This window comes from Cyclospora cayetanensis, unplaced genomic scaffold, assembly GCF_002999335.1.
Source record: "Cyclospora cayetanensis isolate NF1_C8 unplaced genomic scaffold, CcayRef3 CcayRef3_contig_16, whole genome shotgun sequence".
Taxonomy (NCBI): Eukaryota; Apicomplexa; class Conoidasida; order Eucoccidiorida; family Eimeriidae; genus Cyclospora; species Cyclospora cayetanensis.
In genome coordinates, this window is record NW_020312103.1 from 52,580 (window position 1) to 185,815 (window position 133,236).

General features: G+C 50.9%; 18 protein-coding genes and 1 non-coding gene across 19 annotated transcripts; 11 read left to right on the plus strand and 8 right to left on the minus strand.

Annotated features, from left to right (window-relative positions):
- Nucleotides 1–2,366: 2,366 nt before the first annotated feature.
- LOC34622205 (eukaryotic translation initiation factor 3 subunit C) lies at nt 2,367–7,249 on the plus strand. Its single transcript, XM_022735382.2, has 11 exons — nt 2,367–2,447; nt 2,973–3,150; nt 3,324–3,610; nt 3,782–3,941; nt 4,104–4,860; nt 4,972–5,111; nt 5,367–5,748; nt 5,863–6,169; nt 6,304–6,393; nt 6,549–6,715; nt 6,928–7,249. Exons 1-11 carry the CDS (start codon nt 2,367–2,369, stop codon nt 7,247–7,249), a joined length of 2,871 nt encoding a protein of 956 aa, XP_022588399.1.
- Nucleotides 7,250–10,538: 3,289 nt separating this feature from the next.
- Nucleotides 10,539–14,915, plus strand: LOC34622204 (replication protein A 70 kDa DNA-binding subunit). Its single transcript, XM_026337000.1, has 11 exons — nt 10,539–10,696; nt 11,022–11,279; nt 11,503–11,750; nt 11,941–12,085; nt 12,356–12,428; nt 12,680–12,792; nt 13,081–13,176; nt 13,407–13,515; nt 13,840–13,981; nt 14,240–14,385; nt 14,805–14,915. The coding sequence occupies exons 1-11, from the start codon at nt 10,539–10,541 to the stop codon at nt 14,913–14,915; spliced, it is 1,599 nt and encodes a 532-aa protein (XP_026192785.1).
- Nucleotides 14,916–18,077: 3,162 nt separating this feature from the next.
- On the plus strand, nt 18,078–19,732 carry LOC34622203. The gene is made up of 3 exons (XM_026337001.1): nt 18,078–18,812; nt 19,253–19,417; nt 19,571–19,732. The coding sequence occupies exons 1-3, from the start codon at nt 18,078–18,080 to the stop codon at nt 19,730–19,732; spliced, it is 1,062 nt and encodes a 353-aa protein (XP_026192786.1).
- Nucleotides 19,733–21,694: 1,962 nt separating this feature from the next.
- LOC34622202 (dihydrolipoyllysine-residue succinyltransferase component of 2-oxoglutarate dehydrogenase complex, mitochondrial) lies at nt 21,695–22,788 on the minus strand. Its single transcript, XM_026337002.1, has 2 exons — nt 22,226–22,788; nt 21,695–21,881 (listed from the first exon to the last, which is right to left on the minus strand). The coding sequence occupies exons 1-2, from the start codon at nt 22,786–22,788 to the stop codon at nt 21,695–21,697; spliced, it is 750 nt and encodes a 249-aa protein (XP_026192787.1).
- Nucleotides 22,789–32,573: 9,785 nt separating this feature from the next.
- Nucleotides 32,574–34,185, minus strand: LOC34622200 (50S ribosomal protein L11). The gene is made up of 6 exons (XM_026337003.1): nt 34,018–34,185; nt 33,788–33,920; nt 33,398–33,497; nt 33,150–33,270; nt 32,884–32,931; nt 32,574–32,699 (listed from the first exon to the last, which is right to left on the minus strand). The coding sequence occupies exons 1-6, from the start codon at nt 34,183–34,185 to the stop codon at nt 32,574–32,576; spliced, it is 696 nt and encodes a 231-aa protein (XP_026192788.1).
- A 662-nt stretch (nt 34,186–34,847) lies between these two features.
- Nucleotides 34,848–37,153, plus strand: LOC34622199 (YJU2 splicing factor homolog). Its single transcript, XM_026337004.1, has 5 exons — nt 34,848–35,108; nt 35,452–35,533; nt 35,772–35,872; nt 36,246–36,522; nt 36,690–37,153. The coding sequence occupies exons 1-5, from the start codon at nt 34,848–34,850 to the stop codon at nt 37,151–37,153; spliced, it is 1,185 nt and encodes a 394-aa protein (XP_026192789.1).
- Nucleotides 37,154–38,679: 1,526 nt separating this feature from the next.
- LOC113147214 lies at nt 38,680–42,741 on the plus strand. The gene is made up of 8 exons (XM_026337005.1): nt 38,680–38,759; nt 39,011–39,243; nt 39,686–40,710; nt 40,849–40,910; nt 41,092–41,267; nt 41,415–41,574; nt 41,881–42,417; nt 42,642–42,741. The coding sequence occupies exons 1-8, from the start codon at nt 38,680–38,682 to the stop codon at nt 42,739–42,741; spliced, it is 2,373 nt and encodes a 790-aa protein (XP_026192790.1).
- A 1,070-nt stretch (nt 42,742–43,811) lies between these two features.
- Trnal-cag lies at nt 43,812–43,891 on the minus strand. Its single transcript has one exon. It is a non-coding gene; the product is annotated as a tRNA-Leu (tRNA).
- Nucleotides 43,892–45,482: 1,591 nt separating this feature from the next.
- LOC34622197 lies at nt 45,483–48,302 on the minus strand. The gene is made up of 4 exons (XM_022735375.2): nt 48,077–48,302; nt 47,046–47,201; nt 46,511–46,604; nt 45,483–46,212 (listed from the first exon to the last, which is right to left on the minus strand). Exons 1-4 carry the CDS (start codon nt 48,300–48,302, stop codon nt 45,483–45,485), a joined length of 1,206 nt encoding a protein of 401 aa, XP_022588392.2.
- LOC34622195 lies at nt 48,301–60,799 on the plus strand. The gene is made up of 32 exons (XM_026337006.1): nt 48,301–48,372; nt 48,571–48,682; nt 48,958–49,036; nt 49,196–49,244; nt 49,542–49,622; nt 49,772–49,898; nt 50,043–50,218; nt 50,557–50,644; nt 50,918–51,218; nt 51,426–51,495; nt 51,619–51,726; nt 51,856–51,955; nt 52,125–52,216; nt 52,374–52,480; nt 52,682–52,820; nt 53,097–53,245; nt 53,377–53,492; nt 53,730–53,848; nt 54,059–54,165; nt 54,289–54,403; nt 54,660–54,732; nt 55,314–55,363; nt 55,542–55,655; nt 55,934–56,066; nt 56,388–56,514; nt 56,828–56,904; nt 57,156–57,263; nt 57,592–58,027; nt 58,284–59,667; nt 59,829–59,884; nt 60,196–60,308; nt 60,579–60,799. The coding sequence occupies exons 1-32, from the start codon at nt 48,301–48,303 to the stop codon at nt 60,797–60,799; spliced, it is 5,199 nt and encodes a 1,732-aa protein (XP_026192791.1).
- A 3,562-nt stretch (nt 60,800–64,361) lies between these two features.
- On the plus strand, nt 64,362–68,133 carry LOC34622194. Its single transcript, XM_026337008.1, has 4 exons — nt 64,362–64,919; nt 64,988–65,062; nt 65,218–67,186; nt 67,487–68,133. Exons 1-4 carry the CDS (start codon nt 64,362–64,364, stop codon nt 68,131–68,133), a joined length of 3,249 nt encoding a protein of 1,082 aa, XP_026192793.1.
- A 1,884-nt stretch (nt 68,134–70,017) lies between these two features.
- Nucleotides 70,018–74,315, plus strand: LOC34622193. Its single transcript, XM_026337009.1, has 8 exons — nt 70,018–71,574; nt 71,765–71,797; nt 71,863–71,871; nt 72,405–72,607; nt 73,022–73,212; nt 73,396–73,499; nt 73,615–73,707; nt 74,244–74,315. Exons 1-8 carry the CDS (start codon nt 70,018–70,020, stop codon nt 74,313–74,315), a joined length of 2,262 nt encoding a protein of 753 aa, XP_026192794.1.
- An 804-nt stretch (nt 74,316–75,119) lies between these two features.
- LOC34620459 (uncharacterized RNA-binding protein C328.05) lies at nt 75,120–76,595 on the minus strand. The gene is made up of 5 exons (XM_026336991.1): nt 76,551–76,595; nt 76,075–76,300; nt 75,895–75,964; nt 75,459–75,683; nt 75,120–75,276 (listed from the first exon to the last, which is right to left on the minus strand). Exons 2-5 carry the CDS (start codon nt 76,214–76,216, stop codon nt 75,120–75,122), a joined length of 594 nt encoding a protein of 197 aa, XP_026192776.1. The 5' UTR covers nt 76,217–76,300; nt 76,551–76,595.
- Nucleotides 76,596–77,771: 1,176 nt separating this feature from the next.
- LOC113147215 lies at nt 77,772–79,350 on the minus strand. Its single transcript, XM_026337010.1, has 8 exons — nt 79,311–79,350; nt 79,089–79,225; nt 78,885–79,031; nt 78,809–78,829; nt 78,356–78,428; nt 78,122–78,183; nt 78,019–78,023; nt 77,772–77,934 (listed from the first exon to the last, which is right to left on the minus strand). Exons 1-8 carry the CDS (start codon nt 79,348–79,350, stop codon nt 77,772–77,774), a joined length of 648 nt encoding a protein of 215 aa, XP_026192795.1.
- Nucleotides 79,351–83,131: 3,781 nt separating this feature from the next.
- Nucleotides 83,132–85,525, plus strand: LOC34620460 (protein transport protein Sec61 subunit alpha-like 1). Its single transcript, XM_026337011.1, has 7 exons — nt 83,132–83,155; nt 83,281–83,431; nt 83,555–83,701; nt 83,953–84,036; nt 84,206–84,351; nt 84,888–85,196; nt 85,343–85,525. Exons 1-7 carry the CDS (start codon nt 83,132–83,134, stop codon nt 85,523–85,525), a joined length of 1,044 nt encoding a protein of 347 aa, XP_026192796.1.
- A 3,317-nt stretch (nt 85,526–88,842) lies between these two features.
- On the plus strand, nt 88,843–92,029 carry LOC34620461 (14-3-3 protein). Its single transcript, XM_026337012.1, has 8 exons — nt 88,843–89,002; nt 89,181–89,251; nt 89,439–90,080; nt 90,347–90,403; nt 90,785–90,965; nt 91,128–91,221; nt 91,360–91,433; nt 91,965–92,029. Exons 1-8 carry the CDS (start codon nt 88,843–88,845, stop codon nt 92,027–92,029), a joined length of 1,344 nt encoding a protein of 447 aa, XP_026192797.1.
- Nucleotides 92,030–93,043: 1,014 nt separating this feature from the next.
- On the minus strand, nt 93,044–97,113 carry LOC34620462 (calcium/calmodulin-dependent 3',5'-cyclic nucleotide phosphodiesterase 1C; the record flags this gene model as incomplete). Its single annotated transcript, XM_026336994.1, has 10 exons — nt 97,101–97,113; nt 96,540–96,887; nt 96,176–96,255; nt 95,836–95,886; nt 95,642–95,687; nt 95,149–95,236; nt 94,834–95,054; nt 93,951–94,131; nt 93,120–93,534; nt 93,044–93,079 (listed from the first exon to the last, which is right to left on the minus strand). Coding segments are annotated over exons 1-10 (1,479 nt in total), but the record flags the coding sequence as incomplete, so codon positions are not given.
- Nucleotides 97,114–101,117: 4,004 nt separating this feature from the next.
- LOC113147216 lies at nt 101,118–104,731 on the minus strand. The gene is made up of 6 exons (XM_026337013.1): nt 104,639–104,731; nt 103,845–104,030; nt 102,999–103,109; nt 102,061–102,424; nt 101,420–101,637; nt 101,118–101,174 (listed from the first exon to the last, which is right to left on the minus strand). The coding sequence occupies exons 1-6, from the start codon at nt 104,729–104,731 to the stop codon at nt 101,118–101,120; spliced, it is 1,029 nt and encodes a 342-aa protein (XP_026192798.1).
- Nucleotides 104,732–108,155: 3,424 nt separating this feature from the next.
- On the plus strand, nt 108,156–114,345 carry LOC34620463. Its single transcript, XM_026337014.1, has 14 exons — nt 108,156–108,556; nt 108,620–108,863; nt 108,975–109,216; nt 109,310–109,916; nt 110,074–110,337; nt 110,404–110,527; nt 110,643–110,825; nt 111,099–111,231; nt 111,568–111,958; nt 112,100–112,303; nt 112,476–112,583; nt 113,089–113,193; nt 113,293–113,658; nt 113,713–114,345. Exons 1-14 carry the CDS (start codon nt 108,156–108,158, stop codon nt 114,343–114,345), a joined length of 4,005 nt encoding a protein of 1,334 aa, XP_026192799.1.
- Nucleotides 114,346–133,236: the final 18,891 nt, after the last annotated feature.

Here is a 133,236-nt window from a genome sequence, read left to right on the forward strand (position 1 = left end):
ATATATTCCGCCTCACCTTGACAGTCCCGTTTTGCGCAAGGCACATGATCATGTTCTTTCTTGCCACGATGGGATTCACACTGTAGTGGAAAAACACTCCCAGTCTCTGGGGGACTGAGATGCATTTGGTGGCAGAGACGTATGCTTTGTCATGCGCAGATTGTCAGAAGCTGGAGTCGCAACGATATGGCTACACAGATGTCCCAGTATTGGCATCACAGAAAGCGATACGAAGTTCGCTAGTGGGCTCTGGCGCAACATTACGAACAGCCAACGGAACGACCTTGATATAACCGCTACCAACCAGCCAAAGGCAGACGGACACACAAAATGTACCAACCGCATTCTTCTGTAGTTGCAAGCCTATATTTCCAAAGATGCGGGTGCTCGGCTTGGGGATTTTCCTTTTTCTGAGTGGTTCTAGAGTTCAACAGTTTTCTTCCCTACCCGTTGCTTTCTTGCAGTCGTTGGTTATTATCAGTGTGTCATATGCCATTAGATTCATATGCAGGCATTCTCAGATATCGCGTCTGTTCATTCCTCCTAATGCCTCTTTTGGAGCGTTACACTCGACTAGGCTGCATGCACCCATCATATTTGCACGCAAACAATGCTCCATGAGGCCTGGAGGCACGGTTGAACTAGTGTACATTTTAAGCTTTCGCAGTCTTTACCTGATTTGTGGCTTTTCGTAGCATCAGGCTCACACAATTCAGCACTCCGACAACATTGGACGATCGCGCGATGTCATGTTGGCTTTCTCCAGCGTACGTTGTTGGCTAATTTGTTTGCGCTTGTTCCCGTCGATTTCTTTGTGGCAATTAATGCCGATTCGCAGCCCTCATTCGCACTGCATTCGCTTGTTTATGTGCCTGGGGAGTGACGATAGGGCCAACATTCTTCTGCGCCATTGCATGCAGTTGGTCCAACCGGCTAGGTACAGTTAATATGAGGCTTACAGGAGCACTCTAGGTGTCCCTCATCCCTCGTAGTGGGAAGTCTGAGGCGTGCAGGCAGAAGGGCGTAGCTCTCTTGGACAGCTGCTCATAAGCGGCATCACAGTGCGTTCAGGCTGGAGTTTGGCGCATCCCTACGGAGACCTCTGGAACGTTACACCACGCTCGGTAAGGTACCATCCCACTAGTTCTACCAAGCTTTTCGGGAAAAATGATTGTGCAATTTGTTTTGTGCTTTGCACTTGCTGCATATCGCATTTAACTCCAAGTTCTACAAATGCGCGCAGTTTTCTGGGCAGTAAACTACTACGGATGTCCGTCGGGTTTTGCAGTATGCAGCTGGTTCCTTGCTGGTTGTGCTTTCTCAACTGGGGCCGTAGCCGTTCAGAGCTTTGTAAAGGACAAAGCTCCTCTGGAAAATGCATACCTCCCTTACTTTTGATAGTGTTCTGAAAGATGTGGTACCCTCAAAACTGCCTGGCGTACAGGAACGTACAAGAAAAGCCAGTCCTACCGCCCATAGATTGCGCTTGTGACATCTAAAGTATGCAATTACCTCATAGAAACCGTTTCATATGACTACCAGCGTAGGGGCAGCACTACAGCAGTGAGACAGCGCTCTATACTGTGAACTTCCACTGGGGTCCCGCTAACAACAACCCGGTCGGCCCTGAGCCCCGAGACCTTGCTGGCTTGTGGCATATGGGAGACAGATTTTAAAAAAATAAAGCAGGGTTACTCTTTTTAGTGACTTGACTGGTTTTCAGCATGCGCGCCTCCTCAGCAGCATCCCAAGTTGTGCGATACACTTGAGCTGTACGCAGGGATAAGCTGTCAACCACATGTGGGATACGTACGTCGAAACTAAAATGAGAATACTATTCCGTTTGATCACTCACACTTTTATCGCAATTCAACTATGTGAAAGTATGAAGTAACGCCTCAGCGCCTGCACCGCCCCACATGGTGGGCACTGGCATTCTTAATGTAGTCTTAACTTAGGGCTGAAAAAGTCCGGTATAAAGCCTTTATCGCAATGTCATTTACGATATAGGCATGCCGCCGATTAAGATCATAGAAGCTTTGAATTTTGACGGTAGGACAGTGTCCTGTTGAATTGTTCGAGTGCAGTGGCTGGTGGAGGAATTTGGGGCTGCGTGAAAAGCACCAGGACAGCAGCCAGAAGTTGGTCTAAAGGCCCAGGATATGCGGCTGTATTGATGTCTAGAGAATTCCGTGCTGTTCTGCCTACAGAACGGGAATGCTGCTGTTGGCACAATAGGGCCACTGTCCTCTGCACTGAGATTCACAGCCGCAGACTTCACCCCACGGCGTGTCGGGCTCTTGTTCCCGCACCGCATACTCTCTCGGTGCTGAACCACTACTGCCGTACAAAAGGTGTTGCTGAAAATGCAATCGAAGTTTTGGGCGGCGGGGGCTGAATCCTCGGAATCAGAATACTCCTCGGAGAGTGACGACCAGGAGCAGGAGGTAAGGCACCGCCACAGTGCAGACTTTTGCATTTGCCACTTTGTCGTTACGTTTTTTCTCTGTAAGCGGACTCATATATCAACGCTATCCGCGTGTGCCGACCCTTCATGCACTTGCGCGCGTGCGACGCATGTCGCATGTATGCAGCATGCACACGCGGGGTAGCCTGGGTAGGAAGGATTGGTAAGGGTAGCTCATTACTTACCATATGATTGAAGGCGACCTCTCGACTGTTGCATCGTGTGCTCCCATGCAAAAGGGGTGCCCTGGTGTCAGGACGAACTGCATTGTACTTGGAGCGCTGCAGTTATACGCATTCCTCTGCCTTGTGTTTCTTCACGGATCTGGTAATAGCCAAGTGATGTACTTCTGTGCATAAGCTTTGTTTCTACATCTGTATGAACTGTGTCTTTGTTATTCTTTATTGGACGTGTGCCCGTGGGGCTGTTGGATTTTGGCATTCGAGGATTACGAACATTTTAGAGTTCTTAAGTACGTGTTTTGCTTGTTTCTTCGTTTTTCCAGCAGCAGAAAAAGGTGGCTGCTCCGTCCTCTCGGTGGGCTGCTGCTGAGACCTCGTCTAGCGATGATGAGGGACGTGTTGTTAAGAGTCTGAAAGATAGGCGCTGGGGCGCTATGCGCGAAGTCATCCGTCAGATGGAAAATCACATGAAGATCTTGGACTTTGCGGAACTCGGAAAGGGTATGTGGGTGTGAATATGAATGCTGTGTATGCAATCGATGGCGGCATACGGATGCTATGCTCTCCGAGGGCTTGGTCGCGTTGCGTAGTGTGCAAAGCACTGGCTTTGTGGCGAGACGGAGGCGATCAATGAGGCCCGCCACGGTGGAAATGTTGTGCATTTTGCGTGTCAGATTATGACACGCTGTTGAAGAGCTATCACAAGGCGCACCAGGTTATTGAGCAGGAGGGCGTGCCGAACTTCTTTGTTCGCGCCCTTGTTGCTCTTGAGACATTCGTCGAGGAGAAGCACAAAGACAAGGAAAGCTTCAAAAAGCTGTCTCGCCCGAAGGCCCTTGCGTTGAATACCCTGAGGGCTAAGGTTCGCAAAACTACCGAGCCGTGGGCGACGAACATTTCTGAGTGCAAAGAGAATCCCGACAAGTTCGAAACGGAAAGCGAAGACTCCGACGAGGGTGACGTAAGTCATTGCGGTCTCTACATGCAGTACAGGGGGACTGCTGTCGTACCTGGGGGCTGTGTGTGGTGCTGTTGCGAACTTGTTTGTAAGGGTTGACCCGCGGCGAGAATTCTTAGTTGGCTTCACGCTTGTGTGCACATGTGTGCTCGTGCACGTGGTGGGTGGGTGCAGTCGGACAGCGACTTCAGTGAGGACAGCAGCGAGGAGAGCGAATCGAGTGAAGAAAGTAGCAGCGACTCCGAAGATGGCGAGGGCAGCCACAAGGAGAAGGCGGAGGGGTCTGAGGACGGCAGCGAATGGTCGGATTCGGAAGCAGACGATGAGAGCCAAGGTGAGGAATGAGTGTTTTTTCGAAGTGCAGGAAAGGGCGTATGGAATCTAGTGCTTGGATATGGACCTGGAAATCGCTTTTTCTCTGCGTCTGCATGCATCAGCTCTGTGATCTGGGCGTTCATAGATCCCTGAGCCTTGCTCTTGCATCTTTGCGCATTAGGCGACGACGGCGACCGGCACAAAGACGCCATGGCGAAGTGGGGTGTACGCGAGGAAGGGGAGAAGAAGAAGTCCAAGTCTGCAAAGAAGAAGCCTTCAGTGAAGCCCTCTAAGACAGCCTCGAAAGAGCCGGCACCCGCTGGAGCAGAGGCAGGATTCACTACGAAGGACATGGAGCATTTGTTCGACACCAGCGACCTGAATGAGGAAGTCATTGCGAAACGCGTACAGATGGTTGTAGAAAAACGCGGTAGGCGAGGCGTTGACAAGATGGAGCAGATGCGCATTTTGAAGCGTCTGGCCGAACTCGCGGAAACCGTGAGCCCCCAGTGCCACCTTGAAGCGTTGGGTCACTTGATCAGTGCGGAGTTCGACACCACGTCTGGCGTGTTTACTTGCATGCCACTTGCGATTTGGATGGAAACGTTCGCCGGCGTTAAGCTCCTCCTTACCATCATGGAACAGAACAAGGGCTCGTACTTGGTGCCCATAGCGGGGATAGCAGAGGGGTCGACCCCAGAAGAGATCCAGCAAGTATCGGCGTGCATTCTCGCCTCATTTGTGGAGCGTCTTGACGACGATTTGATAAAGTCGCTGCAGTCGACAGACGTCCACTCGGACGAATACAAGGAACGGCTTGGCAAGAGCATTGACATCTTGGCCCTCCTTTGGCGCACATTCTGCTTCCTTGATGGTCGGGGCTTCAAGACGCAGGCGGCAACGGTCGCTCTGAAGGTCAACGAGCACATGCATTATAAGTGAGTGCCACTTCGGTAGCAGCTGATGGGTGTCACCGCGTGTGTGTGCCCCTCCGCGTAGCGCGCCCTATTTTTGAGGCATTTCTGATTGCACTGCATGCTTCTTTGCAGGCCTGATGCGATCGCAACCAAGATGTGGGATGTCTTGCGCAAGGAGTTGCCTGATGAACTCTGTGTTAACCTTCCCGGAGAAAATAATATGGCGCCCACGGCCTTCATTGAAACACTGACGCGCTACGTCTTCAAATACTGTGCGACGGTCCCACTATTATCCTCCGCTTTCTTGCGCGGCGCATACGGATGTAACCAGTGCTATCGTTGCGGATCATCAGATCTTTAAGTGTACAGACGTGAAATAGCTTTACCCTACTGATGTCGCGTGTTCGCGCATGAAGGCGGTTACGCACCGACTTTTTGTCCATCGCACCATTCGGTCAGTAATGAAAGGTGCGGGCTTGACGCCTTTATTTGCCCAATTCAGTTTGCGGTTTTTTGTGGTTTCGCAGCGCAAAGCCAGCGCGACAAGATCCGCGCGCTACTGCATGTGGCGTATAGCAAGAGTTTGCACGACGACTACTACCAGGCCCGCGATCTGATGCACACGCCTAACATCCAGGAGTTGGCTATGCAGACCGATGTTTCCACCCAGATCTTGTACAACCGGAACTTGGTGCAGCTCGGTCTATGTGCTTTCCGCAATGGACTGATCCAAGATGCCCACGCATGCTTGTCGCAGATATGCCCCAAACACAAGGAGCTGCTAGCCCAGGGTCTCTCCAACCTTAAAAATGTCGAGCGCACACAAGAGCAGGAACGTGCAGAAAAGCGAAGATTGCTGCCTTATCACATGCATATCAGCATGGAACTGATCGAATGTGTTCACAACATGTAAGGCCGCTTCTTTGAATCTCTATTTGAGTGCTGCAGACTTGCGCCCAACCCCGCGGCAGAGTAAATTCTGTTCAGTGCATAAACTTCGGTCGAATTTCCTCGTTTCTGCAGCTGCGCCATGTTGCTTGAGGTGCCACACATGGCGCACGACGCGTTCGACCCCAGGAAACGCTTGATCAGCAAGCACTTTAGGCGCATGCTCGAAATGTACGACCGTCAGACGTTTATGGGGCCTCCAGAAAACGCGAGGGAAACAGTCATGGCCGCAACGAAGGCTCTACAACGGGGTGACTGGAGCGAATGCGCTCGGTATTTGTGGACTTTGACTATTTGGGAGAAGATGATCAACAAGGAGCACATTCAAGAAATGCTTCTGCAAAAGATCAAGGCCGAAGCTATGCGCACCTACATCTTCACAGTAAGATGCTTTACCCCAAAGCATACTTCTTTAAAGCATATCGTGTAGAGTTGACTAGCGAGTTCTCAGGCAATCCCTCGTCGAACCTGCGTTGCAGAGTGGCTGATTTATGTGGTTGCTTTTGTGCTTCTCAGTTCTTGTCGCTTTATGACTCGTTTGCCATCGGGCAGCTCGCGAGCATGTTCGACCTCTCCCTGAATGCCGTGCACTCCATTGTCAGCAAGGTGATCTAGAATGCGCGAAACCCCGCCCAGAAAGCAAGGCACATGCGGGGAGGGACGGCGGGAAACGCTGTGGACATTTCTTGCCTGCGCAAAGAGTGATTTTGCTTGTTGAGATCACACAGTGCAGGTGCGTGTGCGTATGCCCTCTCGCGCAGATGATGATCAACGAGGAAATCCACGCGAGTTGGGATGAAACCAGCCAGTTCATTTTGATTAGTCGCGTGAAGCACACGCGCCTGCAGCAACTTGCGCTCACGCTCGCAGAAAACATCACAAACGCTGTTGAGCAGAACGAGCTGACGCTGAACATGAAGAACCCGAAGTCAGTATTTCAGATTGGTTGCCATATCAATCGTGCTGTTTGGGTGTCTTTTGCGTTTTGATGGCTGTGCCACCTCATAGGTCATCCTTGCGGTTTGGTAGCTAGGCAGTGTATATGCAGTCGATATGCTCTGATTCTGGTGAGACGGGGTGGTCGGGCTGTTGCGTGGAGCCCAGCACATGGGGGCATCCTTCGATGGGTGTTGTTTGCAGGTTTGCTTTGACTCACGAGAGACGGTTCATGCGGGAGGGAGATCGCGCTGGCTGGGGTGGACGCGACCGCGAAGATGGCAACTACTACCGCAACAGACCAGGTTTCAGAGGCCGAGCAGGTCTTAATCCAGTGGGGGCCAGGGGCCGGGGCACTGGACGCGGTGGCTTCAGAGGGGGTGGCTTTAGAACCAACAGGGGAGGGGGCGACTACCGTGGCGATCACCGTGGCGAAAACCGAGGAGAACGAGGCGACCACAGAGGCAACCAGGACGTGCGCGATCCATTCCGCATTAAGTTTAGCAGCCCGCTCACGTATAACTGACTGTGACGCCCCGCATTTGCCTTCGATGCTGACGCTGAGCGGGCAGCTTCCGATGGGCCTGACGTCAGCGCAGCGTGCCCACCATTGCATGTTGGGCTGATGCTGTGGTGTGCGGCTGCACAAAGATGGGGTCATGAAAGCTTCTTCTCTATCCCCCTGAATAAGTTGGCATAGGAGGCAAGCAGAGGTTAGAAACTGCCCTGGTTGAAGCAACTCTCGCAAGTTGCGCTTTTCCTGTATGCCTTTGATGCACTGTAACTCATTTACGGTTTGAAGGCAGAAATTTGCATCCCTCTTTACAGCAACCTACCGTATGTCTTAGGAGTGACAGACTTGAGAAGTAATCTTGCATTCAAGTGTGTAGTTCGTGCATATGGAATAGTTGTTCGCGTCGAACTGCCGCATGCCTCATGGAGCGCGTCAGCTGGGAAACAATGCAGCCGGCGTCCCTTAAAAAAGCTGAGAGGCGAAAGTGAAATTTTCCCGCCTGGACAGTAGCCAGGTGCGCTGCCCAGCCACTGGTGGTCCTAAATAGACCAGCAGTTTAAGTGCGTGCGTACATGCTTTACGTTGGTTGTTGCCCACCAAATTGGCAATGAGGGCTTTGCTGTTCTTTCCATGGCGGTGAAATGGCTTGTTTTGTTGGTACTCACCCTGAAGAGTTGAAAGGACAATTAAGGTCCAGGCATTGCTTAAATGTTCACTCATAATACATAGATCGTGCGCCTTGGTTCTAGAGGTGTGCAGACTTGCAGTTTTGCCAGGTGTGGCGCGTCCACAGGTCTCTTCCTAAGCCAGACGTGGGCGCTTCACTGCGGCTTGCATACCTGCGTTCTGCGGGCCTTGCATGCCTCGCTTTTTAGTGACTGGCGGAAAATTGTGCGCAATGTCAGCCTAGCGGCTTTCACAGTGCCGGCTGGGTGTTACGTCGCGCGAATACCCCCACGAGGTGTGCCGTGTATTATTTATTTTTTTAGGAGTATCTCTGTAGGTACTGATTAATCACCAATTCTTCTTGGGGTCTGCCACTTCCTCACATGCGAGGGCTCTGGAGTTCATCACGGGTAGCCCTTCAAGAGCATATGCTTTTGCAGAAGCGTAGCTGGTGCATCTCGAAAGTGGTGATGCAGTGCTGAATTCGACACTTGGACCCTATCGTTTAGTTATGTAACTGTACTTCCTATGCTTTAGATTCAAGTTGCGCTTACTTCGCTTCTTAAGGCTGTTGCGAGGCGCTTCTACCGTATTCAACTGCCACTTCCGCTTCACAGCTTTACTTTTCGCCAGGTGTGGCGCGTCCACAAGTCACGTCCTAAGCCAGACGTGGGCGCTTCACTGCGGCTTGCATACCTGCGTTCTGCGGGCCTTGCATGCCTCACTTTTTAGTGACTGGCGGAAAATTGTGCGCAATGTCAGCCTAGCGGCTTTTACAGTGCCGGCTGGGTGTTACGTCGCGCGAATACTAAATGCATACGTGCTACGGCATGTAGTAAAGGTTTCCCGCGCGTTGAAGTATGGTGGCGGCTATGCGTATCCGGTTAAGAAGAATGCCGTTTGGACGGTAGTAAGTGTGTAATTGGCAGCTACATAAGGTCTTCCTTTGGCAACAAGGTTGCATACTGCCGTTTTGCAATGCAAAGACGTCCGCGTGCCGTTCCGTGACCGGTTACTTCCTAGCAAAGCAATGGCTTTCGTCATGTGGTTCACTAGGTTGACCACAACACAATAGGAACACATACAGCGTACGCGGCAGGAGGCTTCCTGGGTCCCATCGGTTGCTGATGCAATAGTAGTTGCGAAACGCTGAAGCGGCTGTCAAACAAAGAGCCTCGAGTAGTGTAGCGAGCTAAGCTCCACTTGAATAATTTTGCCATGACTAATTGGTTTGTCTGTTCGTACATTTTTTTGTTGCATAGTACCTTAATTAGATGCAAGAAGACGTGGCGTGTGCCTTTGTGCCAGGTGTAACATGCAACCAGGTGTGTATGGGAAGACTGCTTGCAGGGTGCATCTACGCGCTTCCGGGCAGTCCTTTTCCCGTTGTGTGGTAACACGAAGGGGCTCGGGTAGGAGAAGTTGGAAGTTATTTCGAGAACCGCTCAATAACTGGGTATCGAGTTTTGATCGAGTCTGCAGTGGATCCCTGACTGCCGAGATCTTGTGTGGAGCTACAGTTGGATTGGATATGGGAACTTTTCTATTTGTAAGAGGACATGTGTTTGTTGGCTGTATCTAAGAGCACTACGCGACTAGCGACGTCTCCAGGGCAATAATTTCGACCCCTTAGTGCAGGGAGAGCCCTACCGCACAGTCATGAGAACTCTTTGGGGTTTGCAGCAGATGCCACCATGTTTGGGATTTCAGGGCCAAGAACCAATTTTGGACGGCCGTATGGGCGTTTGTGGATAGCTGAAGCTAGCTGCCGCGGCGTGAACGAGTGCAGCCGTGTGCGTGTGTGTATCGAATGTAGGGGTGATGCGTATACCCATAGTCAGCGCGTCTTTCTCCGCTCTACGTCTGATATGTTCGTGGCGCATTCTGGTGGGACTATCTCCCATGACATTCTCGTGTGTTACATTGGCCAAAGCTATAGGAGCTACGCAGCCCTTCAAGTCTTCTCACCAGCTCTGGTCTGACCTTCGTGGCTAAAAGCTCTAGTTCTAAAGGCTGTTGTTTCCCGTGAGGGGTGGACCCGTTTTTCTGTCTAAATAGCAGCCTTCCCCCAAACACGGGAGCGCTGTTTTCCTCTGCTAGATGGGAGACTCAATGCTCGATGACACGGAGTGATGGGAGGGGCAGAGAACGGTTTCGCTTAGCACTGCAGTTTGAACTTCCGAACAGCCCCTTCAGTTTTGAAATTATTACTAGAAGTCCTCAAACTGAAGAAGCGACACTCTTCGTCCTTTCACCGCGATGCGGAACTGGATCGGTCAAGCAGCATCGGGCCCCGCGTGCGATGAGCCGTTGCATCGGACTTGCATAGAGTTTGGCGGCAGCGGGGAGATTCCAGTACCTTATTTCAAATTTCCGTGTTTGCTTAAGCATTTTCCAAAGGGCCGCTGTGTGGTGGGTATGTCTCTTCATCAAACTAGGCTTTGTCGTTTGGCCCATCTTCGACCGAAGTCACCTAGCAGACAGCTGTGGGCACCTTTCTATGCCCATCAGCGGCAAGACCTGGCGTGTCTGGCTAACCCCTTCGTGAGAAGGAAGGGAAGCTTTCACGGCTGATCGCAGTCCGTTCCCATGGGTCCAGTTTAGCTCACTTGCCGGCCGTCCTTTGTACACACGCATGTCTGCTGAAGATGCAGGCCAGCAGCACGAGGCCTTGGCGCCTGCTGATGTGCCGCTGTCTGTTGGGTTTTGGGATGCATTTGCCTCGGGCTCAATGTGGACTGCACCCGTCCTCGCGGTGTTAACGTTTTCGCAAGTTGGAAGGGATCACCTCTTGTAAGGCGCATTCCCCTCTTCATTCTCTGCCCCTTTTGGAGTAGTCTTCAACCCCACTGGCTTCACAGCCATAGAACTCATAGCAAGACGTGTTCCGGATATAATTGACATTTTACCTGTTACCTCCTTACACACTCTCCCCCGAAGTAGAGAGGAGCGGTCCATGCCTCTTCTCACACAACAGTTTCACTTTAAAGGCCAAAGGACCTACAGAGAGTGAAGTAAATGATCCCGTTGTACAATGCGAGCCGCTTCGAAGCGTTGACGGTCTGCTTGCTGCTCTTTTTAGCTTTCTCACAGGGTTCCCACCCTTTGCCTTCTGCAGGATCCTTGCCACTGATGGCAGCTCTCCACTTGACGGATCAGAAAGCAAGGAGCACCTGAAAAGGTTTCGGGTGGCACTTTCTGAGCTAGCAAGCTTTAGTAGCAATGACAGCAATAGACCGCAGGCAGAAAAAGAGCAGCAGTGCCTGGAGATCCAGTATGGCCGCCTTTTGCTGAGACGCGAGACACTGCCGTGCGAGCCCAGATCGCTTGTTAACCGACTGATATCTCTAACGGTTTATTCTAAGTGCATCATCAAGTATGTCTTTTAGCATCTCCGTACTCCTCAGAGAGGCCCTCGTTTGCACAGTGCGGCATCCATCTTCCCCGCGTCTGTCCATCAACGCCTTCGTTCCTCCAGGCACTGCAGGAGTGCTGGGCCTCTCTCTGCTAGAGGACTGGTAATTCCTTCTCTGGGAAGCGCACTACAGATTGAAGGAAATTCGCAAGTGTGTCGGCTTCGCCTCTTGGTGCGGTTTCAGGGGCCGTCAGACACCCGTGGTGACGGGTATTCAACTGCTACCAGGGCACTGGATTCGGCCAAATGCACCCCTTGTGAGTCACTCACTTTATGCAACAGACAGCAGCAATGACGGCACTGGTCATTTCGAATCAAAAGTAGCAGAGCAATCGGGAGATAGCCCAGCAGCACCGACAGCGGCGGAGGTGCCAGGAGGCGCACTACCTGCCAGAAAGCGCCGAAGGGCAGCGAGGGGAGATGGATCCAAAGGTAAATGGGGGGTCCAGCCTCATCTGGCATAGCGTTCTCAGAGGGTTCGTGAGACGCTGAAGGCGCACAACCTCTACGGAAACGCATTTGCGTTTTTCGTAGAAGCTCGTTCACCATCGCATTACGATTCGTTGAAGCTCACATTAAAAGGGGCTTGGCTGTGGTACAGTTGTGTGCGTGTGTCTGACAGAAAAATCAACAAATTGCTTGTCGCTTGTCTACGCCCACAGCCGGTCGGGCCCTGTAGCAAAGGCGCAACGGGGTGTTCGCACAGCCCTTTCTGATCTGCACCTATACTCTCATCAGTGGGAGATTCTTGCTCGCATTTCGTACAAGTATGTGTTTTCGCGAAAGCTTGAAGGCAGCGAAGGGCAGATCCGGCCGGCACCCGCACAGTGGGATCCTCAACTGCCTCCTTCAGTGCCTTTGCAGTGTATTTGTTGCAAAGCAAGGACGTGGGCTTGCTTCTGCGTGTCGCACTACGGGCGTTTATTGGGCCTTTGAGGCTACGCCTTGCCATTGTTCTATTGCGCTCCTGTACTTCTGGGGCACTCACGCATTCGCGCGTTGGAAGAACAGCTGGGGTCGGGTGTCTGTGCTCGCAGGAGTGAGGTGAAGAGCTTTGCAAATGCCAAAGGAGAAAGTAGTCTCTTTACTGTTCACCTGATCGACAATCAGGTGAGTAGTGGTCTGTTCAGGTGCCTTCCCCACTGTGTCTTTCCCCGCACTCCCCCTTGTCCTCCCATCTATTACTCCTTGATTCGCCTCAACCTGGCCTCGTACGCGGTGGGCTTCTTTGCATGTTTGCACTCGCTTTCATGAAGGCGGCGGCTGGTGTAAATTTTAGGGATGTGTAGTATCTGTACAGCACGCGCCCGAGTGCCCCGCACTGGTGACTTCTTTTAATCTTATGCTTTCCGTCTTCTCAGGCCACTGAAATTCGTGCAACCTTCTTTGGCCGGGCAGTAGCTCTCTGGTATTCCAAGCTGCATGTTGGAGGGCTGTATACTTTTAGCAAGGGCACTTTGCAAAGAGCCAATAAGTGAGGTGTAGATGTGCCAGTCTGTACCGCGTGCCGGAAATTGTGTGCAGACGTACATTTGCTTGTCCCTTAAAGCGCCATGCCTTTCTGAAGAGCTTGCTACCAGCTTCTTGCGCATGAAAGTCCATGATTAGGCTTCAAATATTTCCGATCCTAGCTGTTACTCCGCCGGCCGGGTGGATGACGCGTTATTGAGAGTGAATGCCATCGGCCTGATGGAGACTTTAGGGGTTTGAAGTGGCACGTCCTGGTGAATCTCCAAAGGGCTATGCGTTGCTTGTCGTTCAGACTGCATAACCCTTTACCTCATGAGGTGGAGATCAAATTCGATGCAGCCGCACAAATAGACGAAGCACCAGACGATCCTCGTATTCCTCACCAAAAGTCCGGTGCCCTATCCCTTTCCAGTCTCATCCTTGAGAACTGTACTACAATACCACCCACCAGGCCGCTTCTCGCCATCTGTGGCTCCAACTCTGAGGGGAAGAGGTCCTTGTGTGGTCACAATGTGGTAAAACGAACGCAGCCATGCGTGCACCCCAGAGAAAGGCACACGCAGATCCTGCTCACGCATTCTTACGAAAGCTTTCTTTTTCCGTTCGTGCGCATCGTAGGTTTGAGCGCGTCAGCCTCGCGGATATACAGCAGCGGCCAGCGGGGACGTTGGCTGACATCCTTGCATTTGTGGTGGAGGCCAAGGAGCCACAGACCATCATCTCTAGGGTTTGTCCAAAGTCTAGCGGCCATATAGATAGTGCACACCACCTGCAGCATGGCTCCCAGACTGGCGATGCAACAGACTACCTTGTACCCTGTAACAGCAGCTTAGAGGAGCAAAGCAGGGATCCGTTCATCGAGGGCCCCCCGAGGGCTACGTACAGGCTGAAATGCCCCCTTCAGTGCACTGCAAGCTACCAGGAGGCGAGGAGGGTTTATGCCGTTGCTGCTCCAAAGTCAAATAGGCACCTTGGGAACAACATGGTATTCGGAAATACTTTCACGACCCACAGCAGCTTGATTTTCATGCATGTGTGTTGCTGCGTCAAGACGAAGAATGAAGAATTGGTGCGGCGGGAGCTGACGCTGCTAGACTCTTCTGGAGCCTTTGTATCTCTTTCTCTTTTCGGGACCCAGGCGATGCCGCTACGTCAGGAAGTTCTCTCGAACTGTCCGCTAGTGGCTGCCAAGGGTGAGCACATCTTGACATGCCTTCACTGGCATCCACTGCCCCTTTGGGGAGCCGTAGCTTTCCTTGAGTTTCTCGATCCTGTGTCCTTCTGTCCTCCGAAGTGCGGACAGGCACTCTACCTTCTCACACAATCCCTCGTAGTGGACGGCGTTGGCGGCTGGGGTGAATTTGTGGTACGGTTGTAGTTGCTGCAGACATGTAGCAGTGGTGGTTAGACCTGCCTTTGGTCCAGAATATCGCGCTCTGCTGTATGCACAGGCGTCAGAGTCAATGAATACGGCGGCCGCGCCTGCTTAAGTTCCTCCGCACAAATGAAAATCCACTTCTTCCACGCAGCTGCAACCGCATCAGAGGCAGCTGATGCGCCGCATGGGGGAGAGCAGTGCGGTGTTGACAAAAGTGAGGTGGAACGGGAGTGGCAGTGGTGGCGCACTGCGGGCGCACGTCTCCTCTCAGAGGCTAGCACTAAGGGTGCCAAAGCCGTCGGCCTGCAGGTACTGCCCCCTGTGCTACCGCGCTGCGAATCCCACCGACCCAGATGGCTCCTCTGACACGGCGCGAGACGCATTTAAATGAGGCCTCTGCGTACACTCTGCCGGTCGCGTTGCGTTACTGTGAATGCGAGTCCTATGCATTCTAATGTGCCCTGTATGATGTCCATACATCTATGTATTGCGGAACTGTAATCGATTTTCACAGCCAACGCATGTTTTTGCCGCATTGCTCCTGTGGGTTGCTCTCTCTGCCGGGCACCTGCTCTATTTCTTTCTCCTTATGTGCTGCTTTCTTCTGTGTGTGCCGCCCCCTGAAGACGCTAGCGGAGGTTGTGAAAGCGGCTGCCGCGCTGCAGCTGGAGGAGCCGGGAACCACCAGAACCTTCCGAGTGGTAGCAAGCGTCTTCGATCTCCGTGGCGACAAACTCGTGTGGCTGTGAGTCAAGGAGACACCCGGTTAGGGTTATGATGCTGTGTCGTATTGTGCACTGCATTACGATCGGGTGCAGTAAATGCACATTCTCCCTGGTGACGCTTCGTTCTACAACTTACATGAGCAATTTGGCTCCCTAGGAACATGTGTTGCACGTGTCCTATGTCTGTCTCTATGGTGCTCTGGAAGTGTGCTGCTGCAGTTACCGTGCTCCTCTTGGCTTGGCTACTCTGTTTTAGGCATCTTTGTGAAACAGAGAAAAATGCCTCACAGTGCATAAGCAGCACCTCTTAGTGTTGGCATTGGTGTGTTTGCATTCATGCTGGATCAAACCTTTGGGTGTCGAAAGGGGCATCCACACTTTACAGAACGTTTCCTCTGCTCGTTTTGTGCGGAGACGCTCAGGGCTTGCCCCCAGTGCAAGCGGAAGGTGCAAAAAGAGCTACCTTCCGCGGCGACCTCTGGCGCCTTCAAGTGCAACAACTGCAGGCGGGCGGTCACCCCGGAGTCACGGTAAGGCTTTCCAGAAGGAGGACACTGTGGCCTGTCTGCATACTCTCACTGTTTGTTGGATTTATTTGAAACGTTGTGAATCAAGGCGAAGCCTCCGTGCAGACAAAAGGAGCACCTAGCCAGGGGAACCATTTGTCCGTGTGAAATCCTTTTTGCGTTGCTACCCCGTCGCTACCAAGACCCTACGCCCCCACAGGCCATCTATGTGAGGCATGGACTCAAATCACAATACCACTCTGGGCGCTCTGGGTTGCCTTGTGTTATGTTGCAGCTGGATGCTGTGTTTGAAGCTCATCGACGTCTCAGGAACTCTCAGTTGCGTCGCCCTTGGAGAACAGGGACAGGTGTGTCTTCATGCTTCTGTGGTTTTACCCAAGGCCTTCCCATTACTTTTTAATGATGCAACGGGAAATTCCTCGTTTCTCTATTACCTACCACTTATCAGCAACGGGGCCCTTAGAGTCGTGAGCTCCCACACGTGCATTCTGGTATATTCTAGCATCCGATGATCTGCTTTAGGTGGTGATGCGGGTAGTAGATGTCACAGCTGAAAGCTTGGGCAAGTTGGATAAGGGGGCCCTGGACACCAGGGGCCGGACTTTCGCCGATATCATGCAGCAACTTGCATTTTCAGTGAGGCCGTGACTATAGCTTGTTAGATCCCCGTTAATGACTGGAAATATTCGAACAAGTCATCAGCAGCAATACCTCACGAAGCATCGAGCCAAAATTCTAAGCGTAGTCATCAGCAGAAAAAGCATGGGAATGAAGGGGCCTCACTGTCTATGCTTCTCTACTCGTGTTGCTCTGCCATTTGTCGCGGTGTCTTGGTGTGTACGCCTTCTTTATTTCTGCCAGATTTACTGTGCTGCATTTTTTAGGAATTCGAATTCCAGTTGACAGCCAAGTGCGAATTGTACAAAGAGGCAAAGAACGTCCAAATTGTGAGCTAGAACTCCCTTAGAGAACGTTACCACCGAGCACTCACTCAAAATGTAGGATCCATCTATGGCACACACACAATGCGTGTTGCAGTGCTTCGCCCTTACGCGGTATATAGGGAGTACGTATTTGTACATGTATATATATTTCACATTGTCAACTTCCCGCTGCACACCCTGTCGCACATTAAATGAGCGTGCAGCGGTCAGGCTGTGTAATTTGCATCTGCAAAGGTTATCCGGCTGCGTATAGTTGCATCCTGTCTACAAAGGCGCCATACGTACACGCTTGAGCTATTACAGCTTGCGCTTGAAGGTAACTCACCCCCATGCCCTCGGTCTTTGTGCCAGCACCATGGTTTGATTCGGTTTTGCTGGTTTTGCAGTTGGTAGGGGCAGCCTCGCTGCTTCGAGAAGATCTGTGGGCTCAAGCGGCACGGAACGCCACACAGACTGCTCGTCTCATCTCGGAGTGCTTCTCTACCCCTTCCTCATCCTTTACACACCCCTCTGCCTTGATGCTTCCACTAAAGGATGCGTGTAATAGTGCTCGTGGAGACCTCTGATGAAAAATTGCATTCTGAGGAATACGCCTCCGAACTGCCAAGTGGCAGTCCCTCAGAGCAAAGACACATGCGGAGGCAAAAACATGCCGGGAGAAGTATTAAAGAGGCAAGGTTTTGGAATGACCTGATGAACGCGGTCGTAAGCATTTGTTCCTTACCAACGGAAAACTGTTGGCAATCGTGTTTTCGCATCAATCGCTCTTTCTTCGGAACAATGAAATAAACCCTAAGGGCCTGTTAGGGACTTGGGGTGCAGTGAAACTCTGTTTTTTATGTGTGCATTGCGCAAACACCGAGTCCACATGTACAGAACGGAGCTTTAACTAGAACAGCAGGACTATAACGTAGAGGCCAACGGCGGCTGCAGTCGGAAGAATTCCTCGAAATTTGTGTACGTGACCTAACTGTCAAGTTAACTGCTGAGGGGTTGCGCAACAAAGGAATTTCCGGGGGCATTGGACATGCATCTTGGAAGATTCATAGCCCGGACAGAGCTTACTGAGCTAGCATGGATTGCACGTTTTTGACTGAGAAACCGTGTTCGAAAAGATTCTAGGGGTTTTCCGGGTGTGTCGGTACTGGTGTTATATTATTGGCGCTTATTGACTTTCTATGGTCCTTCATTAGTATTTCAATGTTATTTTCTGGTGGCTCTTTTTGTAAGCTTGGATGTTCCGAGTTGCGCTCCCGTGTATCTCAGAAGGCTGTCGGACAGTGACAATTCAATGTATCCCTTGATTGCTTTGTGCCGCTTTTCTGTGGCAGTGTGTCACGTTTTCATCTATGAACTTCATCAACAGATGATTAGTCCAAAACAAATTGAGTTCTTTAGCAAGTTGAATGTGCAAAATTTGGGTCGCTCTATACGAGCCCTCAACAACGCGAGTGGGCCATCGCTAGCTTTGCTGCAGGCCCCACAACTCCTAATGGTTTTTTTGTGGTGCGCCTAGGGCCTCCTTCCATACATTATTCTGGTGCTCTTTGGTATTTTTGGCTCAATCCGGCGTTTTAAATTTCTCTTTAGCGTTTCTGTAGTCCGTGGTACCCCTCTTGTGGCCACCCGCTTTGAGGTGCAGCGGCTGCCTTACCGGCTTGGTTTCTCCCCGAAATAACACACGGTTTCTGTGTTTTCTGCTGTGGTGGGAGAAGATGAGTAAGGGGACACGCTCGGAAGAGGAAAGGCTTGAGCCTCCGACGGCAACCACGCTGTGGTGCTGCCCGTGCTTAGCGGATGTTTGCTGCTGCTGCAAGGGATGCTACAACTGCTGCAACTGTTGCAAGGCAGGGGCTCCCTGCCCTTTTTTCTACTTCTGTTTCCCATGTTGTTGCTGCTGCTGCCGCCCTGTGGCGGCCTCAAAGGAAGTGGATACGTCGGAGATAGTAGTATCCTCAACAGAGGCACAGGAAAGCATGGAGGGAATGACTCAGATGGAATCAGAGGAAGAGGAAGCCTTGGTAGAGGAGACAGCGGGAGATGAGGTAGCAGCTGCTGGGGTCGCGGGGGCAGCGGCAGCTTCTGGAGGCACGGGATCGGCGTCCGCAGCAAAACCTAAGGCGAGGCCACGGAAGCTGGCAAAGCCAGCTGGTAAGAAAGCACCAAAAAGCTCTCCCACCTTCTTTACTGGCAAGGCCGCTGGTCTGCCGCCTCCGTCTAAGGAGGCTTGCGAGGGACCTCCGCCAGAAGTGGAGGGCCCCTCAGTGCCCGTCGGGATGGGTGCCTACTTAGTCTACAAGGACGCAGATGGCGGGAAGTTGCTAACACAATGGAGCAAAGAACCCTTGACTGGTGCCGGGGTCTTGGCATATCTTCGGCCGGAAAAAGAGGTCGGAGACTACAAGTTTGAGAAGAAATCCGCGATTGAGGTTCATGCCACTAATTGCCAGGTACTGAGTTGTAGCGAAAAAGGGTTACTGGCACTTTTGCGGAGTACTAAAGTAAGACGTGGCTTTTCTGCTACAGTGCAGTGGAGTGTGAGACAATGTACGATAACGGGGCACGAATGAAATATCACACAGCGCAGTTGTATGGTAGCATACGAAGTTTTACTGTGTAGTACAACTTAGCACGCGCAGATGGAAGCGTTGTCCTGCAGAGCCATCCTTTGTAGTATATAACTGAAATGTGGCTGGTCATATCTAGCTTTCAGCACCCCATGTGGGCTTATGGTGTCTCACTGGGCTTTTTCGAGGCCCAAGTGAAGCAGTTGATGCCACCGGACCTGGAAGCTCGGTCTTTCCAGCCTTTTCGCATTGTCGATGTCGCTTTCATTTAGGGTGTCAGTAAACATTGCACCGCTGCTCGGTTGAGGTGTTGTGTGCCTCAGAAATTTATGTCCAGCGAGTTCCCGGCAGACCGCATCAAGTTCTATGAGGGCTGGGCCTCTTTTTTCAAGTTGCTTTCATCGTGCGGTGGTAGCATCACGTTACTGCCGGCTGCTGGCGCGGAGCCCCCGCCAAAGGTGAAGATCGTCTTGGCAAATAAGGGCAAGGTAAGAGCTGGAAAAGGGAGGGAGTGCTTCATGAGGTTGTTTCGGGGACAGATGTGTGGGCACAGCCAGCCTTCTGGGTGAGATTCGTGATTTGGGTGAGGCTGATTCTGAACGACGCTCAATTGCTGCGTACGCATGTGTATATGTACGCAGCTAAAAGCTGTGAAGATTGGGCAAGAGGTGAAGATTACATCTTTCGACAGTCTCGTAGTCGCGCCATCTAATGCTGTGAAGTTTGATGTGCCGGAGATGCCGCAGTCGCAGTTTCAAACCCTGGCGAATGCACAGGGTGTTTATGTCAGCCTGAAAAAATAAAGCAGCTGGCCATTCTGTTCCATCGTAATATTGCTGCTGTTTCGAGAAAGAAAGACACAGCAATAGCGCCAAAAGAGGCCGCTCAAGGAGCCTGGGAGGACAAGGAGAGGTATACCGAAACAACTGTGCTGACTGCAGTGTATTTCGTTTCCTTATTATGTTTGTTACTTCTCCGGTTAGAAGCTGAGCGGCAGCACAGAAATGGCGGCTTGAGCCCTCTCACTGCAAGCGTACAACACAACCGAGCGTGGGCCACCTAATGCCAGCTTGACAATGTGGAATACATCAGCACCCTGCTTCTCCAACTCCGTTACAGCTGGCAGTAATTTGAAGTCCACAAACCTATTATTGTCGGCATTCCTGTTACCTCATTCCTAGGGAATGCATCTGAGTACAAATTTAGCTGACTGCTTTATGCATCAGGGAGTCCTTCTTTTATCTGATCAGACACCAAGCGAAAATCAGCGTGGGCATGGCCTGGCTATCATACAGACTGATGCACTTGCTGTGCGTGCTAAGCTTTCCTTGCAGCCTGCGCTTCTATCGCAGGGAAGTGCATTACTTTCTTTCCTCTTGGCGCAAAACACGTATTTCTTTGGAGCTGCGGCGTCCCTACAGCATCCCTTAGCTATTGACCGCCGGGGAAGTCTGCGCCAGCGGGTCGCCTGTTTGATAGAGTTCGTACCGCTTGGTGTTGGTGCAACATCCAACACGCACTGCTTCATAGAGCCTTTCGCTCGTTTCGGCCACTTACTACGTAGCTCTGTAGGCCTGATTCGGTCGCATGGTTTTCCCCTCTAAATGGCAGTCCATGCTCTCACACCTAGAGTACATTTGCTGCACAGCCTTCTCGGTCTCTGCATCTTAAAATGACGAATGGCTTAAAACCCCTTCGTACGCTTCATTCGCCTTCTTGTATCTCTCTAGATTGTATAGAAGCCACACTCTGAAGTGGGGGAAAGCTAGAGGGTTGCACAGGTGCCGTAGAATGTTATATTGCCTTTTTCGTATGCTACTCTAAGCACAACTGCACGAAGGTTCAGGGGCCTACCTTTGCCGAGGTGATCAACGGGCCTTCACACACCAGCTGCCCTCACGCCTTTGGGAAGCTATGGGAAGTGGCATTCGGCCCTCTTCCTTGTTGATGTGTAAACAAATTAAGGTGATATCAAGGAGCCCTTGGTCGCCTCTAGCACGCAGCTGCATCATTGGAATAGCGCACTGGATCTTAGAAATGGCTCATGCTAGCTTTAGCTTGCTGCTTTCACATGATAGTACAGTAGCGTTTTGATAGAGGGAGCCTTCGATGCGAGCGGGCCACGAGCCACCGGGGCACGGTTGTACGCACACCCCACCAGCCTAGCCAGCTCCTTATCGAGCGTGTAGACATGCCTTTAAAGGCTTTTATATTCCTTTAGGATGAGCCATGCTGTCTATCCGACTGGAAATTGAGAAACAGGACACCAGCAGAATGGATAACTCTTCTGCCTTTATTTTCACAAGGAATGAGAAAGGTTCATGGGCAGAGGAGCCTAATTGCTGGAATACACGCACAATTCAGTGTGGTAATTACCCAGGTTAGCCCGAAGAAAGCTTTTAATGATGCATGAATCAAGACCGGGCACAAAGCAAACACCCTTGAGGCCGACTGCCTCTCCGCCTCCATACAAACTGCACCCCAGTGGCTGGCCAGACACCCGATTAATAATCCCTTGCATCTAACACAGTGTCCGCTAGTGCCTGACACATTCCAATTAATAGGCGGCCCTCTTCTGCGCATCATCTCTCCCCTTCTCAGTGAATGCCAGTCCCCTATTGGGTATGAGGAGGCAAAATTGCTCTCCTAGGCGTCCTCTGTGATCATCTTCCAGGCGGATACTAAAAATAGGAAAGGAGTAACGACAGTCGCCCGAGCGGCTCAGCCTTTGAAGAGCAGTCCGCAACTCCCGATCTCTTGCCAACCTAGGCCGAAGACCTCTTGGAACTAGAGCTCTTCTTGGAGGCCACCGGACGAAAAGCAAGGGATACAGTCCAAGCACTGGCAGCGGCATCCACGTCCGTCAAACCCCCCTCATTAATCGCCTCTACCTCCTCCGGGCTAAGGGCCGGTCGCATTAGAAAAGTGGGCAAGTCCTCTATGGCCTTGTAACTGCAGACACAATAGCACGCACACGCATCGTGCAGAGCAGAGCCACTTCTGCAATCATTAGATTTGCCTTGGGCTCAACGAACACACCAAGACACGTAGAAATGCTCTGCCGTCATTCCTTTACCCACGTGATGCACTAACAATAAAGAGCGAATTTCCATGAATGCAGGTAAGAATAGGGAGGCACTCATCCATTCGTGAAGTCATCAGCAGCCAAGACTCACTTCACAACAGTTGCATTGGGCCCAGAAGCTGCGGCATTTTCCCATTCACTGCCTCCCTTCCCTTGCTGGGGGGGGGCTGCCTTGCATGGAGCTCCTGCCGCAGGAGGGGCCTCTCCTTGCTGCTGCGGGGGCAGCAGCCCAAGCCGTTCCAGCCTGCTGCGAACGCTTTTGAACATAATACGTGGCTTGTAACGCAGCGGTTTTTGCGGCTCATCTGATACAGGAGTGCTTACCCTTGCAGCTAGCCCATATGGCTCAGCTACCGAGGAAGCAGCTGGTGGTGTGTGCTGTGCGGGGGTGGCCCCGCTGGGTGGAGTAGGGGAAGGAACTGTCTCTCCTCCTGTCTCCACACTACTGGGTTCAATGACGGCCAAATCACCCCCCACAAATGCTGTTCCACCCACCTCCACAGCAATGCTGACAATTTTGCCCGAAATCTTCGCAGGGATATCCACAGATACTTTGTCTGTTTCCAAGACGCAGACAACGTCCTCTGCGTGCACCATAGACCCAGGCCCAAAGCGCCATTCCACCACTGTCCCTTCGGTGATGGAATCACCCAGGGGCGGAACTCGTAACACATGCATTGCTCCGGTGCCACTGCCGAAGCTCCGCAGGCTCAAATGTGCGGCGGACTGGCCCTTGGCTCTGCCACAGAGTCTGCGGTCGACTGCATATTCCATAGCCAGACAATTCCATTGAAGGGGTAGGTAAAAGGAATTCGTCCAGTTTAACGCTATCGGCTCTCCACTGCCATGGCCACCCCGTACTGCTGCTGTACCCGCTGCTTTGAAGCCGCTAGTGCCAAAACTGGCGGGGAGCCCCCTGACGTAAGACAGCCGTCGGCTGTAGCCTAGGTCCTTGTAAGACGCCGATAAGCGGCTAAGGCCGGAGCGTACGGTAGCCATCTATAGAACCTTAGCTAGGGGAAGCGGGGGATGAGTGCAGGGGGACCACGAACAGTTCAAAGGTCCCAGGGCGCCTTTGAAGGCAATGAAGACTCACAGAACACCTTATACGATAAGGTGCACTACAGCCTCGGGGTCAGCTAGCAGAAACGGCGCAGGCAAGGGCAGAATTCCCACCGTCCGTAAAGCTCCTTGTGGCAATGTGGCCAGCTGGGCAGTAAAGAGGGCATGCCCCTCCATGCGAAGCGATTTGACTGCTGAAATTACGCACATAATTCAGGAAAGTATGTTAATAAATGCCACAGTGTCTCCCAAAGGCTCTAACAAAACCAAACAATTCGGGTGAACAAGAAGCAACGACTATTGCAGCCCCAGCGGCCGCTGAACGAACCCTGGCACCCAGACACTTTAGGCTTCAATTAGGGAAAGAGCGATATGGAAATAACAGATATGAGAGATTTAGCGGATAACGGACTCCAGTAAGGAGAAACAAGACGAGGAAGGTCTCTATACGTTCCCACTCCGAGTCTAACGAACCTTCGTCGAGTTCAGCTTGACTTTTTCATTACTCGTTGCTCAATTAGGAGTATCAGCGGATTGCTAATCTGGAATACAGCAGGGGTCTGATTAAGAGGACAAATCCCCGCTGTCTCACTAGATACTATACAGGAAATTCCAAATAGCCCCTTTCTCTGCTCTTCTAGCGGGGTAAGCTACGCTTAAACCCATTCTAGTGCATTTGTAATGCTTGACTCAGAATAAGTAAAACGCTTATCCTTTGACATGTCTGCCCATGTGTCTCAGTTTTTGCAGAGGACTGTCTGTTGGATACAACCACATGCAATACTGTGTGAGTGTACTTTACATGCTCAGTGCTACTTTCTACCAATACTCGAAGATCCCACAGGGTGCAGCAACGCGCATCCTAGCGGTCCCTCTTTCCTCAGGTCAAGAACACTGAGTGTCATGGGCAAGAGAAGGGCGGTGCTCTTCTGGGAAGCGCAATAAGATTCCATTATCGTTGAATCGGGTTAGGAGTTGAATGGCTCGCTGAGGAGGCATCCGATTCAGCTGTTCGCCGTTCAGCGACCAGTTTTGAATATAATGGGATGTACTAGCTTCCTATAACGTTTGCCTGTTGTTTATTAAGCCAGTTATTTACTCAGTAATCTGAATTTTTTGAAAGCAAAATTTTGCAAACCCTCTGGTGATGAAAGCTGCATTTGGTGGAAGGCCTGTCGGGGAGGCAGCGGCCGACTTTTAAGCTAATTTAAGCGCAGTAGCTCCGCTTGTGGTTAGAAGGCATTTTTGTAAGCTTATGAAAGGTTTTGAATGTGTCAATAAGCTCATGTCTATCAAAAACCTACGGCGGACATAAGGAAGGGTGATTACTCAAAGACTTCATTTGTCGCCAAAGATGTACCTTGCTTTATCCCTCATGACGAAGAAAAACGAGCAGTACTCGAAGCACATTCGTGGAATGACAAGCACGCAATGATTGCATATCCATCTGGGAGGAAATCGTCGGCCTGCAGAAATTTCCACACCTCAAGCCATCATGCGAATCCTGACCTATAAGTGTATTTTGAGTTCTGCACAACACCAAGTTCGGTGGGAATTAAGAGCGATGCAGTAGGGGATACTAAAATTGGATTAGTCCATCAATTGGTATGAAGCAATTATCCGCATGAGCCACGGCATAGACGAAGAACTGCTGCATCGGAGGTTTATCTTAGTCATCCTTTAAGCGTTAAGCCAAGTGGTCCCAGGATGTACAGCAAATCAGCGCGGAAACAACGCACCGGTAAAGTGTCCGCAAATAATGGATTGCATCCGGTCTCAAGCACATTAGCCGTTGTGAGGCAAGCAATGGAATGTGAAAGCATGCAATGTTTGCTGTCAATGTGAATAGTTCTTTTGGGGATTATGCTTTACGGTTTCATGAAGCAAGCCAGCTCCGGGAAAATTCAAATTGATCAAGGCATGCCCTCTACGTTTAAGCAATCTCAAGGGTATTTAAAAGCTGAATGGACTTGCATTTATATACGAAGAAATGCAATCCCGGATCAGCCCAGATCAATACTCCTTTTATTGTTTTCCTCAGGAACATGCGGCCTATTCCTTGGACACAGAGGGCATAGTTTTCCGTAGCAAGGACACTTGTTGGCCGCCTTTCAATGCCTCCAGATCTTGTGCTGCTGGATTAATGAAGCTTTATCTTCATTAAAACTGATTCCAGTCCCTGAGCTTTTGGTCCTATTTTCTGCCAACAGCACACGGGTTTCCGAAGACACCAAATTTTCGCTTGTTATTCGTATTGCTTCACCGAAACCGAGCAGTGGTTTCCATTGCAGGAAATGATATTCTATGCGGTGAAAGGGAGCGTGAAACATGTCAGCACCACTGATATGGGCGACACTTACTCTGCAGGCGAACTACCAGTCGTTGATGTACCCTAAGAGAGGACTTCATACCTTTGATAAACCTAGAATTCAGAGCTGGTCTCTGCACCTCTTGCAGTAAGTTTTTTCGGCGAAGTATATTAAGGGCGTTACCGACATGGTCGCTGATGCGCTCTCGCGACACCCAAGCGACAGGTGATCATCTAACACAACCGCTCTTTTTTTCGACAATTCAGAATCTTTATCGAATTTGTGTGTGTCTTATGCTTTCGACGCATTTACATACGCTATTAGTACCAAAATTCGGGTTGGCGAATAGGTGAACCACTACCAGGTTGAGCGTGGCACGATCTAGTTCAAACAAAACAGGAACTCCAACGCTTGTATACTGCGACTTTACTTCGCAGTGCCGTGTGAAGCAAAGGACATGATCACGCCTTTCTGATAATGTTCAGATTTGCTTTACAGTGAAAAACCTCGCAACGTCGTCTTGGTGGTCCGAGATGCATCCCACGGCAGAGGAGTATGCACTGTCATGCCCAGACTGTCCGCAACTAAAACTGTGTTGTTCTCCCAAGCCCGTATTTGTGCAACCATGTGGAATGATTTGGAGTGATTTGAATGTGAAGCTGGCTGCTGTGTGTTAGGATAGCATCACGTCGCTGCCAATACTCACCAAACATGCTTATCCATTCCCTTGCTCCAGCTGTCACGGCTCAGGAAATGGACTCATATCTGAAAGCTTTATGAACTCGCCAGGAGTATCATTGCGGATAGGATTGCGTGGCTTTAAGCGTATCCTGGCACGCCTGTATGACCTGCCCACACATTGACCATTTTATGACCACTGCGAACCAACAGAACGCAGGTGGACAGATAGAAGTCACCAAACCCGCTCTTCCGCAGTATCTACTACTCTATGTTCACGAAAAGATTGATTAAATTGCTTTCCTTCCTCCTCTGCTGAATCGTGTCACAGTACAACAGTACACTCATCTACCCATTGAACCCTCGCATTCCTGGTTAATACCAGAATGCCCAATTCCCATCCGGGTCAGGGGACGTGGTAGTCCGAGGTCAGCACCACTTGGCAGCGCAGGGGCTCACGGAAAAAATGGCAAATGCACAAGAATGTATGCGCAAAAATTCAGGGTAGACGAGCACGGAATTATGATTAGCAACTATGTGCTCTGTGTTCCGAGTCTGGATATCTGGTTCGTGGATTGACAGGCTTTGTGAGCTGCACCGTGCGACCAACGAAGGCGTTGGCGACCACGTGGATTTAACCATCTGTGGTCCTCTCACGAATCAATGCTCTTTCTCAGTCTATCTATTGCCCTTGAAGCTCGAGGCCCCACAGACCTACCAATATTGGCTTCATAGAGAAGTATCAACAATGCCCGAATCCTTCAGGAAATTCGCCGCGCCGGCCGGAATGTAACCCATGTGGAAGCAGAGTATACTCAGGGAGCCGCAGGGGTGCCTGGAGTAAAGCAGCGAGTGTCCAGGACACACTCGACGAGTGTCTCTAGTGAAATGCATTGGGGAAAGCCGATCTCAGCACTTGAAGGAAGAGCACCTGCAGGCCCCGCTGCCTGTGGAAAAACTCTGCTCTCTGTTTAATTCACAGCGCTATTCGCCATGCATGGTATTCCTTGCGTTTCTTGGCAGTCGTCCTTCCCCAGCGCGTACTCTTCGTGAACAAACTATTTTTTGTGTATGTGTATTGGTTCAGAAGTTGTCATTTTTTGGAAAGGTGTCCCCTGCCCTCAATTTTCTGCACAGCCACTCTTAGGTATATCGTCTTTACATCCCTCTTAGGTCTCAGTTCCGACTTTTGAAGTCGACTACGTGCAAGTACCGGCTGAAGTTGCATGCAGGGATCGCCCTATGGGGTTCACAGGCACTGCTGAACTAGTGTGAATTTTAGTAGCCTTTGCACACTTTACTTGTCTTGTGTTTTCGTTTGGCACGAAGTTCATGCACTTTAGCGCTTTGAGTAGATCGAGCCATAGTGATTTTGCGGGGGTGTTGGCTTGGCTCATCGTTCGTTTTAGGTTGTTGTGCGTTCGCCTTTTCAGTCTATCTCTGTATAGCGTTTGATATACACTTTGCCTCTCCTGAATGCACTGTTTTTGCGCTTTACATTCCTTGGATGGTGGCGACAGGGCCTGAAGTTTGCCTCGACGTAGAGGTACGGAGCACGTGCGCTTACCTCCCGAAATGCTGGGGAAGAGATAGTAGGCTGAGATTCACTCGTATGGTCTCTCTTGCAATAGTTGTATTTAACCGGAACTAGTTTATGGTCAAGACCTTACTAATCACCTCGTCGGTATAACCTATCAATTGCGGCGCACTTTCTGATTGACATAGTAAGACGCTATGTTGTGTGAGTATGCGTCAGAGGGTATGTGTAGCTACCTGCCAATGCTCGGAGGGTTTCAGTATGCAGCTACACGCACCCTCAACATCTCTCCCACCTTTAGGGAACTCTGAGAGGCGCAGACCAGGGAAGGTAGAAGTTCCTTCGAGAACCACGAAATAGCTTTCTGTCATCTATGCATTGGGCCGGATGTTAGCGCTTCCCCACAGAGACATTAGATGGAACATAGCAATCACCACTGCAACGTAACTGCGATTTTCGTCGTTCATGAGGTGGCATCCCAAAAGCCTACGGGTTTTGTCCGACGCCAAGCTAGTGTACGCCTCTTTCATTGACTGTAACAACAGCATATCTTGAGAATATTCTGAATTATGCATTTTCATGCGAATATAGGGTAACCTAACACTTCGAACTACCACCCTGATATAAAACTACAGTAGCGAGCCACTCCCAGCACTATACAGAATAACAACGTTGCGCGTGACCACAAACTTTGAATGCAAAGAGCAATCGTCTAGCGTGACGTTCGCCGCGCATCTGGGGCCTTAAACAAATGGTTGTGTCCCGTGAGGTGCGTGCCGGTGCCCTCACGAAACTACTTAAATTGACGGGGCAAACAAACATGCGGACCCCCCTCTGCGAAAAGCACATAGTATGGAAAAATACAAAGGTGGGAATCAAATAATCAAAAACCAAGAAACGGAACAAAGCCCGTCCTCTGCCATGAGAGCGGTGGATCCCAAGAAGACGAGGAAATACTCCTATTGCCTCAATCTTCTTGATAGAGCATGTATCAGCATAGCAAGAAACCTTGCTGCCACCCCTACTCTTCTCCGCGTGTATAAACGTCTTGTGCCACTTCTCCGTTGAGATGTTCTGAATTCGATGAGCACCACAATGCATCGACACTTCTAGCATAAGATGCGGCCTCCCGACCGTACCATTTGTTCTCCTGGAGTCCTTATATTACTTGTTTCGCTTTCAGGCAAAGCTGGCATGCGTTGGTAGCATGCTGAATGCAGTGGTAGAAGTCAGGACAGAAAGTTTAGTCCATCGGCTGGTCCATAGCCTGCTCTGCGAGCTGCAGGGCCTTGGTGGCTAACCAAATGGCTATGAGGACCTGAGAGATCTTTGCCACAACGCCGAAAAGGAAGAAGGAGACGAGCAATACGGCAGCAACCAAAAGAACTTTAGACAGTCTGGGTTTCCGAAAGAAGTCCAAAAATACTTGCTGCATGGAGCCCTTGTTTTGGTTAAATTGATACTTCCCAAGATGAAACCCTCTCTGTTCTTCAGCAGAAGTGCCTTCGGCGTCCACAGGTAAATCCGATAAAGAAAGTTGATGCGCTGGCAGACCCGCAGGCACTTGTGAATGCACCTGATGTGGCATAGAGGAGGGCATGGAAGAAGCCGGGGTTCGATGCGCACCCATCGGTTCGAATGTTGTCTTCAAGGGAGCCTCGTACACCAGAGGCCAGGTATCATAGGCCTGCTGTTGCAACCCACTGGATCCCCACACGGTCACTCCAGGTGTGTCCCAGTAGCTCCCAACGGCTGCTGCATCAACTGAAAGTTGAGCGAAGAACAGCGAAACCACCCAGGCAAAGCCTGACCTCCCTTCAAGCCACCTGATCGTCCCGAACATGTTGAATGGTCAGTGGCGCCGCCTAAAACTTCGTTGGGGTGAATGTAAAACCGCGGGAAGCTAACTCGAAAGCCTCTCCAAAATATTGCTCATGCTACTGCAGAGCAGCGAATGAAGCACAAATTAACACAATTGCCCTTCCTACCGACTCGGGACCGTGCGAGAAGTTCTCCTGCTACATGACTGTTCCTTACACCTGCTCTCCACTTGAGCCAAGCCTTCCCGCGTTCTGGTTGCGGCGAAGGCAAATAAACAGAGCTCGGTGGAATGATTGTTGCAACAAACAAACCATAGGTATTGTAATAACAAAACTTTTCAGAAACCAAAATGAAAACCACTCGGAAAAAAGTGGCACTTAAGCAGCTCCTCCAACGGCACAAGGATCGCGCAGGAGAGCCCTGATGCTAGGTCATGCGGCAAACGGCCTACGGAGGACAGATCGTGTGCTATTCACACACCAGGAGTGCTGTTTTTACAATTGGTGCAAAATATTAGCAGGCTAAGTCACAAATAAGAAGCCGATGAACTCTTTTTTACTAGAAAGGCAGTAGCAATCTAATACGAACTCACCCCGTCGAACGCGCAGCGAGACGCATGCAGTGCAGCTGCAAGAACTAGGACAGCTTCTCTCCTTAGAATACCCCCTGGAAATGCACTCAAGGTGGCAGGGTGCCGTGATGAGAGCAATGCAATCGCTTGCTGAGTCGGCCGCGGAGAATTACTACAAGAGGAACCGGACATCGTGTGGTACACTAAGAGGGATGGTATTGTGCTACGGCTAAACTGCTACCCTATACTATGTTTTATTGCTAAACCTAGAATGAGCTGACCGCACGCTTTGGGTGTGCTTGAATATACAGGGTATACATCGTGAAGCTGGGCAATGCGCTTTAGGGGTAACCCTCCACTCTCTCTGCTCTATAAGGAAGCACTTTATTAGCCCTAACTCCGATGCATAACTTAAATCAAGCCTCGACCTGCCTTCTAAAAGGCTTCCTCTTCATTTCTGTGCGCTGGCATGTTTTATTTATTGCAGAGCAGGGATGGCTCGGAACAACTTGACGCAAGGTTGTGTACGTGTTTGCCAGAATGTCATAAGGTGCACCTACGAGCACCCTAACTAGACCTCACCCCTAATATCAGGAACTCTGAGGCGCCAGGACAAGGGAAACGGGCAGCTCTTTGAGGTACACTAAACAACTTCAATTTGTATTAGGACAGAGGCTCAAGTTTCTCCCTACAGAGATCTTAGATGAAGCGTTCCAGCCAGAATTCATGGACAATGCTGCTCCCTCTGAAAGCATTCCGAGCATTCACAGCTCGTTGCAGAGAATAGCAATCTTTTAAGTACAAACAAACAAATTAACCGACTCCTCGCGTGTAGAGGTCACTAAATGTACTCTGCAAAAAGCTACTAGAACAGAGCTCCCGAAATCCACCGTAAATTACTCAAAACAACTTCTCCTATTGTGGCTCGACCCAACAAATTTTATGGTACAGCTTGAATACCGTGGAGCTGCGTTATGCCCCATCAGGCTTTTGCCATAAAGGGGTGGCAGTACATACTATAATCAAAGGATTGCCTTGATTAGGTTGCAATAAGTAGACTGATAAAGCTAACGCAGCTCCCTCACGTGGGTTAGCTTAGTTTATACTGCTCCGATTTCCTCGGCATAAGGGAAACAATGTGGATGAGAAGTGAATAGGACTGCAGAAAGACTACCTTATACGAAAGCGTGACCAGCGCCAAGTTTTCTTGAAGTAAGCTTCCCCCAGATGCTGCCAAAGGCTAAAGGCTGCGTGCGCTACGCCATTCGTAAATCTAAGTGCAACACTGTAATGCGCCTGAGCTACGCGCACTATATTCCAAATCCAGGACTAGCCATGATGTAATGTTGCTTCGCCGGTAAGCATTAGCTGTATGCCATAGTGATAAGGAATCACAAAGCAATATGGGCGGCGTTCAAAATCACGTGTTCTGTTACAAGGTCAATTTTGAAGTCAAAAAAAGTGCACCACTCTGCGCTGCCGCTGAGCATACTCTCCTGTAAGCGGTTCAAAAATGCATTCGAGCCGCTAGCACCTCATCGTTGTGCACCGGGCCCGACAAAGGGATGCAAACTGCATATGTGTAACCACATTTCGTCGTGTATATGGCTCAAAGACGATTTCTACTTCTGTAAGCGATCGAGGCCATGCTTCCGAGTTTGGATGGACCAGCCATCCCCGCCGCTGCGGCTGGGTTTCCCTTGGCACTTCACTGTTGGGGCAGAGCCATCGTCCATTTTCAGCTACTGTAGCCAGCAAAGCGTTGCTTTCGAGTATAACTGGACTTCGGCCAGGTACGACACCGCGTACGCGCGCCTGCATACCGAACCCGGGTGCTGGGGAATCTCGTGGTGCTGCACATGTAACTGCGACACCACTTCGCCCGATCGCACCGTTCCATGAGGCGTCCGACCTGCAGCTCGTTAGCGCTGCTGTAGCGCCTCCCACATCACATTCTTCGTCCTTGGTTGATCAATGTCTGCACGCCACTCCAAATCCACGCCAATTCCACCTGGTGCCCGTTTGGCGCCACCTTGTCCATCCTGAGTGGCATCTAAATAGGAATACTAGAACAGGGAACGACTGCCCGTTAACGCCAATGCACTGAAGCCTGGGAAGGGCATATGCGCTGGTGGGAACCACGGCAGCAGCAGTGCTGGAAACAGAAGCCCCATCTATTAGCCCGGCCAACGCTGGGGCTTTCAAAGGCTCAGAAGCGCCACTTCAGCTACTTTAGATCTCACAGATGCCTGTCATATTGCTGCTCTGTCGTCCTACACTTGCGAGAAGGCTGAGGCTCGCTGAGGGTTCCGGGATGCCAGAAGCAGTGTCAGTTGGGTGGCATTTGGCGTTGGATGCCCCGTGCCATCGTCGGAAAGCACTCGGTTGCACTTTCAGAGCTCCTATTCAAAAAATCTGTGTGCTAGAAAAATCGTACCGTTCTTTTTCATTGAAAATGAGTAACGTAGTGAAAGTTTCAAAACATCGAAGCACGGGGAGGTCGCTAGCACGAAGATAGCGAAACAGTGTTGTCCCTCCTCCCTGCGGCTAAAGTCCCTTTGTCTTGTACCGCATATAAACTCTATGACTTTGCGCTCGCCCTGCGTGCAGCTTTGCGCTTCTGTCTCAAGTCTTTTCTCATCTGTTCGAGGTTCTCTACAGGGGTGTAGTCTCGCTTACTGAAAGCTGGCTGCAGCTCTGGAGTCACCTGAGTCAAGGCACAGCAAACGCACTCATAGGACTTGAGGGATATCCCCCTATACAAAATACGAGTAGATGCTGCTCAGGGTTGCGAGAGAAGGAGCCCATTCCTCAAACGGGCCGACCACTTGAGAAAATGGCACGGTGAGGGTGCGGCACGAGAACAAAGTACTGACTACAAAGAGCATTACCTCAATGCCCATCGCTTTGGCGGAGCCAATAAGAGATCGACAAATCCCCTGAAGGGACACTCCAATGAGGGGCCAGTCCATGCTCTTGCATTTGGCGATGTGGTAGATCTGCGTGCGCAGTTACCCCAAACAATTCACCTTCTGCTGCAACCGCTGAAGTTGGTAAACTGCTTATTTGCACACATGCGCCCGCCGCCCTACCACACCCAGCGAAAAGGAAGTGGGATGCAGAGGTACAGCTGACGGGAAAATAACACCGACCCCACCTCCTTCAGAGTCACATTGCCGACCACCTGCTTCCCCGCCTGTTCGCTGCCCATAGGACACCGCGCCGTGCGCAGAAGGAACCAGGTGCTGCTGGGGGCCCTCAAGCTAAATTTGAATGTTCTGAAGCACAGCAATAAAAATGTGTGCGTGCTCTGGACGGAACCCGAAAAACCACGGAGACACGCGTACGATACAGAACAACAAGAAAGTTCGCGGTGTAAGCCCTGAGGAGAGATCCAACACTCACCTGTCTGGATTTGGCACAATGGTAACCTGCACAGGAACATCAGGGCGCACCTTGGCAGTACGGGCGTTAAATTCCTTGCAGAAGGCCATCATGTTGATTCCTAAAATCGCAAACAGGCGCGGATAGCCAATGCATGGCTTGTTCCCCACACAAGGCCCTGTGGTGTCGCACGTGCGCCTTCTAAGCGACATAAACTGTCCAGGCACCAAACCGCTCGAACATGTCAACCTGAAGAGGCTGCGGATGAATGCAACTTGGCTCAGCCGAGTGGCACACGAGCCGTTATTCTGGGGGAACGCGCAAAGCAAGTCACGGCGGCTACCAATTTTGATTCATTACGGTAATCGCAAGCAAAGACTACGCATGCCAATAAAACGTGCGAATACTCACCCAAAGGGCCCAGGGTCTGGCCAATCGAAGGCGATGGCTTGGCATTTGCTGCTGGAACGATCAAACGGAACCTGCCCAAGTTGCTGCTCATCACTGCTGTGTCTGAAAGCTTTTGACAGTCAAAATTAATGGCCTTCGATGCGGAGCGGTGAAGGCATTGAGGTGTCAGACCATCAGAATAATATTAAGAATGACGAATAGTGCGTTGTGAGGGTGACCGCGTGGCTTACATTGTCTCCTTCTGTTGCCGGTGCTGCTGTTACTGCCGGGATTTCCGGCAACGAGGCACACGAGTTCGGCTCAACAACTAGAAATACCCCTTTGTTTCTCAACAACAAAACCGCGCAATTTCCACCTGTTGCCGCGGCGTGCGTGAAGTCCGCCTTACGAACGCGCATAGGAATGCTCGAATAACCAATCAAAGGCACCAAATTGTCAGTGCGCTAGACCCATTTGCAACAACAATGTAATGGACGAAGCACAACCTTAACGAAAAAATAGAGGGCTCGACAACTGCCGCTCTACGATGAAGGGGGGCCTTGCGGACGCTACCAGGGTCCCAATCTGCATGCATGCACGCCATGAGCCACCATCTTTGATGAAGCCTCAAGGAACGAGTTAAAAATAAATAGGCTTGTATGTTTGCGGTTCAGTCCATGCAAAGCATGATCCTGGCAAAACGGCCCGTATTTCCATCGCAATCTCTTCATACTCACCCAGTGCGGTAGTCCTCGCACCGTCCTTACCCGAAGCAACCGCTGCAATCCTGTTCAAAGAAAGAGAGGGCAATCATAAAACGGCTGCGAGCCAGTGTTCTTATGAGAGCGAAAAAAGAGAGGAACGCGAGACTGGAAGTGGTGGCATATCGGCAAGGTCACCCAGAATAGCAGCACAAATAGCAGCAGCCGCTGCAGATGCAGCTGTTCCTGCAGCAATATCATCAGTAATCCTAGCAAGAGTGGCACCAGGTGCAGATACGTTAGCATCGTCATCCGCAGCAGCAGCAATCCGAGCCCCGCTATAATCTACAGCGCCCTTGTGACCTGTACGCTTCTCGAAAATGGCGGACCGCAAGGTGTTGGTAAAGTATTATCCTCCGGACTTTGATTTTGACAAGCTTCAGGCGAAGAAAAAGGCTTTGCGTATTCAGCAGCAGCAGCAGAAGCGGCGCCGCGGTGACGTCTTTGACCCTCCTCAGAAACGGCACAAGAACAAGATCATGAACGTTCGCATGATGTTCCCTTTTACGTTAAAATGCGGCACATGCAGCGAGTTTATTTACGTCGGCACCAAATTCAACTCCAGGGTGGAGAAAGTGGAGGTAAGGAGGCGGATACGGGGACACACCGAAGTGTGCGCAACTGCGTGATTGAACGAAGGCGTAGGACACCTCCCGGAAAGGCACAGAGGAAGCGGGAAAATAAGGCGCAACAGAGCGCTCGTCTTAGGGGTCACAGAAGGCCGCAGCGAGGCAGCTGACAGTCTCTCAAGGATCCAATGCATTGCAGCTTTAGTGGATGGTGCTATAATGGCTTGCAGGGGCATGAGACATCCTATGTATGCGCCTCCTGCGTACTCAGGGCATGCGTGCTTCGTAAGGTACCCTCACGCCTATGGAAGGATTTGGCGCATGTTCATGTGGGTTGTTCTTCTTCTGTGTGCAGGGTGAGGACTACTTGGGCATCATCAAGTGGCGCTTCTATGGCCGGTGCCCGCATTGCCGCGCCGAAGTTTGCTTTAAAACAGGTGAGCGGTGTTTTCTTACAGCCTAGGGGGGAGAGGCATCTTTTATCTTGGCCATGCATCTGAATTAGGGGTGGTTTTTTCTCCTGGCGCCTCTCGTGCGCGCTTGTGTACTGCCCAAGCGGACGGCGGTCCTCAGAAGATGAAGTTCTAGTGACCCTGCGCCGCACATGCGCGCGTAGTGTGCCTCTCTTAGGCGATACAGCTGGTGTCTGTCGGTGTGTATGTGTGGCTCGTTTAGATCCTCAAAACTGTGACTACGTTTTGGAGTGGGGCGGCACGCGGATGTGTGACCCCCTGAGGGACCAGGCTCTCGCTGCGGAGAGGGTGCAGAAGGAGGAGGTAAGGCATAGCTATGAACCAAAGGTTTAGGGGTTGATCACTTAGTCTGTCAGAGGAGCTTGGCTTTTGCCTTCTCTTAAAGAGGGAGGACGGCCGTTCTCGCCTGTAGGGGGGTTAGAGCAACAAACTGACACTTTGTTACCCCCAAAGTCCTCCAGGAGGATCAACCTTTGAGGCCTTAGGATAGCACATCGAGCGAGTGCGGATATGAGGCCGGTCTGAGGGGGAGCCACAGGAAATGGATCTCTAGGAGTTGTGGCCTTGAAGGCCGCCTTTTAGGTACCCCTAGAGGCCTCCTACGGGCACCGAACGGGGCAGGCGCTCCTTGAGAATTTCGTGCGTCGCTGCTGGTGTCGTTGCTTTGTGTTTTTAGGAGGAGAAGCTTGCGACAGATCGTGTATCTCAAGTAGAGGCATCGCGGCAAGGTTTGCAACAGGAGATCTTGGCATTAGAGCAGCTGGCGGAACTCCGCAGATTGAATCGCCGGCTTCTTGACAAAACTGCGGCCTCGGATGCTGCCCTGGCATTCCTTAAGGAGCGCCGCATTAATGGAGAAGACGGAGACCAAGAAGGAGGGCAGGAATGGAACGAGGAGGAAAAGGACGAACTCAAGTTCTTTAGAGCTGCCAGGGAGTTTGACTCTGATCCACGTCCGTAAAGGCAGGGGACCGCTGCACGGGTTAGGGCCTTGGAGTTTGAGGTGTAGTGTGTGGGCCATACATGTCTCCTATAACTGCGGATTCTTGGCATATTTACGCCAGGGGGAGCTTGATGCACATTTTTGTGTTGGTGTGGCCTACGTTGCGCCTGCATGCAGAATCCTCAGAGGAGGAATTAGTCGGAGGGGGAGAGCCCATGGCCGCGTTAGATTCCACTGGAGCAGGTGGGAACAGCACAAGCAACAGCTCGAGTTCTAGAGGAGGCGATGCTTCGACCAGCAGTAGTAGTAGTAGTAGTAGTAGTAGTAACACTGAGGCGGGTGAGGGAGGCGGTCGAAGGCCGAGCACAAGCAGTGCGAGTACTAGCACCAGCAGCTCTTGTGGGAGTAACAGGCGCAGTGAAGCGGATGACGCTGCCGTCTGCGGTGCGTCCACACCACATGGCGCCAAGTTGCATGAAGCAAGCAGCAAGCAAGTTCTAAACTTTGGTTTGGGAGTCTGTGTGGCGGCTCCAAAACTGGTAGTTGTCCGGAAGCCGCAGCCGCAGCCCTCGGGTGACTGTTCGGCCCTTTTAGGAGAATACGGGTCGCCAAGCAGTGAAGAGGCGGATGAGGCCAGCTAGCCAATAGATGGAATCGTGCGAGGGGTTTGAAACGAGGCACTGGGTATGCCTGAGCATCCCAGTTTACAGCTAGAGTGTCTCTTCCCCAAAGGCGTACCTCCCCTGTTTCCTCGTTCCTCCTGCTGACTGCATCTGCCAACTCGTTGTTAAAAGTGCCCGGCTGCGCCGGCTGCATCGGCTGGCATTCTTCTCATTGCATGGCCTTTCCAGCCTAGGGACAAGCAGAGACTTTTTTTGTACTTTTGGTGGCGGTAGACCGAGGACTTTGGCCTGCATATTTAAATTCAATTTTGGTATCTCCCGGATGGGGTATCGTCTTCCGTGCGTATCCACCTAAAGGTCGAAATCCCCATGATCGGCCGTCTAAAATGAAACGTTCACCCTATGCCCCCTAGTAGATCCACTGCTAAAGTGCCAGCATCTTTTCTTGGAAGTTGATGGGTGAATGCAAGAGCAAAGAGGCTCTCTATTTGCGATCACGACTTGCCAACTGTGTAACGCTCCATCTGTGTTTGTAGAGGGACACTTGAATCCAGAGTACAAAAACTTGATAGGAACTTATTCTTATTTCTTGGAAAACTTTCTTCTTCACCTTCCCGCGTCCCTCAGAATTAGCGATGCGAGGGGGAAGGATGGCTTTGGCGGGCGCAGCCGCGCTCTGTAAGCATTTCGAGTATACACAGCTACTTGCACATAACACCTAGCGCACACGCGCACAGCCTTGCGTTTTGTCGGATAGGGCGAACGCGAGTTTACAGCAAAAAGGATGAGGACAATTTACATTGCTGCATCGTTACTGACACGTATTTGTGCGCCACTAGTATAATAGAAGGTGTATGAAGTGAAGAACCAGTTGGTCCAGTCGTTACCAACTTCTAGCTATACATAGCTAGCCCAGTAGAAGGCGTTTGAGCGCAGCCTAGCTGGCCCCGCGTAAAGCCCTCCCGCTTAAGGGTATGTATTCCTGCCATGGCCGGCACAGTACGGAGTACAACGCATTCCACCAGCAACTTGGGAAAAATGCGCGTTTAAGTTTTTGGCCAAGAAAGGCCGTAGCCCCTTTTTATATCGAAAAGCGATTAAGGCAGGCGACGAGTGCGTGGGCTGAGGACATGAGGCCGAGGTCACCAGGCCTTCCCAGAAGGGGGGAACAGCTGGTAGTTGCAAGTCACCGGGAAGGCAACCGAAATTCTTCCTTGATCTGTCTCGATGCATGCAGCGCCTCCACCTCTCCGTTGCTTCTATGGAACACAGCGAAGAGCACTCCTTGTGTGTCTGCATACGGGCCGTCAAAGAAGCGTGTATCTTGGTTTCAGTGGAACTCATCTCGCGCTACGGAAGTAGAAGCGTTTACTCTTCGGAGTTGGTAAGGATGTGAGATTGCTTCTTTCACAGGCCTTTAGAGGGCCTCGGAGACCCGCTAAAGGCCTCCTTGCAACCAGAAGTTCTTGTAGCCCCATGCCCACTGCCCCTGTATTTTCTCCTTGTGTGAACACCCCCTGATGTGTTGGGAGAGCTGCAGACAAATGCCTAAGCAAGCCTTCGCCAAGAAGCTTAATAGTCGGGCCATAGCAGGGACCCCATGCGCGTTCTCGGAAGCGCAGAGGTGACACACGCACGATCCTCGCTGTGCTGGCAGCCCCACACGTCCCTTCGGTTCCAACGCCAACAACTCCAATGAGAGACCAATTTTTTCACCACAAGAGCACTCTTCATGCATTATCTGCATTCCCACGGACGAATCCTCCCATGCACGCAGGACACATCGCAGGCACATCACTGGCCGAGTGTCGGCGCAGGTCACGCCTTACCCTGTATACGGCTCTCGCGCAGTGCCCCCCTGCCGCCTCTCTGTAGGCCTACAGTGAAAAACGCTTTTCGCCTGGAGGCATTAACCCCGAGTCCAAGGTTTTGTCTACCCGCGGCTGCCGCAGCGCCTGCCCCCGCCCCCTACAAGCCCCAGGCACTCGTATGCGTAATCAGAAGGCATAGAGGACAGCAACAGGCGCTAAGTCGCCATGTGGAGGCCTCCCACCCCGGGAGCCACGCAGGCACACTCCCTCTAGTCAGCCATGCAGCATCAGTCTCGCGCCTCACGCGGCAGCTGTCCCTTCCTGCCCTCAACCCTTCTTAGTCGGCTACCCTGCTGCATGCGACGCCCCCTCCCCACCCACATAATGGACAGCACAGAGAATGGCTCTGGTGGACGCGAGGGCCTGCGCCTCCGAGGAACGCCTAGAAGAAGCCCCTCCTCTTCGCTGGTGCTGCTGCTGGGCTGTCTTCTAATGGCTGTGCTGCTGCAGTGCGACTCTGGGGTGGCCGAGGCTCGGCAGTCTCCGTCGAGGGGGCCCCTGGCTTCTGCTGCTCCAGCAGGCCCGAGGCACGGGCCTCTGCGCCCTATAAGGGCCCCCCTCTGCAGGAGCAGCAGTCTTCAGCATCCCCTCAGTTCGCCCGTGCAGCAGCGCAGCCAGCATCTCCTGGGCAGTAGGCGGCCATGCTATGTGCTGTTCAACAGCGAGACGTCTGAGATAGCCTCTGAGGCTTTGTTGGGGGCTTCTGTCGTGGAGGCAGAGCAATGTGCAGCCCAGGCAGAAGCCAGTGCGACTGTAGTGCGGCGAGGGCCTGCCATGCGCGTATTCTCTTTCTGGCAGCTAGCAAGGAATTCTTCAGAGCCTTTGCCGCGGAACGCGGGAGAGGCCGTCGGATCTCCCGTGGTGTTGCATCTCCCTGCCGTGAATGGCGGTTGGATGCAGCAGGGAGCCGAGGCTGCCGCAGGCAGAGCGGCCGTTGCTGGCGCTGCTGTGACATGCGGGGATATGCTGGTGTTGCCACTGCCGCTCGAGGTGCTGGACTCCCCTGTGTCGCTGGCGCTGCAGCAGCAGCCCCTGCCCCTTCTACGCGCCGCGCTGCAGCTGCAGCTGCAGCTGCGCATGCTGCAGCAGGCAGAGACAGAGGCGGCCCGTGCACCTACGGCGACTCTTGCGGCAGCAGCGAACACGACAAGGCCCATAGTGCTGCTGCTCAGAGATCCCGAGCTCTGCAGCTCAGAGACAGGGAGACAGTCTCAAGCCTCAGGGGAGGGCGACGGAACGGCTGCAGCAGCAGCAGAGGTCCTAAGACGCAACGCTGCCTACGCCGCTCTGCGCCTCTTGGAAGGCCAGTGGCAGGCTATTGCGGGCGAGTCTGGGATGGAGGTTTCCACGGGGCAGCAAGAGCAACAAACTCAGGCGAGCCTCCGGCTGCCCTCCCTGCGTGAGCTTTATTCTGTGCATGTTGTGTTCTGGCGTGGCCATCCAGAGGCTCTCAAGGCTCACGCCTCTCACCAGGAGCAGCCTGACGGAGCAAGGCCCATGACAGACTGTTCTTCTGCCGTACAAAAGTGCCTGGAGTCTCTGCTGGTGCAGCATTGCGCGAGGGAGCAGGAGCTGCGAGCACCCGAGGCTGCCCTGTCGAAGCATCGACAAACGCAGCAGCGAGATCAGCCCCTTAGACTGGACTCTGCAGAGCAACACCAGCACCGCGCGACGAAGAAAGAAAGCCCCGCAGGAGGCGGCAACGCTCTGGAGCTGCTTGACGCAGCAGAGAGGGCTTGCCGGGTGTTGCTGGCTCTGCCCGAGTCCGTACAGAGCCTTCAGTCCACCACGCAATCGCAGACCCTGACAGAACCTGCCGCTGCTGGCGCTGCTGCAGTTGAGGTGCCCCCAGCAGAAGCTTCTGTCTTCAATGCAGAGGCATGCAGACGGCGTGCTCTCGCCAGGTGTGCAGCGCAACGAGATAATAAAGCTGTCGCCGTGGGCCCTGCCATGTCACCACGCAAGAGAAGCAACTTGCGGGGCAGCTTCGTTCACAGCCAAAGAGGCAAACATGGCAAGAAGGTGTTCGGAGCAGTAGCGGCCTCACCCCAACCGGCAGTGCGCTTCTGGTCTATTTGCGTGCAGATTTAGAGCAGAGCTGGCTGAGACTCCAGGTCCAGCCGAAGGTTTTGTTTTGCTGCGGGGCCTCTTGCGTGAATTCGATGCGGAGTGCACCGCCAATGCTGAAAGCTATCTAAAAGGAACCGAGGCCTTATCGATTTTAGAGATACGGCAAACCCTGCAGGACGAAGCCCTTACCGGTGCGCATCGCGTCTTCCTGCCACCCCGTGTGACTGTTAAAGGCCCTTTGCTCTGCTCTAGGCTGTAGCGGTTCTGTGCTTTCTAGAGCCGTTCAGCGCTCTGTGGCTCCACGTCCCTCTGCTTGCAGCTTTCGGGGTGTGTCTCAGAGCTACGGACGCTATACCACCTGCAGCTGGAGGCCCTGCGGTCTCTCGCTGTTCGACGTTTTGCGCTGCTTCTCCAACAGCTGCTGAGTGGCAAGAGGGATCCAGAGAGGCCGAAAGGGTCGCCGCCGATTCAGCGGCATAACTTCTATGAATTATCCAGGTAAGCCACAGCCACAGCTTGTGGATTGTAGCGGGAGGGCGTGGGCTAGTAAAGCGTCAAGTAGACGCTGCAGTAAGGACGCAAAGCGAGCACCGTTTCAGGGCATTACTGCGTATCCAAACAGAGGCGATCCTTCCATAGAGAGGGTGCGGGCGGCGGGGTTGGAGGTGGGTGCACACGCCAGAGCTGAGCGTAGTGCTCCGCTCGCGAGTATGTATGTGTCAGTTGCTGAGACTGTCGTAGCGGCGATCCTCGGGGCCACTCGCGGCACGAGGCCTGTGGTGTATTGCCTGCGCTTCTGTGCAGACGGACTTCCGACTTGATGCGGCGCACCGCCGATAACTTCGAACATTTCATTCAAAGATTTCTTCGCGCGATGGATTCGGAGGCCCTGCAGCAGTTGCTGGCCGCCTCGTGCGCCCAATTGCGTGCAACCTCGGACAGAGCAGCAATGCCCATGGAGGTCTCTGCCGCTGTGGAGCGAGCCGCTGCCAGTGAACGCCTTCTGCTGCTGGGGACGCTTCGAGAGCTGTCCGCTACCGCGTTGCAGCAGCAGCAGCTGCTGTGGGTAGAGCAGCAGCAACAACAAGGCCTCAGCCTCCTTCAGCGCCTCCACCAAAACGCCAGCAGCAGACTATTGGCTACTCCGCAAGGCGCTGCCATTTTGAGGGGCTGGCATGGCCTTGAAAAGACTGCACAGGCAGCTCGAACCTTCTTGGGCCAGCTTCCAGGAGTCAAGCAGGTCCTTCGGTCCCCACTAGCTGCGATGTGGCGCAGAAGGAAACCCATCAACGTAGCGCTGCACTATTTGAGTCCCACAGCCTTTGGACTCTCACCCACCAAGTAAGGACTGATCCCAACTTGCACGCCGAGGTCTTGTTGGGGACCGTGACAATGCGCCAGAGCTGAAGATTCGGGCATTGTAGTGCTCCCATGCATATGTTCCGTACATTATTTAGACAAGCTGTTGTTTGCCCCTACATATAGGTGCCTTTTGAAGTGTGGTGAGCACTTGTGTTGCGCTGTCTACGTTTTGCACTCGTGCGCTTGTGTGGCCGGCCTACCAGATACAATGTCACGCTAAATCAGCCATGGAAGGGAAAGCTCCACGTGCAAGAGCTCACCAGCCGAACAGAGGGCGACCTCCTACCTGAAGAGACCCTGTAAATCTCCTTTAGCTAGGGCTTGTGCGGTGCAATGCGAGGCTTACTACTGCCCCTCAGGGGACCCCGTAACCTTGTTTCATACAGTGAATGCAGTAGCTCACGAAGTAATCTGTTGTGGGCATATTAACCTTTAGACTCCCAGACCCTCTGGCCAATGCTATCGCAGCTTCCTTTACGCAAGTACAGTGGTAAAGTGGAGATGCTGAGTGCTGCATGCGCTGGTGTTCAGGAGGCCACAAGTGCCATCGGCCAAGGAGCTGCAACGGCTCAAGGAAGCGCTAACCATGGCTCCCCCTGATGGCCGGTGACTGCACGCCCATCACTCGACCGCTTTCTTCGCACAGGCCCCTCGAGATGCCAGGAATACTAGGGCCTCATGATAACCTGTTACCCCGACTGTCCTTTGTATCTCCACGCCCCCATCCCCCGCAAGCGAGTAAAGGGGGCAGTAGGTTTAACGTCAGCTTGGCATGAAGCGCTTAAGGGCCTCTTTTTTGGGCAGCAATAATAGACTCGAGCTAAGTCTTGAATTCTCTCTCGAATTGGCAACCTTTAAATAGAATGGGAAATTCAGGAATGACAATCTGGCAGACAGCCTGCCAATGTTGAACTCTTACATGGAATCTGAATCACGCAGTAATCTTGCCATCAAAAGGGTGGCGCGTCCAACCGGCAGGAATTGCAGTACAAGTGCACGCGAAGCCGCGAGAAGTCTACCAATATCGTGGAACGGAAGATAGAAAATACGAAAATAGTCCGAAAACAAGTCATGTATTTTCTGCACATGCTTGAAACCTGTTTCCATCAAGAGACTTTTACACGTATCATGGGCGCCAAGAGCATAGTTCATTGACGGAATCCTATTCGCTGCACTACTCTCGCGAAAGTGTATGCACAAGAGACGGAAGGATTACGCGGTACAACTCAAGACAGCATGCATGCTAAATGCAAAGGGATCACCTCCCAGAAAGCAAAAGTCCAAAACAAACTGGAGTTACGAACCTTGATAGTATGATGATTCCAGCGCCACAGTTAGATGTATCAATAAAAATTCGGTAAAAGCATCAAGAATGACTGAAGTGGGATTCGAACCCACGCCCGCGAGGACTGCGGCCTGAACGCAGCGCCTTAGACCACTCGGCCATCCAGCCAATTTTCGAGGCCGCTGTTTCGAGCAGTCTCTGGATTCTTTATGAGCTGCTTGTGCCCCTTGCAATTAATCCGAGTTCTCGGGCTAATAACCAATGCCTCCTGCTGGTTTTATAAGTGAATGCAAGGTTTTCTCATGCTAACACTATGGCAGACCCCACAAGGCCGCTGACTGTCCCCAGTCGGAAGTTTCGTTGAACATCATGCTTACTTGGTGAACGAAACAAACAAGATAAGCCATAACAGGCTTTTAAAAAGCAAGGATGAGAGCTGAAATGCCATTTGAACCCAAGCCCGCGAGGAATGCAGCCTAAATGAAACGCCCAAGACCACTTGGCCATACAGCCGAATCCCACCGTCGATTCATGTGCAGGTAGACCTACGGGTGAAATACACGAATAGACCGACACAATGATTTGCGACTCGTTGACTTCTGCTTTTTGTGTTGGGTAAGCATGCCTGAAAATGATCAATGCCGCTGGACGAAGGCACATCTGTTGTTGTGCGATTTGCTTTAGTGGGGTCTCCGGAACCTCAAACTGCCCCTTTGCCCTAATGAAAGGCTTTGTCTGCCCTCAAGATGCTGTGATGGTGGTGCGTGGAGAATGTGCAAGGATCAAGAAGAGACTGACGCACAAATTACGCCCCACTTATTGCTTGAACAGCGCAAGGGTGCAGGCTACAGAAAACTTGCAGCCCTTCGATTCTCTTTCGGACCATTAACGCTACTCACTGGACGAGTGAAGCCAGTGCCCAGCCAAGAATGCCATAAGGATCAAGATGGCCCATGTGCTATCGGCGCCAATTACGAGTTCGCGAGTCTTGCAGATCCCACACCAACGTTACATGTTTTAGAACTCCCGGGTCGTTTTCTTCGTTCATTCAGTAAATATACGGGCAAGCAGGGTGTAAAGCTCGACCTAAGTTCTTCTTATAGAGACACTGAACTCCAGATTCAACTAAAACGTTCGGAGCACATTGAGTTCCCTTCCACAAGAGTACCGTCCTGCTCCCTTTAGCGAACCTCGAAGCTCGTACAATAGGAAAGAAGGACAGCAAAGGTACGCGCAAAATCTAGTGCACAAGCACAGCATTGCGACCTGTTGCAACGAGCTCACGCTATTTCGCAATTACACATACGAGAAGATAAAACAACTAATCAATTCTACACTATATCTTGCACAAATATAGGATACAATGGATAACACTTATGTATAGGTTAGCCCGACACATAGGAAGCCGCCGAGCCGTGCGAGACTTCAGAAATGGCGTTGATCAGTGCAGTATTGTAGATAGTGGAGCACCCCCATGACCGCTCTGGTGGATTCTGAGGGCGTCAAACGCACTGCTTGGGTGTACTGCGTAAACTCTTGAAGAAAGGCTACACTTGTGCCTCGCAGGCCCCCCGGAATTCGCACTAGAGAACCCCTTGGTCATTATGCTAGGAGAGGTTAATTCTAGGGCAAGATTCTCAGACGTTTTGAGAGTTCCATTAGAGTGCATGGTGCTCCAAGGCAGAGAGCAGAATCAGGCCAGTGCAGCCAGTTCAGTGAACTCGGAGCTTAAGGGCCTACCCAAAGGCGAAAACAGATATTAGTGCGCGAGTGCCTTCACAAGAATTTCTTCCCAAACGGCCAACCGCAGTGGTGCCGATGAATGGAAAAGGCGCAGCTTAGGAGCAAGGGCTTCGAGGGGATACACACAAATGTTCTGGAGCGAGGCGTCCTGAAGCCACTGCTCGCTGCCTCTGACTCGACCGTTAGCGCTGCAGGCGACGCCCGCTTGCCTTCTAGGTCTTCTGAGAGTTTTCGCAGCCCTGTACTGACGGAGGAAGTGCTCTGCAGCCCCTACACGTTTAGCAACTGCTACTAGAATGTGACTGGGGGAGTACACACAGAACGCTGCGTAAACGACGGGGTGCACCTCTAAACATGCGCTTGTTCCTGGCGTTCTAATCCTCTCTTGCAGCTCCGCTACCTCCTTCAAATAGCTGCACTTACTGTTTGCATGCTGAGCTTCTTGGATAACGGAGTGAAGGAAGCGAACCTGGAGTCCGAACATCTCAGGATTACGCAGGAGGGAGTCGTATCGGCTCTGCAATCGTTGGAGATCCGGATCTCTATTTATTGGGGTCCCTTCAGAGGAAGCCGCGATTCCGGAGTCGGAAAAAGGACGAGTACACTGGGAAGGCGGCAGTTCAGATGCTACAGTGACACAGACATCCGTTCCTTCCGTCGTGCTCACAGTTTCTTCCCCCCACAAAGCTTCTGGCCGGCTGTCAGCGGCCTGACGAGCCACTCCAGACAAGAAGAAGGGGACCCCCCTGCTTGCACTTGTTGAACACTTTCTCGAAATTAACCGCGAACAAGAAAGCAATCTTGCCTCGGCCTGCGCCTGGATGTGGTGCAGCAGCGGAAAGCGGCTGACCAGGGTGCATCCGTGGGGGATTCTCAAGCGCGGATCCTCCGCTTTGCAAGGGATGCAACGAGTTCCTCGTTTTAAGTGTTGCCACATGATTTGAGGAGGCAGAAGGCGGAAGGCTGAACTGGTCTCGGTGGCATCAACGCATCTGACGACCAAACGCCCCCTTGCCCTCCCAGGAATTGGAGGCCGCCAGTTACACTCCAGCAATCAACAAACTGCCACGTAGAGTTTGAGACCTTTCTGTGTTATTATTAGTTGACAACCAAGGAGCCAACTCATCTTTTTCGTGAGCTAGAGGGTGGGGATTAAGGCTGTGAGCACAGGGCACTCCCAAACGCCTGACTCGCCTGCATGCCACGGACGAAGCCCCCTCTGCCTGGACTATGGAGATAACTCCGGGCACTACGGTGCACTCAGTCGAGCAAAGGGCACGCGGAGAGATCATCTGTATCCTGCGTTGACGTCAGTCGCAGTGCAACAGCGCTAGCAGCATCCCAAAGAAAGAATTGATCTGCTCTCCGTGTGACGGTGGCGGGCCTGCTGAAGCTGCACTTATGAGCCATTATTGCAGCAGTGCCCTAGACACATGAAAGTGGACGACCTCAGATTCCTGGATACATCGAAGAATAAGCCGTGTAGATGCGCTGGGAGATCAGGACGCACCAATGTGCCCGGGGAACGCCTTTTTCTCAGTGTTCCCTGGATTCTATGAGTACATGTACGAGTTGGTACGTTGTGCATTTGGTTCTACCACACGCGTGCACGGTTTTCCACCGTGCTGCAAGGTCGGGAGTCTCTGTGTTACGCATGCGGCTGTATCGGGGCTGTGGCAGCCAGCGGCGAGCGCCTCATTGAATGTGAGCCTCTCGCAAACCTCGCTGAAGAATCCTGAAAGCTTGAGGACTTCTTTAAAAAAATGAAATTCAAAAGTAGTATAGGCGCTGAACAGACAGGGTGTAGAAGTGCTATGCCCTAACACCCGCTGCGCTCATACCAATTTTCGAGTCAATCGAAACCGGGGCGGCTGCGTGGCACTCCGGATAGCGACTTTCCGCGGCAGAGAAACATTATAATTTTGATAGTCTCCCGTCCCTATTTTCGAACTTACTTACCTTTGTGAAAGTCCCTGCTAGATCACACCGGCGAGTCCCCTCCGCAGCAGACAGCTAATTGAGAACGAATACCCTGATCGCGTCACTCTGTGTAGGATCACCGGAAGCGAACCCATGAAGAGAGAGACTCTCACACCAAGCTAACAGTGATGCATCTCGACTGGGAACTGAAGCCGAAGCCCTGCGAGTTGAGACGCAACTGCAGCCTGTCGAAGCAGCGCCTCTCCTCCATTGACAGCAAGCCGTTAGATAGAAACATCCCAGTACTCCATGGGGAACCGCCTACATCATACCGTTCAAAACTATGGTAAGGCGCACTTGGGGTGTGGTTTGAGTCCGATGAGCCGCAAATTTAGGGGGGTGGGGTAACCGTACAACGGGCGTTCCTCTAAGGCGTGTTCGGTAGCAAGCCTCAACAACCACCTTTCCACGAACTCGCCTGCCTTACTTTAGATGCCCCACTTCGAGGGCTCTTTCGTGCGCCTGTGTGCGTCGTTGCACCTGCGAGCCCGTTCGTTTTCTCGCCAGTGGGAGCACTTTTCGCCAATACCGCAAAGTTTACTTACGTTCGCTGTCTTCTAGCGAGGCCTCACGGGCTCTGATCCCTTTTCTTGTCGATACGAATCACGCGTAGCTTGCACATAGTAATACCGTCTTGGACGGCGTTGTTGTCTCGCACCCAACGCAGCTGGCCGCCACTGGGAGACATTAACACAAGCCCTGTTGTCTGTTGCTGGGTGGCGGGGGGTGCATTTAGTTGCTCGCTCGTCTCATGAGGAGGTCTGAGGCGTGTCTGAACTTCTCTGGTAGGGGGAATTTTGACGGTCGGGGCTGACGGCCTCCACGAAGCACTGCAGTCCGGCAATGCGGACACCATGGTGCGGCATGCGCGAGCTCCCGAAAGGCCTCCTCCAATTGGGGAGGCATCAGATTCCATTGTTCCGCAGGTGCGTCCTCCCCTCGCCTGCTGCGCGTTTGCCCTTCTCTGTGGGGCTAGTTGACTGCTCGCCTTTAAAATGCCTTCCGTAAAACCGCGCTAGTAGCAGCGCGGTCTTGCCTCGCGGCAATAAGAGGCCCACAGCCCGAGAATGGCTACTTCCACTGCCTTTTTTGCATCTCTGCGTGTCTCTTTTCTACCTTTCAAGGGAGATTCGGTGTCTCAGGACTGGCGGTGGCTTGCTCTACGTTGTGAACGCCGCCTAAATGCCTCCATGCAACAGCGCTCCGCCAAACAGGCGAAAATTGCAGACACGTTAGGTAAACTGGCCTTCGGCGGGCGCGTGTAGACTTGCATTCGCGCATTCACTGGTTCGGCATAGTGGCTTTCTTCTCGTTTTGCCGTGCTGCTTAACGATGACGTCTGTCATGCACAGGGCCCTAGCCCCTGCCGCCGATCGGCGTTGCGCTTTGGCTGCATCTGCCCACAACAAGGTTGTTGTGCTCTCTCATTGCGCTAGCGCTTCATCCCCGTATGTCCCCAGAGACTTGAATTTTACTGGGAATAGTGTAGCTTCTTTGCCTTGCGGTCGAAGGGCACTCACTGGACGTCAAGCAGTTCTCCTGTTTCGTGCCTAGGACTGTGCTGGAGGCCATTGCGGACAGACGCATCAGGTTAGTTGTGAAGCGCCTGCACTCAGCTCGCATTTGACGGACATCACTGTCCCTATATCATGTCTCGCACTCGCACGCCGACTCAACTGACCCATGCACCGAGATGCATTTAGAGAAGGGCGCAGGAACAGTATTTTTGACTGCGTGCGCTATGCGCAGGTATTCGGACGACTTCGAGGTGCAAGTCGAACGGTTTACAGCTGCCGTCGTAAGGCAAAAACTCTTACCTCAACACCTTTTGGTCACTCCTTTGTTGCTTCGCTGTTTAGGTTTTATAGGCTTCCGTTGGGATTGCCTCCCGACTTCACCGCTGCGAACGGAACTGACACTTCTTTTTGATAGCCCCCACCGCCTGCTTTGTGGCCTCTAATGCACAGCTCTAAGTTTCCACAGCTCCCCTGCAGGGGACCTGTCTATCGGGATTTTGACTTTGGGCATTGCGGCCTCGTGCATCATGATTGCCAGCGGGTGCAGCCATGCCTGCGACGTGCTTGGACCATTGCAGGTCTTCTGCGACGCCAGTGGCTTCACAGCTCTAACGGAGGCACTGGACACGCAACCCAATGGAGCGGAGCGACTTGGCGGCGTACGTGTGTGAAGCACTGAAGGCTGCAGACGCACAGCATTAGGCCCTAGCTTCAACTCTATTTGGCTTCGAATTGCATCTGCACTCGTTGGAATGTGCACGGCTTGCGCTCCGCCGGAAGTGTGTTTTCTGGCGTCCGCTCCCTTCAGATTATCAATCAGTTTTTCGACAAGATCATTCGAATTGTGCACTTTTGGGGAGGTGATATTATCAAGTTTAGTGGCGATGCGCTGACAATAGTGTGGCCAGTAGACGATGAAGAGAATGAAGGAGAGAGTGCGTCTTTTCGTTCCTGAGGCGCCATGCCGTCGCCGTAGCTCCCCAATTTCTTTTGGTCCCTCCCTCCCTGGTACAGTTTTTCTGAGAAAGGGCACTTGGTGGAGACATGCTAGTTGCTATGTTTGCGGAGTGTTGAAAAAGATGCAGGCGCTACAGAAGACGACGAATACAGGGTCGATGCCAGGCAGGCCTGCTTAATGGCGGCTAAGTGCTGCATGAACCTGCATCAGTCTCTTCATAAGTACCCCACAGGTTTCGCAGGGAAGACGCTGACACTTCACATTGGAGCCGGATTCGGCCTTGTCACCATTCTTCAGGTCAGTGACCTTCATCGAAAGGCATTGCTTCTGCGCATGGCAGTTGCTTCCCTGAGTGCTGAGGAGGCATAGATTCATTTAGCGACACCAGAAGAGGGGCCCAGCGCTTGGCTGTATTGCACTCTGTAGCGTCTTATAATGATCCTTTAAACACAGAGATCAGAAAAAGCGCATGAAAACGTTACGATGTTGATGCATAGAAAACAGAGGCATGGGTTTCTAATTTCTGCACAGTCCGCCCTCGCATTGTGTAAGTACACGCGTACAGAGACTCCTTCCATGTGGAAACTTACCACTGCTGCCGTCCGTGTTCATGCGCCTGTGGTCTTTTTCTTCAGGTTGGTGGCATCATGGACCGGTGGGAGTATGTGGTGGCGGGAGCTCCCCTTGAGGAGATTTCGATCGCGGAGCCCCTCGCCAGCACAGGCACGTGTGTAGACATTCGAGTGCAGTGTCAGAAAGACTACCTCGGCTCACCATGAGCATTTCATCAGGCAGCACCGTTCACTGTCTGACTCTAAGGATGCGCAATGCTACAGGCGGCGAATCATCAAACCTGCGTTTTGTACATATCCACGTTATACAGTACAGATCTGCTGATGTTCTGAGAACACGATTTTCTTTAGCCAAATGGCCATCAGGTCGTTTCCATTAGGGTCTTCTGTGGCATCTTCACGCCTACGGTGAAATTTGGCGCAGGGGAGACGGTGGTTTCTCCAACAATGGCGGCTGCAATGCATGGTGTTGCTTCCCTTGAGCCTGTCAAGGACTCCCCACCTGGCCGCCAGTTCTACCGGCTTTTGCCTCACGCAGATGACTTACTTCGTTTAGAGCAGGAGAGAAGGCGCGGCAGCCACTTTAGTGGAACAGAGGCCCAAGATAACGAAGAGGAAGAGGAGGATTTAGCTGCTATTCATAAGCTCGCCGACTGGCATGTGGATCCTCCGCCGCCGTTAGCTGCTATTGAAGTAGATGCTGACGATGTCGATCTCCTACGAAGGTAGCTGGCCATACCACGTACACGTATTGATTGGCCCTTTGGGTTTTTCCCCGAGTTTTCCATAATCGGATGGCAAGAACGAGGGAGGGGCAGGAAAGCTAAGTTTCTACGCACTGCTGTAGTCCAAGTAGATTTGGTTGCGGCTGGCAACATATTTGAAGAGCATTGAGATTGGCTTTGTGCTTTGCTGCTTGTACGTGACCCCAGATACATCCCGCCTGCCGTTTTCAGACGACTTAAGTCCGGCTGCAACGTCTTTCTAAACGAGCTGCGAATCGTGAGGCTCGCGTGATGTGCCGGCCCGCTACCCATAAGCTGCTTATGTATGCTGTGGTGCTGCGAATTCGTGAGGGGTCGAAGGAGTGACACACTGGCACTGCTTGTCTTTGGTCCTATTCAGGTGTCTGTTATGTTCATTTGTGTTCGTGGACTTGACGTGTCCTCCCCAACTGGCAGCCAGATTGCCCATAAGCTTATGAAGATAACTCAGAGGGCAGCGTATACAATGGTGCGCTGCCGCGGACCTAAGTCTGGCCCCTAAGACCCTGCCTGCTATGTAGACTGTCTGGGTGTCGCGTCTTGCTTAAAGGGACAGTCATAAGCTTGCATGTGGCTAGACTCGTTTTGTCTCTCATAGGAAGGATCCGTCAACAAGTTCTTAGTGGATGACAAGGGCGTATTGCTTCTCGTCATGTTTGGCTTGCCACCCGTGTACCATTTGGACGACCCCGTCAGAGGTGAAACTGCGGGAAGCGGTAGAACAGCTATGGTGCCCGCCAAAGCTGGAAGAATGAGGCGCTACCAACATCCATAGCAGAGCCAAAAGTTGCTCAAATGCAGTGCGAAGGCAGATGAGGGCCAAAGCCGTGGCACGTATGCATTGCGTATGCATATGATTTTGCTCAGCCATTATGGCAGGACTGCGGGTGATCGACAGCATGAAGGTTCTTGGACTTGATGCAGGCATCGGGATTACCAGCGGCCGCGTCTGGTGTGGTGTACGTAATAACTCTCGACTATAGGCGTCCGTGTTGTATCGAAACACACTGCGAGTGGTGTCTTGCAATTATAGCTTGTTTAGCAACATCGGCTGACCAGCCATGTGCCTTCTCCAGCCGTACAATCGGATGCACTACGCTTACATCTGTTGTACAGACCGTGGGTAACGACCTGCGGAAGGAGTACACAGCCCTCGGAGACTTTGTCAATTTGGCCGCTCGACTGATGGCCAAGGCAGGGCCTCGCGAGATCTACGTTGATGCGTAAGGCGGCGGCAGTCAGGAATAGACAGAGGCAGGCCGTTGCTCTCCATCCAGGAGGTTTGGCATAGCGCTGTCGCATTATGCCTTGGGGTGGGGCACAGGCTTTTTGCCTTACGAAGGCAAGCGGCAGACCAATTTTCATATAATTGGGAGAGACGTCGGACGCTTTGTTGTGTTAAGCGTGATTTGTGTGTGTAACAGCAACACGCACCGCTCGGCTGAGCATGCCATGGAGTTCAAGCAGCTGCCGAGTATGTTGGTCAAGGGGAAAGAAAATCCCATCGAGGTTTATATGCCAACTGGCGCTCTTATTCACAAGCCTCAGACAGGCCCCGAGCTGGTAGGTTCATGACTCTTAAGCCACAAATTCGGGTCCTGGCGCAGATGTACTGCCTGAGGCTGTTCTGCAAGTACCACCCCAAACAGGATTCAAGCAGGTTGTACTGGTGAAGAGCGAGCAAGAAGGGATCTACGCTCTGCTGTTGCTGCTGTTTGATGCTTGCGTTTACTGCTTGCTCGCCCCGGTATTCTTGGAATGTATGGGATGACTGCTCTGCTTCCATGAACACGCTTTTAGGGGCGGCGGCTCTCCGGTGGAGTGTATTGTGAGCCTCAGGGGCCACTGCTGTCTTGGCCAGGATGGCCATGCCGGAACCAGCTTCAGAGTATTTTAGAGCCATCTACGATGTATAAGAAGCAAGGACGCGCTGTCAGGCCCCCCTTGGATTACCAGGTGCCTTGTGGACCGGTCTTTGCTCATGAGTGGTGAGCCGCATACTGCATTACTCTGTAAAGGTATCATCGGCAGCCGTAAAGCTGCGATCGGCGCACATAGCTGAATTCTGCTCCAGTAAAGGCTGTAGTGTATGTACGCCAGGGCATACGTGGTGGTGCAGGTACGAGCCGTACATGCCGCAGCTGCAACCGCTACTGGAAGTAGGCGGAGTGATGGTCATCAGGGGCCGGGAAGGGCTTGGTGCAAAAGAGCTCGGAGACTATCTCCGGGATTTCTGTGAGGCGCGCCCAGCTCCCCCCACGTTGCCTGCGGCTTTCCTCCTGTCCATCCTCTATCCTTTGCATGCGAAGAACTCCCCGCGGTTGCGTTCTGCTAAGGGGTAACAAGCTCGAGGGAGCTGTTGCCAGGATGTGTCTGGGAAGCCGGTGGGTGCATGCATGTACTGCCTACCTACGGAACTCCGGGCAGCCTGAGTACAGCTGCTCCGAACAGACAGTTGTGGTGACTTCTTAGGTGCTAAAAAGTCGAAGCGTCAAATGTTTTGCATCAGCAACATGCCAGACTCTCCTAATCTCAATATCGGCAATGTTCCACTCCTCGCTTGGAGGAAACTCTGCACAGAAATGGTCGAAGTAAGGGTCTGCGACTCGTTATTAGGGGTTTTCCCATGTGTTCGCGCGAGTAATGCGGAAGACCTCGCTGGGCGGCGCGGCCTCAGCGTGCCCGAATTCCGCAGCGGACTTACGCATACACCTCTCACCGCGTACTGCATGCATTGGACCCTAGAAGTTCTTCGTAGCATATCCGCTTGACAGTGAGGGTGCCAATTTTTGCACGTGCAGCGTTGGCGCGTTAGCGACAACCGCGAGAAAAAGGGGTATTCCAAGATTGACCGCGACAACTCCGTTTATGGCCTAACGAAAGAACTCATTCACCCTTCTTTCCACTGGTCGGTCGGCATGCCCTGCTTTCCAGATCTCTTAGCCGCAGCCGCCTCTTCGTTTTACGGGTCTTGTCAGTGCCCTCATTAGTGGTTTTTGTTGCCTGCATCTCTCCGTCTATACCTTCGCAGGCGCCTCGAAGAGATGAAGCCTGTTGTGCACGGCCTAGTGCTGCCACACGAGCTACTTGAGAACCAGCGGCTTGCGAAGGAGCGCCGCAAGTGCATCAAGCGTCTCCGCAAGCAGGTGTGCCGGTGCTCCGAACAAGCCCTGTGGTTGACCCCTGGGCCTTGCGTTCCTACCGTGTGCTCAACTTCAGCACCTCTTGGCCAGAGGCAGCGCGGCGTATGGCCAGAATACATAGGTGTTTAACACGTTGTCAAACGATAATTTTCCTTCCAGGCGTACGCCATAGTACGCTTCCAAAATTTTTGGGGGGGCATTATAGAGTAGTTGACACCGTGCTCTTTTGTGTTGATGCATGCTCTGCTTGGTATTGCAGGGATACACGCCCATGTCTCCCACTCTGGCGCTGCTGCACAAACCGGCAGATTGGGTCGAAGAAGCTGGCAGGCGTATAACTCCCGTACAGACATTCGTCAAAAACTTAGGAGCCGATTTGGGGCTCACTGAAGCCGCCTCAGGTCTGCGCACCTAGACTGAACTGCTTTCCGCAGTGCGCAAAGGCCGACTAGCACTCAGGCTTTGAAGAGAGGCAGAGTTTAATTACCTTTACGGAACTGCAAAAAGCAGCTTTGCGAGACGTTGTACATATATGTATGTATATGTAGAGGCAAAAACAAACAAATGGGGTCACCGAAAAGGCCTTCGTGCATGGCAGACTGAACGCAATCATTAGAACATTTGATATACTTATATCGCATGGGTCTGATAAAAGTTTGCCTGCTTCGTGAATTATTCGTTCTCTGTCGATTGGCTCCACGCGTTTCCAACTCACCTCCGAATAATTCAGGATCTGGTTTGTGGAGTTGGCAGAGCGCGGATGCAGCTACAGTCTGTCGGTGAAGTCGCTGAGCTTCACAGTCAGCTCGGCACTTCTATGAGTTGTACATGCGACAGCAAGAAAGAGGGAATGTCTGATTAAAACTTGGGCCAACAACGGGGTGGCAGGCGAATTGCGGTGGTGCCTTTGCAGATGACACTCATTCGTCAGACAGCGACGATCAAACGCCAAGGCTATATGAGGTCCGTCCCTGCTTCAAAATTTATCAGCGTCTCAGGCGGAAAGCCCTCTAAGAATGATTTGGATTGTTCTGCGACGATCGCTGCTATTGCAGGCTTCTGCGGACTGGGCATTTTGCTGGTCGTGCAGTATGACGTTCAAAGTGTATGCCTCTTTGTGTTTCTGCCTGCTTCTTCACAGCCAAGTGGCGAGTCAATCGCCCCTATTATTGCGTCCCTGGTGAACGGATTTTCCCTCTTCGAAAGCTCCATTGTGGTCTTGCACGTCCGTACTGGCACTAGTGTCTTCGCAGAGGTGCGTATCTTGGAGCTCGAGCTATGTGTGTCTCACTACCTTTCTAGCCTTTTTCTTGTGGCTACCCTCTTGCATTTTTAGTAGTTTGGTCCTTGCCTCTCGTTATACCCCTCCATGGATCTTCCCTTCTCGGCATTTGTTGGCTTGTGCCTCTTTGCCTCTGTCTGCTTCTTTTGATACAATCGTGGAAAATTGATCTATTTTTTTCTTTCTCGCTCTTGCATGGGTCTGTTTCTTTGCGAATCGCAAGTTCTCACTCCTTGCATTGCTGCATGCAGATGGACCGTGACAGCTGGCGCGTGGCCCGTCTTGTCGCGCGTGTATCCCTTGTGCGCCGCCAGCACCGTCTGGACGACGATCTGCGTAATTTGAAGGAATGGCGATGCAAGCATTCGCGGAAGTGCTGGTGGTGTACGTCCAATCTGACTATGCAAAATGAAACTTACAAGGGCCAAGATGTATTTACTTTCTTCATGGCTGTTCATTGAGCTATTGTACCAGCTTTAGCTTTCCATCGAGTCGCCTGCGTTGTTTTTCTTCGTGCCTTCTCTACGTGGCAATGCACTGTTTACGCCTCGGGCTAGTGGCGATGCTATTTTTGATGAGCCTCGGTAGGACACCCCACATGGTGGTGTATAGCCACCTTCGGGGAGCTTCTGCCTTATTGGCGGGCACACGTGACCTGCAGTAGCTGTGCCACTGTTTGGGCTGCACGTGATGTGCTGCATGCAGGCAAAGGATATCGTGCTGCAACTGTCGTCGATAGCAGTGGGAAGGAGGTCTCTGTTCAGTCCACCAGCTTGTGCAAGCCCCTGCCATCGCAGTTCTATCAGCCCCTGGTCTTTGTCCTCATCTGCAGGTGCGCATTTTGGTTCAGGGCTAGGCCAAGAGATAAAGGCGTCAGCGCCACTTAATCGCAGCAGTCTCCCTGGGCGGCTGAGCTACTCTAATGGAGCAGTATCCTACGGCGCAGAGGCGTCACTATGTTTTGGAGAATGCTCGGGGAGTGCTTAACTAAGTCCAAGTGACAAGAAAAATAAATTTCGAGGGGGCCTTGATTTTCTACGCGAAATCCGATTGCCTCCCACGTGCTGTTCTGTAGACACGGAAGGACGGGACTGGTATTGTATGCACGGCTAGACTGCTGGCTGACTCTGTCCAATGTTTTTCAGCGACACCACGGACTCTGTTCCCGAACAACAGCAACTCGTGCAAATGGCTAAGGAAAACAATGCCTATATCGAGCTTCGTAGGCTAAACTCTAACTCTTGCCTTCTCCGCGCAATCGAGGGCCTCTACCCACAAAAAGCCCTATATTCTTCTGCCTGTGGCGATTGATCTGTGGAGCCCGAGGACGGGCTTTGACTACCGGCTCTATTTGACCGCGGATGCGCGAGACGCTAAAGCGTTCAAGTTAATTAGCGTCTATTTGGCTTTCTGCACGCATCATCCTCTGATGAACGGGAGCTCCTTGTACTGCTCTGTGGTGTATGTACATAGGTAAACTGACTGAGGAGGAGACCGCCAGCTTTTTGGCTCATTGTCTACACATCAATCGCAAGTGTCTTGGCCAAGAACTCGTGCGCTATGTTCATCGTGTCTCTGCAGGTAAACTAAAAATCTGGGAGGTATTTGATGATTTCCTCTTTGTTGATGCCCCTAATCTGCGCTTACCAAGCAGACTTCACTGGAGCTGTTACTTGCCTGTTGCAGCCCTTACCGGGCGTACTGATCGCACCTTCTTCTGCTTCAATAGTATATCTGCACTGTTGCAATCTTCCTTGCTGTCTAGGCTGTCTACGATGAGACCCAAGGCATACACACAGTTTGCCTCCCCCTCAGCGTTATTTGTTGCCTCTTCGAGGCATAGCTGTTTGCGCTATCCTTTATCCTTGCGTTTCCATGTGCGTCTTTATGTGGTGGTTTGTCTGTACAGGTATTCCCAAATACATCTATTTGACGGCAAAGCAGTTGGTAGCGGATGGGCACGTAGTGCTGAAGGAGCGGAAGAGGAAGCACCGTGCGTGTAACGAGCTTCTAAGGGAAAACACGCGAAGCTTCGAATTGCGGTATAGACGGTTGTTACTCAATCGTATGGGCAAGCAGCGTCAGGACCTGCAACAAGAATACGAGGCACCCTCGACCACGCCTTTGACCCCCAGGAACGGCGGAGCGTTGCAGGAGGCAACCACTGGTTCTGCAGCCCTTGACACTGTTTCCAGTGACGAAGACGACACAGAGGTGCGGTACGTTGACGATGAAGTCATTGTGGCTGTCATTGCTCTACTTGAAAAGCTTAACCAGCAACGGATATCCCTAGGCCTCGAGCCGGACGAAGTCTTCATTCCCACGGCTTCCTCGGAAGCAGAACAGTAAGCCGGCCTTAACACAGTCATGTGCCCTTCCTAGCAAAATCCACAGGTGCTAGTTGTGGTAGGATCTAGTGCGATTGTACGTCTTTTTGTAACGATGAATGTCGTTATTCATCCTAAGAATCGTGAAAGTCCTCAACCCACTGCCTTTGGGTATGCATCCAGCTTCCAGCCCTTTTTTCTCAAGCCGACATGGTGGTGGTGAATTTTCTTATCTCGTTGCATTTGTGCTTTCGATTTTATTGTACTTTTGCAGAGGGGATTGGCGCACTCAGGCACAGTACGACGTATTGGCCCCTGACCGTCTGCCCCCGGATGCTGCGGCTCTTGAGCTCATGCCGCCTCCAGTCTCGATGCTGAGTGCAGTGTGTCTGCCACCGGATGAGGACGAAAATGGGGAGCCTGTACGTTCGCCCTTCTATTTGGCCGAGTACTTCCGTCGGCGGCTCTTGGACTGGGTTCCCAAGGATCCTTCGAATACACACGATGAAAAAGCGTCAACAGACCGGAGGGAGATAGGCAGCGAGCACGAAGCACAGCCTCTGGCTCGGCGCTTCGCCTCAAGACGACACAGGAAAACCAAGGCACTTGGTGGAGGAGGGGGGCACGGTCGTATGGGGCTGCAGGAGCAAATGAGTCAAGAAGATATGCGCCGCATTCGTAGGGGGAAGTTGACAGACGCAGAATTCGCGTTGCTTTGCTTTAGACCCTCGTGGATGGCTCTGAACGTTGAAGACCTCGCCACTTTGAGGAGGAGTCGCCGTCGGCGCGTAGCGCAGGCAAAGCACGTGGAGTGGGATAGTGACGCTGATGAACCGATAGTGAACCAGGAGGAGTCTGGAGAGGGAGGGTGGGGTATCACGCGGTACAGTGAGGCGCGAGTCGTCTCGGACTTGAACTCTCTGCCATTCGTTCCTCAACTCGTAGCTACATGCATGTTTACCGTGGAGAGGCTCCTACCTGAGGAACAGATGATGGCGAAAGTGGCTTCCGTTTTCCCGGTGGCATTCAGGCCGACAGAACTCCGTACAGCGTATCCACGCCGAATGCTTTCCAACGATTTCTTTGAACTCGTATATCAGCTCATCATCAAGGACGTCTTGGAAGTTTGCGAACCAACCTCTCAAGCAGAAGAGCAGGCGCTTAGCCACTTCATTGGAGCACCCGCAGTGAAGCCAGGCGCGCACCACCCTGCCATAACTGTGTCCGTAACTCCAGCGCACGGGACAAATGGATCAGCAGAGGAGGAGACTGCAGTCGCATCAACGGCAGCGGGCAACTTACAGGATGTATCTGGGGGAACAGATCGCCACTTGCTGGTAGTAGGAGACGCGGCACACAGCAGCGCACTGGAAGATACTCCATTTCCAGGACTGGCCCCAGGCCATGAGCGCCGGCCTAGCGTCATGAAGGCGGGAGGCATCTTGACTCCCGCCGCAGTGGCCACCGTGGGGAATGCCAGTGTTCCCCCTCAGCAAAATGAGGCCTCCTCGGAAATCAGAGCAAATTCTACCCCAGTGAGCACCTTTGAAGCCGACCTGACCTCAGGATGCGCAGCCGGTGCTCCTTGGGCTTCTGTTCTTGCAACAGCAGACGGAAAGGAGGCGTACCTGCGCTTCACCAGCACTGCCTTGCAGAGGGTGAGGGCGAGTGCCACCAGTTTAGCATTATTGGAGACCCTAAACCGCCAAGCCCACTGAAGAATGCACAAGAATAAAGTTGCACCAACTGAGAGTGAGGCATCACCGCAGAGCGCTCTATTGCAGGTATGCCTGCGTTTGCGATGGTTTTATTTCTGCAGGTTGTTTCGGATCTTCTGCTGTCTGATGAACGCAAGTGGCTAAGCTTGGTCTGCCGGTGAGCAAGGGCGGCCCCGGCCTACCATTCTTGGCTATCTTCCCTTCGCGTAAACTGGAAAGGGCTGGTTTTTATAAAAACTGCTGTAGACTAATTTAGAAAACCTACAGAAGTTGCAGGCTCAGACCAGGGCATCCTTCTAGCCCCCATTGCGAATTCTTCTGTCACTGGACAAATTATAAAGCCTAGAAGTTCTAACTGAACTATATCTTTTTTGTTTTCCCATGAAGGTGAAGTACATAACAGGGCATCCAGCCTATCGTGGACCCCATTTGAAAGAACTGCTTTGTGATTCTCTGACTTCTGTTCAGTCGGGCGCTGGCGCAGCGTTTTATTACTGCGGCTGGCCCAATTAGCCACAGCAAGGAGTTGAGCGTCTCTTCCCCGCGTGCAGCAAGGAGCAATAAATCTTCTGCGGCTGACCGTAAGTGCCTACACTTCTCCTGCGCCGCTTAAGCTAGTGGGCTTACCGTAAAACAGAAGAAGTAGCAAATAACCTGTCATCCTATCCAGTGCTTAGTGATAACGTGTTCTTCATAACGCCACAAGCTGCAGACGAGCTTGGTCAGTTGAATCGATGTGATGTATGAAGGCCTTTCTGCATCAGTCTGTGCCCCTTTGCGCTCTTTACCGGCGTTATTTTCGTGTCTTCTATTTCTTCATGGCTTGTGAATGTTCTGTGCACCGTTGGCAGACATGGAGGGCGAAAGTGAGGGGGCTATGCCGGAGTCGCTAATGAGGGACGTCTTGCATGCTGAAAGGGAGCAGCAGAATCGCGCGTCCGGTATAGTTCGCCTGACCATACCCACGGGGAACCTGGAACAGCCGGACGAAGGAGAGCCTTCAGGGGAAGAAGCAGAGGCAGACAGTGGCGCAGAAGCAGGAGAGGCCAGACAGGAAGCTCTAAATCCATAAAATTGGCAAATGTGGGCCATGCAGTTATATGTTTATTCACTAGCAAAGCCAGGTTTGGGGGATACGCTTGATAAATTCATGAAACCTGAAGCATCACAGAGTAGGCCCCAAGATAAAGGGCAACATTGCAGTGAAAAACACAAAGGCAAGACGACGCATTTTTTTGTGTTATACAAAGAGTTGACAGAGGTGAAGGTACAGAAATGGCTACCAGACGCCAGTTTTAGAAGGCCAACAAGGATCATGATGAAGTGTTCGAGAGTTTAGGGTCTACCCTTTGGCTGCGGTGCCTGCTTTTATAAGGTTTGGTATGTCTGATAATGAATTCTGGATTATGGGAAATGCAGTTTTGCAAAGTCATCCGCACAATAACAGTATCTTATCAGAGTGTATCTGCACAATTTTGCACGCGAATGTTACGAGCGGTTGAGCTTATCACTCTCCACACCCACCGTGTGGCCTTTGCATGGAGCCTCCTGCTAGATCTATTGGGGTGTGCGTGTGGAACCAGAACATGTGCGCTTATCGCAAGGCTGTCTAGTTCATGCAGTGCTCCCTAAATCCACTAACTCAGCTTTTTAGCTGCGCTCTGTAGCAAGCCGATTGGCGGGGGGAGAGCGGAGATCCAGTCACACTTATCTAGCGTTTGTTGAGTCGCGTTGGCAAACTGTGCGACGCTATTACCCCATCCGGACTTCAAGGTTGGGGCTTCTGGCCCTTCTCATCTAGGCTGTTGAAAACACTGTTGGGAATGTTGCATATAATTGCCAACGGGAACTTCGGTTCTGCTCATTAAGCCTGCATAAAGACTATTGGCACCAGACTCAAATAATACATCATTACAGAAAATCCCTTGAATATTCGTGAGGAGTATGCAATGGCGACAATCAGTGCTGCACTTTTGAGGCCAAAGGAGCAGACTCTGGTAATTTGGGACAAAGCAAAGGCGAATGTGTACCAAAACGTAAGCTAGGTTGTTTGGAAACCATAGCTGCTTCCGCCGTTCCAAGGTTCCTGTACTGTGCTTGGCTCTCTCTTCCGTTTCACTTTTTGGAACATCCTCGTACTACTTTTTCCTCATGACTTGGCGTTGCTATTACATGCCCTATTGAGCAAGAATATTTCGTTTATTAGTGCTTAAGGTCGCCATGATTCACTGATGGCGGCGTTTTAAAGATACAGATGAAGCTGGGCGTTCTTTCCAGCCACATGCACGTTGTGCGTTCGCTTCTACCAAGGAATGCTGCTTGTGCAAGAAGGATCTTGACGCTCACAAGTAAGGTCAATCCAGCGTTGTTCTTCATCCAACGTCGAGGGACATTCACTTCTCTTCAGTAGTGTTGTAGCCACCATGGTAGGAACAAAGCTTTCTGATTTTGTATCCTTTTCTTCCACGACATTTGCTCATTATGCTAAAAACTTCTTTGCCATTAGCCACTTTTCGTGACGGCAACAGGTGCAGAGCTAGTCCACCCACGACATGCCCGTCACGGTCCTCTTTCGGGAAAGAAGACGGCATGGAACTTCGCAAGACTTGGAACTTAAATAGGATCTTAATAAGTTGACCCAGAGTGAGCCGGCGCTAATCTTGCCCTCTCCTCCATATCTATTCGCTGCAGAACTGCACTTAGGGGGATTCCGTTGGAATTGCGACCACTGCTAAATTGGTGAGATGTACAAATTTTTAGGTAGATTTTGCACAAGCATTGGAAGTAGAAGCTTTGGGCAACAATGGCAGTGCCTTATTTTTCGTATAATGTAGAAACAAGGATTTTCATGTCGGGCTCTTCCATGAGGTTGCTTGGTGCGTCACCAAGTTGTCGATGCGGAAACAAATGAAAGCGGTCCGCCCAATCTGTACTGGCTCGACGACGAAAGCCCAATGTAAGCTTCGCAGTACATACCGCATTCTAAGACAACTGTATCTGCCGCTTTCTGTCTGCATCCCCCTCAATGTCGTTCTGCACTGACCCACAAACAGGCTGTTGCGTGGTGTCCTGCCCAAGGAAAGGGGTCTGTTTGAACATTGGTCATCCTCTAATTGGCGTATCGAGGGACCGCTGGTCTTGCATCAAACGCTGTGTAGGCATCTGCCTCACCTAGTGTTTTCGGCATAGCAAGCAATTGGCATCGGCTCTCTGTTGGCCTATAGTCTTTCGGCCTTCAAGTAGGGAGATTTCAGCTTGTGCCTATACACCTGGCAATATCCTGCACCAAACTTGATGTATGCTTGCACATCAATCGTAATCGATGACCACTTGAAGCACAGACAAATTCGCGCTGTTTCTGTACTGTGATGCCTCGTGACCTAACGAAATCAAGGTATATTCTTCCTCCTTCCTTCTATTTGGGATAAATTACCCATCCAAGGTCTAAGTTGGAACAGAAAAATCATTAATCCAAAGAGCGTCATGCATAAAATATTAAAAAGGACGCATTCGGCAATACGTGAAAGATGTGAACAAAAACGTCAGCAAACTCGCCTCCTGGTTATTCCCTTGGTAGTACTATTATTCCTTCGAACAGCCGTTCTTTCGCACTAATATATGGAGCTCTTGGGGACTTATTGCATTCCAGTTACAGGTATTTGTGCAAAGTCCTTTGGTTCCCTTTGCTCATCCATGTCGTACTGCACCATCGGTGAGAGAGTATCATAGCGCCGACCCCACCAAATATCCCCACTAACTCGCTCTCCCGGAAAGTGAGAAATCAAAAACAAGCATTAGTGACAGTTGTAGATACAGTCCGTTCGACACCGCTAGTCACCGTCGAACTGAACCGCCTCCGACCGGGATTTTATCCCGGAATGGGGTACTACGAGTATTTCTCGGGCCAGAAAGAAATACAATAGCACAGAAAGGCTAGAATAAAGCGCTTTATGCTGAATAAACGTGAATAAACAAGGAATTTTATCCACGGTAATGCTCATTTTCCTTTTATAATGGTTCAGTCCCACCTTGCGAGAGTCGATTAGCCGGGAATCCGCTGATAGTGACATGCTGATTGGGCCTTATTCTTTCTACCCAGGGAATGCAGATGATATTGTGTGTTTTTCTACATTCTAGATGTTTTGTGCAGTGTAAGGAGAACGAGCAGCTGCATACCGTACACCTAACCGTATGAGCTGCTCGACATTGTATGCCCTCAAGGATCCGAGACGTAACAGTACCCTTCCTACTGTCCTCAACTCCTGCTGCATATCAGAACCCTTCCTTATGAGCGCATTCAATCAAACACTAGCTGTCTGCCTCATGGCGTAGAGGCACACTTAACGGAGGCTCAGTCCTCTGAATGCCTCCTCCGCAGCTCCTGCATTGTAACCGGTTCGCCTCAGCCAGCCGAGTGCTCAGGATATCCCGATCGCAGCTCCTGGCCGGCATTTCTGCTACAGGGGGTCGGCAGGCCCCGCCAAGCCATGCACCGGCAATAGGGTGGGCATCACTCTGGGGTGGCTCGGCGCCTTCTTCAATCGTTGCAACAACCATTGAACTCAGCCCGCGAGAGCCCCAGTCTCTAGAGGAAGAACAAATACAGGCACCTAGCTGGGGAAGCCGCGCACAGGATGAGCACTGGTCAGGCTGGCTGTTGCAGAGAGGCAGAGGGAGCACCAGCGGTCCCTACGATGTCCCCTCCTGAACCCCCATTACAGCACCAGGTCAATCTGTGTCCCATTAGCCTACAAGTTGGGATGGAACTGGCATTCCTTGCCTCAAGCATCTGTATGGACCCGTTATTGGCCCCTCGTGAGCTTCTTGAGACAGAGGGAGGGTCGGTAGCCCCTGCAGATGGACCCCCTGCTGACGTCAATGCACAGCGTGCAGATCCACCAGACGCTGAAGGCACCGCATCGCTAGTGGAGGATATACCCTTAGCTTCCGGCGTTGCCCCCAGTGAACGGGGCGAGTGTACTCTTGGAGGGGAGAGTGAAGATCACTCGGAGAGTAGGCCCCTGCCTTCGGGGATATCGGCAAACCTTGCTCATCGAGGGTCAGCTCTACATATATGTTTTCCACGGGATTCTCTAGATTTCGGCTCTAATACCACATGGAAGCGTGTGCTCAGCGCTTACGGGTTAGGGACCACGCCCACTGCACGCATCGTTGAGCAGCTGCTGGCTCAAGTAAGACCGCCCATCCCTCTTTCGCATCGGCCGCTATTTCAGCTCCATGGCATATACTACTGGTATAGTTTATATATGATATGGCCGGAAAGGTTCCGAGGAATCATGGGGCTAAGCCCAACCCTTACGACCCCACTGAGATGGCCAGTTAGTGGTTGGTTCGATCGGGGCGGCTGAAGGCTACATTGCATTAATTACTTTCTCTGAAACTCAAACGTAGGCAGCCTTCTCTCCTAGAAATGTAGTACCGTATTTCGCAACTTATTCTCACCTGTTCTGCGGGGAATCGAGCGCCTAGTTTATGCTCGAACCTCTCTGTCGGGCATCACAACGTGGCGTTTCGCTGACTGCTACGCTGTCTCAGGCCTTGCACTCAACGGAACAAGCTACGCTGATACTGCAACAAGATGAGATGCCAACCTACGGGAGTCGCTTGCAGGAGCTTTTGGAATCAGACAGCAGTGTGAATCTGCTCTATGCTCCAACTACTGAAGAGAGTGCGTCGGCAGCCCCGAGAACGCCAGGGAGGCGCACAAGCTCCCCACAGTCGGATATCTCCCCGGCATGGGACAGTAGCACCGCCTTCAGAAGCGGTCTGAGCAGCAGCATGAGTGCCTGTGCACAGCCTGGGGAAGAACACAGACCTGCATCACTGCAAGCCACCTGGCAGCAGCAACAGTCCGACGGGCAGTCTTTCATTCAGCCTTCCGGGGTAGTGGGGCCACAGAGCGGCCATCCACAGGCCGCAATACTCTCTAGAGAAGCGCAAGAGCTTGTAGATGCTTTTGAAACAGTTGAACGAACCCGTACATTAGTAGAAACGGAGGCAGAGACTCGGAGTGACGCAGTACAGTGCGGAGGCAGCCTGTTATCCCCAGCGAGAGCTCCCCACCTGCCTGCCCTTACCCGTGCTAGGGGCCGCACAGGCCTGCTGCTAGGTCGATCACATATCTCTGAACGTCTTGAAGCGTCGCTGTCTCTCTCTGCGCCCCCTCCCTCAGGCTCTCGGAGGCCCTCTGAGCACGAGACTGCTTCGGCCATGTGGGAGCCTCACACTGAGGAGTCCCATGAAGGGGGAGCACAGGCACTTCGTGATACAGTGGCAGACTGTAACATGAGCGGGGAGCCCAATAGCCGCGGAAGCGAAGACGACCGCTCCTATGGTACAACCCGGGGCAGGCAACGTTCCGAGTCTGCGGGCTGCGGGGCTTGTGACACTTCATTTGCGGGAACGTCACACTCGCCTCAGAGGGCGAGCATCAGCCTGTCCTTTCGATCTAGAGTGGGGGGTCTTGTACTTCAGGGAAGGCCGGTGCCTCACGGTAGAGGGGAGTGGCCTGAGTCTTCTTCTAGGAATAGGGGGGTTACGCAGGCTGCTCCTCAGGACCTCGAATCAATGGCTCGTGGCTCTGGGCTATCCACCCACTTTCCTCGTGCTTCGTGTGCCGTGGGCTCTGTACACGAGGGGCAGGAAGAGCAAGCCCCTCTTCCAGCGCTACTGGAATCAGGACTCCCCTCCGCTCTTGACTCTCACAGGGAAGAGACGCGGCTGGCTGGAGCCTTTCAACTGGGAACGAGGCAAGACCGGACTTCAGATGAGCCTACAGACGAGGCATGGCTGCGGCCTCATCCTTGGGCCCCTTGGAGAATAGAAGAACCAACAGACTATTCCCGGTGGGAGCAGCAGCTTCCACTGAATGTCCAGTTGGGTGCCCATCAGTTTGCCCTGCCTCATTTCGTTGCTCCTCAGGGAAATGTTGTAGGGGCCAGCATAAGGAATTTGAACCTATGCCACAGCGTGGCGCCACAAGTTGAACACGCAACAAGCTACTCAGCACGCGTGACTGGACATGGACTGCAGCAACAGGAACAGCCGCTTTACGACCCTCGTCCCCAGCCCCCTGCTCGGGAGTCTAATGAGCGATGTGTCTCACGCCGCACACTTACAGCAACTACGGGCAATCGCAGACGCTCTCACAATCCAAACGAGCACTCAATGCGCCTCGTAGAATATGCAGTGTGGGATATCGAAGACCAGCGGTGTCTGGAGCCACAGCCACGGATGTGTAGTTCACTGGTACCACAGCCTCGGCGACCCCCAGACACAGAGCCTAACCAGCGAGCGGAGCATCAGGGGCTTCTTTACCACAATGAGGCTCTTCGAGGAGATATAGCCTCACAATTCACGGAGGTGAATGAACAGCAGCAGGATAATCAGGTCGTCCGTTCGCCAACAGGGTTCAACGCAAATGCAGCTCGTCCTGCCCGCGAGAGAGGCGAGTAACACGCAAAGCAAGGCGTTTTTTCTGCGGATGCTGGTCAATTTCCTTAGGCACACCCTATTGGCAGCAGCCCTATTATTTCAATGTGGTTGAGCCTAACAGATGAGTGCAGCTTGCTGGAATCTATGGAAGTTAAGATCGTAGCATGGGGCCATAGTGCCCAGGCCGCATTCCCTCTCATTGCCTTTCCATCCCGTTTGGTTTTTCTGAACAGAAAGAGAAGTTGCTTTCATTTGGACTACCTGCATATAGCACTTCTGTGATAGCTTGTGCTTTGCGCCTCAGAACCACCTCTTCGGGCAGTGGAACCGTCTGACAGCCCGCTACAGCCATTGGCAGCCTCGCACGTTCAAGGGCAGTGTGTTTGTCCAATTGGCATGGGGACGGAGGTCACCTTGATAACTCTAGCCCCCTCGGCCATTTCTGATTCTTTTTTAAGACCTGGAAGGGCCCCTAGACAGCCGCCAGAGCCGTCGCAAGATGGCCCTGGTTACCCAGAGCCTTTAACTCAGGAGTCCAACATTGCTGCTCCTGATTTCACTGCCAGACGCACGACACCCTCCAATTCTTTCCTGGAGGTAGAGAGGGACTACGCTTCTTCCACGAGACGGTACAGGGGTGGGAGCCTTGCCAACAGTGGGGCCCAAGGTGCCCTTGGTCTGTACGGGGCTTCAGGATCGGGAGAGAACACTAGCGCCTATGAGCCTGCCTTGGCACAAAGCCAAATGTGTGGATCGTCTCCTCAGCGGCAGATATCCAGCCTTTCACGAACTGATGCCCAGAGGACAGAAGCTGGTCAGCCTTTGCAGCAGCATCTGGTAGAGCAGTGGATGCGCAAGAGTGAGGCTCACATGGAGGGCCTCGAACGGCTGATGCAGCGTCTACTATTTATCCTAGAAAGCGTTGAGGCGAGGGAACTCGGTTTGAACTAAGCCAAAACCTCCTAGAACAGGGGACTTCGCCGGGCCCCACCAACTGCAATCACAGTGATAGGAAAAGGTATTTTGGGGGAGCAGGCTACGCGTGAAAATGAGAGCGTAGAGGACAGCCTTTCCCGTAGGATTCCAGGAAAAAATCGTCTGTGGCACATAATTCATTATGCGTAAGTCCGCCTTCGGCTTTACCTGCTTGGGGAGGCACTGGTTTCCAAAGCGCCAGGTGTAATTATCGACGGCCTTCCACAGGTCCCAGGGCACGCGTGTGAGTTGTACCATGGGTGCATGACTACAATGCGAAAGAGAAGGTAGGAGCAGCAGACGGATATCTGTATTTGCTTATTTTATTTGTTCGCTGCTTGGGCTGAGTAAGCTCGAAGTCGCATTTTAAAACTCTTCCCTGATCGAAGATAACGTATCAACCGAATGCTGCCGAGGGGCTAGTTGGCCTCGTGAATCCTCACCGTTCTGAGGAAGACTTTGGATGGTGGCACACTGCACAGCAGCGGGGTTTTCTACGAAACGGAATTTGTTGCCACTTATCTCGATAAGTCACCATACTGCGGCAGGCTAACGCCCGCATGTGTAGCCTGGACTGTATCTGTCAGGCACATCTAGGGTATAATGGAGTATTAATAGTATTATGCTAAAGCTCGCAAATACGTGTATCGCACAATTACAAGAAACTCAATGCAGGCGGACCAGCTTACGCCCTATCCGAATTCTGCTTAGTCGAAGGCAAAGGGTGTCTCGGGTGGTCTCTCGGAGCTTGCTCCCATTCCTCGAGCACAAAGTATTCAGCTCCTCCTCTAGAGGAGACTTCTCTGCAAGTATTTTATTGCTTTCTTCGAGAAGTGATGCTGCCTTGGCCTCCTGCTGCGAGCAGAGGGAGCTGCCAGTGAATGCATGCACTGCTCGCTCTGGCCGGCTACCTTGGCACCTGCGCAGCCGACTCTAGAGTTCCAATGCCTCCCCCGCAATTTCCCCTAAGGACCGGGATCGCCTTTTAGTCCTAATCTCAACAGGAGACCAGGGAAGACACACAAGTTGCTCCACCACCACCTGCACTAGCAAGGCTCATGGATTGGCACCAGTATGACGTCAGCTGGCAAGACACTACTTCATCCCGTCACCACTACACCTCTGTAGAGAACAGTGGAGTATCTCGTGGTTCCCGCTGGCGTTTGGAGCCAGTTAGGTTCACGTTGGTGTCAAATGCTGGAGCTGCTCTTCTAAAACAGAAGGGCCAAGACCCCCTTTTGTATGCAAGCGTGGGCAGCGTCTTGCCTAGATCTCTTGCCACTGAGGATACAAGTCTTTCCTCTGGTGCAGCTGAGGCTAAAGGCATAGGTGGCATCCCAGTTGCCTAGCCATTGGGTGACCCCCTTAAAACTGGTCGCCGCCTGCGTTTCTTTTGTTCCTGCTCCCGCTAAAAAACACATGAGGAATGAGCGATAGAGACAGAGAGAGTCTGTTTGGCTGCAGCAGACCTCCTCTTCCTTTGGAGTTTACCGTGTCTTGTGTCCAGCCAGACGCTGTCCACACCCGTCTCTTTTCACAACGCCTCTCTGGCCTCCTGCTGCTGTGCATGACTGTTTCTCCTGCTCACGCTGAAGGAAGCAGCGTTCCCAAGGGGTGCCTATTCGTCTGTGTTCTGGTGCCGCTGTACATTTGGCTGCAGCCGTTCCATCCGTGGATCCCCAAGATGCCGCTCTGCCCCCCGGCAGCGTCTTGACCGCTTAGGCGGCCTGGACCTGCCAAATCACCTCAGAGGTGTGCGTTCTGCAGAACGCACACCTCTGAGGTGATTTGGCGATGGTTAAACGGAGGCGAAGCAACAAATCAGCCTCCTGCTGCGAAAACGGCAGTAGGAGCAGCCACATGGTGGATGTACAGCCGGATCAGTGCGGGTCCTGTGCCGCGTCTTTCTCTAGCAGGGACGGGGAGAACGCATCTGCCTCCTCCACTGTAGACCCTGTGTATCAGCATCCCAATGTCTGGTTGGACGCGCTGTTGCGTGAAAACGTCTTGTTAGCGGTCCTTCCGTTTCTGGAAGCCGCAGATGCCGCTCGCTTCGCCTCCTCCTGCACGGAGCTGCAAGCTGCCCTCAGAGCGCCGAGGGTACAGCCTCTCTGGCGCGAGTGGTTTAATGCCAGCGGCTTCGTGTGGTGGCCATACGGAGGTGTCTGCGGAGCTGCTTGCAGTAGACAAGTTGACAGAGACGGCTTCTTGGTGGAGAACGACCAACAACATGACCAAGAACCGAGGGAGGATCGCTTGCGTCCCTCCACTGGCTATCGGGAGTTTCGTCATGAGGGATGGTGCTGCCAGTTTTTATGGAATGCGCGCGCTTGGCACAACTGGCAAAGCGGCAACTGCGCCTTCTCAGTCCTCCCCACGGAGGGTCACAAGCTCTTTACGGTGTCTGTACACCCTAGGGGCACGTATGCCTCGAGAACTGAAGTTGCACGCCCCCACAAAAGTACTCCGCCCCAGCAGCGACAGCATCGAAATCAAGGGGCCCAAGTGTCACAAGATAATTTGGAGCTAGATCTGTCGCCCACGGATGGCAATGTGCAGCCTTACATTGCTTCCCCCGTGAGCGATTGCACGACTTCTCAGCCCGCTGTAGTGTTCGCTCCGGGAGCTGGCGAGGCCCTTGTGGATGCGTTGCGGAGGAAGGCAGTCATATTGACTGCAGGCAGCGACAGAGTCATGTGTTTTCTGAAACCAGAGGGAGGTGCCTACCCCTCCGCCGTGAGGGCTCCTCGACCCTTAGTGGCTGCGTCCAAAGGAGTTGGCGGGGGGGGAGTGGCTGGAGCTACGGGGGTATGCCTGAGGCAGACGAAAGATCTGGGAGGCTTGCTGCTGTCCCCCCGTACGACGTATGCGGCGGCAGGCAGCTTCTCCTCGCTCGAGTCGCTTGAGCTCGAGCTGGAAAGCCTGATCAGCGGTGGAGGCAGCGGCCGTAGGGGCAGCGGGAAGAGCAGAAGGAGTGGAGGATCTCGACAAAACGGAGGGCCTTCTCCAGGAGACACTCGCAAGACGAATGGGGAGGCATCGCCGGCCCTTATCAGCGCTTCCAGAGGGATCTCATGTCGCACTCCCCCACGGAATACTGCGTGGTCGCCGCCTCCTGCAGTGCTCTCATTTCCCTGCACGGCCACGGCTTCTGCAGTGTCTGCAGCAGCAGAGCAGCCGTGTCTTCAAGGCGCAGCATCGGCTGAGGAAGACCCCGTAAAAGCTCGGGAAGTCTGCATGTGTTGGGGGCGAAGTTGCTGGCATAGCTGCAGCGTGGACGCTGCAAGCGGCCTGATGGCGTGCTCCCTCTCGTCTGAGCAAAGTGGCAACTGCAGAGGCAGGCGGAAGAAAGGGGGGGCCAGTGGAGGCGTGGCGGACGCTTGCGAATACAGAGTCTTCGATCTCCTGAGCGAAACTGTAAAATCGCACTGCTATACGGGCCTGCGCCTGCCTGCCTGCCTGCCTGCCTGCCTGCCTGTGGGTGGGTGGGTGCGAAGCGGGCAGGCTTTCCATGCAAAAATCGGCCCATAAATATGCCTTGTTTTAAGCCTCTGGCACTCAAAGTTGAGGGCTGCGATATTCGCTTTGCTGCATTGGGGGCGTGCAGGAGATAGCGCAGCTGTCCATCGAAGGGCACTTGGTGCATAGCCTCCTCCTCAATTTTATATTTTCGCGATACGGGACGCGAGTCTTTGCATTTGATAGATGGCACAGGTAAAACCTTGAAAACAAATTCTCGCGATGCTGCCGCGTCTGACGGCTTCCTGCTGATTGTACATGCGTGCGCTCTCTCTTCTGTTTCGCGGTTCATATATGTGTGTATGTGTATGTATGTATGTGTATGTATGTATTATATATGTGTATGTGTATGTATGTGTATGTGTGTGTATGTATGCGTATGTGTGTACGTGTGTGTATGTATGTGTATGTGTGTATGTGTATGTATGTATGTGTATGTGTGTATGTGTAAATGTGTGTATGTATGTGTGTATGTATGTGTGTATGTATGTGTGTGTATGTATGTGTATGTGTATGTATGTATGTGTATGTATGTGTGTGTGTGTATGTATGTGTATGTGTGTGTGTGTATATTTGTGTGTGCTCCGCATATCCTCCGGCTCCATGCACACACCTATCTATGAACCTGCCAATGCGATTCTCTCCTTCCTCTCCCGTTAGCACTCCACCGGCTTTTCGCGACCCAGCGCTTGCAGTCACTCTGACTCCTGCGTGTGTGTCTTAGGGAGTTCTTTTTGTGGGATCTTGGCGATGCAGTGTGCGGCGAGCCTTTGGAGGCATCCGCTATCGTCAATGCCCACACAGATGGCATCCTGGCCCTGGACGTGGCGGAAGACGGTAGCCGTTCCTCCCGCGTCCTCTGTGGCAGCCGAGACGAGACTATCAGTCTGTATTCTGTCTATCCAATCGTCAGGCTGGCCACCTTCAATGGGTACGACGAGCGCTGCATGTGCATGCGAGCAGAAGCGGCCGAGAGGCCGAGTGCGAAGGAGGGAAGGAGAGAGCGAGAGGCAGGGAGGGAGGGAGGGATTGCATTCGGAGGGGAGGGAGAGCAGTTTCACGAGACAGCACGAAGTGCAAAGAAACACGCCAAGCTAAAAGTTTTCATCCAAAAACTTCCAGGCGCTCAGGTCTACAGCCGCGAGGGTGCCACACACTCGCAGGCCCTTCGTCTCTCTGCAGGCTGTTACGCATTTCGCACCGTAGCCTGGCCTCCTCTTCTGTGTATTATTCGTCCTCTGACGTGTGCCAACAGACGGGAAAACAGAGGCGATGAGCCGTCGAGCCTCCCTTCCATAGGCGCTCCCACCCTAATATGCGTCTTACGTTCCTTTGCGAACTGCAGCCACCAAGCGGAAGTCTCTGCTGTCTGCTGGCTGCGCAACGGCGAAGGGGCCTTCGCCTCTGCAGCTGCTCAAGGGTTTCTCCTAGGAGGCTCATTCGACGAGGAAGCGCAGCAGGTCTTTGCTTCAGGATCTTACGATGGGCATATTAAAATACAGGACGCAAGACAGGGAGATGCAAAGAACCTTGCAAGTAGGATAATTAGTCATGCCGCTTTCCAGTGCGCATAATGTAGATGACGGGCGTTGCTGCCACAGTCCCTCGTCTTTTTTGCTGGCGCTTCCAGTGCTGCTGGAATAGCTCTAGGGTGGCTGCTTTGGGAGCTGCTGCTGCTGCTTCAGCTGCAGCTGCGGAGTGCAAGTGCGGTTTTCGCAGGCCACGGTTTAACGCTGCTGGAGCATCAAAATCGAATAACACGACTTGCTGGCGCCTGGGATGGCCGGATGCTTCTCTCGGGAGATGTTGATGGGGTGGTGAAGGCAAGCAGCCGAATAAAAGCACGCTCGGGGTGACCTCTTTTCGTCCTGCGTGTCGTTGTTCTGTCGTGCATCATTCTGCGCCGTACGGCTGGCTCGTGTGTCTGGTCTTCCTCAGGTGTGGGATTTGCGCCGCTGTGCGGATTCGCTTTTAACGGCCCAGTATAACGGGGCGATCCTCGATCTTCAGGCAAACCGTGCCTTTGCTGTGGTGAGCAAGCACTTTCATCTGGGCCTTTTTCTCTGCACATGAGGCGCGTTCTTGTTTGCTTCAAACAGTCTTTTTGCCTTTTTATTGGCTGTGCGAGTAAGAGCTATGTTCTCTTCAAAAAGCCACGAGGGTAGGCGAGCCCTGTAGTGCGTAGCGAGACGCCAGACCAGCCGAGGCTTCGGTACAGGAGACGTCTCTGGGTGTGGTCAGCGTGCGCGGCGTAGCTGCGGTGCATTGCCGGCCTAGGATATGCTAGCGGCAAACAGAACCTGATGGTCCTCATGCTGCATATCTCAGTCATAGCAACCGAACGTGTGGTCCGCTGGTATAACCTCACTGTGGGGCCCATCACAAACCCCCTAAGCAGCGCTGTCTGGTCTGGATACACAGCCCTTTGTCGTCTCGAGTGGTGTTCTGGCCGCAGCCTAGAGCGGTAGCGGATATGCCCCCTTCCAGGGATTAGGGAATGGAAGGCGCACGATCTTTTCCGCCCGCTTTACAAATATCCTGCCTGTCTGCTCTTTTCCTTGCTGCAGGTACGCGCTAGCCCGCCCCGATGCCGCGACTCGGTGCATGTCCTAGACTTTAGTGGGGTTGGAGCGCGGTAGCACTATTCTCCGGCCTTCGCGAGTGAGAATGAGACCCCTCTTTCTTCACTCCTCTGTCTACACTAAGAGGAATGCCAACCCATACGCAGCCACACCTCCTATTGGGTTGGTTGTGCACCGTGCAACTCGCCGAGCTACGCAAACCCGGATTGGAAATGCTCCATCGTCGGCCAGAGAAGCCACCAATGGCCATAGGGTCAAAAGCAACACTGCAGTTACGCCTCCCTGCTGCTGCCGGCGCTAATACTACTAATTTGTTTAGTTTGCAGCGTCTCCCAGCGTCTGTAACACGCGAAACTACATCGCCACAGCTGGTGAACACGCATAGTAACAAGTAGTTATGTAGCGGTGTCAGTTTAGTGTATGTGCCTCGCGACAAGTGAGCGCCGTCCGCAGGCGAAATGTAACAGTGCGGCGATCTGCTGTTTCTCGTATATAATGCGGAAGGACGCGACAGCCGGGCACGGCACCAGGCAAACAAACCCCGCAAACGAAGCGTCTGTCTCGCGCTTACAGGGCCTGCCTCCTCTATATACCAGAGAAAGCACTCTCCCCCCAATACCACCAACGCCATGCTGTCTATACGGGAACAGCCACGCTCCATCCTAAGTAACGTTTAAATCCACTAGCATGAACTCCCGCGACGGCTCTAAGAAGGGCTTCCAAGGGATATCCCCTTCATGGAGTGCCAACAACGGGCATCCCAATGGCTCTACACCCTCCACGGAGAACTCACCCCCGGGAGAACCCGCGGGGAAGAAGTGCCTGGGGGGCTGGCAAACGTGCAAGAAGGCACATAATCAATTAGAGCTCCTTTCTGTCGAATCTAACAGAAATATGCCTGCCGTCCAACACGTAGTTGTTGAAGGTGTCGATTGCATTCTGAGCACTCTCCCGATTTGTGAAGAGCACAGTGCCCACACCCTTGGACCGGCCATTCGGCATCTCGAGGATGTCGGCCCTGAGAAAATATGCACCCACACAATGCATCAAGTACACATCCTGCGTGAGCAAAATCAGAGTATATATATATATACACCAACCAACCACCCATGCCACTCCCAACCCCCGTCCTCCCTCGCCATGTGGCGTAATAAAATACATGGCCTAATACACGACCCCGCAATCGTCAGCGCCGCTAACCTGACAACCTCCCCACACTCGCGGAAGAGGTCCTTCAGCTCATGCCATGAAGTCTTCCATGGCAAGTTGGACACGAACACCTGGCGGCTGCCTGCACCCTGACTTCCACCCTGGCTGCCCCCTTGATACCCCTGGGATCCTTGATTGCCCCCCTGATAGCTGCTGCCTTGGCCTCCCTGGTAACCTCCACGGCCTCCAGAAAAGCCCCCGCGGCCTCGGCCACGTCTGCAGCAGAGAGAAAACGAGTCAGAAAAAGCACACCAGTCGAGTGGATGCACCCCACCCCACTAAAGAAATGGGCATACACAAAGCACATACATGCACAACAAATGGCGCCCCCGCGGCCTGTTCACAGATTGGTAAACAAACGTCCCCAGTCAGCCAGAAACCACAGATATGGCATGTCTGGCGCGACAAACGTTCAGTTTTTCCTCACCCTCGGCCACCAGAAAACTTTCCACCGCCGCCTCCCTCTTCCCTGTCCTCACGGACAAAAATTGGGCGTTCTGCAACAACAGCAAAAAACGGCACTCTGCGAGTTGACTGTTGCTGAAACAGCGATTTCCAGCCATTGCAGCGAAGCGGAGGGACAAAAACCAAATTTGCGCCCTCTTACCCAGTAGGACAGAATCCGTGAGCTCCTTGATAGCACGCTGCGCGGATTCTTCGTCTTTGTACACAACGATCCCGCAACCCTTGCTCCGTCCCTGATAGTCCTCGAACACATCAGCTCGCACTACCACTCCAGCTTGGCTCATGTGCTCGTGTAGTTCGGCAGAGCGCACACCCCAGGCCAAGTTGCCCACGTAGACGCTGCATCCGGGCGCGGGGGCCTCCGGTTGCTGGGAACACAACAAGCACGACGCAGGGGATTGCACTATCAGGAAGTAGTACAGCATTCGAGGCTTAATTGCACGCCTGGGTGTGCGCCTACATTAGAAAGCACAGCCCCCATACTACCGAGCGCTCAGGGGGATGCGTGGCGGGCCAAGTGCCACTGCCCGAGCAGTTCGAATTGGGGGATGAATGGTGGCACGAAAAAATGATCGCATACACAAAGGGGTGAGCCTTTGGAAGCGACTTGTTGCCCACCTTCTCAGGTTCTTGGCCTTCAAGGCACGGCCTTGGATCATCCGCGGGGAGCTGCGCATTCATCATACCAAATAGAAATGTTTGGATGATACCTCTGTTCATATACGAACAGCAGATGTAATTCAAATGCTGAGCGCCGGACCAGCGTCGACAGAAGGCGGATGCCTACCGCCCCAGACCCTTGTCCATGTACCCCCACAACTGCACCGACCCCTACTCTGATAGGAGAAAACTCCCAATCTGGCCGAGACCCCCTTTAAGACAGCTCCCACGAGGACTCTCGCAGCTTATAAGCCTGTTCATCGCTGGAAAACAACAGTAACTAGATATCAGCTCGCGGCTGTCTAACATCAGTCCGCAACGGTGGAGCGTGGGGAGAAGTCATGAGGCGACATACTGGCGGCATTTTTCCCGTTATTCGAAAGCTCAGCAGTCAACTCAGGTATTTCTCCTCCACTTTTCGGCAGAACAGCGCCCGATGAGCCATACGGTTCGGCTACAACCCTGCCTACCCCGCCAGGCTGGAGGCTCTCTTACTCTGCAGGAGGGGGACGGGACCCCCTTACCGTCTGCCATGGCTGCCGCCCAGCCCTCGCAGCTTCTGCAGCCAGCCCCATATCTTCAATGGGTGAAAGTATTCAATATTTAAGTAAGAGAAGTAGTTTTTATCCTCCCATTTTCTAAGAGAGTGGCTCAATAAATGCATCTGTCACAAGAGGCAGCCACTTCGACCAGGTTGCTTGAAGCCGAGCGATTCTTCAGAGTCCTTGGGGGGTCCGCGGGGGGAGGGGGGATCGAGGGAAAGCAATATGAATTCGGAAATTGTACTACAAGCTCAGTTCGCGATTGCATGCTAAATTCATCCTCTATTATGCAGCTCTCGCCTTCTTCACGGGATGAATGACACAAACGTGAACCTGAAATCGAACAGATTGCCTGTGCTCTGTCCTGTTACCCTACAACAACGAATACGAGTATAACGTTACAAGCAAACTACAGAGTTGTGAACAAGGTTAGTTTTTTTCTTATTATATCTTTCGGAACTAAAGACACAGATGCGCTGTCTTCTGTGTGTCTAGATAGCGCATCCACTGTTGACTAGGCGCATACCCCAAGGGCATGGCCGCCTAGAAAAACTGCCAACATTGGCGGTGCTCGAGGACCTGGGAGGGGAGATGCGTATCGTCCTTGAACACCTGCCATAGTTGGAGGGCTCACAACTTATGGTGCTTCAAGGCCTGCCGTAGGCGGAGGCCCCCCGACTGGTGGTACACTCGAATGAGTACGAAGAGCAACAGGGAACGCGAAAGACGGCTTTCCCTCTGCCTTTGCCAATCGAGTTTTAGTTCCAAGAAGGTCAGGCACGGCAGCGTGAGCGCTGATGCTGATAAAAGGAGAACGATCACACGAACCATAGAAGTTTGTAGGCATGGATGTTCAATTTGAATGGGGCGTACATTTGGTTCACGAGATCTTCCAGACGGGCTCCATACTGTTCGTATAGTTATCCGAAACCAAGAATGCACAGTAAAAAGCGGTTGGTAAAAAGCGAAAGCACTAGCAGATCTCACAGATAGTAGTAGCTTTTTCGCTTCCTCTGGTTCCAACTTTTTGGGAGCCTGTTGGTGCTTGCCTGAGTAAGATTCCGTGGTATTCAGTGACTGCACTATCGATTTCTACTAATCAGCGAGTTGGCGGACCTGCTGATTCCTCCATCTTTTTAATCAAATCTGAATCAGGCGGTTGACCGGAGAGCAAAGTTAGTAAATGAAGAGGTTTGTCAGCTGCAAAGAGAGCAGACATACCGTGTTGTGCCTCTTCAGCTTCGTCTATTGATTCTTCCTTCTCTAATTCCTCATCCTCACTTTCCTGTTTCAACTGATACACCACATTGAGCACAGAGCCTTATTGCGTAGTCCTTACCTCCGCTTCTTCCTCTATGTCTGCCATATCTTCTGAATGAACGAGCAGTTTTTCCCTTCATAGATGCATTTCAGAGTGTTCAAACGTGCAGGCATACCTTCTCCCTGAAATCTCGGGCCTTCCTCCATTTTCTGAAGCAAAATGAAGCTCTAGTTCATGGGGATGAGCGGTAAAAGTGCCTAGTTACTGAACACAATTTGTGCAACGCTGCACCAGTGATTTTTGATGTAATCGTTGGCACCTTTTTCACAATTTTCGGCATTTTCCTTCTCCTGTGATCCCGATATTTGATGTTTTCCTATGAGTAGTTCGTGTCCCGGTACCTTATTATGCACTTGTGAAGATGTTGCTGCGGACTCTGAATCCCCATGAACAAAACTAAATTCGTTCTCTCGTATATTTAGTGTCCACACCTTCATCTTCTTCATCCCGTTTCTCTAGTTCGTAGCCAACACCGCTTTGTGCAACCATAGAGGGGTCCTCTAACTCGTCCCCGCTCTCTTGAGGTTCCATGTGAGGATCATATAGCCCGTGCGCATTTACAGCATCAACGGGGTCCTTTTGAGCAAAGCGGGTAATAAACAAGAGGAGTTGTCACAATGCTGCCTGGGTTACCACGTTTTGCACGTTGTACGGCGCCCGTCGTGCCCCCGCTGATGCCTGATTTGTTAACAGCCATGTCACGCATGACGGTGCAATGAGCAGACCTGTAGTTTGTCCCTCTATGGCGGCTTCTTTTGCCTTTTTTTGATCTGAGAAAGTCAAAATATGATATATGTGGAGCATACTGACCTACAATGCCGCCCCACCTTCGGGAAATGGGTGTAATAGGCGTACAGTCCCTTGTGTTGTCAGTCGTGCACTGTGCGCATTGCATACGAAAAATGCCGCAATGCACAACGCAGAAGTGAGCCACATTGACGCTTTAGGAAGGAATAACATTGATAGAAGGATGAGAAATCGCGTAGCATCCCTGGATTTCTTGTTGCACAGGTACTTCCGCGCGCAGCTTCATGTAAAGCATCTCAAGTGTACGTTCATCGTAACGGCTGGACCGGAGGCACTCTTCTGCATTGCTGCCTAATAAGCTAGATCGCTTTGAAATGTTGATGCACTTAGCCCTGGCTGCTTTAACACAAAAGCAGATGACGCAGTGTTTCTTTCTGAGCTGCGCAGTTCCGTGCTCCTACCCTTCGGGCAGCGTTCGGGGGACTTAGACTCCAGCTTGCCTTCTCGGAAAAAAAAAACACAATATGCTATTTTAAGTCACGTGGAATGTCGGTTGATACTAAGCTGCAGTGAAGCTTCATATGTCATACTTTTTTCTCATAAAGACCAACACCAGTTCAGTTATGTTAAAGTGCAAGACAATGCATTGGATCCGGCGTTTCGCACTACAACTGGGCTTCTGAGCAGATATCTAAAGTTTATTTTGGTGTGATAATCAACTATTGCATACTTGATACGGATAAATCCAGAAATACCTGCAGAAGCTCAGTATCTGTCGGCTGCCCAACAATCCACTCAGTTAAAATTAGAGGCAGCACTTATGTACAACTACCGGGCATTTCCCTCAGCATTTTACGATGCTGCCCTATCCTGCTCATATGAGCACCGAGCTAACATAAAGCACTCATGGTAAGGAGCAATAGAACTGCCCCTGGAAAAGGCACAGGCAACTGATTTGAGATCACATTAGACAGAAGGCGGGTTAAGCGTGAGAAGTTTTAGGTTTTGTGCGTACGTAGTAACACCATGACAACCCTATTTTGAATAGCTCTCGAGACCCGCACACTGATGCATGAACAACGAGGGCTTTCCTTGCTTGCATGGAGTCATGGCAACATCCACGCAGGTAAGGCTCAAACTACAACTATCCAAAACGCGGCAATAGAGATTAACAACTTGTACTCATACTTTGCCACTAGCATTTTACCGATGTCCCCTGTTTAGTCTGTGGCGAACGGGGCGTTCAAGCCACACATAAATGTAGTGAGCAATCCTTGAGGTGGTAATATCGATATGGTATTGGAAAGGCAACAAACGCCATAGCTTTTCATTGCTACGCAACTGGGCATGTAACAAATGCTGACACAAGATTGAAGGGTACTGTTATACAGACAACCCGGTGCCGTCTCCTTAAACAAGAGGTTGAAAGAAATAAGTGCAAACTTGAGGCACGAGCAAACTCTTGCACAGGGAATTTGCACTGACCATGCTGTTGGTGCTGGAACGGGATTCGAATCACCATGGGGAAAGGTAGAGCATTTGGGAGTACCTTTGAACTCCTGTGCTCACCTGTATGTCAAAGACCAAGCTGCTGGCGATGACAGGCTACAGTTGAACACACCTTCTAGATTCAATGCGCGTACATTATACATATCGCTTCAGGTAGCTTTTGATATGCTTGTCTACATGCATCTCAAGTGAACGTAACTAGGCAGAGGCTCTATGTCCGCACTGATACTCATTGGGCTCCTGCCAAAGGGTGTGTACCGCAGGTGCAAGGCAGCTGTGATGAGGAGACAAGTGGCACTGCCATGGGAAGTGTGGAACCCTAATTGGTGGAACTTGTTTAACCGTTCCAAATAAGAAATGTCTGGGGGAGCAAGCTCTGCAGCTTCTACAGTATCTTTCAATAGGCCCACTCTCGCAGCATTTCAACAGCATTCTTGCATGCGAAGTCTAGCAAAGCACGATGCAGGTCCAATGTCGTATCGAGAGGCATAGAGAACAGCAACCAAGGCAGATATGTTGGTACAATCCAACGGTGGTAAGTCACTTTGCTCTATCTCACGTCCACTCCGCACTAAATCTGTTTGCAGTTTGCAATCATCGGCTTCACATCTTTCCGGCCTTGCCTATGAACCAGCATATGTCTTTCGTGTTAGAGCAGCAAGGGCTCATGGATCTAGCACGTGTTTCAGAAGGCTATATGGATGTCCAGTGCCGATCATACAGGAGCAAAGCCTGAACGTTGGGCCTTAAGCCATTTTTCTGCTGTGTATGCTACACTCTAGACAAGTATCGAGGGTCTTTCAGTAAAACTCCAGCTGTCCTGTACCCAAGCTGCTCAGAGTTCTCAACATAGGACGAAAGAGTAAGCTAAGATGCGCGCAGTTGCACCCTCCACGCCGCATGAGCATTCACAGCTAATTGCCCAGTTCACAGGCGTCCAATGTTGCGTCGCTTTGTATCAAGCCAACAATATCCTGCAACAAACAATATGCATTAACAGACAGAGTAACCCGAATGCCTACTAATTTTTATTTCAATATAAGCAGTGTTGTAGAAAGTGCTTAAACGTAAGTTAGCCAGCTGCAATCCTTCGCAGGAAATATATGGAAAGCCTGCTAAGGTGCTCAAGATAGTGTTTTTGGATGCCAACATCATCAAAACAATTATTTCTTCCTCAATGGTGTCCCTAGAGAATTGGAAAAATTTTTAGCGGCTAAGACAACTCCGCGCGAAAATCAGAGCACTGAGCTGCCAGAGGCATTTGGAGAATGCACTATATCAAGTGTCTCTTCAAATGCTTGCTGAGTGACGGCATTTACTCGTAAGACATGGATTTCGTCAGAAACCAGAAAGAAAAGATTAAATTCTTTCATCTTTATCCCTAAGGAAGCCACTGAGCCCATAGTAGTTCAGCGCTTCAAGTGAGGGCAGCTTTACACCGAAAAGATCCAACTAGCATGCGGTGAAAAGGAGCTTTGTAGGACGGAGTGGGCGAAAGACCTAATAGTTGCGCTTTGCGATTTATTGCGACCAGGTGATTTTTATACTTTGGCTCGCGTCCCTGGTGGAAGGGACGATCACAAGATGGGGGGGGGTCCGCGTGATTGATTCTTTCTGTATCTAATTACCCCTAGATTACCCCATGTCTCCTCTATGTAAAGCTAGTGCTGTTGGTATGGAACTGAAGTGTAGAAAGACCAGCGAAAACCCCTGTGTACGGCACAGAGGCGGCGTTTGTCGCAAAGTGCTGCTGCTAACTTCTGCTTCAGCAACAGATAAACGCAGCAGCTGCTGCAGCAGTAGCAGCTGCTGCCGCCCTCTGTCTTGTCGCCTTGTCCGTTCCCACCCGTCCAAGACAAGAATTAGCTGTTAAATTTGTGTCTCTAGTAGGGAAAAGTGAGCTTCATTTTTTCGGAGTCACCAGCTCTCTCAGTGCGTGCTGCGTCTCGCCTCTCCCGCAGTACTCTCTAGGGCAGCCCGCGGAGGTCTAAGCCGCGGCGCTGCGCCTTTTCTTTTTCCCAGGCTTTAATTTACCAAATCCGAAAATGGCGAAAGGCGGTGAGCTATGTTCATTCCATGACAGGCAAATTCGGTTTCCAACCAGGTTGCGGCTTTCGCCTCCCAGTCGCCTCTCCACTCGTACTGTATCTGCCTGTTTGCGTTCTGTGCATCTTTCCCCCAAGCGTACTTATTTCGTATTTTCAATATTAGTTTGTCCAATTCGCTGCGTTCCGCTTTCATTTTTGACCCTTCGACGCCCAGACGTCTCCCCTTGTCCAGCCGACGTCCGCCGTCGTAGCAGAGACCGCACACCTTGCGGCTTGGGTGCTGTCTGGTGTTTTTTGAGCTAAAAATATGCTTCAATGTGCCTCTGGCGCTGAGAAGCAGCGTCGGGCGCCCTTTTAGCAACTTTCTCAGCGATGGAGTTCTCTTGCCCCTGGCCTGTACTTCGCGTGTCATGCGCCTGTGGTCTTTTTATCGTTGCTCTTACATTGTGTACCCACCACTGTATCAAGGCCGACCTGTATGTGTCTCTGAGTTTTTGCTGAATGCCTGTCTGCTAGTTTAGCGCTCTTCCTGCAGCTCGGTTCTGCTCTCGCAAGTCTGCCTGTTGACCAGTGCTGCTGTTTGTTTTTGTGCAGTTCGGTTTCTGTCGCTGGTAAAACCAGCAATGTGCATCTTGCCCGAGGTCCACGCACCTGAGCGCCGTGTGCCTTTCCGGGAGAAGGTGCTATGGACGCTGATATCGCTGGCTGTCTTCTTGGTCTGCTGCCAGATTCCACTGTATGGCATCCGCACCAGCCGCAGCGCGGACCCTTTCTACTGGATGCGAGTTATCCTGGCCTCTAATAGAGGCACCCTAATGGAGCTCGGCATCTCCCCAATTGTTACAAGCGGGATGGTCATGCAGCTCCTTGCGGGTTCTAAAATCATACAAGTCGACCAGAGTCTCAAGGAAGACAGAGCCCTCTTTCAGGGTGCACAGAAACGTAAGTAACAACCAATGTGTTTTTCGCGTTTATCATTTTGACCTGTCGAACAGTGAGCATGCATGCAAGTATCACTTGCACCTGATGTGCTCGAGCTTGCGACGACAACTGACCGAGCTGGTGCTACAGCTGAACGCATGCTGCTTTTGTAGCGAGCAGTTGGGAACGAGCAGGGTCTACATTGGGGACACCTTGCGCCTAGAAGAGTGCTATGTCTGGATTTTAGGCCTTTCTCTCACATTGCGTCTCAGTGCTGGCTTTGTTAATTACCATCGGCGAGGCTGTGGCGTACGTCATCAGCGGCATGTATGGGCCCATCTCTGAGATTGGTGCAGGTTCGTCCAGACCCTAGCCATTAGGCTTCGCTTTGAGCACTAACCTCAGATCTTAAGATTTGCACTGGCAGCTATCTTGCGTGCTTAACAACCCAGTTCATTCGTTGTTTGGGAGATAATTTGTGTGCAAGTCAAACGCATGGCTGATGTTTGTTTGTCGTTTGTCCAGGCAGCGCGTTGCTAATTATTCTGCAGCTTTTCTTTGCGGGAGTAGTTGTCATCATTTTGGACGAACTCCTTCAGAAGGGCTACGGCTTGGGCAGCGGCATTTCACTCTTCATTGCTACAAACATTTGCGAGACGATCGTTTGGAAGGTAACTTTTTCGAGCTAAGGCTTCAAAGGGTATCAGTGATTCGTCGGATACGCTAGCAGTTCAATTTCCAGGAACCTGTGCATCTAGGGGCTCGAGGCTACTTCGTATTGCCGATCGTTGAGCGAACCCATGGCGCTCGCCTCTATATCATTCGCATGCTGTCCTTAGCATTGAGCATATTCCTTTGCTTGGTTTTACAGGCCTTTAGCCCGACGACGATTAAAACGGGCAAGGGAACTGAGTTTGAAGGCGCGCTTGTTGCCTTGTTTCACTGCCTGTTCACAAAGAGCACGAACATGGTGGCGTTGAAGGAGGCCTTCTATCGCTCAAATGCCCCGAACATCACCTCTCTGCTCGCCACTATTTTAGTGTTCCTGATTGTCATCTACTTCCAAGGGTTCAGGGTTGATCTGGCAGTGAAGTACCAAAGAATTAGAGGGCAGCAAGGCAGCTATCCGATTAAGCTCTTCTACACAAGCAACATCCCCATCATCCTGCAGACCGCCCTCGTATCGAATCTGTACTTCCTCTCACAGCTGTTGTACAGGCGTTTTAAAAACAACGTGCTGGTTAATCTGCTCGGTCAGTGGCAGGAAGTCGACGCTGGCGGCCACTCGGTGCCAGTGGGAGGCATCGCATACTACATCTCCCCACCGGGTTCTTTTGGTTCTATTCTTGACGATCCCCTGCACAGCTTTGTTTACATCACTTTCGTTCTCGTCTCTTGCGCCCTCTTCTCTAAAACATGGATCGAAGTGTCCGGCTCCAGCTCACGAGACGTGGCGAAACAGCTCAGGGACCAGCAAATGGTGATGAAGGGCTACAGAGAAAGCTCCCTTGTTCAGGCAAGTACAAGAGAGTATTGACATCATAGCATACTTCGGATGCCCAGTGCCTCTTGCACCATCTTCTTTTCAATGGCGTATACATTTGTGGTTTTCCCTCCTAAACCCATGTATTGTCGAAGCATATCCCTGCCGCATTGTTTCAGGTGCTTAATCGCTACATTCCAACAGCAGCCGCGTTTGGTGGCATGTGCATTGGGGCTCTCACCATCATTGCCGACTTCCTAGGCGCCATCGGCAGTGGTACTGGTATTCTCCTTGCCGTCACAATTATTTATCAGTACTACGAAATGCTCGCCAAAGAAAAGGAGCAGGGTGAGAGATGCTGAATACACCGGCGTGCCAAATACATTACAAAGCAAAGGCACGCTGTTCGAAACTTTGTGACACTATGTTTTAAATCCCTCCCGGTAATTTCCTGCGCTGCTTCCGTTGCTTCCACCCTTTATGCACGCCCTAGGGAAGCTTAATACCCGAGAGATAGCCGATACACAAATAGATGCGCAGTTTTCTCATTTGCTGTGCTTCATATCTAATTGAGCAGTGTGATATTTGAGGTGCATTCTCTTGCTTTGTGTGCTTGCTCTATGAAGGCAATTCGATATTCTGAACATTGAAGAAACTAAAAACTTGCTCCCTTTGCGTCTTTTTCGTGTACGCAACCAAAGAGGCCACTTCATGCGTTCTCTGGCAGTTCCCATATATAGATTTCCGTGGAGCAACATGTCACAGCACGGCATCACACGATGGAGTCGTCTTCTTTGCCGTTTTGGCGGCTACTCAGATAGATAGAGGAGCAGACGCAAGAAATGAGGTCAAGATAATGGCATAACGAGAACAGGCACGACAAGGCTCCGTGAGGGGGGGAACAGGAGTTGCGCGCGTCTTAATTTGACATTTGGCTGGATCCGGCTCATTCCTGGTGTCCAAGTAAAGGAGCTCAAGCCATTAATTTGGAAAGAAGAGGATAACACAAGAATTCCTTTGTTTCTCTGGACATTTGCTGTATGGGTGGTCTCGGGGATGCAGTTTTGCATCGCTCTTGTTTCCCTCGTCTCTGCTCATGTAGATTCAAGAGAGACGGATTGACGACCAGGCGTCGCTCTACCAACCAGCACAGTAGATTGAGTCCTGAGCACCCGAAGTAGGAAGGGGCTTGAAAATGACCTGATGGGCAGGACACGCGTCTACACATCCTTCTCATGTTGTACATGGGAAAATGTTGTTTTTACGGACATTTGACTCAGCAAGGGTTCACAGAAATACAGACTTTATAAGCCCAACGTTTCATGTAGAAGGTACTCAGTCATTTGCTGGTGGTAGTAGCTTCCTAACTTCAGTCTCTGTCTACTTAAAGTTCGAAGTAAAACACAACGGTTCATTTAAGCGCAAGGGTGCCTATGTGCAGACCATAAGCTCGCAGCTGGGCTGCAGTAGTTGTACATCCAGATGCATATGGGCAGGGTTACAGCAAAGGTGATTGCTAAGAACACAAAACGACGTTTACTAGTATGTGGAGAAGCGAGTACACAACAAAAGAACCAAATGCTGACAAGCGAAGATACAAACAAGTTTGTGGGAAATAGGGGGGAAAGCGATATGTAAAACACGCAATGGACGGTACATCGGGTGGCATCAGTAGGTATACGGACGTTGTATTGGCTGACGTTGCGTACTGGGTTGTGCATTAAGTCACAATTTTTATTATTCGGCTAGTTGGATGAGAGTGAGGTCTGGGAAAAGTAATGATGCAGCCGAATCTATTTAATCGGCCGAACAAGCCCTTTAGGGAGAGGAATAGTTCTATTTACACTTCAAGTGTGTGCTTGCCCGTATGACCACATTTAGATTATTGGTTGCTTGGCGTGCCCACACACTGCTGTATGGGGCCAAGCTCTGAGACAGGAAACGCATGCCCTCCCTCCTTACGGGGCTGTTGTGATGCGGATTCTTTCCCAAAATTCTCATTCCCTTCTCACGACGAGAGGTTCCCTGGTTTCACGGGGTAGTCCTTGACGTGTTGCCAATATTCTTGGAATAGCGGCTTTGCCACAACGTTACACCGTCTGCCGACACTAGCGACTGATTGAAAAGGTCTTCTTTCTCCCTGAACTGCAGGGTTTGAGGGTATTTGTCCTCCATCGTGTGTCCTTGGGCACCGTGGTGCCTTGGAACTCGATTCGCACCACGACCACGAGGATTAGCTGTGTCGAATTCTTCAGGCTGCCGTCTTTGCCCGTGCCTCTCTTGTCTGTGGATTAGCTCGACTTGCGTCCCCCTGTTTGCTCGCTCGTGATGATGATATGCAGCCATTCCAACGGCGGCAGTACCGCATGCACCAGCTAGCCCAGCTGCAGCTAGCCATCCGTTACTAAGGATATAACCACATTGCGGAGGAAGAAGCCCACCTTTTCCTCGGGCGTTCATGAGATCAGCTGGGTCGTTCGGGTCGTTCATAGGTGCAAGCAAGCAGTTCGATTGGAAAGGGCAAAATCGATAGCTGATATATTTGTGCCTGCCATGACTGAGTCAAAGAGAAGATGCTTGCCAAGGTCCTTCAACAAAGCTGATGAGGCCACAGAAGGAAACATCCAACGTGCAAGGTACCACACCAGGGATACGCTCAGCGCGAATACGTACACACACAAGAATTCTCGCAGCAGTAAAAAACAGAATGGGTTTCGATAATGGCCATACGAAGAGCAGCACCACAGGCCGTGGGAAGGCACTATTTCATGTTTAATGTCTCTAGTGTGCAGTGCAATCTGTGTATCGATTCAATAAACGATGGAAAGACCAGCATTCTGTCTCCCGCTTGGTCTCTTCCGATTTTCCTAATCCTGAAGGCTTCTATCCAGTGTGCTCAAAGTAAAAGCAATGACTCCTTTTCCTCAGACGTAATGCGGTCTCGATGCACTTACCGCTGGAGGTGTTGAGGTGGTGAATGAGGTGTGTTGTTCGTTTCTGTTTCCAGATGCTCGATCGGCAACTAGATAAAGCATCTTTTGCACGAAAACAGCCCGAAACAGAATCAGGAAAGGGGGCAGGTCGCACGTACACGCGTGGCCATGCTCAACCCTATCCGCAAACAATTGAGGGGAGGGCGCTAATGCTAGAGCCCAAAAGCGTTTTACATGGTATCTCCTGATTTATTTGTCCGAATTCAGCTATTTTATATCCATGGGATTCATCGGGAATGCGGAACCCGAAAAACAAAGGGTCACTGGAAGGACCAACGGGCACAACGTTCACTGTGGTCTTTAGCTAGTCAGTTTGTGAATTCCCGAGTCGAGGAAGTGTGACTATAAACATCATTTTACTTTGAATTTCATAGCATTTAAATCTATTCTTGTTTTTTTTCGAGTGCCAACTACTCCGTTTTCAAGCCTATTTTACACATCACATCAAATGTCCCGCGGATGTGATCAAGGGAAGCTCTTTCTGCACCAGTTGGCCATTAGAAAGAAGAAGCAGCACTTTTGTAACACCTCAAAAGCCATTAAAGTGACTTGCTGACACGCAGGCAGCAGGATAACATTTTATGGCGTCCTACCCGATAACTGGGGGCCCGCGGAGGGCCCCCGAGACCCCTAAGAGCAGGGGTGCCGACATCCCACGCCTTCTGCAGCAGAAGCAGAGGGTGCAGATGTATTCTCAAGTACCTCAGCACCAAGACTCACAGCAGCAGCTGAGGCCACGGATAGTTGCCTGGCAAACGCCTGACAGCTACGCAAAGGAAGACGACTCGGGAATTTACGATACTGAAGCTAAAATTGAGGTTACCGCTCAGTGCAGACCCAAAGAGGGTGAACTCCTTATTTCTAATAGTACCCCTTACACGATCACTGTCGTCTACAATTATGCATATGCCTCCCTAATTGTTGGCTTGCTCTCGGTTCTCATGCTTTGATTCGCAGTCTTTGGTTCATGGAGTAAGTCTTAATAATGCATCCAAAGCTCAAACTTTCCTCTTTTTCTTCGCAGACGTTTACCAGGTGCTTAAGGAGGTCATTCGAGTGCATCCCAGTCTCTCTCCGAAACACCGTGAATTGCTGGTAATCCCTTTGTCGTAAACCCGTACCTGCACTCTCTAGCCTTCAAACTGAAATTGTAAGACGCCTTGTTCAAAACACTCTGAACATGTTTAGCTGGATCCCCAAGCCTTAGCTACGAAGGCCCAAACCCCGCGCTCGAAGCATTTTCTGTGCCTGTGTGACGTGTTGGGGCCATGTGTGTGTTCAGGGAAACACTGTGAAGGGCTTGATAGCCGACCGCTGCGTAGCGCATTCTATGATCTCTGCCATGCGAGCTATGCTCTCTGCTGCTGGCACTGCTTGGCAAATTGCTCGGGGAAATTCAGCAGCTGCCGCTGTGTGTCTGGCTGCTGCTGGTGTCGCCGCTGAGCTTACTATGGCTGGCGTGTCCCCTAGAGAGGCTGGAAAGCGAGCAGCAGAAGTAGCTGTCGCCAAGGGTGTAGGGGCCACGAGAAACCTTGTGTCTAGGCATAAAGTGGAGCAACAGCGCCAGCACAACGCCGCCGCTGCTGCTGCTGCACTGAGGCGCGCCCAGGAAGCAGCAGAAGCAGCGGGTGATTATTCTGGTAATGAAACACAGGAGAACCCCTCCAGCACTAATCGTCAGAATGTGGAACTTCGCAGTCCACCTTTGCCAGCCCCAGATTCTGCGGCGGCTCTGAGCGCCGGTGTACACGTTCCCCAGTATCTGGTGGAGACTGCAACGTCAGAGGCTGTGCTACAGATGGCTGCTTATTTCGACAAGAGACTTGACCTCTTTCTTCGTCTCCTAGCTGATGAAATCCGAAACCTGGCGAGAAGCACCTGGAAACTTGTCGAAGAAAAGCTCTTGCCCGCTACTGACTCGAAGGCAAACATGAGCACTATCTATTTGTGTATCCTTTGGCCCCAATTACTCCTAGCTTTACATCACAGTAGTTTCCTAACGTCAAATGTCGAAAAGCGTGGTCTAATCTAAAATGTCGTGGTACACTCGAGAGCCCTCCTCACCAACGAATGGTCGCTGAAAGTCTAGAGACCTACATGTCGCTGATGGAGAGAAGTCCTTGGTGGCTACAGGTGTATGCATCCGAATTTTCGTCTTCTTCTGTTATACTCTTGTGCTGATTTATTCAGGAAGCGAAGGTTTTTTACTTGCAACTCAGCGCTGACACTGCGCGGTATACCTCGCAGGTAAACAGCAACGGATAGGTACCATCAGGCGGGCAAATTGCAAGTCAAAAGCTGCTGCTAAAAACCCATGCTTTCTTCTATTCCCAAGGGTGCACACTCTAGAGCCTTTCCACCAGCGCTACTCTTTTCCTGTCACCGTCTGCGTCGACCCCTTTCCCTCTACATTCCTTGCTGTGTACGTGGTGTCCCTGCTTCCTGCTTATTCTTTCATGTCCAATACATATTGTTTCGTTGTCTGCGTACTTTTCATTTTCTGTTGTACAGCTTGTACAGTTATACTGCGACCTCTACTAATGCAACTCCCAATGTATCGAATAGGGCCGAAGGAGTACCTCTGGTTGCCCTTTCGACTTTTGTGCGTTCGTGATATGCTATTCCCAGGTAGTAAACGACACAGAGGAGGAAAATCGACTCAGGAAACAGAGTATTCAGTTTTACCGGACTGCCCTTGCACTCTTTGAGGCAAAACCTGCAGAACAAAAGGAAGGCCAAAAGGCGGAAGGCAAAGATGAACAACAAACACTCCTCGGTGCAAAAATGGGACTAAAGCTCAACTATGCAGGTCCAAAATCATTTGCTTTTTCCTTATGCTGCTGTTGTTAACGCTGTGGTGGAGTGGTGGGCGGTGCATGTGCCTCCGCTATTGTTTAGGCTGGTACACGAGCAACGCTCTGGTGGGTCGGCCGTGCACCATCTGATTCTGTTGGTGCTGTTGTCGCTTCAGTGCTGTTGCATGACGAGGAGAATGGAATCCAGGAAGCAATAGACGTGTTGGCTGATCAATTCCGAGAAGCTGTGGCGAATGTCGTGCACATCACGTAATTTCCAAGCATTCAGATTTGTTGCTGATAATCCCCGTAACACTTCAGTGAATGTATCTATGCTTCAGCTGATTCCCTATTGCGTTGTGCCGTGCTTGTTAGCCTTTTTTCTCGTTTGTGACTTTTTTCATGCAGAGATGGGGAAGAGAGCCGCCGCGTAATGACGATAATGAGTCTCATCAGAGGAAATGTTGAGAACTGGTGCCGCGGTAAGGGAAGCAGCAGCTAGGAAATTTATTTGCATTAACAACCAGCGTGAATAGGGCAGGCATGAACAGGGACGGGTGCCACTTGTAGTAAAGAGAGCGCCAGCCGGCGCATTTGTCTTTATCCTATGTTATGCTTGCCGTTTTCTTTGCCAAATTACGCCTCATCATTTCTTTTTTTTACTTTTACTGCCTTTGCTGCTTGTCTGGATGTTGCTCTTGTTTCGACTTTTGTGACTCATCATCAGAATTGTTTTGCTTATTGGTGCTGACTGCTTGCTAGCGCTTCTAGTGTGTATCCGCTTCTTTCGGCAAGTTTAGTCGCTTGTTTATTCCACGGTATTCAGGGTGCTCCCTTCAAATCTGCTGGCTTGAATGCGTTTATATAGTGATTGGCCATACATATTCATGTTTTGTTTGATTGATTGATGTGTATCTGTTCATTTTTCTATACTATACTTGCTATATTGTTAAGCTTAAACTCTCTTGGTATTTGCTGCCCAAATTATTTTGTTTGCATGATTGTGTTTGTAGAGCTCGGTCGGAACGACGCGACGGCCCTTCTGGGTTTGGACGGATCAGCGGCTCCGGTCATATGAGGCAGTGAAGCCGTTTATTGAGCCACACAAATAAGCAAATACAGGAATCTGAAAGAATATAGGCACTAGTGGCAACGGCAATGCGTATGCATACAGGGACGGAAAGCAGCCATCTTGTGTGACTTCCATCGAATAACTGAAGAGATGTGCCCTGTTGTTTTTGTCCACTGTTTCGCTTTTTCCTCGTCCATTTGCGCGTATTCTCGTAAATTTTTTCGCGGGTTATACGGATCGAGATGGTTGTAAAATGGCACAGTAAGCTAGAAATAGCATGTATACCTGTAACTGCACGTGTTCGTACGCAGCTGTAACGCGTTGTAGTATGCAGTGTTACTGAGTCGAACTCCGAGGCAAACGGATTGCGGTGTCATACCTAAAGCAGAAGCTTTTCTGAGGCCTCACGCATTGTATCAAATGAAGCAAGCAGAGTGCAGTAAAGTCTTTTTCCTGTTTCTTTAGATTAGTGCCATACCAGTGCACAGTCCCTTTTCTCACTCCAGTAGTTGCTGCTGTTAGTCTAGCTGCTGCGCATAAGGCTTCTCCCTCAGCCCTACTGTGAATGCTGCTGATCTTGCAAGTGCTGCTGCTGCTCATTTTCCGCTACTTCTGATGCCTGTGTATCGTAGTAGTAAAAAGCCCCGTCATCTCCAAAGTAACCTCTGCAGATACCCTGGGCATCGTACGCGTATCCATATTCGTCGTAAACAAACCCGTACTCATCTACTTGCAGAACCATGCCTTCTGGTGCTGAGTCTGTTGCTGGTGCAGTCTGGGTTTCTGTGGGTGCCCTTAATTCTGCTGGTACAGCCACGTTGTCTGCTGGCTGGGCAACATGGAGGCCCTGCGCCTCAACAGTTGGCTTCGCTGCTACAGTTTCGACTAGTGGTAGTGCTGCAATTTCATCGAGTGCTGCTGGTGGCCGTGATGGTGGGTTTTCTGTTTCCAGTTGGGATGGCACAACTGCATGAACCGCTGCTGTATCCTGTTGGTTCTGCACCTGCCCCTGTTGCCATTTTTCCTGTTGGTGGTGCTCCGACTGTTGCTGCTGCTCTACTGCGTTGTTTTCTCTAAGTGTCGCACTGTGCTCGACACAATTGGTTTGTGGGTCCTCTTCTTTTCCCTCCGCGGCTGCTTCTATTCTTTTGGATGCTAGTAGGGCAGCGATAGCCTGAACATCTGCTTCGTAACCCAGAGGCCCTTCTGGCTCAATATCTGGCTCTAGTTCGTCGATTACATTGCTGGGTAACGGGCTTAGTCCTTCCGTGGGAGCAAGAGGACTCCCGTCTCCTTCTTTTCCTTTTGTATCCTGTGACTGCCTTCTGCTTTTACTCAACTCTCTTTCAATCATGCTTCGAAATCCTTCCGCAAGAGGGGATATACTGGGGCGTGGCTTCTCTACTGCATGGTCCTGCTGCTCTTCAGTCACGGTAGTCTCCACGGAGCTGTCACTGCCACTGTCACTGGACATCTCGGCACGACGACGGCGACGCTCTTCTCTTCTTTGTCTGCAAGGTGTCCACAGCTGGAATTCAAAGCCTGTCTGTATTGGCTGTCTGAGCGACTCAAGTTTAGCAGAATGCGTTAACATGGTCTACATGGTTCTTCAGATACCAGAGGTAAACTATAAATGGCAGGGCGAATGAAACGGTGGACTTGAATGACAACATCAATAAATTTGCGCCACAATGAAAATAACATAGCTGCTTAATTTTTTTCCCACACTGGAAAAGAATCAAGATCACTCAAAGCCTATGCCTTTTGTCTCCAAATACGCTCTCCTGATTCAGTTTTCTGCATGGATCTAGCTAGTCCTGTGTGCCGTGTGGTTTTAAGCTCGGCCATAATGTATCTGTACACACACAATTTAGGACTATTTATATTGGTCGAGACGTCTAGAGCCTTTATGATTGAATGAACTGACTGCTCTGCTTCTTGTTGTTCTTTGACTCTCCTTGCCTCTTCTGCCTTCGCCTTCCTCTCTTCCTCCTCCCTGAGCTTCATCTCTTCTTCTTCCCGGCGCGCTGCCTGGAAGGCGAGCTCTTTCTGTAGCTCAAGCTCCTCTTGTTGACGACGCTGCTCCTCTAGCACACGCTGCTGCTCATCTGTAGCACAATGAAGTATGGCCGCATGAAGGTTGGTAACGGGGTCAGCAAGTGCAGACTTGAGAGGAAGACAAACTGCAACCAAGAATGAAAGAACAGGGCCACGGACAAGGAAACATGCAGCTGCACAAACACCAAGGTAGATAAACAGAGTCATACGTCAGCAAGGCGATACAGGCACGCAGGTACAGACAGCGACCACAGAGTAAATAAAATGGATCAAAGGGTTATGGCAATGCAGATGCATATACAGCCAGAAAAATGCACCGCCAAAGGTGGGACAAGGAGAAGTGGGGTTCTGTCTAAGTGACCAAAGTAGAAGCCACGGGAGGGCGGGAAAATAAGCATTGCATTATCTCTTAAGGAAGGGTGTGAATAGAAGATTACGACTTTACGATAAATCGACTCGCAATCATCATGCGGTCACTTGAGTGTGCAACGGGATGTGCATGAGGCATTTGTGCGTTCACTCTTTCCCTTGTGCTTCCCTGCTGCGCTTTCTGCTCCGTTCACTGCTTTGCGCGCATATTAGCTGGTACTTAAGCTCCACTTTGCTATAAACTAAGGAAAGCATGTTATGAAGTGACTCTGTAAATGCGTCGAAAAACACGGTGCTCCTTGTCTGGAGCTAGTGTGCAAGCAAATCAAGAGGTAACAGGCAAATTCACCAATGCAGTGAAAGCACACCACAGACTGTCCTACCAAGCAGTATCCTGTAAGGCGTTTCATCATACTGGTAGCAGTTGATGAGTTGGGGGCTTGCGGACTCGTCTATTACCAGCTTTGCACTCTGGTACTCCATTTCTTCTTCTAAGGCTTTCAATGCGGCCGAAATTCCGGAGAGGCGCATCTCTTTCAACTCTTCAACATCGTGCGAGCCCTCTATTTTAGAGCTCTCCTGGCGAATTTTTTCCCATGTCGCGCTTTAAAGACATGGGACCCACAGCAAACAATCCATAAATTCTAGAGTGAGCACAATAAACAATGTACTAGAGGCCCAAGTATCTAGTGACTGACCTGTTTGCCTGCATGACGCATACCCTCGTATCCAAGTCCCCGGGGAAGAACCAGGCAAGGATAGAATAGAAGGGGACAAAGACATTGTCTGTAAATCAGAAAAAGCGACAGAAAGAAAAACGAGCAGAAAGACACTACGGAGCGGAGAACCGCTCGAAAGGGGCGGAGCCAACAGGGACAAAGAGGCGGACCTAGAATATGAGGAAATACAGAAGTACAGAGGCGAAGAGGCAGGTGGAAGCAGAGGGCGGCAACCAGGAGCAAAGAGTGAAAGAGCAGCGGAGCCAGCCAGTTGAACACGGAGGCATACAAAAATAGCATGTAAGCAGGTAAGAACAAGGCACAGCGGTAAAATGACGTAGAAAACTGCAGTGAACTTTAGAAGGCGGCGCCTTGCAGAGTGACCTTTATGAATAGCAGCCCACACAACAGACGCAGCAAAACAAATTAACTAATAACCAAGCTGTATTCTAAGCTACGCTTATCCCCTTACCGATAAAGTGAATCATCGTCGTGGCGAGGCAAGTGTCTCGAGGCAGCTGAGACATGCCAGTAATAATAAGCATGTGCACACCAACCGAAGAACCTCGAACCAACCAGCAATACATTCATGTAAAATGAGTGTACTGCAGCAGCAACGACGAGTGAGATTTTAGAACAAACTAAATTTGCATCGGCATGGCTCACAATGACACTTGGGGCACTCGGAGGCATTTTGAGGGCCTCGTCCAAAGTATTCTGTAGAAAAACATGCTACAGACTTTGCGGCAAAACAGATGTAGTCTTAATATTCCCCGTTTCACATTTCAATACAAGGAGTTCAACGAATTCTACTCAGGGTTAGATGATGTCTTTGGTGCACTCGCTCTGACATTTTGGTTCTCCGTAGTTAGGCGCTGAGGATTACTATTGGGGGGAGCCACCTGATGGTAGTTCGTTCATCAGGCTGTCCCTCCTAATTTCCCGTCTCTGCTTGACTATCTGTCGATTTGCTGTGCATACACAGATGTATTTAGAGCCTTCATACCTGGAAGTGCAGTTCGAGGACCATCCGTTCGCCCCACTTTCTGTGGAGAGGAAAATTAGTCAACACCCATGCATTATCGGCTGAGGCAACAGTATGCACATGCTCTTGATCCTACATATTATGATGACTGCGCTACTATAAAGGTATCGTCTTGAATTAACCTCACGACCTTGGTAAATGGAAGCAGCCCATCCTGACCGGCTTGTCAGAGAAAACGCCCTCCAACTTCACCTCCGCCTCTACCCTCCCCCATTGTGATACCGTGCCTCTCAGGCATTAAAATGATGATCTTTTATCATTTCCTCTATCATTCAGGCCCTCGCTTTGCGCCCATTTTATTTCCCCTCCTTCAAAGCTAATTTACCTGCCCGCATAAGACAAGCGTCCTTTATTCTTTCGTCTAGCAGTGTGGCAGGTCCGTTCAGTTCGGGGTTTGCAGCTTTGAGGGCCTCAAGCTCGTCTGCCAGCTGAAAGTGGAATGCCGGGTCAGTAGCAAGAATTGCCCTGACAATCCGCTGCCTCGCCGCCTGTTGCACTTCTGCACTAAATCCTTCCAGTATATCCGTTTCAGGATGCCGCAGCAACTCCATCAATAAAAATGAATGGTATGACTCCAGTACTGCCCGCTCGTTGAACATTATGGCACATAAGTTACGGGACGCAATTAGAGAAGAATTCCCGATACCCGGATGACCGACGTCGTGACCCAACGCTAAAACAAACCGCAAGCAGCAAATGCTAACGCTCAAAACATAAAGGGCAAGCCACTGTGGATTAGAAATGAATTTCACACTAGATACTGCATTGAACCGCCAACCGTACATTAACAGCAAGGTGGCAAGAACCACAAGATCACGCAAACAGCACGAATCACGTACACGGCCTTAAAGAGCAAACCCTGGATGCTAAACACTAGAGCTCCTACCAGCAATCACCATCCAAAATTGATCTGAAAAAGAGAACCATCGCTGGAAGGAGTAGTCCTTGCATATAAGAGTGATGACCTGAACAACAAGTAACAACAGAGGGTACGGCCTTTGTCATGTTCAGTTTTGTGACTGCTCGGCTGGCTGTGTTGTTCCTGTGCTGCACGCATTTAGCCTAGATTCTCCGAGCCTAGCTTCGTGCCCTTGTCATTTATTTTCCTATTATAGTTTGCCATCCCTCTCCTTGCCATCCCGTTAGGTCGCCTCTTTTGGCGTGCGTCCTGCCATTCTCTCTGTCCAGTCTTCCATCCCATCCCTCTCCCACTTTGCAAGTCTTTCTGCGTGTAAGTATTACTTGTGCAACATGAAGCGCGTGGTTAAAGGAGTGGAAAGAATTGTTGAGATAGTTCGCCTGTAGCGTTAAGATGAATTTGTCTGCCACCTCCTTGGATACCTCCAACTCCCCCCGACGAGCCACCCAGTTGAACAACTCACACGCCTAGCAAACGATTCCAAAGCGAAAAGGAAGCCATTGTTTTTCAGAGCCCTGTGTTTGCTGCCCCCGCCCTTCATCTGTGAATCTGTGAACTGCATCTTTCCTGGCAGGCAAGCAATATTATTCGTGTGTAGTTTTCTGCTTTTGCCTAGCCATCATAAACGTGCAGGGACTGCCTGCACAAGAACAGAGAGCCTCCCTGACTGCTTCTGCTGGTTAAAATCTTTCATATGTTCCCTGCCCTCTGCCCCCTGTTGCTGGTCTGCCTATTTACTAGCTTCGAGCTTTTGATTCGTGGAAGGGCTGTGAGGTCGAAGTCCCAGCTGAAGAGAAACTCGAGGGCCACCGATGCTTGTGAACGATTAAACTCTTTGATGCGGTGTGGATGAAGTGCCAGAGGCGTCAAAGCCAGGTGAGAGTTTAATCTGCGAATTGCCCACAAGCACAGCAGATGGACGCACAAATACATAGCCACGTATTTGCCCAAAGGGAAAAGAACATGATATTGGCGTGACGCCAGACACGATTGCGATGCCAGGCATACTGATAGTATCCTGGACGCTTCTATTCATTATACTGTTGATGCTACTTGGGTACGCTCGACTAGTTAGGCTTCCCGCCAAATGCTATGTAAGAATTGCGCTTTTGGGGTTACCTCCAGTTTGACTCAAGAGGTTTGGTATGAATAAAATATCTAATATACTATAATTCTCCATAAAGCATGGGACCCTACATTAGTATGAGGTTGTGCTTCTGACGGACGAACCTGGCGAATCCCCAAAGCATGCATGCCGGAACATTGTATGCGGCAGAAATGCTCCAGGTATAGTCAGGTTGCTGCAGATGAGCTCATAAAAGCCTTTGCAACAACGTTCTTCAGCAGTAATAAAGGGCCAACCAGACGCACGAGTGAAAGATTCAACAGCAGCGACGGCTTTGAGGTTACTGCTTGTGATCAGCCCTTGAAAATATGTTCCTCAGCCGGAATGGCTCGAGCAAGCAGACAGTACGAAGCCGTGGCAACGTCATGGAGACTATCAGCAGGACCTCGTCAGGGTTGGGGAGTGCAATTTGGTGTTGCGGAGGTTCAGGGGGTTTTCCCTCTTCTTCAAAGCCATCCTGCACCATTTGGAAGAGCGTCTTGATGTTGTAACAATATGCAGAGCCGTCAACACCTACAGAGGCCCAGGAACAGAATCAAATGGAAAGAAACCTAGAGCTAGACCATCTTTAGGGCATAAATGCACGGTGGCAGCTGCTACGGAAGCTGAAAATACCCCGGGGGCTGCTAAAGCTTCATGTGCTTGTATACATCCTACTCGCACCCCGGTGAACGCCCTGCGTCGGGTGAGACGTCCATTCCCCATGAAAAACCAAGTGCAGAATACCTATCTGTGTTGCATACCACGTAATCTGCTATTTGAAGAGGGTCCCCTGTTTATGCCTTGGGGTGCATATTCGCCTGCGGCGTGTGTAAAATCGGAAAGCGTCCCTACAAGTGCTCACTGGCTGTCTCACCAAGCGCCATTTGTTGAGGGCTTGAGCCTTTGCATTCGTTTGTTTGGGAAACAGCCGTGATGTATAGTCTGCCTTTCACTAGGTCCTGAAATCCCATTTGCTCTTCGTTTGGCATTTCGTACTTATTCTTGTTGAGAATCAGCTCCTTGTAGAGATTTAGCACTGCAGGCATGGGCAGGAGACTGCACAGCAGCGGCTCAAAGCAACCGTAGCAGCAGCCCTGGCTTCTACGCAAGAGTAACCACCCAAGGCTGCCTTTGGCTGCCTTCGAAGCTGCGGATAATTTGGGTACCCCAGGCACCCATAGGAAGAGCCATCTCAGTCAGGCTTCAAAGGAATACTTCGTAGCTGTTGTCTGTACGCTGATAGAAGGAATTATGAATGTCGAATAGTATAGAGCCATGGTTTAAAGTTCAGCACTAGTGTTTAAGCTTCATTGTTTAAGACGCAAAATTTTTAGCCGGGCTAAATAGCTGATGAGTACAGTTCAAGGAGCACTGCATGTTTTACACAATTTGATGCTTTAAAGTTTGAGGTATCAGATAGAGAATCGTCCACTTTTACCAAGGATAGCGCATTAACGCTTAGGGCTCAGGGCTTAAGCTGAAGGCTTTCGTTTTAATAGCATTACAGTCTGTAGCGAATCCAAATTCGTTGCAGTATTTTATGACGAAGTTGCTGTATTGCCTCGTGTGTTCCGGAAGACTAAGCTTCTTATTGAATACAAAGGCTGCCACAGGATCTTTGAACGATTCAATAGCTGTAGCAGCGTAGCGTCCTTTAGAACCTGAAGAGCTGTTGAAAGATGAAAAGGAGGAGTAACCCTGAGGGTCAGACAGGGGCACAGAGCAGACAGGACTTTTTCTGCAGGATATGATGATAGCACTATGCAAAGCGGGATGTGATACAACTAGAGCGCTGTGGTCCAGGTCAGCAAGAAACCTTTAAAAGCCACACCGGCACGTGACGGATGCTTGAAAGGCTCCACTTTTTGAACGGAAATGAAAACAGAAGGCTGTGTTTTAGTGTCTGCTACATCAGTCCTTACATCCGTACATGCATATACTAACTTAGGCATACTAGATGCAAGTAAGTACACAGGTGTGGCGACCCATACATATCCAGAGCAAATAAATGTATTTCGTCATAGGTGTGCACTTGTGTAGGTAGGCGTACACAGCAGTACACTCACGCGAAGATATTTTATACACATATACACGTGCATATATACGAAATATGCATGTGCTATATTTACTTTTGTACGCCTCATACAATTCCATATGCCTTCCACCCAAGTAAATGGGCAAAGAAGTACACAAAGATTAATGGGACTAAAGGTACACTCTTACACGCCCTACAATACAAATTGCGTACACCTTAAAGTACGCCGTGCACGCCATTCACACAGAGCTCGCAGCTTAGTGCTGCTATATAGAGACAAACAAGCAGCAAATTCACCTAGAGCAATGAGGGCAAACAAGCAAATGGGTAAGTAGAATCAGATGCATCTAGGCCTTTGGGGACAGAAGAACAAGGGGAGACAGAGAAAGACCTGGATACAAATATAGAGAGGCATGGAAGGCAGCAGTAGGACTGCCTTGCTTGGTCTTACAGAGTCGCCTTCGTGCCCCGTATCCCGAGTGCCGGAACGTTCTCTGATCGTATGAAAGAGCGCATCAAGTCGGGACTCCACATTACATATGGGAAGAATGCGGTGCCACGCAAGATCCGACCACCAGATACTATGGATGCCATTGTATGTTCATCATGCAAATTCCAAGGCTACTGCGATTACAAGTCTCTCATCCAGACTTGTCAGATATTTGCACTCTTACCATCGAGCCCACAATCCTAAACGCCCGGGCACAGGCCATTAACAGTTAAGAAAACTCCAATCTGAAGTTTACTGGAAATTATACACCAAAGAGAGAGGAAGGACAACTTCCTAAGTGCCTTAGAACCATCAACGCAACTGTCTCTTGTTTAAGGGGTATTTGCAGACTTACAGACTGCTGCCGGAACTGTCCACTCGGCTCTGCACGGATATAGAGGAGTACATCTGCTGCAATAACGCAACCGACCATACATTCTGCACCCTGACCCTCAAGAGTAGCCTCTAAGCCATCCACAGCAACGATAATAGCAAAAAGTTTTGTATTTTTTGTCGTTTTAAAGGAAGCCCTTGTGTGCTTCACTGTCTGTTTGCTCCTAAGGGGTATATGATCGCTTCTCCGCCTTTTAAAGCTCTCTCCTTCTGTCTGACAGCCTTAAGATTCGGGGCTTGCATCTTGTGCCCTTACTGACACTGGCTCTGTTGTCTGGCTTGTTCACAGTAGATACCACGGCGTCCCAAAATGAGGCCCTCCCGTAGGACAGCCTCTGCAGGGCCCCTCCTCGTCCCCTGCGCCTGCGGTTTGCATCGAGAGCACCGGCCCCTACTGCGAGGATTGAGACGATATCTGAGCTTGTCAATGGTTCCTCAATCACGATCATGGAACGGGGCGCCTTGCTGTCCACAGTTGCTGCAACATTCCGTCCACCGAACAAAGGAGAAAGCAGAGATGGAAAGCGACTAGTTGTGGCTAAGAGTTAAGGGTCGGGTTCATCCTCACAGGTACGACGAAGTTGTGGCACTAGCGATACGGCATAAGAGAACGGAAGAAAAGCAACATAGCTATTAAAAGTTTGCTCGTCTGGCCAAGCCCCTTGACAGAATACTTCAGGACTCTCTGAGGCCTTCTACGTACTTGCTATTATCCATTGACTATGTGCACCGCTCCATCGTAATAACTTGCTCGAAAGTCATAGTCTCTCTCTAATCCGGACAACTGTGGCAGGTAGGCTGCAGTTTGCCACTACACGCGGCTAACGGGCTAACTCGATAGCTCGTGTGCTAGATATGCAGATTCCTACTAGGGTGTAGATGGTGTAGAGTAGGCCCTGACCTGCCGTGAGTATCGGTGGCTTTTTCTCTGAGTCAACTGGTGTGTCTTTTCCGTCTCTTTGTTTTGGAAACTTGGCCTTGACAACTTGGACAAGCTCAGCAATACGGCCGATAGAGGGCACAGAGCACGGAATGGCGTTGGCCAAGTGCGTTGTGTTGTCGTAGACGAACAGGGCGAGGACCCTTATCTGCTTGCTGGTGGCTAGTTGGTCGTTTAACTCTGGGATGGAGGCCACATTCTGCACCTTGATCCCGGTTAGCTCACAGACGGATGTCAGCTGGGAATATGAAGAAAGCTGGCTCATGTTCATGCAAAAAACAAGGCCATTCTTTAAACCATCAAAATTGGGGTGAAAGTCGCTTGGCTGGTCGCACAAAACGAATGATGTATAAACACAGATGCGTATTACGAGAAGCTAGAAAACGGATTTAGATGCATGGGAATATTCATCTGCTCATATGCAAGCGGTCAATCGCTAACGGGTAGGCGCTCTGGCGATTTAGAAATCGAGCCAAGATAGCAACGACAAGTGCTTCAGATTTTAACTTGGCCAGCCTTGTTTTTCTGTGGCATGTACGTCATCTTGCTGCTTACAGCAAATCTTCCGGGAGCCTGAAAGTCAAATTCGAAATTGGTAGTGCCGTCCGCGTTCTCCGCCACACGGATGCCACCGCTAAGATCTACTGCTACTTTTTTTGCCGACACCAACTGATGCCCCAAGCATCGCCGCTCTCGAAGGTCTCCTCCCTCGAGCAGAGACTCAAGTGGCTGGTTGCCAGGCACTGCCAGCCGAGCTTTTATCAAGACCTGAACAGGCGGAAGCAGAAGAATAGTTAAGTAGTAGCAGCGCAAAGGACAACAAATGCGAGGAAAATAGGGACGATGCTGCTGTAGGAGTCTGCGGGTCAACAGCTGTTCCCTTCCGTTCCCGTTGTAACCTGTATGTCGAACGGCTTCAGCTCGTTACGCGTCGGTTCCATCAAGGGGGCTGTCTTGCTGATTGCCTTTTTCGCAGAAAGTTTGACTTCGAGGTCCGTGCAAAGGCATTCGACACATAAAAACTCCAAGATACGGAGAAGAGCAGAGCGCACCCTGCAGCGGCACAGACAGCAAAACACTACAGCCACAGTCAGAGGACAATGCATTGATCAATTTATCGTCACATACTTGGGTGCTCACCACAAGCAGCCTGAACAATCGACTTTCACAAGTATACCTCACAGACCTTCGACGAGTTAGAAGGAAAGATGGTAGAATGTGGGCATTGACGAAAGAGGCAGGGCAGCCGTATTCACGGTGATACGGTTGGGGTTGCATTGCACCTCACCTCATTTTGTCTATAAGGACTGATGTTGGGCATGATGAAGAATACGCACAGGTCGCACAAACGCCTGCAAATGTGGCAGACCGGCAGCACCAGCACGTGACAGTGGATAAGTGGCCAGCCAACAGAGATACTTGGGCGGCAGCAGAACACAGGACAACATGATCTCTACTGTAGTCTCTAGCCATAGTATTCCACTACCTACTCCACCACATTTCACTGTTGGCTTGTTCCAATAGGCCAGATGCATGCGGAATTTGTTTATTTTTCTCCCTATGTGTCCGTTCGCTGGAGTTTGTGCTTTGGTTTCTATGAGGACTCATGCGTTTCCAAATACTTCTTTGCTTTACTGTTACTTTGCTGGCAGCACATCTGGGGATCTGCATGAATTAACAGTCAATCCATCCTTTTTCTTCCCTTCGCGTCTCTCCCCCCCATCATTCCTCTGCTTTTTCTCACCTCTAGACCTGAGGTCGTGTTTGTAGACCTCTAGGCATCCGTCTAGAAGCTGCCTCATGCTAACCATTTCCTTGGTTTCAGCTGCTGATTGAAGCTCTAGCCGCACGTGCAACGCTGCAGTATTTGCATGATGCAGTGCCCGGTGAGCGAGGAGTTCCATCATCCGCAGCATTTGCTTCATTCCGGGCTGAGCTCTCGTTGCAAGGCCACGAACAAGGGACACACAAATAACATAAACTAGGAAATACTGACAGAAATGACCGGCTTACAAGTTCGCCAGCCTGAATTCCGTATAAACGAGAAAGAAAACATGAACAGTTGCAAAAGTGCAAGCACTCTGGTAGTAAAGTGCATTGCACCGGTAATTTAACAAGTCCCGAAAACATAGATTGGATAACAAGCACAGAAGCTCAATAAAAACATAGAAAAATTATAAATCAGTACAGACCTTTGCCTCAGGAGCACTTTTGTGCTAGAATTACTCCGCTGCGTTGCATAATGGTGGGCAAATAGGGCAAAACTGCATAGAGCCACGTATAGCGGATGCACCACATGCACATACACAGACTGTTCTAGGGCTACGGCATGCTGTATATGCACTGTACTAGGACTAGATTACACGGTTATATTCGTTTAAGGGGGAGGAGACGAACAATAAAACACACTGGCATTGCTACAAACACTGTAATATGGCCAAAAGTGCTGGTAAGAACGTTACTAGTACAGCCAGAGATTCTGTTCTTCCTTTAAAAACTGCATCACGTGCAACAATTGTTTGCCATCGCTTGCTCTTACCGGGGCGTCTGACGCAACAAGGATGGCCTGAGCCCCGCAAATAATCTTCAGTCTGCCAAGAATTCGTTGTTCAGTCACACATTGCAGGACCATAACCAAGTTCTCGAGTTTACGTTGCAAAACCTGAGAACATGTGATGACATACAAATCAAAGAAATGGAAAAAGCAGCGAACGGATCTGCACACAAGCATGAAATGCCATGACAAGCAACGTCAATGGGGTTGGTCACGCCCCCGCGGCCTCCGGTATTGTCTTGCTAGGCGTTTTCAATAATAAAACCACTACTTTCACCCAGCTATCCACCATCAACAGCACGACTGTCGACAGCATTGCCTAAATAAATATCAGCTCTATATGCGTGTTCTTACTTGGTCAATTTTTTGTAGGTTAGACCAAAGGTGCTCGAATCTCTGATGAAAGACTTTTCGGAAAACGTTCTTGCGGCGCCAAAGCGGCAGCGATAAGACAAAGAGTACCAGCATCATTATGACAGGGATCAATGCGTTCGTTTCGCGTTGCTCGAATTCTGACCCAGAAGAGACACCAATGATAGAATGAAAGAAGACGTGAGCAAAACTACTTTACTCGCCGCTGAAAAAGGTTCTCATGATACTGTTAGTGCTGCCAACAGTTCTAGAAAAATTTAGGCTGTATTGGCACTTTTGGTGCTGTTGCTGTTGTTCGGAGTAGACGGTGGTGCTTGGTTATGCTGCTCTGCTGCTCCACAGGGCCTCCTGCCGCAAAAATATGCACTGGCCTTATCTTGAAGCGTAACCGCACACTATACATCTTTATTACGAGCCGCTCACCGAGGAGCTATGAAAAAAATGCTGGGCGAAAACTATACTCTCAAGCTTTAAGATGTTTGTTGCATCACCTCTAATTTTATTGCTGAGAGTATCCAGGGCAACGGAGGTTGCGTGTATAAGAGCAACGTCTTGGTCATCAAGCGCAGTGCCACACCACTGGCTGGGCGTTACTTCGTTAGTCTCGAGCAGTTGAAACGCGACGTCTATGAAGTGTATTTTACGCTGGGTATACGTGTAGATCTCATCAGCCAGGGCCCCGCTGACGCCGCTCAGCAGCTGCGAAAATTCCTTGCCGCAGGCGTAGGCGGTGTTAACCAAGTCTGGTAGGGAGTGGCTGGCCAATTCGCCACTTGGCTCCTCAAAAAAGTACAGGTCCTTCTGGTAGATGCAAAGGGAAGGCGTGTACGCTTTTACAGCTTCGGTCACTGCGTCTCTCTGTGCTGCGGCAAAGCCAGAAATTTCTCCTTTCTGATCCACTAACTCCTTATAGCAGAAAGAGGGAGAGCGCGAGGCAAACGTGGAGAACAAAGTGTACTGAAACTCGAGATAATTAGAGAGCTCCTTGTGTGTGTGCAACACGGCCTCTTCTACCCACTGCTGTGATACTGAGCTATATAAGCATCGTCCTGTCTCAAACAACACCACCATCACTAATATTCCAAAACAAATCCAGCTCGGTTGCATGCTCTTTGCGTGGGAACGACGCAGTAACTCCTGTTGAGCTACAGGATCTTTTGGGTCTGCGAAAACAGAAAGCGATAGAAGTCCTCCAGCTGACTGCCAAGATCTCTTCATACGTTACCATCTAAGAGGATGGCATGCTTCCTAGCTGCACACTCTGGCAGGCTTAAGTTAACTGTATTCAGGCAATTAAGCAGTCAGAGTGGCAGCCAACTAGGTAGCCACATAGTGGGCCAGTCAGCCTCACACCCAACAGCAAGCTCTTCCTGTTCAGTTGTATACATGTACAACTAGGTGCTTATTAGTATTTTTTTGCTGGCCTCAGCTCTGTCTAAATAAACAAAACCACTGTCCCATAATCGCCCAGCCAAAGTTACAGGCTCTCAGTTTCCCGACAACGTAGTTATCTAGCCAGCCGCCGTAGTTGATGCTCAAGCTATGCCAGCACACAATGCAGGCCTGAGGTTGTGGCTATTTCATGTAGGCCGTTATCTTCCTGTCGTGGACTCGCGTTGAGCTCTTTGAGAGAAACAGTCACACTTCATCCCCCTTTAATTCGGCTACTTTCTGCTTGGAATGTTTCTGTAATGGTAATGACTGCAACAGCTCTCTGCATCCCAACACTTTGGTACGCGACCACCCCGCAGCAGGAACTCTCTCCTCTGTTGCATGTTTTTCACGTTTACATAGCCCCGTTACTGGGGGACTACAGCGCATCAGCAACCCTTGGGAGTTTCGGTGAAGCGTAGAATGAGGCCTCAGAGAAGAGACCTCCAGCTACATCATAGGCGTTTAGAGCTTTTTTCCTACTCAGAGACTACTGGACTACTGTAGGGTACTGCCCCTCTTATAGGGACTAGCAGGGCTTTCCCCCGTCCTTTGAGGATTACCAGAGTTTCTCGCATCATGTTTCTTCCACAGACGCCACCAGGGCTGTCCAGAAATCGTGGATTTCTCGGTCATCTCGACTTTGAATGTGTCCACGGGTCTAATCTTGGGAGCGAACTGGCGTGTTTGCACACAAATCACAAGTTTGTTACCGGCAGAAAGACACTTTCCACAGCTCCCTTAAACAGTTATTTTATGCTCCTGGTTCTTCTTGGATTGCCTTTATACAGGGCTGCTAAACATCAAACAGCTTTCTTCGTGGCCGTAAGAAGGGGAGGCATCTGTTTTGAGTCTACAGTGGAAAACCACATGTCCACTGCAGAGTGGCATAACGGATTTTTCAAATGTCTCTCCTTCTCTGGTTTCCCCGTTATTTCCCCTTAGTAGGGAAGCTCCACCATAGCATTGAAAAAAGAGTGCATCTGCCAGTGTGTATGGGATATCTACTGGCACCTAAGGCAACGATGTGGCCATCGGCTCAAGACCCAAGGCAGAGCAGGGAAAGACCAAAGGAAGACAAGCTCTTGACACAGTAAAAAGCAGCTAAATACACAATATCGAAAGAGCTGGTTAGATGTGGCAATACTGGTGTTGTTATGATAGGACCTGGACTGCATGGTCACTCTAGAGTAAAGCTAGGGCCAGTGGTATACTTTACGCTTGTCCAGAATAGATTTGCGCCTCCATCTGTTCCTTTAGGAATTTCTCTCATGAACAGCACAGCGATTTTCGTATCATGAATTGCGTTTGAAATTTATAGTGTATAGATGCATGCTAGCAGCTCTGGGTCCCTGGTGGCCCCTTGGGCCCTGCATGCTTTACGGACCTTGAAGGCCAAGTGCCTAGGCTGTGGGGAGGGCCCCCCGTAATTCTGAGTCACTTCTTGTCCTTTTCCCTGCCTTCTTTGCATATTCCTCCATGGAAGCTTCTGGGGTGTTGAACGCCAAGGATTTAGGGTTCAGGGATAAGGGTATACGGCCTGGGGCTCAGTGGCCTCTGGGAAGGAGGCCATGTCCTCTAGCTACTGCTTACGGATTCGCTCCTGGCTGCTCTCCCTGTTGGGCTCGGGATTCAGCAAGTGAAAAAGGCAGTATCGGTGAGGAATCAAGTGCTCGGGGGATATATTATTGGTAGGGGCATGGCGCAGTTATCGGAAACGTGGCAGCAGAAGCAGCTGCTGCAGTCCTTCTGCAGCCAAGCTGCATCTGCTACCGTGCTGCGCCTCAGCAGGGCCTGTGCAGTGGCCGGAACAGCAAATGCACTAGAATATCTGGACGTATTGTTGTCGCTGTACGGTGACTCTCTGTGCTGCACTTTGTTACCGGACTCTGCATCAGCAGCAGCAGCAGCACATGAACGGTCAGTAGGGACACCACGTGAAGATGCCCGCACCACAAGTAATCTTAGTGGGGGCTCTGCAACTGGCTTCGCCCTACCCTCATATTTGGAGAGATCTTTCTGGGGGCCTTTAAAATTGACGGACGAGTCTGTCGATGAGGGAGTCGCCGCTTTTGCTGCATGTACACTTCAATACGCGACGTATGAAGAAAGGGATACAGAGGAACGAACAGAGTCAGAGGCATGCACGGATAAAGATACGAGAGTTGAAGGAGCTGCAAGCCGAAGGACACAGGGAGACCAAGGGCTGATTTTGACTTACGGAGCAAGTGGACTTGTGCGGTTGATGCTGCTCACCCTGCAAGAGACGCAAAAGCAGACAGAGCAAGAACACTTGAAGGACTCTGCACTGCGGACTGGGGCTCATAGGCTTGGCGGTGGTAACATCCGGAGAAGCGATGTCAGCAACCAGCCATGGGCTAAGATGCAACTCCTGCAGAAGTGGAAGGTGCGCATGAGATGCAAAAATGCTTGTTCTGCACTGTTTCAGTTTTCGACACCGCTCCTTTCGTACCTGATGCTTCAGGCTTGTTCCGTATAGTTTGTGTATGCAATGCAGGGTACCTCGAGTGTTGCACGCGTCGCCTCAATTTCCGAGCCCTTGACGGTTTTCACTTCAGCTACTGCTGCAGCTGCCGTGGCACCACCAGGGCTGGCAGCATCAGCGTCAGAGACGGTAGCAACTGTTCGTCTTGCTGCCGTTGGCTGCGTCGGGGGAGAAGTAGAGGTGGTGCTCCTGCAGCAGACAGTAGCAACTCCCTGCTGCTCTCTGAAGCATCCTGCTGGCGTCACTGTACTTAAGTAAGTCGCCGCATGCTACAGTGTCTGCTGATCAGCTGCTTTTGCTTTTTGAATAGTGTGGGTGTTTGCACTTTGCTGTTTGTTGCCTCTTAGATTCCATCCATCTCGAGCACTGCTGGCGGCCGGTACCGCCGACGGCTTGGTGCGGGTATACGATCTATCATTTGCGGCAGCTGCAACCATAGCAGCAGGAACGCCTGCAGCGGCAGAACACGTGCCGTTCGTAACCCTGAAGGACCATGTCAACAGTATAAGTGCACTTACGTTCCTTCCAGCGGTTGCCGCCGCTGCGCTGCAGCAGCCAAAACAGCTACGGAAATATGCATTATCATCGGCAACAACGCGTTTTTTAGATGTGTTGGTGTCTGCGGGGACGGATGCTTTGATCAATGCATGGTGCTTAAAGATCCTACCGCACACTGCAGGGCTGTTGCTCATGCCACAGCAGTTTGATCGGCAGCACACGTTGCAGCAGCTTCGGAAGAGCGCCGTGCGGCTGCAGAAGGGATTGCAGCAGAAGAAGCAGCAAAAGGGCTCAGAGCAGGAGCAGCACGAGTATCTTCTGTTGATGCAGCTGCCAACAGTTGAGGTAGTCACAGCAATGACGGTTGACTTTGCAGCGGAGGAGCCACTTTTGCTTTCCGGAGGATCCGAAGGCCTTGTCAAGCTTTGGGACCTCAAGCAAAAGAAAGTCCTTAAGGTATTTTAAGGGGCCCTACGGCTTCACAACCGGAATTCAGTCATCCTAAGAATCTGCTGGTGCTTGTGTAGCTGCAGAGGAGTGGCGTTGATAGCGGATCCGTCCCTTGTCGCCGCTGCTGCACATACTGTTGTTTTCATTGCTTCTACTTGCACAGGTACTAAAAACAGTGGCAGCGCTTTCAGGGGGAGCCACGGGAAGGCCGGAAAGAGACGATGATCTGGGCGCCTTCATTCGGACTCTGCTGCTGCTGCCCACAAGCAGCAGTTACAGTGACCGCTTGAAGAGATTTTTCACATTGTTAGTTGCACAGGACTCCGGACTAATATCTGTGGTTTCCCCGCTGCCGAAGTTGGCGAATTTGTGTCATGTTAAGACCCTTTGTGCAGCAGAGAGTGGAGTACCAAGGGCGACTACAACAGTCAAGAAGTCTCGGGGAAGCCAAGTCCACATGGGCCTTCCAAACACCTTTGAGGATCTACCTGAGATGATATGTTTGCTCGGACGCCTTGATGGCCTTTTCGCCTGCCGATGGGTTCCTCAACCTCCAGAGGAGTGCCGGTGTTCCTATTGCTGCTGCAGTTTGAGGAGGAATGAACGCTATGCATCAGGTGATATATATCAAGAAGCTCAGGGCAAATACTGCTAGATGCATCAGGACAGGTACACAGGCAAGGCTAAAGTTTCAAAGCTGAGGATATGCTCAGGTGCGGCGTGTGTTTGCAGGCTACTACCCGTCAACTCTGTTGGCACTAACAGGCGACCCATGCGGCTGGCTGATTGATTTGGGGTCTGGGAGCTTAGGGAGCAAACCCCTAGGGTTTCCAGCTTCAGGGTTTACGAAACAGGGCCAAACGGAGGCCTTTGGACATCAGGGAGCCGTCTCTTGCTGCGATATCTCGAAGAGAGGTCAGCTTCAGCTGCTGCTTTTGCTGCAAATGAGTTGCTACCGTATCGAAGCCCCTACAGTGTGCGTTGGTCCTGGCGCCGGTGCTGTCAGCACTGCTGCTTTTACAGATTAGATGTTGCTAATCATGGGTGTAATTGCTGAAGCAATTTGCTGTGTTTTGTACCACTCTATTAGCCGCCTACGGTTGTGTCCTACTTCAAAGACATTTCTTCTTCCCTGTCTTCCCCCCCGTTATTTCTGTGTCAACGGCTTGCGGACCTTCTCGTTTGTAGGTTGCTGGGTGCTGACTGGGAGCCGCGACGGTGCCCTTTGCCTCTGGCAGACCGCCTCGGGTCACCTCGTTGCCAAACTTGAGGGAGCCCATGAGGGGTGCATCACTGCCGTCGCCTTCCAACGCAAAAATTGGTGCGGATGAATTTGTTGGTCGTGCTACTGCAGCTACTCGTTGTACTGGGCACATATCTAATGTTGCGTGCTGGTCGTTATGCTCTCAATGCTTTGATTTTCTCCTTGACACTTTTCTGGTTGCTGTTTATGGCGCCGGTCGTCCGCTTTGAGTTGATGCAATCTCCCTATGCGTTATCGATCATAGCAGCCTTTCTGGGTGCCTGCTTGTTTCACAACATCTGCTCGTACTTAATAGCCACACCTTTAGGTAAGTGCTCTGGTCTGTAAGTACTTTTGCAATTGCCACAGTCATTGGTGTGTTTCTCCTGTTTTGTTGCTTCTTTGTGCCTCTAGGGCTAAAGCGAGTCAGCTCCTGCAACGACCTCCACAAAATCAGGCGCAAGAGGATAACAGGGTGCTTGAGTGTATGTGTGATTGCCGGGGCATTTCGCCCTCTGAACCCCATGCCCTGTTGTTCGTTTCTTGCTGCGAGAAAAACAGCCTCAAATTGTGGCGAGTCCGCATTCCTCAAGGCATCTTCGCCATTCCCCACTTACAAAACCAAACAGATGCTGAAGCAGAGGATGGAGTGGAAGCAGCAGCAGGGAGAGGTCGAGCCAATGGGGCACGTGATGACTCAAGGGGACCTACAGGGGGGCTTCCGCTGACCGAGATGGAGTGCCTTGCGACCGTCGTTGCCCACAGCAGAGAAATCAACGACATCAAATTCGCACCAAACGATAGCGTAAATCCAAGCCATCTGCCCAACAGCTCAAATCCTAGTAGTGACTGCTGGGAAGCCCTCTTTCGCATTGTGCCCTCGACGCGCCCTGGAGTTGTATATGCTGTAGTCTTTTCTGCCTATTTGCCTGGGGTGTATGCACAGCTGGTGGCCACGGCGAGTACGGACAAGACTTGTCGCCTGCTTTCTGTGCCTTCACTCGCACCTGCGGGTGAACTGCGGGGTCACAGGAGAGCTGTGCAGGAGTTTCAGTTTGCGGAGCGAGAAAGAGTCGCGGCCACCGCCTCCCTGGATGGCACCATTAGATTATGGAATCTCAGCTCTTTTACATGCATCAAGACCCTACAGGTCAGCCAAACCAAGCAGTAGGATTAAAGAAAGCTTCAGCAACTGATTGATCTCGCATCGTTCTCCAGTTAAGCGCACATGGACATACGTTCATCGCCTTCTCATTCAAGATAGATGTGCATACTTTTTCATCCCGCGTCCGCTGCTGCAATCGCTGCTGTTGCTGCTTCAGGGAGATGTGGCGTTCCTCTGTGTGCGCTTTTTATCCCTGGATACGCAAGTTCTCGCCTTTGCTGCCGACGGCTCCGCACGGCTTTTCAACTGCCGTACCGCGGATTGTGTAGCTGCTCTGCCCCCTGTGCACACAGACAAGGTAGCGTTTTTCGTTAAATATAGCGGACCAGCAAACAGAAAAATCCGTCTTCTGGCTGTCAAGCCGACCAGAGAGCTTGTTAGGTGTACCAGCAGTAGTTCCTGTCTGCTTATGTGCTGGGTGGCTAGTATGCATTAGCTTTAGTAGCAAACCTTGCTGCCTTTAAGCTGCAGAGACAATTTTGCCACAGCGGGGGCACCGCTACATTCCCCCTCATGATTTTTGATTAGTCGATCTCTACTCATCTGTGTGCGCACATGTGCATAAACCTATGTGCGCAAAGGTTTGTGTATGTATGTGTAAATGCATAAGGAAGTACCTGTAAATGTGGCTATCCACTCAATGTTCTGCTGCCGTGTTTGTGAGATTGTATCACTTTCTGAGTACGCATTCATTCAGTGCACATTCGTTCCGTGGACCAATATTGTGTATAAAACTATGCGTAGTCCATAGGTATTTGTGTGTCCTCTAGGTATGGGCACTCGACTTATGGGGCGCTGCCGCTGTCTCGGGAGGCGCGGACGGCCGCCTCTGCGTTTGGCGGGACGTCACCGCCGAAACGAAGGCTGCACAAAAGGTACTTGTAGAGCTGGGTAATAGGGAACAAGAGAACACAGCACGGAGAAAAAACTTGGGTTTGATTAATGAACATTATGGCTCAGGGCCTATGGACTAGGTCAAAACAGAGCTGCCCGATATGTGGGCTGCTAGCAACTGGCTAATGAGTAAGCCAGCGATCTGGGTATTTACTGGGAGGCAGGCATATCGAAAATGGAGATGCTGCTTGTGTGTAGCAATGTGTCATTCGCTGCAGTTGCATTCATTGGAGGAGCAGCAACAACTTGCTGCTGCACAGAGAATGGAGGCTGAGGGGCGGAGCGAAGAGGTTGTGGATCTGCTGTTGCAGCTGAGAAAGAAGTTTGGCCTGGCTGCCTTTGTACAAAGGCGGATTGTGCATTCTCTTGCACAATCTCTCAATAGAGCAAACCCTGCTGCGCTCATGCGCACAGGAGACGCTTCATCACTTTTCCTGCTGCTACCAGCACACCTGAGGCACCCGCAGTTGCAGCGGCAGCTAGAGCAGCAGCTACGGTTGCAGCTGCAGCAACAGCAGCCTTCAGAGCGGATCACACAGGGAGACACTGATTGGGCACTTTTGGTTGGGGCGCTTGGCCATGAAGAGGCCAGAACTCTTCTAGGCTTTGTCGCTGAGTGGACAGCGGAGCCAGCAATGGCAGCAGCAGCCCATGGGCTACTGAATCTACTGCTGCGGAGGCGGCGAACTGAATATCTCTTTGGCGGCAGTACCAGCTACGGCAAGCAAGAGGATGCAGGCGCAGATGCTTCTTGGATCCGAGACAGGCATTCGACAGTGGGGAACAAGCCGGCAGGGCAGGTCCTCAGGGCCTTGGAGCTCTGCTCACAGAGACAGGAGCGCCGTGTGGCAGCGCTCTTGCAAAAGTCGTTCCTCCTAGACCTCCTGCTTCCCGGGGCTGCTGCGGTGCAAGAAGAACTACATCAACTGTTGTTCCCGCTGCAGCAGCATGAACCGGTGGGTAAGAGGAAAGTGCCATTCAGCATCAAGATGGCAGGAAAGAAGAGGCAAAAGGTCCTGCAGGACCAGCAGCTGCAGCATCTGCAGGAACAGCCGTTTGTCCTCAGTGCTGAGGCTTTGCAGCCACACTTCGGCACCGAGTTCACGGAGCGCTGCCTCTATGGGGAAACGTGAAATCCTTACTCTTGGTTTGTGTCCTGGTGCAGCTGTGTATATATAACCGTGCCAATAGACTGCACTGTATGTCCGCACTAGTCTAAGCATGCTTCCTTTTGTATCCGCTGCCACTTTCTTTGTGTGCTGTTTTATGTTGCATTTTTCCAGCCACTTGATGTGTCTCTCTTCATGTGGCTCGACTGTTGCGCATCGGGCTGGGCATGCATTTGCCAAGCATTTGTTGGACTTGTGTAATTTCATAGTTGATGTGATTTCAAGGGGAAAGACAGAAATGCGCGCCGTTGCAGACACGTGCACATATAGAATGACACAAACGCAGAAACACAGGAATTGAAAAGGCCAAGCTGGGAGACATTGCGCACAACACAACGATAGAGCCCCGCGCACTGAAAGATAAAAGGCTGTAGAAGATGCTGTGCAGATAACCGAAATTGGATCTGTATACTACGTTCGTGTTGCCATGGACCTCTTACTGTAAGCATGCATCGGCTGTTATCTGTGGCTTCTCTTTCCCTGGCTCGCTGCCTGTGTGTTTGGAATTTTGAATAGCTTCTGTCTTCTCATTCGGTTTAGATTTGCGTCTACTTCCATATTTCTCTAGGCTCCCGCTGGGCCCAATTTGTGCCGCTCTCCTCCATTTGAAAATGTTCACTGAGAGTCTGGAGCAAACGGGAATGCAAGCACCGAAGAGAGCGTGGGAGGGGCGCAGAAAAACCCTAAAACGCGTGAAGCAGCGGATGGCTAAGGTCATACCTGCATCAACTAAGAGGAGAAAAAAGCCGGAAAGGTACAGCAAGAGGCAGGAATATAGAGGTACACAGGGAGACAGAAAACGAGACAGCAGGAGTACACAAAGACAGAAAGCCGGGTCTCAAGGTTTTACAGGACATATACGCCGTTTCAACTGCCGATGAGTACGGTACTTGCAAAACTCGAGGAGAAACAGTCGAAGTCCTAGGTCGCCGGGTATGGCTTAGTCGAAGTGGGTCTTCAGAAGGATTGATCAAGGGCATGTGAGAATGTTCATGAGTCGGAGCTAAAAATTCATGTTTACGTAAGCCGAGTCTCTATGCCTGTCTCACGGAAGAGAACTAGGTGTAAGAAGGAGCTACATCCCCTGCAGGCCGTAGAAACCGTTGGTATCCTCGCTACCTAGAGGCTGTGCCAGTCTTCATGCATTTAGAGCTCCAGGAACTTCGGCCTAGTGCCAAGTAAAGCCATCGTTTGCTTCAGGGATATGTGAGGGTAAGTGTGACACTTTGAAAGTTTCTGGGAAGGCGCCCTTGAGAGAAGAGCTAATAAACGTTAAGCCGCACCTAAAAGGTTTCTACGGAGACATGCAGCCGAAGGATTTATGCGAGCAGCGTGTCCCCTTTAAGCTGTCCGACTCAAATGTCAGGAGCCACTTAGAATTGCCCTATATGTACGCTTACAGATATAGCTGCATTACCTGTATCAATATTGGGAAGTCTCCTACCGTGGTCTCATGACTCTCAATATACTCGGTGGCAAAGGGGACTAAAGCGGCACCTCCATCCTACCCATCGACAAGCTAGACCTGACTGTCCTGCATGGCAATAGCAGCAAGTCTTTACTTTTAGCAGAAATGAAGTACATGATGCTGGGTAGGTCCAGCGTCAGGCATAAGCACTGGCAATCAAGGCAAGGTATATTTGAAATTATACAGTGCCATTCTGCATTGGGCGCAACGGAAGGTCCAATGCTGCACCTAAAGTGTGTGTGGCTTCCTGGAGACTCAGTGTTTGCGCTTTGTTTTCTGGATTGTGTGGTGCCATAAAGCTTAGCACAAACGCTTACTGGTGTAAACCCCCTTACATGCACTAGACTAGATCAGTTCCTTTTTCCCCCCGTATCCTCCAAATTCCAATTTGAGTGCAATTCGGACAAGTCGAGGCTCCAGCCCATCGCCAAATATGTACGATGCATGGGACGCTTCATAATCTCAATTTAAACCGGAAGACATTTAGTTGCCTTAGGAATAGGTAGCATTACGTTCTACATACAATAATTACGCAATAAAAGTGGCCCGCTGTTTGCAAAGCCTCTAGCAGTCGGTGCAAATACACTGCATTCTTAATGTGAATAACTGAAGAACCATATGCAATTGGGCGTGATGGCGCACACGTGCACAAAGTGGCACAGGACAAAACACATGTCATACAATCATTGTGCACCTTGATGACCATCATCCTGAAGCGAACCACCAGTGGCACCTGTGGGCGACACACCGGAGAGCGAACTTTGGACAGAGCCAACAGCGCCTTCTTCTGAGGTAGGGGGTGATGGTGCGGCCCCTGACAATAGTGGCACTGCAAACGCGGGTCCAGAGAAGAGACCCTGAAGAGATGTCCCTTGAATTTGTGTGGCTGCCTCTGATTGTGGTGGCATTCCAAGCGCGTGTCCACGGAAGGGACCCCGAAGAGGTGCCCCTCCAGCTTCTGTGTCTGCCTCTGACGGTAGTGGCGTTCCAAGCGGAGCCCCAAAGAAGGGCCCTCGCGGATGTAGATCTGCAGATAACGATGACAGGCCAAGGGACGTTTGACTGTGGTCAGGGTGTGGGGCATGAGGTAACTGACTGCCCAGGGAACCCAGCAGTGAACTGGGTGCCTGTAAAGAAGTACCAGAGCTGGATGACGTTGGAAGGGCCACCTGACCGACAGAAACTGGGTAAGAAGGTGAGGAAGTGGGAGGGGGAGCAGGATGCATGGAAGTAGTGGTTCCTAGTGACATTCCAGCTAGTAGATCAAGAGTCGACCCATCACCAGTGTGATGATGTGCTTGGCTGTCGGGGACGGGTGCAGAAGGTGTCGGGGCACTTGAGTCGCCCAGCAGAGTTGACAACAGTGGTCCCTGTGCACCACCTGGGGTTGACGAAGTGGAATCCAGGGTTCCCCCTCCAGCCTGCGTTGTTTGGTCAGCAGCCGCTCCATCTTGGAGGGAAAGGGTTTGCACAGGCTGAGACCCCGGCAGGAGGCCAGACTGGAGGGCACCTTCTGCAGCCTTATGCACGTCCAGTAAAAAGGGGGTCAGAATTTCATTGATCGTCTGGTATTCTTCTTCCAGTGTGCGACGAACCAGCTCCACCTTGGCGGCTCCTGGTGGATGAAATATACACGAATAACTTGCTTGATTCTGCAATTCTACTATCAAACCTCGCAATCTGGGGCCAGAAATAATTTGCTGCTTCCGGGCATGGCGCGCCATGGCAACCGCCTCGATAACGGCTTCTACAAGGTCACCTGGGATCACAACATCGTGTTTCAACACAGATTGAAGAACTTCAAGAGCAGCTGTACATGTGCTGATCGCCACTTCGGCTAAGCGCACCTCTGCGAGCAGCTTGGCCTCACGTTCTTCTTCACTTATTGGGTCCATCACCGGAGAAAACCGACGCATACATCTGAAAAACTTTTTGAACCTGCGTAATGCTGCTTGACGAAACCTGGTAACGCGTCTCCGGCCCCCATGGCCAATGCATTTCGCTGAATATTTTTTCATCTTAGAAAGTGATTCTTTCCGCAGTCCTTCAAGGGAGGGGGAAGAATAGGCAGATAATACCGTGAGCTCCTGTGCGCTTAAGGCCATCATCAGCAATGAGAGTCTCATATGAGCATCGGTAGGTAGTAAAGGCCCAACATCATCGCAAAGATCCAGCAGTCGATGCAGGCTTCCGAAGATCAAAGAAACTCTGGCTTTCTCTGGATCTCCATCAGCATTTTCATTTTGCCCTGAATCACCATCCGGAGCCGCACATGCTCCGTGAAGCCCCTGATCATCTCCCCCATCAGCTAGAGACCTTCGATGCTCTCGAAACGCTTGCGTGTTCATACATGCTCGTGCGCACTGCAATACAAGAAAAACCGTTGCCATCAGAGCCAGGAGGGCTAAGGCCTTAATGGAAAGCGAAATGCCAAAAAAGCCTTTCCTTGCCCGTTTAGACAACGCATTTGTGCCAAGCGGATTCCTGCCCAGGCTCAACGCATCAAAACTGAATGCCTGGAGCCCTGAACCTCCAGTGTGGCTGTGCTGAGGAAGAGGCGTACCTTGGCCTAAAGGCACCCCTAGGGACTCTATGTGGAGGTGTGAGGCTGCTCTGCATTCCCAGATTGCGCAGAGTAGCATGCATGCTAGAACTGTAGTCGTCCATAAGCTAACCTTTAAGCACATCATCCCAGTTGTAGTTGAGCGATATACAAAGATTCCTTCAGCCTACTGAACCAGGAGGGAATGGATCACTCAGTAAGCTTGTAAGCATCCGTAGAATCCGCTTCTGCTCCAGTTGATCATTGTAAAAAGCTCTGGATGGAAGGAATATTCGGTACGTGGGTAGAGATCCCAGAGGTTGGGGGGTTAACTGAAGAAGCCACTGGAGAGTGCTTTTATTAAGAAGCCGTCCAGTGGATTTTTAAGTAGAACGATTGGCCACTCTGTGTTGTGTTGACAATGATGGAGAAGTCACACGTTGGAGCCGACTTGAAGCCCTCGTTGGGTAGATTGGCTTTGCATTTGTCGAAGATGCTTGAACTTCTACTGTAGATTTAAAGGCGATGGGGCAGTCAAATGGCCAACGAGGCACTTGGGAAATCTCAGAAAGTTTCAGCTGAACCGGTGTGCCACGAGGAAGTTTTCAGTGACAGTGGTGTGAGCCAGGACTGCAGTCGTTTGTGCCGGATGTTCTTAATAAAGCGTTTAAAAGGTGCTCTGTGATGTACTATTGTGGAAGAGAGTGCGTGGCCACATGCAGTGGAGTTTGGAAGAGCGTTCCCGCTGGATTCCCTGCTCACCGGTTCTACCTCTAGAGCATCCTGGAGTCCTGACAGTTGGCCAGCTTCCCACTTCCCAGCCTTCCCGAATTTTTGTCTCCACCTTTCCTGCAATGTAAATTCATTACGGTTAAAGCTATTTTGTTCTCTTTCTATTGGAGCCTTTTGGCAGTGTATAGCCCTTCCCCATTGCCTCCTTGTGGCACAGAATTACGGGCACTCACAGCGAGCAAGTGCTTTGGAGATATGCTCGGCCGGTTGGTGATGCGCCTCACTTTGAACGCCATTGGAAGAGAGAGGAACACTCATCGTTACATGTTTACTGGGTGTATAAGCACTTCAATAATGAGTTTATCCATGCAGCGGTGGTCGTCTACCTGCAGGAATCACTACGATTCTGGACTTTATACAGCTTTGGTAAAGGCTGAAAAGTTGAAGCAAAAGAATCTAGCAGCATACACACATTTCGGAAATAATTAAACTGTTCTAGCAAAAGCCACAACGTAGACCAGTGGTTGCTCTATCTGTGGGTTATCTCGGATCTACCTGGAGTAGCTCGTCAGGTGGTCACAGGTGCCCTTGCTTTCTCTAGCTCAAAAGGCTAAGCCAAGTCGGTTATTAGGACCAGTGGATGCTGGTGCTCTGTCGACTTACCCTAGCCTGCATTCTATGTGTAACGCTCGATCTAGGATATCCGTAGCGTGACGCAATACTCCCGACCAGCGATAAACTCACTAAATATTTTCCCTCCAAATGCCTTTCTTCCCTGTGCTCGATCCTCAGAGTTGTTCACAAAGGAAACAAGGTGCGCGTGTCTTAGCTGTACCTTCCGAACACTCCGCGCATCCATAGGCACACTACGTGTAGCGCATCAGGATGTGACACCGTACTTTACCGTATCGAGATAACACCACTCTGCGACACATCTGATTCGAAAGGCCAAACCGATTAGCCAATTCTTCACTAGGCCTTATTCAATATAGGTAGTGTGGTGCAGAGTGCTTGAATGTAGCTTAGCGAGCAAAGCCAAGGTGGGTGAAGAGCTAAAAAGAGATGGAATCCAAGGTGCCTAGAAGCCCCGTACACCCCTCCCTGAGCGATTATCATGTGCTTCCCTTAGGAAAAAGTAAATCATATGATTTGGAATAGCAAACGCATGCAAGAATCGAAAGAACTACACCGACACGACTGGGATCAGCGGTGTCACGCTGTTTGGCGGGTAAAAATAGCGCAGCGGAGAAACGAAAGGCATCCCACGCAGGCTGCGGCGCAGGGAAAGGGGCTCTAGGCGAGAAAGCCGCGGCTAGAAACCCACTACGGGTCAAACTTGACCTGATACATTGTCAATAGTTTCGAGCGTTGCTTGGCAGTGGATATAGGTGCATTTGTTATCCGAGGACACGGTGCAAAATTGCAGCCTCCCTGTCCACTTATTAGCGCAGTGCGAATTACTCGGCCTTGCGATTGTGGCAGAACGCAGTGGTTGGCAAGGTTACTTTAGGTAACTGGTGCCTCAAATCGTATTTGGGCCGTACCAGCATAGTCCATAGCTGCCATGGTGGACCCGTGCACCGGAGCATTTTATGTGTGCCATTGTGGCCAACAGATGGCAGCATGCGGCCACAGCTGCGCGCAGTGGAGGTTAATGTACATGGAGGTGCTAGGAGGAAGCGCTTCCTGCTCTTCCTTATTTCGTCTACAGAGAAGGGCCTAGATTCAATACATCAAGAAGGTGGGGCAGAGTCTTCATGCGGGCGGCTCAGCAGAGCAGGCAGGGCACACGCTTCTCAGAATGTATCCCTCCCTCAAATGCTCCGCATTCAGTCTTTTATCAGGGAGTTCAAGTGGGGTATCAGCCGAGCAACAGTGAGAGTGGGCAAAGCTCAGATATTTCGCCACGCTGATAAATAATTACTAGTTGCGAGCAAACTGGCCACTTGCTGGAGGTCCACCACACCGTAGCGATCTAGTTCTTGGGTCAGCCCGCAGCTGCATTCCATGCTATTAGAAGAGCCTTCAGCATGGGAAGGAGGCTCAGCGGCAGGCGGATTATTTTTGTAGGCTTGACAAAGTGCAGATATTGCCAAGCACATTTAGGCACTCCGAAGTGTCAAAATGTGGCGTTTGTGCGTTAGCATGAGGCCCCTGAACAAGGTCAGTCTGGAGCAGTAGGTATAACACCAATAGCAAACCACTCGACATTTGAGTTCAGGAACGTTGTCCTACAAAAACCCTTTTGCCCTTTCGACAAGCGGAAACGGCGTTCCACACTTGCATTCGCAAACTCGAGTAAACTTTTATGGGGTCTGACACTACTAATGCCACAGATGAACTGCAACGATCAATTAATCAGGACATGTTTTCAAAGAAGGGCTAAAAGGCTGTCTACATGAACAGAGTCGTAGTATACAGCTGAAACATTCAAGGGCACCCATAGTATCTACGGCTGCACTTGAGCTGCTGTGGAACAAGCAGTCGTGTGTGACGAGCAGCAAGTGTTTGTTCCTCCTGTGAACAGTGTGGGATATAGTGTTGTGGTTGCTGGATTTGAGCGGGATCTGGAAACAGCTGAAACTGCAATCGCAAGGACGCCGCGTAAGTCTACGAACTTCCATCTAACGACCAAACTTTCTTTCCTGTTCTTGCTCAAGTCCCTGACACTTGCACTGATGTACTTGGAAAAGAAGAGTCTGTGATCTGGACAGAGAAGGCTGATGCCATAGCGAAAATGCTTATCGGTGACCTAACACCTTCTCCCACACACTGCCCGATCGGATGTCATCGACTCCTAGCAACCAGGTCTGTTGACATCGCGGTAGATGCTAAAATTTGCTATGAGCCAAAGGGTTCTCCAAAGCATCAAGTCATCAAGCACTCACTGAAAACGAGCAGTGGCCTTCTCCGCTAAATGGGGTGATTTATTGGTATGGTGGAACACGAAAATGCTACCACTGTTTATGAGTGTCACTTCACCGTTGGGCGGCCAATAGCCTTGAATGTACCTGAAGAAGAGTTTCAGGATGCTAATAATCCTGAAGCTTCAAATTGGCTGAAACACGTTTTGCTATGCGACTTTATGGTGAAATGCTTTAAGGGCATCGCCAACCTTTGTCGGTGAACCCTGTAGCGACGCGATTTATTTTATGCAGAGCGACCGCTCTTTTCTGTGTTGGTTCACGATTTCTGTCAACAGTGGGTGCGTTCTCTTGACACCCATGCATCTAGTCAAACTCCAAAAGGCGAAGAGGATGAAGAATTATCACGTGGGAATGAACTACAGTAGGTGGAAACAAGGCGGGGGCTTCGTCGCTCGCACACTTCGGCTTCGCTCCGCAGCGCCGCATTGCTCAAATCAAGTGATCCTTTTATCAAGCCATAGTAATTTTCCCACCATAGTGAAATAGCTCCCACGGTCCTCATGGTGACCTGGGATGTGCCCCGCAAAAGAGGAGAATGCACTACCATACTTGGAACAGTAAGCAGCTGGATCCGTGCAGTTTTTCTGAACCCGTCATTTTGCAAAGCCTCAAGTTCGTGGAAAGGAGTTGGACTTATCTCCTAATGGACACTTTCGTTGAACTGTAGGAGGTCAAGGCTCACGAGGTCACCTGTCGACACACAGCAAAGGAGCCCCTTTTCCCCTTGCTTTAGCTCTGCCATGGCTCAGGAATTCGTTCAGTTGTTCTTGCCTCATATTCAAATGCCCTACAAGTTTTACGGGGTACCGTTACTATTATATAGTCTCGAAGCTCGTCAGTGCGTTCCGTGTGGCTCGATGACCCTCTGCACTTCGATCTCAAAATAACCCTGCAAGCCACCTAGAGGCAGATGGACACATAGAGCGTACCACCTGCACTCTCCTGCAGCAATGCAATATTTGGCAGTCTGCGCTAGCCGAAAATTCAACTATTCACCTCGTTTTTATTCCTCATGTTTAGTGGGCCTATTAGGTGAGGGTACACTCGTCCATCCGCTGCTGTCCAGCGTCCTTGCTCTATCTGAGGACCCGATCTCCCATCTGCGCCGGCAATTAGGAGTTCATGATCAGCAGGCACCCATAGCAGCGCAGGGATTCAAGGAACAGTTGGGTAGTGCACGTGAATGTATGCGCAGGGCTCTAGACGCGCAAGCAGGGAATCGTGATAAGCGACGGTCATCAGTGTGTTTTGCGTTTGAAGAGTTGATTCTGATGGATTGGCAAGCTTTACGAGTTGCTTCAGAAGGTGGCCAGAACAGCAAGCTCGCGGCCAGCTGGCTAAGATTTTTCGCGTTTCTACCACGGTTCAATGCACTGTGCTACCCTACCGATTACACTAAAAGTGGACGTGCCATGAAAACATTGATACTGGATTCCTGAGTAAGTTATGAAGTTCCCCGAATAATTATCAGAGTGTTACAGGCTAGGGACCTAGTGACCTGCGTGACAGCGGGGGATCGACAATGAGCAGCAGAGGTGCTGAATTCTTTTGATTACTCGAGCTTTCAGTGGAGTGACGGGCGCCAATCAGAGTGCCTGGCTAAGGAGCAGCTGCGGATTTTTTTGAGGCCGCGCGTAGCTCACTACGCTGGTTGCAGCAACTGTTCCACTCTTGTTTATCGATAATTGTCCTATCCCAACGCAGGCTCTGCCTAAAATTACTACCTTCAACTATGAATAGCTTTTCAAAGAGTTTCTAAATATCATTGTAAAGGTGTTTCCTACACTCAGGTCTAGGCCCAGGCAGTTTCAGGTATGTTGTCTTCACAGTCCAGCTGATGTGTCTCTAAGACTTGGAAGTCGACTGTGCTGTATGCACCGACTGCATCTGCATGCAAAAATTGCTCGCTGAGGCGCGGAGGCACACAAAAACAAGTGTATATTTTGGTTTCCTCAAGACCTTTCGGCTTCCTATGTCTTACGCTCGCAGGTGGCCCACACATTTTAGCGCTCTGAAGACAGGTGGCCACTGCGCCATCGCGGTCATGTCGCTCTGAACCCTTATTAGTTTCTGGCCAAATATTGCCCCGTTTTTTCCATTTATTTCTCTCTACCATTGCATGCCCAATTTGCTCTTCTGGTTGGCCCTGTTTTTCGCGTTTCGATGTGATTGAGGAGGGGCGAAAGGCCGATAACTTTATCTCACATGCATGTAAGGGGTATCAATTGTGAAGTGCGGAATACAGGGGCGTGTGTCTTAAAATGGACGAGGGAAGGCTGCCAAAGTGTAGCGGGCTAGGGCCCATTCCGCCGGTTTCACTGCTTTAATCATATCTTATAACAAAACTGATAGTAAACAAAATAATTGCTTCGGTTTTTCGTATATCATGTGTTCCTGCAGAGTACGATTAGCTCCATACGACGTACTGTTGTGTGCGTTGGCACTGCGACTAGGTATAAATGCGCCGAGTTCTTATAGAATGTAGTGTTACACATCTCAAGTGCTCATTTCCTGCCATCTGGGGAGCTCTAAGGTCCAAAGGCAGGAATGGGAAGACCTTTTTTAAAAGCACTCAACGACTTGCAACAGGTAGCTTGGATTGGGTCCGGAACCACGTATCTTTCTAAGGTAATCTTCGTAAAAGATTTACATTTTTTTAGCCGTTTCAGGATATTATTAACACAAAATAGCTTTTCAAGGTCCTTGAATCGCCGTGAAAGGCGTGCTGTAAGCACTATTACATACAAAAGATGCTCTGCATGCTAATAGCTTGCAAAGGCACAAAGAGGCAGAAAAAAAGGCTTTGCACGCATAGAGCAATTAGGGGAAAGCATATAATCTAAGCATTTTTCTCCGATTGCGCGCTAATCTCCCGCTGTTAGATCAACAAAGGAATTCACCCTGGCTGTGAACAAGGCTGAAAAAATGAAAAAGGCGTAAATACATTTGCTAGCTAGCTGCTTGGGTAATGGAACGGCACTGAAAATTACGGGGCTAACGGGGAAGCTATTATCACGAAGCCTTTATTTAGCCTAGAGGCAACCGTGCATGCAAACAGCACAGCAATCGATCACCAAGCAGGCTTTAAATGTTAGATTTTATGACTTTGGCTACTTTCTCGAGCCATCGAATCATTTAATGTAACGAAGTATTTTTCTAATTTGTGCTTTGAGGCTTGCCTTGGAGGCGTGCAGCAGGCGTTCCAGTAAGCGTTAAAACGTGGTAGATAATATTTCCGAAGGTGCCTTTGTGGAATGTTCGCATTAAATTCATAGCTTAAAATGGCTCGGTCTTTCTTGGGGCAGAGCCTGCGTGGATATTTGGGAAGGTTGAGTAGAGTGGTCATGAGATATCCACATGCGCGCGCTCAGCCAGCATTGAAGACCCTTCATACTCCACTAGAGTGAAGAGGTTTGGGATAGCAGTAGAACTCACTGGCTAGTAACAACCGAGGTAAAAGCTGTCGGGAAACCCGGGAACTGTGGCCGGAGGCAGGATGATGGCAGAGAAAGTAACTTGTCCCAGTTATGGAAGGTCTGTGTAGTCGAGCCTATAAGGCACTTTTAAGGAACTTTCAACGAGGTTTGAGCACTTTTGGTAGACTTCCAGGTAGCCTGAAGACATTAGCGTGACTCACTAGGGCAGTGCCCGTTTGAGTGAGAACTGGATTGCTAGTGTTAGACAAGATCTGATAGACTATTTTTACTGAACTTATATTTATATATTCCAAATGCTAAATTACAACAGTACGTGACCCCTTTCGCACCACAGCCGTACGCCTGCTTCAAGTGGCGGCTGAGACCATGGACTACGTGCGAGAACATTCCTGTCAAATTCTGCAGCTCCACGCGTCTTCAAATTTAATTTTTGTACGTTTGCCGTATACATGGCACCAGCAGACAGGGGCAATGATGCCACAAAGCTATGCGGTCGGCCCGTACTATTGCTGCAGTTGGGGACCAAGTCACTTCTTCTAATTCTTAGCTACGCGATCACGAGTTCAACTGCAGCTTCCGGTGGCAAAGAGAACAAGACTAGATGCTATGCTCGGACACTGAGAAAAGACCCAATATCTGGCGTTGAATCAGTTTTCAGAAGGCCATACCGGGAAAGGAGCTTTCTAGAACACCCAGCCACCAAGCTGCGGTTGGCTTAACAAACACACAAACACCAGAACCAGAAGTTTCACTACTGCGCTCGTAGCTTAGGGCTTCTGATGGCTGGGTAGTCCGCAGGCCGATGAGCATAAGTTTATTAGCTGGCGCTGTATTGGGCTGGATGTTGAAGCCGCAAGGCGGCCCTAAAATTGGGATGAAGGCGGATTCCACACACAGTCCCGGCTCCATAGTAGATGGAGGCTTCGGCACGTCGTGGCACTTTGTGCTGAAGGCTTCACCTGTGTGCTCCGCGGGTAATCTCAGGAATATTGATTGTAATTGGTAGAGTACTGCGGCACACTAGAGCTTACTGAAGACGAGGCTCTTGCTGGCATTTAATCTTCCTGACAGGCAGTGCTTTGATGGACTGTTGCATGAGTCGGAGGTGAGCTGCGGATGTAGCGCAGGACACGCTGAAAAGTTTCTCCTCTTCTTCATTCTGAAGCGCATAGGAGCCGTGCCAGTGGTAGCTACTTTCTTGAGATCTCTTGCATACTCTACCTCATTTGAGAACCTAAAAGTGATGCCGAAATTTTGTCCCTTTCCAGACAGGAAGACGAAAGCCTTCGTCGGTGATGGCTGAGCAGCTCTCCGAACCCCTCTTTCCAGTTGATACGGGAAATGGTGTGGTACAACGAACATTTGATTCGTGGCTGGACACAAGAGATACTTCTCAACTCAAATACAATGAACTTGCAAAGGAAGCTGCACTGTGGTATGGAGCCACAACGGAAAGATTCCGCAGAGGTTGATGGGAAGCCACAACTAGCCTAAAAATCCTGAGTAGTCCAGTGCTCCAGAGGCCGAACAGACTGCAGAGAGGACCTAACAAGCAAAAATTCGAGGCAGGATACAGCTGGGACAACAGCCGACAACATGAAAGCAGAGGGCTGCCGGGGTGTCAGATACACATAGAAATGGGATGGGGGACAGCCCCCACACAAGAAGTTCGACATTGTGCTTCTATAGACTGACATCGGCTACTGATCCACAAAGTGACCGAATGAGAGCTTTGGGGCACCAAAAAAGGGTGGTGAGTGCCTGAAATGCGGGGGCTTGGGGCAATGGGCAACGTTGTACCCAATTCAGTCTCAACAGGAGAACGCTAATTGGGGCTCGAGGGTCAGGAAGACAAAGCCACGCAAAGGAAATGACAAGGCCTAGGTCTCGGGGTTGAGCGATCCTGGTTAAATGGGGGGCCGTGGAAGCAGACATTTAATACAATGGTTACCGGGGAATCCTCTTAAACGCCGAGCTAGTCACCCCCCAAGCACACCAGGACTTGAGACTGCTACGCTGTCCCATTTCAAGCAACTGTCAGCAACCCGGAACACACAGGTGAGAGCAATGCTCAAGTAGCCCTATGACAAACCGATGGAGAAGACTATAGATTAGGCCACGAAGCAACAAAACAGACGAGCACATTAACGCCGCTACGAGGAAGTCAGCCACCAGATAGACACTTGGTAGAGACGCCAGGGCTCTGCACTAGGTTTCAGCGAAGAGAATTAATGGACTCCGACGCTTCAAATTTCTGGCTTGAGTAAATCCTCTGGCTTGGCGTAGAAGCTGCAAATCTGTTCTTTGCAGAGGTTGATCCTCAAAGCATCCCCGGACACGCTGTTCCAAGCGAGACCTCGATATCCTAAAAGCCGTTTTAGCGGTCTGCAGACAAAAGGGACAGACAAGCAGCTTTTAACCAAGAAACAATCCTGCCATATTAAGAAAGGATGGCAATGAATGCTCAAGTGGGCCTTCAACGAGGAGGAAAAATTCATGGTCATTTAAGAAAGTGCAACATTGGAGAAGAGATTAATGAAAATCACATACATAGACAGTGGGTATATACCGACCGCAGCACAGGACTAGAGCTGGAAGAGGAGAACACAAAACGGAACGAGGCGAAGGAGGTGATTGTTGATGAGGCTAGAGGCGCACCACAATGTACGGATTGATGGTTCAAGGTAAGACGAGCAGAAAGAAAGTGATGTGGAGCGACCCAGAGGAGAGGAGTTGGGGTTTCCATCGGGGAAGCCGTTAGACACACAACTGGAGCTGCAGAAGACGAGAGCCAAATATGGGCCTTGACCAGGCGAGCCCTAGAATACAGACCCTAGAAGGAGGCCTTGTGGGTTTTTGGCAGACGAATACCCTTTTTCGTGGTTATCAGTTGATTTAGATGGCAAGGGCCCTTTGCATGCGCTGCTTGCCAGGGGCCAGAGGCAAAAGGTTTAGACTTTGGCCGGCACAGAAGCCAGCAGATAGTGTTTCGCGCAATGCCTGATCGCAGGCATGGCGATTGACACCACTAAGCTCAATCCCGACATCTCCTATTGATTCCGATGATGTATCCTTTGGTTCTGAGCATGTTGTATTCTCAGTAAGCACAGAGCCACCGCGACTTCCTGGCTGCTCAAGTGCCGCATACTATACACCCTACAGCTGAATTTGGCTTTTTGCCGGGAACGAGTCGGCTGGGAGATCAGGCAGTGAGCTTTGTAGGTCCTGAGTGATGACTTACTCCACTTGCTGTACTGCGGTTAAGCGGCAGCGAGATATGGCAAGCAATAGGCGATGGTCAAGAAGTAGAAGAAGTGGAGTACAGATCCACGTTTTCAACACCCCGCCTGATGGTGGTGGACGTTAAACGGGCAGGAGCACAGCAGGCGACGATTCAAACCCCTAAAACACTAGTATCAACAAACAGGATTATTCGGGAGGTGCACATACATCGTCGCCGTCAATAAAAAAAACCTGATGATGGTGACGAGCGAGCCGAGGCTGCAGATGACCGACACAGCGCGATAGACTAAGTTAAAAGGTAACGTCGCATATTTTGAAGAAGGGAGGAGATAGGGAAGTCTGCACCCAAGGAAGTGTGGCGAGCAGGAGTGTCTTTGGAAGAATGGATAGCTGGTGAGGCGCGCTACTCTACAGAATCAAGAAATTGAATGCTGTGTCTTTACAGTCATCTGTATGCGGTTGAAGTACCCCGAGCTTGCCGCATGGGAGGGTCATCAAACACACAAGTACATTACTTCCAGGAATGATACCAAACACAGGGGGCCCTTTATCGTCTAGGTTACATACCAATCCTAGAACACCCGAATAGCAAAATATTAAATATCCTTGCATCCTTGTCTTTCGCCGTTCCCTTTGTGATCTTGGCAAAAAATGACGCCTCTGGTACTGCAGCACTACCAAATGGCAAGTAACCACTAGGAACTCCACACATGAGGATATGCTTCGCATACCTGGCATCCACAACTTGGGCGGTGCTATACACGATGCACTGCCCCTAGATAGTTACTTCGACCAGGATGAAGCAGAGGATTCACAAAAAATGGATGGCACCGATAGATCACTGCAAGACTGCATTTTGCGTACCTTTTGGGGGCTGGAATGCCTTCAAGGTCATTCGCTTCCCTTTACGAGTTGTTCCACTTACACATCAAGCTCTCATAATTTCATTTATGAAACTTGAGACCGCCCGAAGATTAATCATCTATCTAGATGACGTTCTGATCTACAGCGGGAAGGAAGCTTCATATGCCAAGTTGTCGGACAAAATGATGGAACTTGTCTACGTCAACAAATGAATCCTAAGTTCATGACGTGGCCTTCTGCCAACTCCTCAGATGAGTGCCTGGGATACAGGGCGGTAGCGAATGCGACAGCCTCCAGCATGTCGAAAGCAAGTCTACCGAAATACGGCTAGAACAGCTTCAAAACGACATCCAAGTAAAGCATCTTCTTATTACCCTGAAATACGGAGACATGTTCAGCGAACCAGTGCCTGCCCAATATGACTAGGCCCCTGCTGAAGGGGTGGTATTTTAATGAGCTGGAAAACATGCACCAGCGATGCAGACCATAAAGTACAAGCTGCTCCACCTCACGACCTTGAAGTCCCCAGAAACAAAACAAGCCGCATGTTCTTCGAACAGGCACAACAGGAAGCTTATTTAGAGGATTGCTGGAGTAAGAAGAGCCAATGGGTTTAGTCAGTATGAAACTTTCCGATGATGAGCAGGGAAATGTAGTAGATAACCAAGAGCTAGAAGTCCTTATATGGGATCTAGAAAAGCGGATCCGCTTCTTTTGCTTGCGTCAGCTACCGCTTATGCGGACCAGCGGGAGTTGCAGTACTTGCTGGGGCTAGAACTGGCAGAACCCATCTGTTCGCACACGGCAAGGTGGCTCGACTTACTCATCGGCTCCCTAGAACTAGGCATTGTATACCAATTAGGTCCCATCAATGTGGTCGCTAATATGCAGTTGTTAGGCCTTTCTGTGGACAGAGCGATCAAGAGGAAAAACAATTCGTCAAAGGACGATGTTCATGCTGGTCAATGCATGGTGATTGAGGTAGCAGATCAAGAATAACCTGACCAACATAAAACAAGGCCCCACTAGCCTGCAGACTACAGGTGCTGACTGCACTTGGAAAATCCACATCAGTGGAAAATGGAGGTATCAGTGCCTTCCTCAGTGTCTGCTCTAGCAAGATGCCCCGCAGGCATTTTAAGTCAACAGCTTGAATGCAGTGACTTCCAGCACTCAAGGGATAATGCGACAGTTCAAGCTCTTTCGCGGCTTACTTACGGTCCACGTCAAGGAACCCCGGCGCATCGGCTCTCTTCGACGACAAAGGACAACGTCATGAACCAAGGGTAAGACCATACTACAGCAGGGTACATAGGTTTTAGGGAAACACACGAAGCGTTTCCTAGACAGTTCAACTGGCCTGGTATGCGCGGCTATGCTGGGGAATAAGCTAAATCCTGTTCAAGCTACAGAAAGGCCATATCTATTTTCATAAAAAACCATTGAACTGTTGCAAGATCTGCAAATTCCTAACACGGAATCGGTGCAAATGCCACTCGAGTTCGTCACGGCATTACCCCGGAAGGGAAAGGGCATAATGCAGTCTTCATCTAAAACGATACCGTATGCAAGATGCAGGACCTCCGAAAACTACTTTACCTGAAGTAGGCAATGTTTGTGAAATAAAAGCAAAAGCAGGTAAAATAATAGTGCCATCTCCTGAATGTCCACAGAACCTTACACCATCTATGCAGGACGGAATTTACCGAAGTTTTGCTACCTTTAGACCGTCAGATTACAGCCGCTGTTTATCCTATTTTTTGTACCATGTTGACTTATCTCTTTCAAGAATTTTATTTTTACAATTAGAATAGTAATATTAGAATATCCCAGGCTGGTTCAGAAAGTCAAATATAAGCCAAAAAAAAGGTGAGAAGGGAAGTGTGTACGTCACAGCCAGATGCAGTAATGCGGCAACCGCCGACATCTGGGGTGGGTTTGCAAACTGTCATACGTTATCATGGATTGCCAGCTGGGTCTCAGACTGTCGTGCGCGTTTCGGTTCGGAGATCTGACAGCCCTCCTGCTGCAGGCCCGAGATCTTACGCGCCCCATCAAACGTATCCTAAACGCATTCCGACTCTCAGATAAAAGGCGATAACGGAGTCTCCAATCCTCATAGTAGAGCTAGCATACAGCTACAGAATACACAGTTCTACAAGCATGACCTACTTCGAGGTTAGCACTGAGTGCTACACACCTAAACATTGTTGATGAGCTTGAACATACACCATCACATCCCGTGACACCACCCTTTTGGCAACTTGTTTTTTGTGCAGCGGCTCAAACCCTAAGGGCTCAGGTGCAAATGCACTACGCCGAGCAGAATCACAGGGGAGTGAAATTTGCTGAAGGCAGCCTGTTTTGAGTGTCCTCAGACTTCATGTGATTTCGTGGAACAATCTCGTTCCAGGTGCGTTATAACGGGCCGCTCAAGGGTCTGCAGCGTATTGGCAAACTTTTTCACATACTCCAGCTTCCTTTCATCATGCTGCAGCATCCCACTTTTGACACTTCTCGTGCATTGTGGCCAACTACGCCCACATGGTGCGCTTCAGCCAGTGTGCTGGAAGCCGTTCATTCCGAAAGTAGATGGTGCTCAGCTGGAAGAAGAAGTTGACGTCGTATTGCGACACTGCAAACAAGCATCAGAGGAAGAATTACTAATCAAGTGGAGAACATTTACGGAGAGTGCCGCAACATAGAACTCCTCCCGGAACTTTACTAGCAGGAGACTTTATCTAAGCCCTTGGATCACCCACACGAGAGAACATCGCTTGCAAATTTGCTGTACGGGCAGGGAGGTTGATGAGAACTGAGACAGTGTGTGGCAGGTAGCGTCTTCATAGATGATGAGAGGGGGAAAATGGCCCCGCTTACCTCTGACGTACGATGCACAAAAGAAACAAAAGGAAAGCGATTATTCAATGGTTTGCTGCAAGATTGTCAACGCCTTGCCTTTAATAAAATGGCGTATAAGCACGCTTAGCTGCATGTTTTTTCCTTATTGGCCTGGCCGACTGTGTTTCGATTATGATGGCTCGCCAACGGTTATCCAAGTGCATGGCCGTTCGCCCCACGGGCACTTGATCTCCCGCGCAGGCTTGCGTGGGAGCATACAAAACTTCTAGAGTTGTCCTGCGTGCATGGTTCTTCGTGTCTTTCCTGCAATTGTGGGGGGCCATTCTTGTAGTGCACTTGCACAGCTAATGCGCCTCTGGCTATTTTGGGGGGGAGTCATGGCGCATGCTATGCATTAACACCTAAATAACTAGGGGTTCTGCACGCATGTAGCTTAACAGGGCCCTCAGCTCCTCAAAAGCTTTGTACAGAAGCATCAAAAACAAAAGTAAGATACAAACGTTGTAGGAATACTATCAGTGTGGAGGGGTCTGGTATTTCAGACTGCGTTATATTTGGGTGCCCATTCTACGATTCTTACATACTACTCACTAGGAAGCAGGGGCGAAAGCCCTAGCAATTTTCGAAAGTGGCTCGACTGCACCCCCAACAGGCACGCCAGATCTAGGACGAGCTGCTTCCTCTGCTGTCCTTCTCTCTCCGGCCACAGATCCGCTCCCAGCTCCCAAAAGCCAGGTGACAACTGGCATTAGCCGAATAGCTCGACTCCTATGCCTAGCC

Coding starts and splice junctions, on each gene's coding strand:
- LOC34622205 (XM_022735382.2), top strand. CDS start 2,367: ATGCAATCGAAGTTTTGGGCGGCGGGGGCTGAATCCTCGGAATCAGAA. Junction 3,151..3,323: donor CTTTGCGGAACTCGGAAAGG/GTATGTGGGTGT, acceptor TTTGCGTGTCAG/ATTATGACACGCTGTTGAAG. Junction 3,611..3,781: donor AAGACTCCGACGAGGGTGAC/GTAAGTCATTGC, acceptor GGGTGGGTGCAG/TCGGACAGCGACTTCAGTGA.
- LOC34622204 (XM_026337000.1), top strand. CDS start 10,539: ATGTCTGCTGAAGATGCAGGCCAGCAGCACGAGGCCTTGGCGCCTGCT. Junction 13,516..13,839: donor CACAGACCATCATCTCTAGG/GTTTGTCCAAAG, acceptor TGCTGCGTCAAG/ACGAAGAATGAAGAATTGGT. Junction 13,982..14,239: donor TCCGCTAGTGGCTGCCAAGG/GTGAGCACATCT, acceptor CTGTATGCACAG/GCGTCAGAGTCAATGAATAC.
- LOC34622203 (XM_026337001.1), top strand. CDS start 18,078: ATGAGTAAGGGGACACGCTCGGAAGAGGAAAGGCTTGAGCCTCCGACG. Junction 18,813..19,252: donor TTCATGCCACTAATTGCCAG/GTACTGAGTTGT, acceptor TGTGTGCCTCAG/AAATTTATGTCCAGCGAGTT. Junction 19,418..19,570: donor TCTTGGCAAATAAGGGCAAG/GTAAGAGCTGGA, acceptor ATATGTACGCAG/CTAAAAGCTGTGAAGATTGG.
- LOC34622202 (XM_026337002.1), bottom strand. CDS start 22,788: ATGGAATATGCAGTCGACCGCAGACTCTGTGGCAGAGCCAAGGGCCAG. Junction 21,882..22,225: donor GGGCTGCTGCCCCCGCAGCA/GCAAGGAGAGGC, acceptor TTGTGTCTGCAG/TTACAAGGCCATAGAGGACT.
- LOC34622200 (XM_026337003.1), bottom strand. CDS start 34,185: ATGCGCGTTCGTAAGGCGGACTTCACGCACGCCGCGGCAACAGGTGGA. Junction 33,921..34,017: donor CGGCAACAGAAGGAGACAAT/GTAAGCCACGCG, acceptor TCCGCATCGAAG/GCCATTAATTTTGACTGTCA. Junction 33,271..33,397: donor ATTGTGCCAAATCCAGACAG/GTGAGTGTTGGA, acceptor GCTGTGCTTCAG/AACATTCAAATTTAGCTTGA.
- LOC34622199 (XM_026337004.1), top strand. CDS start 34,848: ATGGCGGACCGCAAGGTGTTGGTAAAGTATTATCCTCCGGACTTTGAT. Junction 35,534..35,771: donor CGAAGTTTGCTTTAAAACAG/GTGAGCGGTGTT, acceptor TGGCTCGTTTAG/ATCCTCAAAACTGTGACTAC. Junction 35,873..36,245: donor AGAGGGTGCAGAAGGAGGAG/GTAAGGCATAGC, acceptor TTGTGTTTTTAG/GAGGAGAAGCTTGCGACAGA.
- LOC113147214 (XM_026337005.1), top strand. CDS start 38,680: ATGCCTAAGCAAGCCTTCGCCAAGAAGCTTAATAGTCGGGCCATAGCA. Junction 39,244..39,685: donor CCATGCAGCATCAGTCTCGC/GCCTCACGCGGC, acceptor CGTCTGAGATAG/CCTCTGAGGCTTTGTTGGGG. Junction 41,575..41,880: donor AACTTCTATGAATTATCCAG/GTAAGCCACAGC, acceptor GCTTCTGTGCAG/ACGGACTTCCGACTTGATGC.
- LOC34622195 (XM_026337006.1), top strand. CDS start 48,301: ATGGTGCGGCATGCGCGAGCTCCCGAAAGGCCTCCTCCAATTGGGGAG. Junction 50,219..50,556: donor GCCTTGTCACCATTCTTCAG/GTCAGTGACCTT, acceptor CTTTTTCTTCAG/GTTGGTGGCATCATGGACCG. Junction 59,885..60,195: donor TGGCTAAGCTTGGTCTGCCG/GTGAGCAAGGGC, acceptor ACTTCTGTTCAG/TCGGGCGCTGGCGCAGCGTT.
- LOC34622197 (XM_022735375.2), bottom strand. CDS start 48,302: ATGGTGTCCGCATTGCCGGACTGCAGTGCTTCGTGGAGGCCGTCAGCC. Junction 47,202..48,076: donor CAACAACGCCGTCCAAGACG/GTATTACTATGT, acceptor TCAAGCTTTCAG/GATTCTTCAGCGAGGTTTGC. Junction 46,605..47,045: donor GGTAGAACCAAATGCACAAC/GTACCAACTCGT, acceptor CCCACCCTCTAG/CTCACGAAAAAGATGAGTTG.
- LOC34622194 (XM_026337008.1), top strand. CDS start 64,362: ATGAGCACTGGTCAGGCTGGCTGTTGCAGAGAGGCAGAGGGAGCACCA. Junction 64,920..64,987: donor TTGAGCAGCTGCTGGCTCAA/GTAAGACCGCCC, acceptor CTACTGGTATAG/TTTATATATGATATGGCCGG. Junction 67,187..67,486: donor AAATGCAGCTCGTCCTGCCC/GCGAGAGAGGCG, acceptor TTTGCGCCTCAG/AACCACCTCTTCGGGCAGTG.
- LOC34622193 (XM_026337009.1), top strand. CDS start 70,018: ATGGTGGATGTACAGCCGGATCAGTGCGGGTCCTGTGCCGCGTCTTTC. Junction 73,213..73,395: donor AGATGCAAAGAACCTTGCAA/GTAGGATAATTA, acceptor CGGTTTTCGCAG/GCCACGGTTTAACGCTGCTG. Junction 73,708..74,243: donor CAAACCGTGCCTTTGCTGTG/GTGAGCAAGCAC, acceptor TCCTTGCTGCAG/GTACGCGCTAGCCCGCCCCG.
- LOC34620459 (XM_026336991.1), bottom strand. CDS start 76,216: ATGAGCCAAGCTGGAGTGGTAGTGCGAGCTGATGTGTTCGAGGACTAT. Junction 75,684..75,894: donor AAGTTTTCTGGTGGCCGAGG/GTGAGGAAAAAC, acceptor TCTCTGCTGCAG/ACGTGGCCGAGGCCGCGGGG. Junction 75,277..75,458: donor GAGTGTGGGGAGGTTGTCAG/GTTAGCGGCGCT, acceptor ATATTTTCTCAG/GGCCGACATCCTCGAGATGC.
- LOC113147215 (XM_026337010.1), bottom strand. CDS start 79,350: ATGCAATGCGCACAGTGCACGACTGACAACACAAGGGACT. Junction 78,830..78,884: donor GGGATGAAGAAGATGAAGGT/GTGGACACTAAA, acceptor GGGGATTCAGAG/TCCGCAGCAACATCTTCACA. Junction 78,429..78,808: donor CCGCAGCAACATCTTCACAA/GTGCATAATAAG, acceptor GTGGTGTATCAG/TTGAAACAGGAAAGTGAGGA.
- LOC34620460 (XM_026337011.1), top strand. CDS start 83,132: ATGGAGTTCTCTTGCCCCTGGCCT. Junction 83,156..83,280: donor AGTTCTCTTGCCCCTGGCCT/GTACTTCGCGTG, acceptor CTGCTAGTTTAG/CGCTCTTCCTGCAGCTCGGT. Junction 84,352..84,887: donor GCGAGACGATCGTTTGGAAG/GTAACTTTTTCG, acceptor TTCCTCTCACAG/CTGTTGTACAGGCGTTTTAA.
- LOC34620461 (XM_026337012.1), top strand. CDS start 88,843: ATGTATTCTCAAGTACCTCAGCACCAAGACTCACAGCAGCAGCTGAGG. Junction 89,003..89,180: donor TCAGTGCAGACCCAAAGAGG/GTGAACTCCTTA, acceptor TTTTCTTCGCAG/ACGTTTACCAGGTGCTTAAG. Junction 91,434..91,964: donor TGTTGAGAACTGGTGCCGCG/GTAAGGGAAGCA, acceptor TTGTGTTTGTAG/AGCTCGGTCGGAACGACGCG.
- LOC113147216 (XM_026337013.1), bottom strand. CDS start 104,731: ATGGTCCTGCAATGTGTGACTGAACAACGAATTCTTGGCAGACTGAAG. Junction 104,031..104,638: donor TTGTTGCGTCAGACGCCCCG/GTAAGAGCAAGC, acceptor ACGAGAGCTCAG/CCCGGAATGAAGCAAATGCT. Junction 101,175..101,419: donor AGCCAGACAACAGAGCCAGT/GTCAGTAAGGGC, acceptor TTATTGCAGCAG/ATGTACTCCTCTATATCCGT.
- LOC34620463 (XM_026337014.1), top strand. CDS start 108,156: ATGGCGCAGTTATCGGAAACGTGGCAGCAGAAGCAGCTGCTGCAGTCC. Junction 108,864..108,974: donor AACTCCTGCAGAAGTGGAAG/GTGCGCATGAGA, acceptor TATGCAATGCAG/GGTACCTCGAGTGTTGCACG. Junction 110,826..111,098: donor CTGCGATATCTCGAAGAGAG/GTCAGCTTCAGC, acceptor TCTCGTTTGTAG/GTTGCTGGGTGCTGACTGGG.